This window comes from Bubalus kerabau, chromosome 7 (assembly GCF_029407905.1).
Source record: "Bubalus kerabau isolate K-KA32 ecotype Philippines breed swamp buffalo chromosome 7, PCC_UOA_SB_1v2, whole genome shotgun sequence".
NCBI classification, from domain to species: Eukaryota; Metazoa; Chordata; class Mammalia; order Artiodactyla; family Bovidae; genus Bubalus; species Bubalus kerabau.
In genome coordinates, this window is record NC_073630.1 from 89,397,048 (window position 1) to 89,511,168 (window position 114,121).

General features: G+C 37.0%; 2 protein-coding genes across 4 annotated transcripts; both read right to left on the reverse strand.

The window, feature by feature from the left end:
• Positions 1-20,119: 20,119 nt before the first annotated feature.
• SULT1B1 (sulfotransferase family 1B member 1) lies at positions 20,120-56,072 on the reverse strand. 3 transcript variants are annotated; one of them, XM_055587477.1, is made up of 9 exons: positions 55,942-56,065; positions 55,128-55,161; positions 42,509-42,680; positions 42,104-42,232; positions 38,947-39,044; positions 29,974-30,100; positions 29,251-29,345; positions 25,055-25,235; positions 20,120-21,353 (listed from the first exon to the last, which is right to left on the reverse strand). In XM_055587477.1, the coding sequence occupies exons 3-9, from the start codon at positions 42,654-42,656 to the stop codon at positions 21,241-21,243; spliced, it is 891 nt and encodes a 296-aa protein (XP_055443452.1). In that variant the 5' UTR covers positions 42,657-42,680; positions 55,128-55,161; positions 55,942-56,065; the 3' UTR covers positions 20,120-21,240. The 3 variants fall into 3 exon arrangements, with proteins under 3 accessions (XP_055443452.1, XP_055443453.1, XP_055443454.1); XM_055587478.1 differs by lacking the exon at positions 55,128-55,161 and having other exon boundaries at positions 55,942-56,072; XM_055587479.1 differs by lacking the exons at positions 55,128-55,161; positions 55,942-56,065 and adding an exon at positions 53,611-53,736.
• A 13,228-nt stretch (positions 56,073-69,300) lies between these two features.
• Positions 69,301-93,835, reverse strand: LOC129657259 (sulfotransferase 1 family member D1-like). The gene is given in 7 exon segments (XM_055587480.1): positions 69,301-69,413; positions 71,719-71,899; positions 79,955-80,049; positions 81,495-81,621; positions 86,005-86,102; positions 86,899-87,024; positions 93,688-93,835. Coding segments are annotated over 7 exon segments (888 nt in total).
• Between the last annotated feature and the right edge of the window lie 20,286 nt (positions 93,836-114,121).

Here is a 114,121-nt window from a genome sequence, read left to right on the forward strand (position 1 = left end):
GAACTTGAGTTTCAGTAGGCTCTGGGAGTAGGTGATGGACAGGGAAGCCTGGCATGCTGCAGTCCATGGGATCACAAAGAACCGGAGATGACTGAGTGACTGAACTGAACTGAAGTGAACGTGACCTTCTGTATCACTGATCATGCTGTTCATGATGCCAATTGTCTTGCTGTTCTCACTATCCTCCCTGCTGGCTGAACCCAGGGATCACAAGGTGCGAGCTATGAGGCTGGAAGGATACTGGAGGAACCATTTGAACTGCATGCACATTTATTCTCTCCTGGGTGGCACAGCAGCCATAGCAGTATTCTCTCCTGGCTGACATACCATCCCTAGCAGCAGACATGCTGTATTCTCTCCTCTTGTTGTTGACCCAATGGCACAGCCATGACACAGCAGTAAAATGCCACCACTTTCTAGGTGGAGCTCACATATGCGTACTGCTCACAACCTGTGACCCAGTGAGTACCTCATGACATGCATGTACAGTGGCTATAAGTGATCTCAGCTGTTACAAAATCATTATTTATAAAATGTGGGGAAAGAGTGAGAGGCCATGGGCTGAGAGAGCCTGACCACACCAACTTGGCTAATTTGCTCTTTCCCCACACCTTCCTTTATGAATAGAGTAAATATCCAAAAGAGTTATTTTAGATCAACTTACTCAAGATGATCAGGCTGCCTGTTTTCTTCAAATTCTCTAAATAAACATTGATTGGTTCCAAAAAAAAGTTTTTATTCTAAATATTGCTATAATTCCTATTTTCTACACTTCTTATAACATGTCTTTCCAACCTCCATCAGTTCAGTTCAGTCACTAAGTTGTGTCTGACTCTTTGCGACCTCATGAATCACAGCACGCCAGGGCTCCCTGTCCATCACCAACTCCCGGAGTTCACCCAGACTCACATCCATTGAGTCAGTGATGCCATCCAGCCATCTTTAGTCCCCTTCTTCTTTAGTCCCCCCATCTTCTTTAGTCCCCTTCTCTCCCTGCCCCCAATCCCTCCCAGCATCAGGGTCTTTTCCAAAGAGTCAATTCTTCATATGAGGTGGCCAAAGAATTGGAGTTTCAGCCTCAGCATCAGTACCTCCAATGAACACCCAGGACTGATCTCCTTTAGAATGGACTGGTTGGATCTCCTTGCAGTCCAAGGGACTCTCAAGAGTCTTCTCCAAAACCACACTTCAAAAGCATCAGTTCTTCAGCGCTCAGCTTTCTTCACAGTCCAGCTCTCACATCCATTCACGACCACTGAAAAAACCATAGCCTTGACTAGATGGACCTTTGTTGGCAAAGTAATATCTCTGTTTTTTAGTATGCTATCTAGGTTGGTCATAACTTTCCTTCCAAGGAGTAAGCATCTTTTAATTTCATGGCTGCAATCACCATCTGCAGTAATTTTGGAGCCCCAAAAAATAAAGTCTGACACTGTTTCCACTGTTTCCCCATCTATCTGCCATGAACTTATGGGACCAGATGCCATGATCTTCGTTTTCTGAATGTTGAGCTTTAAGCCAACCTTTTCACTCTCCTCTTTCACTTTCATCAAGAGGCTTTTTAGTTCCTCTTCACTTTCTGCCATAAGGGTGGTGTCATCTGCATATCTGAGGTTATTGATATTTCTCCCAGCAATCTTGATTCCAGCTTGTGCTTCTTCCAGCCCAGCGTTTCTCATGATGTATTCTGCATATAAGTTAAATAAGCAGGGTGACAATACACAGACTTGACATACTCCTTTTCCTATTTGGAACCAGGCTGTTGTTCCATGTCCAGTTCTAACTATTGCTTCCTGATCTGCATATAGGTTTCTCAAGAGGCAGGTCAGGTGGTCTGGTATTCCCATCTCTTTCAGAATTTTCCACAGTTTACTGTCGTCCACACAGTCAAAGGCTTTGGCATAGTCAATGAAGCAGAAATACATGTTTTTCTGGAACTCTCTTGCTTTTTTGACGATCCATCAGATGTTGGCAATTTGATCTCTGGTTCCTCTGCCTTTTCTAAAACCAGCTTGAACATCAGGAAGTTCACGGTTAACATATTGCTGAAGCCTGGCTTGGAGAATTTTGAGCATTACTTTACTAGCATGTGAGATGAGTGCAATTGTGTGGTAGTTCGAGCATTCTTTGTCATTGCCTTTCTTTGGGATTGGAATGAAAACTGACCTTTTCCAATCCTGTGGCCACTGCTGAGTTTTCCAAATGTGCTGACATATTGAGTGGAGCACTTTCACAGCATCGTCTTTCAGGATTTGAAATAGTTCAACTGGAATTCCATCACCTCCACTAGCTTTGTTTGTAATGATGCTTTCTAAGGCCCACTTGACTTCACATTCCAGGATGTCTGGCTCTAGGTGAGTGATCAACCCGCATATATTGTACTTATTTATTTATTTTAAAACTTTACCTAGTCTTGGTTTTATCCTAGTTCTATATCTTGTAGGTTTTATGACTGTTTTATTTAATAGCTAAATGAATGAATTATCTGATTTACAGTATTTAATAGCTTAGTTTCTCTACTTATAAAATGGAGTTAACAATGGTAACTATTTAAAAGAAAATATTTAAGATTAAATGAAATTATACAAGATCAGCCCATTGCTTGGCACAAAGAAAATAATCTATGTTAGTTATTGTTTAATTTATGATTTTTAATAGCCATATCCTACACATAAGCACTTCATTCTAATCACCCCCTTTTTAACTCACTAAATTTTGTTGCCTCTCTCACCCCCCATCTTACTTATTTTGCAAAATCCTAACCATAGATAAATTCAACATTTCATCTATTTTGTGCCTACACAAGGTTAGAGAATGCAACACTACCATGGTACCTACCTGGTCTCACTTCAAATTGAAGCTCATGTCTATGAGCCCAGATATCTTTTTGTATTTTCCTTTCTGTCACTACTCTCTTCTATGAAATCATTTCATATTGCTCTTTCTTTCTTACTGTTTAATCTCCCTTTCTGGTCTTCCTTTTTGTTAAAATGTTTTAATCCACACTATTCAGGTTATTCCCAGGTGGTGCATTGATAAAGAATTCATCTGCCAATTCAGGAGACACAAGAGACTGAGGGTTTGATCCCTGGATCAGGAAGATCCACTGGAGGAGGAAATGGCAACCTGCTCCAGTATTCTTGCCTGAAAAATTTCATGGACAAAGGAGCCTGGCAAGCTGGAGTCCATAGAGTTGCAGAGTCGACCACAACTAAGCATGCATTCTTGCAATTCAGATTATTCAGATATACTAAATGGTACATTTAGTGAACTCAAACATATGTCCATTATATTTATATGGCCTTTATGTGTAGTCTACCTGTTGTAGCCACGCGTTCCAGGAAACAAACTCACTCAGAAGGACAATGCAGATAGTGGAGTGCAGTTTATTACACCGGCGGGCCCAAAGCAGAGTGTCCTCTTAACCAAGGACCCCGACCAGCATTTGTGAAAATCTTTTATACCCCATGTGTACGTGTCTGAACCCACCACTCCGAATTCCTTGAGACTTACATAAACCAAGGGAAATACAATCCCAATAACCCCATGATTCATGTGCTATGTGTCATGTGCTCAAACAGTCAAACAATTAGCCAATAATCAATAACCTGAGGTTACACTCCAATAGATACAGAAAAATTTATGGCCTCTCTGGAGGAAGGAGTGATTAGTGTATGTTTTCTCTTAGGCAATGAGTAACCTAGATACGATCTTCAAGGTTCCCCTGTCTGGAGGGGGTCTTATCCTTCTGTTGTTGTTTTCATAGGCACTAAACACAGAGTTCAGAGTCCATTGGAAAGGTGGCTGAGCATGATCAGCATGAACAGGCCTAAGATGGAGTCCAGGCCCTATGAATTCCTTCTTCATACCCAGGTTCAATTTTGTGAGAGCTTCATGATAATCTAAAATGACTATACACGTTAGTGCTATTTATCAGCACTTTGAGTAAGACTTCTTATCCATCAAGGGACCAAACGAGACATACACATTATGGTTAAGGTTCTTACTCATCATCCTGGTAGCAGGTAAAGGTGTCCAAGTTTATTCAGGATTCTCAAGGGACTGTTGAGCGTAGATATCAAGTCCAATCGCCTTGGAATAGGTTCTGGAGTACTAAAGAGATTCAGTTAAAATCAATTGTAAAAGTGAAAAGTTACAGCATATGCCCTGTGACAATAGTGGAAGTAGATATTTGTCATCATTACTTTCAGTGTGGATAATGAGAAAGCACTTTCTTTTACAACTTAACATTGCCCTGAAATTTCCTAAACATAAACCCATTATCTTTCTTTCATCATCTTGTATCAACAAGTTTTATCGCTCAAACTCAGCTCTAGCATTTTGCAAGAAGTATATGATTTAGGATGACACAAAGATAAGTTAACGATTTAATAAAAACTGATTATTATCATAAGTAATGACAATAACAGTTATACAAGCTTTAAGTATTCAGTTCTCAGTATTTTGACTTTCATAAAGGACTCCCACAGATCTCAGAAACCAAACCTAAATGAGCTGGCTTAACCTGAATATCATTATTTCTTTCTCCATTTGTATACTCTAGTTTCTGAAGAATTTTTCTACAAAGATGAATTCAAGATAAATAGTACTGGGCTCCCCTGGTGCCTCAGTGGTAAAGAATCTGCCTGCCAGTGCAGGAGACATGGGTTCAATCCCTGATCCGGGAAGATCCCACATTCCACGAGGCAACTAATCCCATGCATCACAACTACTAAAGCCTGTGCACCCTAGATTAGAACCTGTGTTCCACAACAGGAGCAGCCACCGCAATGAGAAGCCCATGTACCGTAACTAGAATGGTCCCTGTTGACTGCATCTAGAGAAAAGCCCGCACAGCAATGAAAACTCAACACAAACAAAAATAAATAAATTAATATATTTTTTTTAAATGAATGGTACTGTTTTAATCAGGAGAATTTTAAGGGGTCAACTTGTCTTGCTATTTCAGTGTAATTGACCATTTCTAAACTAACTGCAGTTAAAAAAATTCATTTGTAGATTATTTTGGAAGATATTTTCCAGTGTTACCTGTTCTATAGTTTGACCTGTTCTCAGTCTAGACAAAACACTTTTCTTACAAACATTTAGGTTCACAAAATATTGTACATGACAAAATATCCTATATGTCTTAATCACTATAAACAATAACCCTCTGGAATGTGTAATCAGTGTTCCAACTTGTAGTCTCAAATCTGGTAAGAGCCCCTATTGATGATTGTACATCCTGTAACTTTTATTCAAACAAATAATAACACATATAGGCTGAAATATATTGACATTTACATCTACTGACTCATGTCTCAGAAAAATAGGTCAAAATTTCAGTGTGTCTTAAGAGAGAATAGGAAGGAGAACCATTTTATGTTACTATTTTTTATTTTTAACAAATAAAAAACAAGCTGGAACTGGCCAACTTCTAACATTTTCAAGTTCAGGACAAGAGCACAAATGAAATTCTTGGCCCAGAGTCCAACCTAGCTCCATTTACCACCCAAAAGGATCTCATATAAATGTATTTAGACAAACTAAGCCACAATCTTAAGTTCTTGTCCACACCCCTCTTCCAAACAAAAAGTCACCACTTGACAATCTTTCAAGCCTAGGGTTACACATGCCTGCAATAGAGGTCTGCCCTGAGGAGGAACAACCTGGAAAGAAAACTTCATAGATATGGGAGTAGGTTAGGGCTCCCACTAGCCCACTCCAGGATTGGGGATTGTGAAAACATAGTCAAGAAGGAAGGACAGATTTCCTGGCTCCCTGGACTCCTTACTCCATAGAGAGGTACAGGTAGACAATGACGAGAGTATGGCTTTCTAAAGCTTATAAGCAGGTAATAGCCAGGAATATATTTCTTCCAACTAAAGTAAGACTAAGAGGAAGGATGCAGATCTTGGGGGACAGATGAGGAATGAAAAATAAGGAATTATATCACCATGAAAACCCAGGCTAGCAGACAATGAAGAGGGTGGAGCTGAGCAGCGAAGGATAGTTTTCACTTTGTGGCATTCTCTAGCTGTTTAATTTTTTTGTTTGTTTGTCTTTTTCTCATTTCAGTTATAACAGGCTGGCTCTCTTGTCCCTATGTTTGCACCAGACACCTAATACTTTAACTGGGACTTTGTGTTTCCTTTATTGACCACAAAAATCAGCTGTCTTACAGCTACTTGCAAATACCTCTCTCTTAGGACAGTTTACCTCATACATCATAGCATACTTAGATAGGAAACATAGGAGATATCTATACCCTTTGTAGAGGTCCCACAGTCCTTCTTTTACAGGGACAATGGAAAAGGAAATGGCAAGCCACTCCAGTATTCTCGCCTGGAGAATCCCATGGACAGAGGAGTCTGGCGGGCTACAGTCCATGGGGTCACAAAGTTGAAAATGACTTAGCGACTAAACCACCAAACCAATAGGGAAAAAAAATAGTAAAACTTAAATTAAATGATATATTTTATTCCAATGAATAAAACTAAGGGCAATTAAGATTTCAGCTGTAATAGGAAATTTTGTTTAAATACTTGTCATTAGCACTATTGTGGTTTTAATAAAAACATGGTTGTAAAATGTTTAATGCCCCTCTCAATGAAAGGGGTCTTTGTCACCTCTCCTTGAGTATGGATAAACTTGTGCCTGCTTTAATTAAAATAATATGTGAGAAATGGTACTTTTTAACTTCTAATGCTAGATCATAATATGATATAACAGTCATCTTGTTCTCTAGGACACTTGTTCTTAGAGCCCTGAGTTTCTGGGAATAAGTCAAACTTCACTGAAGTCACCATGCCATGAGGAAGCCCAAACCACAGGACAGAACACGTCTGTAGGATTTTCATGCACTGATTCTAAATTCAAAATTATCTGGACATATAGTAAAGTTATTGGAATTTTTTCCATCATATATATAATGAGATAGAAGAAAAAAAATACACTGTTATTGTGGGAGAAAGGAACTTTGAGAGGGGAAAGAAGGAAAAAGAAATTTTTTTCATTTTAGAATTTTTACAAAAAACCTTTATTGAACTGTATGATGACTTTGTAAATAAATTTGCATGGTCTTTAAAAATCAGGACAAAATGAAAAATATGTGTGGTTTTAGTTTGAAATTCATTCGTATCTCTTGAGTGACATTGTATTATGTTCACTTCCTATGCTTGTGTTCATATGAGCATATGATTGTGCTCACTTCAGGAGAAAGAATAGCCAACTTGTCTTACTGGCTTTCAAGATCAAAGAATTATTTCATCTATAATAAACAAGCCATTATTTTAGCTTAAAATAAAACTCTTGTTTATTTCTTTGACTTCCATTACCCTTTGCAGGATCCATGTGAGTGTCAATGTTGGCTTGAACAGTGTTGTTTTCCTGGCAACCACGTCACCTAGTATGTCATTATCACCTCACATCAGAATGTTCTCACTATCTGGGAAATTTCACTGGGTAAATGCTTTGAACTAAACACATCTGTAATAGCTGAATGGGGCAGAATTAACACAGTTACAAAGTGAGGTGCTATCTAAGGTAGATCATAATTGCCTCCCAGTTCTAGGCATGGCTATGTTTGCTCTGCTTTTTTTTTCTTTCTTTTGTGTGTGTGTTTTAAGTATTTATGTCAGATTAATCATATTTAATTTTGTACTCCTTGGTATACATATGACAGATAAATTTTATAGAACAATTATAAGGCAATATTCTCAGTATATTTCACCCATTGATTCAATTTTTTTCAAAAATAATTTGGACATAATTTTCTGTTAAGGCTTATGAAAAAAATAAGGGAAAAAAATGTATATGTATACCTTATGTATACCCTGACTTACCTTAGTTCATGTCCATTGAATTGGTGCTGCCATCCAATCATCTCATCCCATGTCACCCTCTTCTCATTCTGCCTTCAGTCTTTCCCAGCATCAGTGTCTTCCAATGAGTTGGCTGTTCTCATCATGTGGCTGAAGTATTGGAGCTTCAGCTTCAGCGTTGGTGCTTCCAGTGAGTGTTCAGTGTTGACTTCCTTTAGGATTGGCTGGTTTGATCTTGCAGTCCAAGGGACTCTCAAAAGTCTTCTCTAGAACCACAGTTTGAAAGCATCAAAATAACATTTCATATAATATCTTAACAAAACTTCCTTCCACACCTATACTGTCCCTCCTCCCTTTCTTCTCCCCACTGGTAACCATTAAAGAGCCATGTTATTTAAAACACCCAGAAGATAGGCATTAATCACTGAGTAGGGTCTTCAGATATCTTCAGTTTTCACTGTAGGACATCAGATCTTTCAGGGCTATGAAAAGGTAAAGTAAGAAATATTTAATTTAAATTCACTGTTTAAAATCTGCTCCACTCAATAAGTCATGATGGCCAAGGTCATGTAGTTATTAACTGAGAACATCCAGATGCTAACCTGGGGGTTGTTTTTTTATCTAAAGACTAAATTCATTTTACTTTTTCATCTTGCTGTTTTGCAATTTGTTATTTGTTTTATATTTGTGTGTATGGGTGTGTGTTTAATGATAACAGAGAAGACTGGATAGTTTAACAAAATCATAGATTTTAACTTCAAATACCAGATTAATTCTGACACCAAATTGTGCAAATAGAAAATATTGCTTTGAGGGAAACCATGTATCTTAGAAAAGAATCTAGATGACACTTTTCTGGACAAGTGAAAACTAAAATGCTTTTAGGGCCTTTGCCACATCACATAAATACATAAATCAACACGAGACTGTAGGTGGGCTTATGTGGAACTAGAGATTATATGTCCCAGCTAAAGATATTAATTCTTTAAAAAGTGAAGATCACACAGACAAAACCCACCAGTAAAAGCACTGAAAATTCTGCTGTCCAAACAAAACACTTCAAAAGCCAAATTCCAGTCACAAAATTCTACTTTACCACTTAATTGCACACAATAATCAGCATCTTATTTTCAAATGTAAATTATTGCATTAATCATTCAAAAACAAACAGACACTTGACTTCATACATTTTACACATACAGTCTCCAAAGTAGGGAGAGGAAAATCAGTTCATTTAAAATAACTTCATTATTTCTTGTGAAGTAGGAGGGGCCTACCACTTTGCATGTCATTCAAAACTAGTAGTTATTTTTATTTAAGTTAAAAATAATACAATGAAAACCTTAATTATAGATTAAGCTCATTTAGATCAAAAAAATATAAGGGTAAAGATAGAGTCATACATACACTGCTGTTGTTCGGTCACAAAGTCATGTCCGACTTACTATGGAAAAACTATTTTTATTTTCTCTTCATTTACCCTACAGAACTGCTTTTGAGCTGTGGTGTTGGAGAAAACTCTTGAGAGTCCCTTGGACTGCAAGGAGAACAAACCAGTTAATCCTATAGGAAATCAATCCTGAATATTCATTGGAAGGACTAATGCTGAAGCTGAAGCTCCAATACTTTGGCCACTTGATGTAAAGAATTGATTCATTGGAAAAGACCCTGATACTGGGAAAGATTGAAGGCAGGATGAGAACGGGATGATAGAGGATGAGATGGTTGGATGGCATCATTGACTCAATGGACATGAGTTTGAGCAAGCTCCAGGAGATGGTGAAGGACAGGGAAGCCTGGTGTGCTGCAGTCTATGGAGTCCCCAAGAGTTGGACATGACTGAGTGACTGAACAGCAACAACTGTACAGAAACTTTAATTGCCCTTAAATTTCTCCAGCATTTTTTCTGGAAATCATCAGGATATTTCAGGTCTCATTCAAGGCTACCATGATAATCTCTGATTTCTTCTAATACTCTTCTAGTATTTGTTCTCTTTATTCACTGGGTTTAACCATGTAACTGTGATGGACTAAGGATAAGTTCATTTCCCTTGAGGGATGACTCAATAGTTTAATCCAGGACTGTCTTGATACCAATTTGCAAGGTCATTTCTCAAAGATCAGTTTATTCTTCCAGGACTGTGAGTAGTTAGATTTTGCCCATTAAAACAAACAAACAGAAAAATGGCTTAAAACAACATATCAATTAAGTCAACTGAAAGGTCATTCTACAGTTTATCTCCTATTCTGTTTATCAGTCAAATTATGTCCAGCCATATGGAACAAAATAGATTAATCACAGATTCTGCAATGAAATTATATGCCATAATTAGGATAAAATGCAAAAAATTATAATAAGTAAATGCTAACTAAGGAAAGCTATGACTAACCTAGACAGCATATTAAAAAGCAGAGACATCATTTTGCTGACAAAGCTCTGCCTAGTCAAAGCTATGGTTTTTCTAGTCATGTATGTATGTGAGAGTTGGGCTGTAAAGAAGACTGGGTGCCAAAGAATTGATGCTTTCAAATTGTGGTGCTGGAGAAGACACTTGAGAGTCCCTTGGACTTCAAGGAAATCAAACAAGTCAATCCTAAAGGAAATCAACCCTGAATGAGATGGTTAGATAGCATTACCAACTCAAGGGACAAGAATGTGCACAAACTCCAGGAGATAGTGGAGGACAGAGGAGCCTGGCGTGCTACAGTTCTTGGGGTCACAAAAAGTTAAACACGACTGAGCAACTGCACAACAGCAATAACATAAAGGTGTTGCAGATTTGACTACAGTCTCACTTCCTTTATTAAATTTCTAAATAAGTTAAAAGTTAAATCCCATTGCAACCTCAAATCCAAAGAAACTAAATAGCAAAATAAAACTTTCTTGCCCTTGAGAAATAGAGGTTCATACTCCAAAGTATTTCTCTCAATTTCTAAATCTCCTAAGTCATTGCCAGATAGGTTCTTAGTAATTTATTAGAGACAGGAATGCTTTCAGCAATTACAACATAAAATCTTCATCATTTAAACAGGCCTGGTTCTTCAAGATCTCAGAAAATCTAAGACCCTGTAATGTACATTGTGTATGCTTAGTTGCTCAGTTGTGTCTGACTCTTTGCAACCCTATGGATGGTAGCCCACCAGGCTCCTCTGTCCATAGGGATTCTCCGGGACAGAATTCTGGAGTTGGTAGCTGTTTCCTTCTCTAGCAAATCTTCCCAACACAGGGATCAAACCCAGGTCTCCCGCATTGGAAGCAGATTCTTTAACATCTAAGCCACTAGGAAAACCTGTAATGTACATTATATTAAGAATTTCAGGAAAGAAGTGGGCATGGTACAGCCTTTTAAAAGAGTGGCATTGCCATAGAATATGACGAAAATTGGTTAGATCCAACTAGATCCAAGGTGGTGGAAAATTCAACTTCTAGTGGTGTTGAGGTCCTTTAATGGACCGGAACCTGGTGGTCCTGAGTCGACGATAAGAAAGCAAAAGAGAGAGAGAAAGAGGCTGATATTCCTTGGTTTACGCAGAAAACCAGTAAAGCCCTTTGACACAGGGCTTACGTCGCTCACGAAGGCACCTGGCGCCCTCTTTAGGGGGTGAAAGCACAGTGCACCTTCACCAGAGGGTCTTAGAAGCCTGGGCAGGAGAATGAGCACGATGGGTCCCCGCACTCCAAAGAATTAGCCTGAGAGAGAGAGAGAGAAAGAAAGCAAGACAGGGGACCAAAGCTCTGATGGAGCAAAGGTGTTTTAATCCACATGGTGTGGGCATATATACTGTCTTACAAGGTAGTTATTCTCAGCAAAGATAAAGATTAAAATTCCAGACTTACAAAACATAGGCAATCCATATTAAAGAGAGAGAGTTGTAAAAAATCACTTTTACTGTATGATTCATAAGAAGGAAGAGGGTACTTATCACCGTATTGAAAAACTAACGAAGGAAATGCCTGGATTCCTCAGCCCCGGGAAAGGCTTCCCTCTCAATTCCTGAATATTCAGGAATTAATAAGGAACAGAGGACTCCTGACAGACCCAAAACAGCAAGATCAAGATTATAGCATGAACTTGATGGCATTTGAGGAAAGAAAAAAATATTCATAGTTTTAAATTTTCTAAAGTGCCAGTTGGGAATACCAGACCACCTGACCTGCCTCTTGAGAAATCTGTATGCAGGTCAGGAAGCAACAGTTTGAACTGGACATAGAACAACAGACTGGTTCCAAATAGAAAAGGAGTACGTCAGAGCTGTATATTGTCACCCTGCTTATTTAACTTATATGCAGAGTACATCATGAGAAACGCTGGACTGGAAGAAACATAAACTGGAATCAAGATTGCCGGGAGAAATATCAATAACCTCAGATATGCAGATGACACTACCCTTATGGCAGAAAGTGAAGAGGAACTAAAAAGCCTATTGAAGAAAGTGAAAGTGGAGAGTGAAAAAGTTGGCTTAAAGCTCAACATTTAGAAAACGAAGATCATGGCATCTGGTCCCATCACTTCATGGGAAATAGATGGAGAAACAGTGGAAACAGTGTCAGACTTTATTTTTCTGGGCTCCAAAATCACTGCAGATGGTGACTGCAGCCATGAAATTAAAAGATGCTTACTCCTTGGAAGGAAAGTTATGACCAACCTAGATAGCATATTCAAAAGCAGAGACATTACTTTGCCAACAAAGGTCCATCTAGTCGAGGCTATGGTTTTTCCAGTAGTCATGTATGGATGTGAGAGTTGGACTGTGAAGAAGGCTGAGCGCCGAAGAATTGATGTTTTTGAACTGTGGTGTTGGAGAAGACTCTTGAGAGTCCCTTGGAATGCCAGGAGATCCAACCAGTCCATTCTGAAGGAGATCAGCCCTGGGATTTCTTTGGAAGGAATGATTCTAAAGCTGAAACTCCAGTACTTTGGCCACCTCATGCGAAGAGTTGACTCATTGGAAAAGACTCTGATGCTGGGAGGGATTGGGGGCAGGAGGAGAAGGGGACGACAGAGGATGAGATGGCTGGATGGCATCACTGACTCGATGGATGTGAGTTTGAGTGAACTCCGGGAGTTAGTGATGGACAGGGAGGCCTGGTGTGCTGCGATTCATGGGGTTGCAAAGGGTTGGACACGACTGAGCGACTGAACTGAACTGAAACTGCCAGTTAGTTTATAATGATTCACATATTGAGATATCATTTGAACTTTCAGGGTTATCTTGAGGAATAAAACCAATACTATAAATATAAAACATACATACATGTGTATATATATAGATAGATAGATATACATATGTACACACCCACACAAAGATACAAATATCTTTCAAATCAATAAAAAAGATAGGACATTGAAAAATAAAAAAAAAATTTGAAAAGACACCACACAAAAAGAATATTAAAATGATAAATTTTCATGAAAAGTTATTGAACTTCATTAGTCTACAGGGAAAAGTATATTAGAATCACAGCATAATATACACTTACCACGATGACTGCTATGACATTACATTAAATACTAAATGGCACCCACTCCAGTACTCTTGCCTGGAAAATCCCATGGACGGAGGAGCCTGGTGGGCTGCAGTCCATGGGGTCGCTAAGAGTTGGACATGACTGAACGACTTCACTTTCATTTTTCACTTTCATGCATTGGAGAAGGAAATGGCAACCCACTCCAGTGTTCTTGCCTGGAGAATCCCAGGGACGGGGGAGCCTGGTGGGCTGCCATCTATGGGGTTGCACAGAGTCGGACACAACTGAAGCGACTTGGCAGATATGAAGAATATGGAATAAAATCTCTCGTGCACTGCTATCGTAGTTATTATTCAGCACAACTAATTTAGAAAAAATTTTGGTGGTATGGCTTAAACCTGCGGATATTACATTTTCTAGCAATTTCATCCTTAGGTTGAACTCAAGGAAAATGCATTGGAAATGTTTATTTATACATACCAAAAATATGACAAAGAGTGTTCATAGCAGAAATATTTGTTAAAAGCCAAACAGGAAACTCTTCAAATGCCCATCAACACCAAATAAATGTTGGTGTATTTCCACTGCTGCTGCTGCTGCTGCTGCTAAGTCGCTTCAGTTGTGTCCGACTCTGTGCGACCCCATAGACGGCAGCCCACCACACTCCCCCCTCCCTGGGATTCTCCAGTCAAGAACACTGGAGTGGGTTGCCATTTCCTTCTCCAATGCATGAAAGTGAAAAGTGAAAGGGAACACTATATAGAGATAAAAACATGAACTGATGCAACATGGGTAAATCTCCTAATTATAAGGTTGAGTAAAAAAGAAAGTTAAAGACTCCGTCTGCATCATTCCATTAATCGAAATATCAAAAAACAGAAATCAAATCCTTAATTTTATAAATCAGAATTGTGGTTTTCATTGTGGGAAATATTGATGGAAGAGAGTGCATGGGAGAGGAGAGCTTTTGCACTGATATTATTCTGTGTCTTGGGATATGAATATGGTTACCCAGATATGTTTACTCTGAAGACTTATCTCAATACTTAATGTATCTGTGTGTCTGTTATACAGAAAAGTTAAACTGCAATGATGGTGGAAAATTCAGATAACAGGATAGATTTTTTTGACCACTCAAATACTATGCCTTGACCAAGAAGCTGCTATGAAAAGCTTTTATTTTTTATCTAGTTGCTATATATTTATTATTTTTTCTGGTTTACTTCCTAATGAGGCCCAATGTTCTTTAAGCCTAAGAACCCCAAGCATGCCAGTAAGAACAATTCAGGCCAAACAATGAGAGAGTACAGTTTTCACACATACTAATCTTTTAGAAATTTAGATCTTACACAATGGAAGGAATAATTATCCAGGAAATAAGCAAAAATGTTCTCAGTGAAACTGAATCTACCTCAATTGTTTAAGTGAGTGAATAGTTCACACATTGAGCAAACTGTACTTGAAAAGTTACCCATTTCTTTTATTTTGAGACACAGTGGACATTCGGCTAAAGGCCCAGTGCTGAGTTGTATAATTCAATTAACTTCCTTCTTCTTTTCAAATTATATTATACCTCTGTGTTTAAGTTTTGTTTTGTTTTTTTACATTTTCAAGTATGAACTTAATCAGTACAAAAGGAATGTCATTATCTCTCTATCTAGCTATCTAATTTATCTTACTTGAAAAAGAAAGCTAACTAATCTTTATCATATGAAGATACAATAGATAATACAACCATTAAATCTCCTTTGATATTTATGAAGACTGCATAATCTGGGGCCTTGTCCAGTCTATTTTATCAAAATCTCCAGCGAGAACCCTGAGAACTTTCCTTTCTTTACAAATAATTTGAAAAAGTTAAGGAATTTTGGTACTTGTACCACTAGCAGCAGCAGAAGGGAGGAGATACAGAAGATACAAGCTGTGAGGAAATATTTTGTTCTTTCTGCTCCTTTTCCTCTCATGTTCATTCAAGCTGCACGGGAAGTTTCTCAGATTTATGACAGCTTGTTCTCTTCCTTCCTTTACAGGAAAGAACAGAACAGAACACAGTCAGACCTCGCCTTATGAATAGGCAGCATTACAAAAACTATTAGTCATTTATTTAGACTGTATGCATTTTACCCACGACATTGCTTTTAATTTTATTATTTGAAATGTACATTAAGCTAGATGAGCTTGAAAAAAGCTATTTCATCTTTATTTAAATAACAAGCAAGTACCAATTATGACATAGCTTATAGAGGAAAGACATTCACAAATCTAACCTTATAGGCTTGCAGTCAGTGTCCCTTCAACAGCTGGATTCTGAGACTGGATGAAGCGTGGAGCCTTTATATTGTCAGCTTGGGCATCATTATCTAATTATATTTATGAGAATATTTTGAGAGATAGTAAAGTATGTAATATCTGAAGATTATTTTTATGCAATTCTATGTAGTATCATATAGTGATTAAGAATGACATTTAAGAATCAAGCAAACATAGCTTTGAATTTTAGTGCAAAGTTTCAGTTTCTTCACCTCAAAATGAGTACATTAATACTTCTGCAAGATTGTCTGACACTTAATAAGTGTGTACGCTGCTAAACTTAAAATAGATAACCAACAAGGATCTACTGTATAGTATAAGGAATTCTACTCAGTTTTCTATAATAACCTAAATGGAATAAGAATTTTTAAAAGGATACATATATATGTATAACTGATTCAATTTGCTGCACACCCTGAAACTAATACAACTTTGTGAATCAACTATGTTATTGCTGCTGTTTAGTCACTCAGGCATGTCCAACTCTTTTGTGACTCCCATGGACTGTAGCCTGCTAGATTCCTCTGTTAATGAGATTTCCCAGGCAAGAATACTGGAGTGGGTTGCCATTTCCTTCTCCATAATCAACTATACTTGAATATAAATTTTTTTAAATAAATTATCAATAAAAATTGGAATAAAATATAATTTATGATCCCTAAAGGATTACTAAAGGATTACTGTTGGAGACATTAGTGTGAACTCTTGTTTTACTTAATAATGGTACAGATAGCCACCTATAGAAATTTTTATAAATATATGCACATACACAGTATACACACATCAAACTCTTTGTTTTGTTAGCTGATAGGGCTTAGGATCAGTGACAACAGAGAAATAATAAACACATCTAGAACCAAAATCTTGATTTTTATTAATTCTCCAAAAAAGGGAACTAGAGCTTCTTAGAGAAATGGCTGATTCTACAACTAAGACACAGAATATACAAGATGAGTCTGGAGCATTTCTCAGTGCCAGACATTAATAAAATGCTCAAAATAAGTAAGTAAATAAAAACAACTCTACAATAATGGGAATATATCAAAAGTATTCAGAAGCCAACTAAAAGAGCTCCCAACAGACAAACTGGAACAATTTGAGCAAGGAAATATAGTATTAGCAACATAACCAAAAGTATAATAAGAGTCCATAATGATTTGAATAAATCATTAAGTAAATAAGTGGTTGAGAATTTAAAAACCCCTCACATAGATTGATTTTAATTTCTGTAGATACTTCACTTTTTAGTAGATAAAGTGTTACTTCCTGCTTATTAAGTATGAGCTACAGACTGTGATTTATTCCAAAGTGTACAATATAGAAAGGGAGGGGGAAAAAAAGAGTAACTTTGCAGTGGAAAGTACTGATAAACATTACTTCAGTCAGGTGACCAACATTGATAAGTCGTATAGTTACTATACATTCTTGATGTGATGTGGTATGAATGGTAACGTTAATAAATCTATGGTCTTTTCCCCAAAAATATTATCTCAGTATAATCATGGGGAAAATATTATATAAATCCCAATAGAGGGACATTCTGCTGCTGCTGCTGCTACTGAAGCTACTTAAGCTTCAGTCGTGTCCGACTGTGTGAGACCCCAGAGACGGCAGCCCACCCATCCCTGTGATTCTCCAGGCAAGAACACTGGAGTGGGTTGCCATTTCCTTCTCCAATGCATGGAAGTGAAAAGGGAAAGGGAAGTCACACTGTTGTGTCCGACTCTTAGCGATCCCATGGACTGCAGCCTACCAGGCTCCTCCGTCCATGGGATTTTCCAGGCAGGAGTACTGGAGTGGGGTGCCATTGCCTTCTCCGAGGGACATTCTACAAAATAGCTAATCAGTACTTCTCAAAACTATTAAGGTCATCAAATACAGAGAAACTCTAAGAAGCTTTTCATATCTAAGAGGAACCTAAGAAGACACAACAATTAAATGCAATGTGATGCCCTGAATAGTAGCCTGATAAAGAAAACTAATATTAGAGAATAATCAAGTAAATCTAAACAATATTTGGATTTTAGTTAATAATATCAATATGTGTTCATTTATTGTGATAAGTATGTCATATTAATGTAAGATATTAATTATAGAGGAAACAATGTGAGGTATCCAGGTGTGAGGCTCTCTGTACTATTTTAGCAGAAATTCTGTAAATCTAAAAGTGTTTTAAATGAAAAGTTAAAAAAAAGCACAATTGTTATATTTGAAAAAAAAGAAGAGAGATATAGCTTGTGTTCTTGGATTGGAAGAATTAATATTAAAAAGTCCATACTACCTAAAGCAATCCAGAGTTTTAATGCAATCCCTAACAAAATACTCAAAACATTTTTCATAGAAATAGAAGAAATAATCCTAAAATATGTATGGAACCACAAAAGACTCTGAATTGCCAAAGTAACCTTGAGAGAAAAAAAGAACAAACTGAAAATATCATGCTCCCTGATTTCAAGCTACCCTACAAGGTTACTGTGAAAGTCGCTCAGTTGTGTCCCACTCTTTGTGACCCCATGGACTAGTCCATGGAATTCTCCAGGCCAGAATACTGGAATGAGTAGCCTTTCCCTTCTCCAGGGGATCTTCCCAACCCAGGGATGGAACCCAGATCTCCTGCATTGCAGGCAGATTCTTTACCAGTTGAGCCACAAGGAAAGCCCAAGAGTACTGGAGTGAGTAGCCTATTCTTTCTCCAGGGGATCTTCCCGTAGACCCCAGTTCAATCCCTGGGTCAGGAAGATCGCCTGGAGAAGGAACTAGCAACCCACTCCAGTATCCTTGCCTGAAAAATTCCATGGACAGAGGAGCCTGGTGGGCTGCAGTCCATGGGGTAGCAAAGAGTCTGACATGACTGAGTGACTAACACTTAACTTCACAAAGTTACGTAATTTAAACAGCATGGTACTCACACGGAATCAGGCACATGGTCCAATGAAACAGAATAAAGAGCTCATGAATAAATCCAGGCACTTATGGCTAATTAATCTGTGTCAAAGGAAGCAAGAATATACAAGAGAAAAAGTAGTGTCTTCAATAACATATTCTGGGGAAACTGGACAATTATATGTAAAAGAGAAAAAATAGAACATTTTGCAATACCTTATACAAAAATAAAATTAAAATGGATTAAAGACTTAAATGTAAGATCTGAAACCATAAAACTCCTAGAGGAAAATACAGGCAGAACACTGTTTGACAGAACCCATAGAAGTTATATACATACTGATATGTTTGGTTCTGTCTCCTAAGGCAAAAGAAAAATAAGTAAATGGGACCTAATTAAACTTAAAAAAAATTTGTACAGCAAAGGAAAGCATAGATAAAATGAAAAGACAACCTACTAGGAGGATGGGAGAAAACATTTCCAAATTATATGACCAATAAGTGATTAACATCCAAAATATACACACAGATACAATTCAATATTAAAAAAAAAAAAAAAAAAAAAGAACTGAATCAAAAATGGCAGAAGACCTGAATAGACATTTTTCCAAAAAGATATATTGATTTCCAACAGGAAAAAAAAAGCTCAACAGGTATGTCCTTGGTAATCCAGGGGCGAAGAATCTGCTTTCTAGTACAAGTTACTCAGGTTTGATCCTTGATCAGAGAATTAATATCCCACGTGCCGGGAGGAAACAAAGCCCATGCACCACAACATGCACAAACAGACTTTCTAGTCTGCATGCTGTAACAAAAAGCACAACCAAGCACAGCAATCAAGATTTAAAACCCAGAGCAGCCAAAATTAAAAAAAAAAAAAATGAATAAATAAATAATAAAAAGTTTGTTTTTTAAAGTTCAACATTGCTAATCATCAGAGAGAAACAAATAAAAAACACAAGAAGATATTATCTCACACTTGTCAGAAGGCTATCATTTAAAAGACTAGAAATAACGAGTTTTGATGAGTATGAGGAGAAAAGGGAACCTTAGTACACATTGTTGGTCGGAAAATAATCCGGCACAGACTCTACAGAAAACAGTATAGAGGTTCCTTAAAAAACTAAAGATAGAAGGCCCATGAGATCCAGCAATCCCACTGTTGGGTATAAATTCAAAGAAAACGAAAACACTAATTTGAAAGATACATGCACCCCAGTGTTCATAGCAGCATTTATAATACATGAGATGTGGATACAACCTCTGTCCTTCCACTGATGAATGTGTAAATAAGATGATGAATGGGTAAATATGCACATGGAATAGTACTGAGTCATAGAAAGAATGAAATTCTGACATTTGCAATAATGTAAATACACTTAGAGAGCATTATGCTTAGTGAAATGAGTTAGACAGAGAAAGACACATACTGTATGTTAACCTTCCTGAGTGGAATCTATAAAGTAGAACAAATGACTATAATATAACAGAAACAGATTCAGAGATATAGAGAACAAACTAGTGGTTACCAGGAGAGGGACGTATGGACAGACAAAATAGTGGTATGTATTTAAGCTATACAAACTACGATGTGTAAAATAAATAAACAACAAGGTTGTATTGTACAGCACAGAGAGACATAGTCTTTATTTTGTAATAGCTTTAAACAGGGTACAGTCTATAAAAAAATTGACTCACAATGCTATACATCCGAAACTAACATAATATTGTAAATCAATTATGTTCAATTAAAAATAAAAGAATGCTAATATATCTCTTAGATATAAGAGATCTCTTGTAATGAGACATCTCTTATAAAAGCTTACCTTAAAACTTATACATATTTACTAGAAGATTTATATTCCAAGGAAAAATCCATCAAAGAGACCAACAGATAGACCTAAGAGTAGAAAAAGGGGTAGAAAAGACATTGGATTGGGAAGGTGTAGTGGAGATTCAGCCTAGAGAATCTCTTGTAGGCACCAGATTGTATATGAAATATTGAAACTATTATTAAGGGATCCACATCTGTTCAGATACAAGATGAAGAAACCAAGATGCCATATCAAGGCAATAGGAAATTCTCAGGAATCACAGGAAGCTGTTGAATTCTGGAAGGACTCTCCATAGGAAGTAAGTTCCTGCCCTCAGCTTAGGTGCTCAGAGCAGAGCTCCTATTCCCAGGGAATAGCCGTAGGGAGACTAATGGTGATCTTTCATCTTTGGAGACTTGAAAATTACATACTCAGAATTTAGGAATTTGGATAAACAGAAATTAGGTATAGAAACAACATTTCCAAAACCTGAACCATACTATCTGAGACATGAATCGTATAATTCCAAGAGAGGCAAGGCCGGATGAGCTATGACTCAGGGAACAACTTGAAATCCTGAAGACAGACAGTAATGGCACAAAGTGTTCTGGGTCAAATTTTAAGGAAAGGGAAATTGGAGCAGAGCTAGGAAACACAGTACCAGTGTTAAAGCAGCATTTCTTGAGTCATGTTAGTAGGGAGTAGAACTTAATTTTAAACCACAAGGAAAATGCAGGAATAGTTTATGAAAAGGTGACAGCTTGTCCTAGTTTTAGGGACTCTCAGAATGAGTGATTAACCACATTGAAAAATCAAAGCTTAGAAGCACATTTTTTCTTCCTTTATAAAACCATTCAATTGCCCAAATTAAATCCTAACTGTCCTTATTTCACCAAACTGCAGATCAGACTTCTTTCTTCAGATTTTCAGTTTAGGTTCCTCAAATCTCTGTACGGAACTGAAGTTCAGTCTCAGACATTTCCTTCTTATAAATGGCATCGAATTTCTCATTTTGGGCCACTGTGAAATAATTCTTCCAGTCACCTGCAATCCCTAAAAATTACAAATAAGAAAACATATGAAAGAATAAAATATTTTCTTTATGAAGGAAAAGTCATTGTATAAAAAAAGAAAAGACTGAAAGAGTTTAAAGGAAGCCTTTCTTTGTATTTGGATACTTTAAAATTCATTTCTTTTTTTATTGGTAATTACTGCCATCTGTATATAAATAAACAGCAGGCTTCTCTGGTGACTCAGATGGTAAAGAATCTGCTTGCAATGCAGGAGACCCAGGCTTGATTCCTGGGTCAGGAAGACCCCCTGGAGAAGGGAATGGCTACCCATTCCAGTATTCTTGCCTGGAGAATTCCATGGACAGAGGTGGGCTACAGTCCATGGGGTCACAAAGAGTTGGACACAATTGAACAACTAATTCTTTGACATGTTCATAATTAAACAGACTCTGGTTTTAAAGAAACATTATAAGAAGGATTAGTTTTCTTGTCTAAATTTGCAGCTGTACAATAATTTCCTGAAAGAAATTATTTTAGTGTTTCTAATTGTCCCAGATCATGGGGTTACCACTGGTCACTGAATCGATGATCAGGGAATATTTTACAGTCTTTCATGAGTTGCTTTTGGAAACTGTACAAAGACTGGTCATGAGTATAGTCACACTGTGAAACAGAAAGTTGATAAATATCATTTCCCAGAAATAATAAATGAGGATGTTAGGATATTTGGATGATTCTTGTGTTTCCTGAACTCACTAGATACATCTTATTTTAATTTTAGAGGAGAAGAATAGCATTAAAACTAAACATATAAAATCACTGAACAATTTTTATAGAAGTGAAACTGTTGGAATATAAATTTACATTTAATCTTTTATTCTTGGATGCTTAAAAATATTTATTTGAAAATAAATGTTTAATGTACTGCTGATGTGTTTGGAGGAAAAAATTAATTTTGCAATTTATTTAACATTAAATTGAACTTCCCTGGTGGTCCAGTGTTTAAGAATCTGCCTGCCAATCAAGGGGACATGGGTTCTGTCCCTGACCCAGGAAGATCCCACATGCCATGGGGCAACTAAGCCCATGCACCACAACTACTGAGTTCATGCTCTAGAGCCCGTGAGCTGCAGCTACTGAGTTTGGAGGCCACCACTACTGAGCCCACATGCCCTAGAGCCTCTCGTCTGCAACAAGAGAAGCCACCACAAAGAGAAGCCTGTTCTGCGCAACCAGAGAGTAGCCCCCAGTTGCCAAAACTGGAGAAAGCCCATGTGCAGCAATGAGGACTCAGAGCAGCCAAAAATAAGTAAAATTTAAAAATAAATAAATACAATCATATTGAACTACAAGTCTTATTAAACCATGATGGCTTCATGAAGATTTTAAATCATTTCAACAAGAGACATCCCCATAGACAAAATTGTTTCCCTGGTTATTATACTTTATTCTATTTTCACCAGAAGTTGATAGTTCTTTGGAATGTATGTGAGGATAGTTCATAGTTGGGATAGTATACCTCTAAAGATGTCATTGAAAAGAGGAAGTGTAGATTTAAACAATAAAGAGATATATAAAGCATTCTAATAATAAATTCTATTTTGAGTATAAATATTCTATACACAAAAACGTTTGCTTCACAAGAGTGAGGAAGTATAAAAATGTTTTGATAAAATAAATTCTGGCCAAATCCCAGGATTTTCTGTTTTGTTGCAGTTTGGGACATAAGCATAAACATTGGATTTTATCATCTCCCTATCGTCATTAATATTGTGTGAGTAAACTATGACCTTGATTATCCAGGGTGGAATTCTTCAAAACTGTTCTTAGCCCTTTGTTCATACTTCACTTTTCAGAATTTTCCAATATCCATTCTCTTGTGTTACAATATGAGCTTCTTGAGCATATATGTGTTATTTACATTCTAGAAAATATGATCTGCATATAGGTATTCATGAAGACCTTTTCTTAAATATTAACTAACAAATAAAAGGTATCTTTTAAGTATTATTGAACACATGAATAAATAAACAAATAGATGTTATATTAGATAAGAACATACTAAACTGCAAGATAATAGGACTTGCTACTTTTGTGTATATAATTTTTGGTCAGAAAAAAATACAGTGTAAGCTTACATATCTTCTATGAAAGTCCTCCCCCAAAGCTTGTGCTTCAGATGTTATTCTTTTCTCCATTTTATCAGTGATGTAACCAGAACTTTGGCAGATTTATTAGAGTATGCAGTGTCAAAGGTTCAGGGAATGGCACAGCCTGGATAAATCCCAGAGCACACTGACCACAAAAGTTGTGTCCTTCACTACTCCCAGAGGGGTGGAAAGAGTGTCTTTCTTGTGTACTCTCTTCCTTTGAAGTTGTAGAAACCGTGGAATCCAAATACTGAGGTTATTTCTATACCCTAATGAGATATCATCCAATGGCATAAATATTCATGACTGGGGGAAAGCTCTCTTGGAAGTTACATTCAATGATCTGATATAATGAAAATTTGCCTTATTTAATTAATAAGGGTTTGGGTTTTTTTTTTTTTTTGGTCTCTGTTTCTTCCACCAGGAAAACACGTGTGTGTTGTTGTGTGTTGTGTTGTATCAGTCTTCTTTGTTCAAACTTGTAATGCACCATTTACAATGAAAAATTAGCCTTGACCTCTTATACTAGAGCTTACTTTTTAAGTAGTGTTTTGAAAATTTAAAAAAAAACATAATTTGAAAACACTAGGTGTACACTAAGGTACAGAGAAAAATGTGTTAGAAAATTCTGTAATCATATAATACTTTCAGAGAAGGAAATGGCAACCCACTCCAGTGTTCTTGCCTGGAGAATCCCAGGGACGGGGGAGCCTGGTGGGCTGCCGTCTATGGGGTCACACAGAGTCGGACACGACTGAAGTGACTTAGCATCGAGGGTCTTAATCCACATGTTCATACATACAATATATTTCCAGGTTATGTTTACTTTCAGACACACCAACTGAAATTTTATCTTTCTCTCCAGTTCAGTAAAGAATATTGAAAAGATAGGGTGACATGACTAGGTGGATAAATTCTCACATTTAAGATAATAACACATTTTTGACCCAAAACACATGTGATAACCCACAATTTATAGTACTTGACTTAATTGAAATAGAGCTGTATTTTGACAGTGAATGTCATATTTCTCTATTGTTATCTTAAGTTAAATATAGATTCCATGTTTACCATTAACATAATTCAGATAGTATTTTTAGGGAACAAACACTTCCCACATGCCCTTTCTCTTTGTGAATCCTTCTTAACAAAATGACCGCTGCTTTCTAATGATAATGAGTCTATAGAGAAGATGGTACTGCACTGACTGACATTAATTTATTACTATGAGGAAGGAGGAGGCCTGTGCCAATTTAAATAAAGATTTAAGTTTTAGGAATAAAAAAATACAGAATGACTCACATCAGAAGTGATAAAACCACTCCCTTTTTGCAGGGTTGTAAAGAAAGGGAGAAAGATTATTAGGTACTCAAGGTGTTCAATAACAGGTCTACATGCATTAGTCCCTTTAATAATTTCCAATCTAACTCAGCAACTTTTATGGTAGGTATTTTTAGTGTCCTTATTTTACAGATGAAAAAATTGAGCCCCAAACTGGCTAAATAACTGGGTAGAGATTACAAAGCTCACCCTCATTTCAGAGCAATTCATAAGAAAGCAGAAAGGAAAAATAAACTCAGAAAATAATTACCTTTGCGCATAAATGAGGACTTGCTGTGGTCCATCACTTCACTTGGTAGATGTGTATAATTCACTAGAGGGTTGTCCTTCATCATTTCAAATGATGTGTGATGGATTATCTTATCCAAGATCTCATCATCCAGGTTTTTCTCTAGAAATCGAACAACCTTCTTGATTTCTTGCTTTGGATTCTATCAATAGGGTAGAGATACACCCAAGAAAATGGTAAAAAATAAATCATTAAAATAGTATGAAAAAAATCATGAAAATGAAAAAAGATCAATAATTTATGTTTAGTAAAGGTAAAGTGGAAATATTTTGTTTATTCTAAGCCTTATTTTTCATTCAAAGTACAATAATAATAAACTTTAACATAATTATTAATAGCATTTAGTAAAACAGATTGTAGCAAAAATTTTAAGCTCAATTTGCAGTTAAATTTGAAAACTGAATGTTTTAGGGACCCAGTATCTTTATTCCATATTTATTTTTCTGTTACTCCTCCAAATTGGTTTCTTGTTTATAATAATAATATTTAATAAAAATAATGTAATAAATTCAGGCAAAACTGAAGATATTTTTAAAATTTATTAACACTGATGAAATCTTGCTTGGATGTACATTATTAAAAACAAACTTCAGTGAAGTTGCAAAGATAGCAAATTATTCATTAGTCATTGAGAATAAGAAGAAAAAAATCTCAGAAATAAATAATTTTTTCAAATTCTAATGGCATTAACTTAATATCTGGAACCTTTTAGGAAGCTAAGCAAAAATATATATAGATATGTCTAGAAAGATTTTGAAGGGATTAACATCTAAGCTTAATTTAGAAAGATGTGTCAGAGTTTACCAAGATGCAGTCTCCTGAGCAGTTGGAGAGTAAATTTCCAGTAAAGAAAATATAACTCTTGGAAGCATCAACTCACTGTGTTCAAGTGAAAAAAAAGAAAAGTGGTTGGAGTTGGGGTTGAGTTGTTCATAGGAGTGAGAGAGGCTACGAGGCAGTAAAGATGAATTGAGATAAAATTTAGAGCATCATTGGATGTCCTGCTGAAGGATTTGGATTGTACCTGTTATGTAGTAGGGACACAACTCTTTAATAATGTGTCTTATTAACTCTGTGTGTGTTGAGTGTGTGTGTGTCTGTGTGTGTGTATTGAATGTGTTTGCGTGTTTATGTTTTGGTGAAGAGTTTCCTATAATGGAAGTTCTGACAATATTTTATGTATCAGGCCTTGACAAGAGAACACTGAGATGGTTACTAATGGGGTGCCAGGGGTTAGCATGACTTAAATGTCAGAAATGATGATAGTGGAGAAAAGACTAAGAGAAAAGTTAGTAGTGAAAACACAGAAAAAACATATGGACAGGCAAACAAATATAGAGCAATTTCTGTTACATATTTATAGTGTTTGAAAAATAATTTGGCCACGGCCAAAGTATCAGTGATGATGCTAACTTACAGACAAGTAGAAGTTAAAGCAGAGAGTGCTAGCTTCTACTTCTTTTTCACCTCATTGATTGAGAGTTTGAGAATTGATGCAGACATTCATAAACCTGATATAAATTACTAGACTTCTCTCTGAATTTTATTCTTGATCTATAGTTATAATTTTGTCATATTATTGTTTTTATATGAAAACCATTTCTATAACATTGTCTAAAATATAACCATGATAGGAAAAAATGTTGTCTAAAAAGTTTAATGTATAGTAAGTTTGAGTGGGATTCAAAATATCAGGATATTCTTATAGAACTGATTAGGCCAGACCGTAAATCAGTATGCATAAATTGACCTGAAAAAGGCATTTTCAGTGAATAAGGAGAGAAATATTTGACACAAGAGTGTAATGTGGAGAGCAGCATGATGGCTGACTCAGAATTTGGATACCAGCTCAGCCTAGGAAATGTATTATTTTGTTTATCCTATGGAGAAAAAGAACTACATCCAGAAGTTAAATTTGCTCTCTTCATAAAGTGAATAAGTTTCACTTTGGTCTCCAGAAAGTAAAAATAAAATACTTGGCACAGAAAGACAATTTTCTGTCTTATGAAGAACTTATAACTTAATTCTGATTAATCAAGCACCCAAGGGAGAGCACCACTTTTTAAAAGTGGTTTCATAAAACCACTCTAGTTTTACAGCTGTGTAATGTGTTGCCAGCAAATTGTCATAAAGGGGCAATGGTAATGTTTAGATCACAGATTCTCTATGAGATACAAGTAAGTATAATAGAGAGTGGGAGCCTGAGCAGAGTAGAAAAGGACTCTTATTGATAAGATATGAGAAATGCCCTGAGAGTTTCTCAGAAATACATGCAACAAGAGAGATTTTACATAAGGTAAGGTTTCTGTGCTGAGTAGGATAAAAAAAAAAAAAAAAAAGTGAAAGTGTTTCTCACTCGGTCCTGTCCAACTCTTTGCGACCCCATGGACTGTAGCCCACCAGTCTCCTCTGTCCATGAATTTTCCAGGCAAAAATACTGGGATGGGTTGCCATTCCCTTCTCCAGGAGATTTACCCAATCCAAGGACTGAACCAGAGTCTCCCGTATTGCAGGCAGGTTCTTTATTGATGTCACTCAAATGTTTGTAAGGAGAAGGAAATGGCAACCCTCTCCAGTACTCTTGCCTGAAAATTCCATGGATGGAGGAGCCTGGTAGGTTACAGCCATGGTAGGTTACAGTTCACAAAGAGTCAGACACGACTGAGCAACTTCACTTTCTTTCTTTCTATAGTTCTTTTTGGAGAAGGAAATGGCAACCTACGCCAGTGTTCTCAGCCTGGAGAATCCCGTGGACAGAGGGGCCTGGTGGCCTACAGGCTATGGGGTTGCAGAGAGCCGGACACGACTAAGCAACTAACACACACACACACACACAAATGTTTGCAACCACTACTCATTCATTCATTCAAGCAATCACTTATGCATACAATAAGTGGCCATGAGCACCTATATATGCATGTGGTAGGTGTTATAAGTACTGTGGATGCTGTTACAAGAAAGGTAGGTATGCTTTCCATCAAGAATCTGAAATTCCACAAGATATCCTTATTTGCATGTTCAGGCTTTTACAACTAGATAAGCTTGGTTTCCATGTTTGTGTGTGTGCGTGCATGTGTGTATTACCTAATGCAATAAAATAGCCTGAGGATAGGCCTGGAACTTTGCAATAGTATTTAGGCTAATACTAGTTCATATGGGAGACTAGAAAAATCTTTATGAATCCCTGAACTAACAGTTAGGAAGAATATAAAAGAGAGGAGCACACTTAAATATAATATGTAGGGCATGTGAACCAATGGGATATTCAGGAGAAAATGGAACCATATTCACTACATGAAAGTCAATGAGGATAATTTACTTTCAAACTTTCAATACTGAATGAACAACCAAACATCATTAACCAAAAGACAGAATAAAAGAAAAGGATTACTTTTGGAGAGAGAGAGAAGCAAGATGAGTTTAATTTTCAACATGTTAAATTTGAGGGTCATTTAAATGGCAACCCACTCCAGTACTCTTGCCTGGAAAATCCCATGGACGGAGGAGCCTGGTGGGCTGCAGTCCATGAGGTCGCTGAGGGTCGGACACGACTGAGTGACTTCACTTTCACTTTTCACTTTCATGCATTGGAGAAGGAAATGGCAACCCACTCCAGTGTTCTTGCCTGGAGAACCCCAGGGACGGGGGAGCCTGGTGGGCTGCCGTCTATGGGGTCTCACAGAGTCGGACACGACTGAAGTGACTTAGCAGTAGCAGTTAAAAAAAACAAGGATCTGAATTCAGGTTAGAAGTTAAAATGGAGTTTTTGGTGGGTAATTAGCACATAGTTTTGGCAACAGTGGGAATAGATATGATCATCAATCTGTAACAAAGAGTTCAAAAAAAATGATGACCAAATGATAGAGATTCACAGGAAAACCATGACAGAATGATAACCCATTAAATGAGGGAGACAAATTTGAAAAGAAAGGTGCTCAAGAGAAACACAATGATTGAAAAGGATAAGAGGATTAAAATGTCACTGATTTCACAATTAGATTCATTAAAGATCTTAGCAAGATCTGGGTAAACAGACATGGAAAATAGGCAAAGCAATTATATCATTTGAACTCCATAGATTAATTGAAAAAACTATTAATCCTTTTGCTCCAGGATGTAGTTGAGGAATTTTCTATAATGTATTTCTACTATTTTACCTCTTTCATATCTTCATAGAATAAGAAAAGTATCGGGTGTCCTTCCTTTTTCTTCCACCAACTTTTAACATGATTAAACCAGGAACCATAGGCCACTAAAACCAAAGAAATAGCTTATTTCCATAAACATTTATCAAATTGAAGATTTGTTTGTGAAAAATAAGTCAAATTATACAAATATTTTGTGGAATTTAGTAATCAAGGAACTGAAACTATAAAGTCTATGTAAACAAGTATATATAATCAGCTACTTATAGATGCACAAATTTCAGATTTTTAAATATATTAATTGCAAAAGAAACATTTCAAATAGAAATACATTGACCTCCAATAGGTTACACTTGGCCACATGCAGAAGAAAACTATTCTTTTATGAAATACTCATATCACTTATGTATCTAACTACTGTAAATGTATGTATAAAAGATTTAACTAATGATTTGGGCAAATAAATTTTTGTTGTGAGTAGGAACTGAGAATGGGTTTTTATCGACTGAAAAGAGATTTGAGAATATTTTCATTAAGCTGATGTTTAATAGCGGGATTATATATTGAATGCCAGCAAATATTAAATGTATTTGATTTAATTTGAAATGATTTTTGAATGTACTTGTTACTGATTTGGAAAAAGAAATGTTTTGAAAGGGAAATTCATACTTGTAATGTTTAATATTATTAAAAATAATTTTTAGTGACATTAATTTTTAGCTAAGACCATCCTACCATTTCCAGTCAAGAATTTCTCTAGATATTCTCCCCAGGTTCCAGGAAGAGGCTGCAAATTATTCATTAAGTCAAAGTGGTAAAATGAGACAGCAACATCCTTGGCATTTCGAGCCAGATAAATGATCTGTAGGGGGAAGATGAAGAAAATCAAATGCATGATATTTTGTTTAAGAAAAAAGTAACATACAGTAGGCATGTAAAACAACAGATCTGAAATCCATGAAATTAAAAACAGTGAAATATTAAGAAAATTAATAGAAATGAAAAAGTTGGTTCTTTTTTTAAAAAACCAACAAAATTGATAAATATCTAACAAGTCTGACAAAATAGAGAGGACATAAGTTACTGATAATGAGAAGTCTTTGGATGTGCAGGCACAAGAGATATGTGAAAAGTCTCTAACTTCCTTTCAATTTTGCTATCAATCTAAAATTCTTTAAAAATAAAATCACTGTAGAAAATAAAGTCTGTTAAAGAATAAGGAGGGAGAATTTTTAACAACTTTTCTTTTTTTTTAATTTACTTTTTATTGAAGGATAATTTCTTTACAGAATTTTGCTGTTTTCTGTCAAACCTTAACATGAGATAGCCATAGGTAAGTAAGTTTTAGTCGCTCATTCATACCCAACTCTTTGAAACCCCATGGACTGCAGCCCACCAGGCTCCTCTATCCATGAGATTTTCCAGGCAAGGATACTGGACTGGGTTGCCATTTCCTTCTCCAGAATCAGCCATCAGTTCAGTTCAGTTCAGTTCAGTCCTCAGTTGTGTCCGACTCTTTGTGATCCCATGAATTGCAGCACCCCAGGCCTCCCTGTCTGTCACCAGTTTCTAGAGTTCACTCAAACTCACATCCATCGAGTTGGTGATGCCATCCAGCCATCTCATCCTCTGTCGTCCTCTTCTTCTTCTGGCCCCAATCCCTCCCAGCATCAGTCTTTTCCAATGAGTCAACTCTTCGCATGAGGTGGCCAAAGTACTGGAGTTTGAGCTTTAGCATCATTCCTTCCAAAGAACACCCAGGATTGATCTCCTTTAGAATGGACTGGTTGGATCTCCTTGCAGCCCAAGGGACTCTCAAGAGTCTTCTCCAACACCACAGTTCAAAAGCATCAATTCTTCTGTCCTCAGCTTTCTTCACAGTCCAACTCTCACATCCATACATGACTACTGGAAAAACCATAGCCTTGACTAGACAGACCTTTGTGGCAAAGTAATGTCTCTGCTTTTGAATATGCTATCTAGGTTGGTCATAACTTATCTTCCAAGGAGTAAGCATCTTTTAATTTCATGGCTGCGGTCACCATCTGCAGTGATTTTGGAGCCCCCCAAAATAAAGCATGACACTGTTTTGACTGTTTCCCCATCTATTTCCCATGAAGTGGTGGGACCAGATGCCATGATATTAGTTTTTTGAATGCTGAGCTTGAAGCCAACTTTTTCACTCTTCTCTTTCATTTTCTTCAAGAGGCTCTTTCGTTCCTCTTCACTTTCTGCCATAAGCGTAGTGTCATCTGCATATCTGAGGTTATTGATATTTCTCCCGGCAATCTTGATTGCAGCTTGTGCTTCTTCCAGCCCAGCATTTCTCATGATGTACTCTGCATATAAGTTAAATAAGCAGGGTGACAATATATAGCACTGACGTACTCCTTTTCCTATTTGGAACCAGTCTGTTGTTCCATGTCCAGTTCTAACTGTTGCTTTCTGACCTGCATATAGGGTTCTCAAGAGGCAGATCAGGTGGTCTGGTATTCCCATCTCTTTCAGAATTTTCCACAGTTTATTGTGATCCACACAGTCAAAGGCTTTGGCATAGTCAATAAAGCAGAAATAGATGTTTTTCTGGAACTCTCTTCCTTTTTTGATGATCCATCAGATGTTGGCAATTTGATCTCTGGTTCCTCTGCCTTTTCTAAAACCAGCTTGAACATCTGGAGGTTCATGGTTTATGTATTGCTGAAGCCTGGCTTGGAGAATTTTGAGCATTTCTTTACTAGTGTGTGAGATGGGTGCAATTGTGTGGTAGTTTGAGCATTCTTTGGCATTGCCTTTCTTTGGGATTGGAATGAAAACTGACATTTTCCAGTCCTGTGACCACTGCTAAGTTTTCCAAATTTTGGTATATTGAGTGCAGGTCTTTCACAGCATCATCTTTCAGGATTTGAAATAGCTCAAGTGGAATTTCATCACCTCCACCAGCTTTGTTCGTAGTGGTGCTTCCTAAGGCCTACTTGACCTCACATTCCAAGATGTCTGGCTCTAGGTGAGTGATCACACCATCGTGATTATCTTGGTGGTGAAGATCTTTTTAGTACATCCATAGATATACATATATCCCCTCCCTTTTGAACCTCCCTCCCATCTTCCTGCCTATCCCACCCCTCCAGGTTGATACATAGCCCCTTTTTGAGTTTCCTGAGCCATACAGCAAATTCCCATTGGATATCTATTTTATATATGATAATGTAAGTTTCCATGTTACTCTTTCCATACATCTCACCCTCTCCTCCCCTCTCTCCATGTCCATAAGTCTATTCTTTATGTCTGTTTCTCCATTGTTGCCCTGTAAATAAATTCTTCAGTACCATTTTTTTAGATTCAGTATATATGTGTTAAAATATGTTATTTATGTTTCTCTTTCTGGCTTACTTCACTCTGTATAATAGGTTCTAGGTTCATCCAACTCATTAGAACTGACTTTTTATAGCTGAGTAATAATATTCCATCGTGTATATGTACCACAATTTCTTTATCCATTCATCTGTCGATGGACATCTAGGTTGCTTCCATGTTCTAGCTATCTTACCTAGTGCTGGGATACATGGGTCTCTATCAGTTTTGGTTTGCTGAGGGTATATGCCTAGAAGTGGGACTGCTGGGTCATATGGTGGTTTTATTCCCAGTTTTTTAAGGAATCTCCATACCATCTTCCATAGTGGTTGTATCGATTTACATTCTCACCAACAGTGCAAGAGTGCTCCCTTTTCTCCACACTCTCTCCAGCATTTATTGTTTGTAGACTTCTTGATGATGGCCTTTCTGACCAGTGTGAATTGATATCTCTTTATAGTTTTGATTTGTATTTCTCTAATAATGAGTGATGTTGAGCATCTTCTCATGTGTTTGTTAGCCATCTGTATGTCTTCTTTGGAGAAATTTCTGTTTAGATCTGTTTCCCACTTTTTGATTGGGTTGTGTGTTTTTCTGGTATTGAGATGTATGAGCTGCTTATATATTTTGGAAATTAATCCTTTGTCAGTTGTTTCATTTGCTATTATTTTCTCCAGTTCTGAGGGCTATCTTTGACCTTGTTTATAGTTTCCTTTGCTGTGCAAAAGCTTTTAAGTTTAATCAGGTCCCATTTGTTTACTTTTATGTTTATTTCCATTACTCTAGGAGGTGGGTCATAGAGGATCTGTTTTGATTTATATCATCGAGTGTTCTGCCTATGATTTCCTCTAAGAGTTTTATAGTTTCTGGTCTTACATTTAGGTCTTTAATCCATTTTGAGTTTATCTTTGTGTATGGTGTTAGGAAGTATTCTAATTTCATTCTTTTACATGTAGCTGTCTAGTTTTCCCAGCACCATTTATTGGAGAGCCTGTCTTTGCCCCATTGTATGTTCCTGCCTCCTTTGTCAAAAATAAGGTACCCATAGGTGCATGGTTTTATTTCTAGGCTTTCAATCTTATTCCATTGGTCTATACTTCTGTTTTTGTGCCAGTACCATACTGTCTTGATGAATGTATCTTTGTAATATAATCTGAAGTCAGAAAGGTTGATTCCTCCAGCTCCATTTTTCTTTCTCAAGACTGCTTTGGCTGTTCAGGGTCTTTTGTGTTTGCATATGAATTGTGAAATTTTTTGTTCTTGTTCTGTGAAAAATTCCATTGGTAATTTGATAGGGATTGTAGATTGCATTTGGCACTATAGTCATTTTCACAATATTGATTCTTCCTACCCAGGAACAGGGAATATTCTTTCATCTGTTTATGTCATCTTTGATTTCTTTCATTAGTGTCTTATAATTTTCTGTGTATAGTTCTTTTGTCTCCTTAGGTCAGTTTATTCCAAGATATTTAATTCTTTTTGTTGCAATGGTGAATGGGATTGATTCCTTAATTTTTCTTTCTGGTTTTTCATTGTTAGTATATAGAAATTCAAGTGAATTTTGTATCCTGAAACATTGCTAAATTCACTGATTAGCTCTAGTAATTTTCTGATACTATCTTTAGTGTTGTCTTTGTACAGTATCATGTCATCTGCAAACAGTGAGAGCTTTACTTCTTTTCTGATCTGGATTCCTTTTATTTCTTTTTCTTCTCTGATTGCTGTAGCTAGGACTTCCAGAACTATGTTGAATAATAGTGGCAAAGGTGAACACCCTTGTCTTATTTCTGGTCTTAGGGGGAATGCTTTCAGTTTTTCACCATTGAGAATAATGTTTGCCATAGGCTTATCATATATGGCCTTTATTTGTTGAGATGGGTTCCTTCTATGCCCATTTTCTGAAGAGTTTTAATCATAAATAGGTGCTAAATTTTGTCAAAGGCTTTTTCTGCATCAATTGAGATTATATTATGATTTTTATCTTCCAACTTGTTAATATGGTGTATCACATTGATTGATTTCATATATAGAAGAATCCTTGCATCCCTGGAATAAACACAATTTGATCATGGTGTATTAGCTTTTTGATGTGTTGCTGAGTTCTGTTTGCTAAAATTTTGTTGAGGATTTTTACATCTATGTTCATCTGTGATATTGGCCTGTAATTTTCTTTTTTTGTGTTGTCTTTGTCTTGATTTGGTATCAGGGTGACAGTGGCATTGTAGGATGAGTTTGGAAGTGTTCCTTTCTCTGAAATTTTCTGAAAGAATTTTAAAAAGATAGATTTTAAAAGGATAGATTAGCTCTGCTCTAAATGTTTGATAGAATTTTCCTGTGATGCCATCTGGTCCTGAGCTTTTGTTTTTAGGGAATTTTTTTTTTTAATCACAGCTTTAAATTCAGTGCTTATAATTGGGTTGTTCATAATTTCTGTTTCTTCCTGGTTCAGTCTTGGAAGATTTAACTTTTCTAATAAACTTTCCATTTCTTCCAGGTTATCTATTTTATTGTCATATTGTTGTTCATAATAGTCTCTTATAATCCTTTATATTTCTGCATTGTCTGTTGAAACCTCTCCTTTTTAATTTCTAATTTTGTTGATTTGATTCTTCTCTCTTTTTGTCTTGATGAGTCTGGCTAAAAGGTTTATCCATCTTGTTTATCTTCTCAAAGAACCAGCTTTTAGTTTTATTAATCTTTACTATTGTTTCATGTTTTTTTTTCACTTATATCTGCTCTAATCTTTATGATTTCTTTCCTTCTACTAATTTTTATTGTTGTTGTTGTTCTTCTTCTTCCAGTTGTTTTAGGTGTAAAGTTAGATTGTCTATTTGGTGTTTTACTTGTTTTTTGAGGTACAATTGTATTGCTATAAACTTCCCTCTTAGAATTGCTTTTGCTGCATCCCATAGGTTTTGAGTTGTTATACTTTGTCATTTGTTTCTAGAAATTTTTTGATTTCTTTAGTAACCTGATGTTTATTTAGAAACATGTTGTTTAATCTCCATGTGTTTGTGCTTCTTATAGTTTTTTTCTTGTAATTGTTATCTAGTCTGATAGCACTGTGGTCAGAGAAGATGCTTGATACAATTTCAATTTTCTTAAATTCACTGAGGTTTGATTTGTGACTCAAGCTGTGGTCTATCCTGGAGAATGTTCCATGTGCACTTGAGAAGAAGGTGTATTCTTCTGCATTTGGATGTAATGTCCTGAAGGTATCAATGAGATCCATCTCATCTAATGTGTTATTTAAGACTTGTGTTTCCTTATTAATTTTCTATTTTGATGATCTGTCTATTGATGTGAGTGGCATGTTAATGTCTCCTACTTTTATTGTATTACTGTCAATTTCTCCTTTTTTGTCTGCTAGTGTTTGTCTAATGTATTGAGGTGCTCCTTTGTTGGCTGCATAGATATTTACAATCGTTATGTCTTCCTCTTGAATTGACCCCTTGATCACTTGATATGTAGTGTCCCCTTGATATGTAGTGTCCTTCCTTATCTCTTGCAATCTTCTTTATTTTAAGGTCTATTTCATCTGATATGAGGATTGCTACTCCAGCTGTCTTTTGCTTCCCATTTGCATGGAATGTATTTTTCCATCCTTTTACTTTCAGTCTATATGTGTCTCAAAGTCTGAAGTGTGTTTCTTATAGACAGAATATATTTGGGTCTTGTTTTTGTATCCATTCAGCCAGTCTGTGTCTTTTGTTTAGAGCATTTAATCCATTTACACTTAAAGCAATTATTGATATATATGATGTTCCTATTGCCATTTTCTTAATTGTTTAGGGTTAATTTTGTAGATCTTTTGTCTTCTCTTGTTTTTCTTGACTGCATAAGTCCCTTTAACATTTGTTATAAAGCTGGTTTGGTGGTACTGAATTCTCTTAACTTTTCCTTGTCTGAAAAGCTTTTTATTTCTCCATCAATTTTGAATGAGATCCTTGCTGGGTATAGTAATCTTGGTTGTAGACTTCTCCCTTTCAGTTCTTTAAATATATCCTGCCATTCCCTTCTGGCCTGAAGAGTTTCTGCTGAAAGATCAGCTGTTAAGTCTTTGGGGTTTCCTTTGTATATGTTACCTGTTGCTTTTCCCTTGCTGCTTTTAATATTCTTTGTGTGTGTGTGTATTTGAAACTTCCCTCATAGCTTAGTTGGTAAAGCTTCTGCCTGCAATGTGGGAGACTTGAGTTCAATTCCTGGGTCAGAAAGTTCCCCTGGGGAAGGAAAAGGAAACCCACTCTAGTATTCTTGCCTGGAGAATTACATGGACAGAGGAGCCTGGCAGGCTACAGTTCATGGGATTGTAAGAGTCAGACACGACTTAGCACTATCTTTTTCTTTCTTTGTGTTTAGTCTTTGTTAGTTTGATTAGTATGTGTCTTGGCATGTTTTACCTTGGGTTTATCCTGTATGAGACTCTCTGTGCCTCTTGAAATTGCTTGACTATTTCCTTTTCCATGTTGGGGAAATCTTCAGCTATAATCTCTTCAAACATTTTTTCATATCCTTTCTTTTACTCTTCTTCTTCTGGGACCCCTATAATTCGAATGTTGGTGTGTTTGATATTGTCCCAGAGGTCTTTGAGACTATCCTCAGTTCTTTTTATTCTTTTTAATTTATTCTGCTCTTCAGAAGTTATTTCCACCATTTTATCTCCAGCTCACTGATTCCTTTTCCGCTTCAGATATTCTGCTATTGAATCCTTCTAGAGTATTTTTAATTTCAGTAATTGTGTTGTTTGTATGTTTATTCTTTAATTCCTCTAGGTCTTTGTTAATTGATTCTTGCATTTTCTCCATTTTGTTTTCAAGATTTTTGATCATCTTTACTATCATTATTCTGAATTCTCTTTCAGATAGTTTGCCTATTTCCTCTTCTTTTTTTTTTTTTTTTTTTTTTTGACTTCTGTGTTTGTAGTTTGTTCCTTCATTTGTGTAGTATTTCTCTGCCTTTTCATTTTTTGTTTTAACTTATTGTGTTTGAGGTCTCCTTTTCCCAGGGGTCAAGGTTTAATTCTTTCTTCCTTTTGGTTTCTGCCATCCTAAGGTTGGTCCAGTGGTTTGTGTAAGCTTCGTATAGGGTGAGATTTGTGCTGAGTTTTTGTTTGTTCATTTTTCCTCTGATGGGCAAGGCTAAGTGAGGTGGTAATCCTGTCTGCTGATGACTGGGTTTGTGATTTTGTTTTGTTTGTTGTTTAGATGAGGTGTACTTCACAGGGTGCTACTGGTGGATGGGTGATGCTGGGTCTTGTATTCAAGTGGTTTCCTTTGTGTGAGTTTTCACTATTTGATACTACTTAGGGTTATTTTTCTGGTAGTCTAGGGTCTTGGAGTCAGTGTTCCCACTCTAAAGGCTCAGAACTTGGTCTTTTCTGTTCACTTAGCTTCATTTGAAAATGAGCTACTTTAATTAACTTCTCACCACTGTGGCATCAGAGACCAAGCTTGTCCTTCTTCAAAGAGGAGACGCCAAGTCAGCCTTTCATGAGGTGCTCATTCTAAGCCCTGTGACCCTGGAGTCAAACCATTTCTCCCAAGTTCAACAACATGGTCGAAAATCTCCATAAAGTCAAGAATGCATGGCCAGGAGAGTGGTCAACTGTCAGAAATACTTGAGCTCTGAGCCAAGCACTGCGTTTTACTTGCTGTGCCACCTTGAGCAATCCGCTTGATATTTCTGAGCCTCTTTCCTCCTCCAAGGAAGAACCTGAGAGCGCAGCAGTCAAGGAGCAAGCAGATGCCTTTGTGCAGGTCTCCACTCCTGTGTGCTCTGCCCAGCCAGTCCCAGCCTCGGTGCACTGTGAGCTCCCATGGGCACCTGGACAGCCAGGAATGCAGCTCCTGCTCCCAACAACTTTTCATTACAAAGTTCAACAACTTAGAATTTAACAACTTAGATTCCAACATGTGACAAACTAGTAAATGCCAGATAGATAATCTCAATAGCTTCAAAATATTTGGAGGGGGTGGGGGGGTGGGAAGTTTCCAATTTAAAAGTTTCCCAAAAGCAAATACCCAGGCTCAGATGTCTCACTGAAGAATTTTACCAAACAAATAAGAATTGACAACTTTATGTTGAGTTTTCAGAGAAGGTCAGACTATTGAGGACAGCTGGGAAAGAGTAGTAGCAATATTGTGCTGAGATAAGGATTCTGTTCCTACATAATTTTGGAAATTTTGAATATGCATGTTTAGGCTAAAACATACTGTGTTTTTACAAATTTAAACACTTTCTTATATAGCTCACTTCTTATGGTAACAGGTGAACAAAGCCTTTGAGCAATCACTTTACTATGTGAGTGAGAAAGAGTTAAAAGACATGTTAAAAACTGACTTGCTGTTTAGAGTATACCTTGCAGTTGTTTTCCCAGAAAGATTTAGGAATGAGATCAATTGGCAGATGTGTTTTCACAACCCGGGGTGATGGATTCTTCTCCAGTTGTTCTAAACCTGAGGAAAATTAGTTTGGTTATATAGGTACCACAGTCTCCAAGGAACCTCCATTTCCTGAATTTCTCAACCAACCTTTTGAAATACTTTTGAGCAGTATATAATGTTGCTAAATTTTGAACAAATCACAAGCCTCATAAATGTGGATTCTAAGAGCCAGTATTTTCTAATGAATAAGGACTTGGGTTCTCTGTTAACCTCTTTGGGTTCAAATCCTAAGTTTATCACTTATTCATCATCAAGCATCTGAAAGTATCCTGGAATTTCAAGGATTCACTTTCTTCACCTGCAAAATGAGGAGTAATAATACCAACCTTAGCAATTTGGAGTTTCATCATACCTCACATTGACTTATGCTTTGCAACAGCTATTATATTGATAGTATAGATGATATATTTGTAGAGCATCAGCTGTTATATCTGCATTTTCATTATCTCCTTTATGAATCATATGTATACATATACATATATACTATGTATATACAAAATGAACCTGTTGCTTCATTCTGTCTCTTAACTTTACCAAAAGATTTCTCAGCCTTTTCTGTCTTGTAATTATTTTGCCATGCAGGGTCCTTTAAAGAATCCTCCTACACACATAAATATGAATGTTGGGAATATGTAATGACATCTCAAGTATGCACATTCAGGTTCCAGAATAAATCTGAGTGTCAGTTTATTCTCCTTCACTTGCTGTATCTCACATACTCCCTCTCTGGTGATGCTTCACAGACTTGTTCTCCACCCTACCCTCATCTCTCATCAGTTATCTGATTCCCTTGTCCCTTATTACTTTGATTCTACCACTTTTTCATTTAATATTTTTCTATGGTTCTGGAATCTCAACTCATTCTGCACTCATTTTGGTTACTTGTCCCAGAATGATCCTTTAGTTGCGATCTTTATCATTTCCTTTCTGACTTCAGACAACCACACAGAAAGAACACCTTTTCAGTTGATCCTTGTCTAACTGTAGAAGTAATGAGTTCTAGTAGAGGAGAGAATATGAATTCTTCTCTTTACACTGATAGACACATTCACCACCATAATAGTGTCTTCTTATCCCATGTTTCCAGCAGCATTCGAGAGCCAACCCTTGCTTTCGAACCCTTCTCACTTGCCTACAGGACACCCTAGTCTGCTGATTCCCTCTTAGCTCACTGAATATTCCTAAGAATTATAAGCCCTGTGTGATCTGTTCCTGTCTAGTCTTCAATTGTTTTAAATCTCACCTTTCCAATCTTTCATTGTTGTTGATTTTTGGTGGGTGATTTTTTTTTAGTCCTCAGAGACTACCACCCAGCTCTTTTCTACATCTAGGCCACCATATCTACTCCTTCATCTTCCTGAAATATGCCTTCTCTAGCTGTGTACAAAGCTTTAGGTCTCCATTCAGAGCTAAGATACCTAAATATATAGTCTAAAGTAAAATCTCATGTTCCCTTTCATAGAGCCCTACCTCTGGATATGTTAAACTAACAGTGTTCATATATCATTAGTTTATTTACTTATTTAACGTCACAATATTACTGTAAGCTCATTGGGGACAGGAAATCCAGGTTACTTATTATTTTATATCTAGTCCATAGATCAGTGCATAATTCTTTAGAAATACTCAATAAATATTTGTGCAATGAAAAAATGAATTGTATTAAAAATAAATTTTGTATTTTAAGAATTGGTACTTCTTTACTTAATTATAGCAATGATCTAAGTTAAGAAATTAATCTACCAAGTTTATTTATTTAAAAAATAAAGTTTTGTTACTTACAGGACCTGGAAATTATATAGCACACCTGGTGCCACACAGCAAGTTCAATGCTGGAGAGAGAGTGAGTGGGCCTGGAGTTCTGCTTTTATTTTATTCTGGGGTGGGAGGCTTAGGGTTTTAAGTGCTCACTCTTTAATGGTGAATTTAAAACATAAAAGCAGAAATTTAAACCACAGGAAGAAAAAAAAAAAAACAAGATTTATTAGCAATCACCTTTTTTAAAATAATTGCCTCTTTGATGTTTCATTGGCAATCAAAGCATATGTCAGGCACTTGGATTATGAAAAAGAAAAATACAAAACCAAACTCTTAGGTTTTACACTACAGTTGGCCACCAAGAAATTCAGTGATTAAGAAAAAAGAACTTAAGCTGCTTTAGGCAATGCCAGGCTAAATAGGAGAAATTATAAACAGCCTTATAGGGCTGCCAATAAAATATGGAAATGGAGTTGCTCAGTCGTGTCCAACTCTTTGCGACCCCATGGACCAGTCTCTTCCGTCCGTGGGATTTTCCAGGCAAGAACACTGGAGTGGGCTGCCATTTCCTTCTCCAGGTGATCTTCCCAACCAAGGGATAGAATCCAGGTCTCCTGCATTGCAAACAGGGGCTTAACCATCTCAGCCAAGAGTGTTTAAACAATAAAATATAAAATATAGGATACTCATATACTGCCAAATTTATTAATAATGAATTTTTTATTTTAAAAGTCATTGGTACTTATTTAGTTGAAGCTTCCTCAGTGGTTCAGCACTAAAAGAATCCACCTTCAATGCAGGAGATGCAAGAAATGTGGGTTTGGCCCCTGGGTCAGGGAGATCCCCTGGAGGAGGTCATGGTAACCCACTCCAGTATTCTTTCCTGGAGAATCCCCTGGACAGAGGAGCTAGTGGGCTACAGTCCATGGGGTCACAAAGAGTCGGACATGCCTGAAGACACTGAGCATACACACATGTTTATTTAATTACAATAATATTCTAAATTGAAAAATTAGTCGAATAAATTTTATACAACAGAACTCAGTAAAAGGTAAGAAACTTTTTTATCAGTGAGATTTCTAGTCATTTTCCATAACAGAATTCTTTTATCTTTGGTTATTATACCTGGATGTGCATGCGATGGACTAAACTACAGTTTCTCTGTATGCCTTGGTTACCGTTCTACTTGCATGCTTCTACTTCATGTTACCAAATACACTCCATTCTTCTTGAATGGAAATCACAGATACAATAACTAATATGATACTGATATGTTGCTATAAAATTATAATTCCTGGGTCATTTAAAATTACCTGAAGTCCTTAGTCCAGGAAGAGCCAGTTCCAACATTGGAACTTTAGCAGTTATAACATCTCGCTTACATTTTTCAACATCCCCATCATGTAGAACCATGTCCACAATTTCACTGATCCAAGTGGTACCTGTGGCAAAAGAACATTTTCTTAACCTTCACCCGAATGTGGGGGAAGGTCCCTGTTGGAAGCCTGCCATCTTAATATACTCTCTTAGAAAATTAATTCTGTAGAATTTCCCCTTCTATGCCCCAAATGTCTATTTTCATATAATCAAACTAGGGGGATAGACTGACTGTTAGGAATACTAATTTTATTTAGTATATTAACAATTTTGTACAGAAGCTAATTTTCAGGAAACAAAAGTTGAAGTTAGACCTGCATTTGTCAGGTCACAGAACTCACCTGATTTGGGGTAAGTGACTATCACGATGTCATCTGGTCTGCTTTGGAACTGTTCAATCTTTTCCCAGTTGTCTGCGAAAGCATAGGTGATGGGACAGCCATGGATTAGCTTCAGATTTTTTCTCAGGACATCTTTTGGGGAAGTCATCTTTGTTCCAGATTATACAAATACCTAATGCACAATCAAATCATGGAGAAAAGAGAGAATGAAACTAAGAAGCTGAGTAAAGTTTTTAAGACACGGCAATTTGACAGAGTAAAACTGGCCTTTAACACAGAGAGAACAAGAAGTCTAAATACAAAGGGCATTTTTATGGGTGTTCAGCAGTAGATTGCAAGAGCAGCAGCTGGCTTAGTGACAAGCAGATCAAAGGTCTTTAGTGGAATGGAAGCCTGGGAAAGAAATAGGAGTGAACATTTAAAAATCCCATTTTCCAGAAATATGCTAAAAAAATCTGGACCTATCATTCTTCATCATACTTCTGTTGAATCTCATTTTTAAAATTTATTATTTTTAATTGTAGGATAATTGCTTTACAATATTGTGTTGGTTTCTGCCACATATCAGTATGAATCAGCCATAGGTAAACTTAAGTCCTTTCCCTCTTGGACCTTTCTCCCAACTCCCGTCCCACCCCACCCTTCTAGTTGTCATAGAGCCCCAGTCTGAGTTCCTTGAGTCATACAGGAAAGTCTCATTGGCTATCTATTCCACATATGGTAATGTATATGTTTCTATGCTACTCTTTCCATTCTTCTCACTCTCTCCTTCCCTTCCCTCCCCCCAGTGTTCATAAATCTGTTCTCTATGTCTCCATCTCCATTGCAGCCCTGAAAAAAAGTTCATCAGTACCATCTTTCTAGATTCTATATATGCATTCATTAATATGCAGTATTTGTTTTTCTCTTTCTAACTTACATCATGCTGTATAATAGGCTCTAGGTCCATCCACATCTTTAGCACTGACTCAAATGTGTTCCTCTTTGTTGCTGAGTAATATTCCATTGTATATATGTACCACAGCTTTTTTTTTCTATTAATCCATCAATGGATAGTAGAGTACTTCCAGGTCCTAGTTACTGTAAATAACGCTGCAGTGAACACTGGGGTATACGTTTTTTTCAATTAAAGTTTTCTCAGGATACATGCCCAGTAGTTGGATTGTTGGATTGTATGTTAGTTTTAGTCCTAGTTTTTTAAGGAATCTCCATACTGTTCTTTCATAGTGGCTGTATTAATTTACATTCCCACCAATAGTTCAAGAAGGTTCTCTTTTCTCTACAAACTCACTAGCATTTACTGTTTGTAGATTTTTTTGATGATGTCCATTCTGACCAGTGTGAGGTGATGTTTCACTGTAGTTTTGATTTGCATTTATGAAGCAATGTCCAATGCTGTAAAGAGCAATATTGCATAGGAACCTGGAATGTCAGGTCCATGAATCAAGGCAAATTGGAAGTGGTCAAACAGGAGATGGCAAGAGTGAACAAAAACATTGTAAAAATCAGCAAACTAAAATGGACTGGAATGGGTGAATTTAACTCAGATGGCCATTATATCTACTATTGCGGGCAGGAATACCTTAGAAGAAATGGAGTAGCCATCATGGTCAACAAAAGAGTCTGAAATACAGTACTTGGATGCAATCTCAAAAATGACAGAATGATCTCTGTTCGTTTACAAGGCAAACCATTCAATATCACAGTAATCCAAGTCTATGCCCCAACCAGTAATGCTGAAGAAGCTGAAGTTGAACAGTTCTATGAAGACCTACAAGACCTTTTAGAGCTAACACCCAAAAAAGGTGTCCTTTTCATTATAGAGGATTGGAATGCAAAAGTAGGAAGTCAAGAAACACCTGGAGTAACAGGCAAATTTGGCCTTGGAGTACGGAATGAAGCAGGGCAAAGGCTATATAGAGTTTTGCCAAGAGAACACACTGGTCATAGCAAACACCCTCTTCCAACAACACAAGAGAAGACTCTACACTTGGACATCAGCAGATGGTCAATACCGAAAACATCTTTGCAGCCAAAGATGGAGAAGCTCTATACTGTCAGCAAAAACAAGACCAGGAGCTGACCGTGGCTCAGATCATGAACTCTTTATTGCCAAATTCAGACTTAAATTGAAGAAAGTAGGGGAAACCACTAGACCATTCAGTATGACCTAAATCAAATCCCTTATGATTATGCAGTGGAAGTGAGAAATAGATTTAAGGGACTAGATCTGATAGATAGAATGCCTGATGAACTATGGTCAGAGGTTCATGACATTGCACAGGAGACAGGGATCAAGACCATTCCCATAGAAAAGAAATGCAAAAAAGCAAAATGGCTGTCTGGGGAGGCCTTACAAATAGCTGTGAAAAGAAAAGAAGCGAAAAGCAAAGGAGAAAAGGAAAGATATAAGCATCTGAATGCAGAGGTCCAAAGAATAGCAAGAAGAGATAAGAAAGCCTTCCTCAGCAATCAATGCAACGAAATAGAGGAAAACAACAAAATGGGAAAGACTAGAGATCTCTTCAAGAAAATTAGATATACCAAGGGAATATTGCATGCAAAGATGGGCTCGATAAAGGACAGAAATGGTGTGGACCTAACAAAAGCAGAAGATATTAAGAAGAGGTGGCAGGAATACACAGAAGAACTATACAAAAATGATCTTCACGACCAAGATAATCATGATGGTGTGACCACTGACCTAGAGCCAGACATCCTGAAATGTGAAGTCAAGTGGGCCTTAGAAAACACCACTACGAACAAAGCTGGTGGAGGTGGTGGAATTCCAGTGGCGCTATTTCAAATCCTGAAAGATGATAATGTGTAAGTGCTGCACTCAATATGCCAGCAAATTTGGAAAACTCAGCAGTGGCCACAGGACTGGAAAAGGTCAGTTTTCATTCCAATCACAAAGAAAGGCAATGCCAAAGAATGCTCAAACTACCACACAATTGCACTCATCTCACACGCTAGTAAAGTAATGCTCAAAATTCTCCAAGCCAGGCTTCTGCAATACATGAACCGTGAACTTCCAGATGTTCAAGCTGGTTTTAGAAAAGGCAGAGGAACCAGAGATCAAATTGCCAACATCTACTAGATCATGGAAAAAGCAAGAGAGTTCCAGAAAAACATCTATTTCTGCTTTATTGACTATGCCAAAGCCTTTGACTGTGTGGATCACAATAAACTGTGGAAAATTCTGAAAGAGATGGGAATACCAGACCACCTGACCTATATCTTGAGAAACCTATATTCAGGTCAGGAAGCAACAGTTAGAACTGGACATGGAACAACAGACTGGTTTCAAATAGGAAAAGGAGTACATCAAGGCTGTATATTGTCAGCCTGCATATTTAACTTATAGGCAGAGTACATCATAAGAAATGCTGGGCTGGAAGAAGCACAAGCTGGAATAAAGATTGCCTGGAGAAATATCAATAACCTCAGATATGCTGATGACACTACCCTTATGGCAGAAAGTGAAGAGGAACTCAAAAGCCTCTTGATGAAAGTGAAAGAGGAGAGTGAAAAAGTTGGCTTAAAGCTCAACATTAAGAAAAATGAAGATCATGGCATCCGGTCCCATCACTACATGGGAAATAGATGGGAAAACAGTGGAAAAAGTGTCAGACTTTATTTTGGGGGGCTCCAAAATCACTGCAGATGGTGACTGCAGCCATGAAATTAAAAGACGCTTACTCCTTGGAAGATAAGTTATGACCAACCTAGATAGCATATTCAAAAGCAGAGACATTACTTTGCCAACAAAGGTCCATCTAGTCAAGGCTATGGTTTTTCCAGTGGTCATGTATGGATGTGAGAGTTGAACTGTGAAGAAAGCTGAGCGCCGAAGAATTGATGCTTTTGAACTGTGGTGTTGGAGAAGACTCTGGTGAGTCCCTTGGACTGCAAGGAGATCCAACCAGTCCATTCTGAAGGAGATCAGCCCTGGGATTTCTTTGGAAGGAATGATGCTAAAGCTGAAACTCCAGTACTTTGGCCACCTCATGCGAAGAGTTGACTCATTGGAAAAGACTCTGATGCTGGGAGGGATTGGGGGCAGGAGGAGAAGGGGACGACAGAGGATGAGATGGCTGGATGGCATCACTGACTCTATGGACGTGAGTCTGAATTACCTCCAGGAGTTGGTGTTGGACAGGGAGGCCTGGCCTGCTGCGATTCATGGGGTCACAAAGAGTCGGGCACGACTGAGTGACTGAACTGAACTGAACTGAATAAGTGATGTTGAGCTTATTTTCAGGTGTTATTAGCCATCTATATGTCTTCTTTGGAGAAATGTCTGTTCAGGTCTTTTGCTCACTTTTTTATTGGGTTTTTTTTTTTTTTTTTTTTTTTTTTGTCTGGTATTGATTTCATGAGCTGCTTGTATATTTTGAAAATTATTCCCTTTTCAGTTGTTTCATTGGTATTATTTTCTCCCATTTTCCCAAGGTATTATTTTTTCCTTGTTTATAGTTTCCTTTGCCATGAAATCTCTTCAGCTTAATTAAGTCTTGTTTATTTTTGTTTTTATTTCCATTACTCTGGGAGGTGGGTCATAGAGGATATTACTGTGATTTATGTTATAGAGTGTCTGTCTATGTTTTCTCTAAGAGTTTTATAGTTTCTGGTCTTATATTTATGACTTCAATCCATTTTGAGTTTATCTTTGTGTATGATCTTAGAAAGTGTTCTAATTTCATTCTTTCAAGAGTAGCTGTCCAATTTTTCCAGGATACTTATTAAAGAGACCATCTTTTCCCCATTACATATTTTTGCCTCCATTTCTTCCAGGTGTCCATTTTATTGGCATATAGTTGCTCGAAATAGTCTCTTATGATCCTTCTTATTTCTATGTTGTCTGTTGTATCTTAGTCTTTTACATTTCTAATTATGTTGATTTGATTCTTCTTTTTTCCTTGATGATTCTGGTTGATAGTCTGTAAACTTTGCTTATATTCTCAAAGTATCAGATCTTAGTTTTACTAATCTTTACTATTGTTTCCTTCATTTATTTCTGCTCCGATCTTTATCATTTCTTTCCTTCTGCTAATTTTGGGGTTTTCTGTTCTTCTTTTTCAAGTTATTTCAGGTGTAAAGTTAGGTTGTCTATTCAATGGTTTTCTTGTTTCTTGAGGCAGGATTGTATTGCTATAAACTCCCTCTTAGAACTGTCTTTGATGCATCCCATAGGTCTTGGGTCTTCATATTTTCATTGTCATTTGTTTCTGGGAATACTTTTATTTCCCCCTTTAATTTCTTCAGTAGCCTGTTCATTATTTATAAATGTATTGTTTAATCTCCATGTTTTTGTGTGTTTTTTTTTACAGTTTTTTCCCTATAATTGATATCTAATCTCATAGTGTTATGATCAGAAAAATGCTTGGTATAATCTCAATTATCTTAAATTACTGAAGCTTTATTTGTGACCCATGTTGGGGTCTGTCCTGGAGAATGTTCCATGTGAACTTGAGAAAAAAGTGTATTCTGCATTTGGATGTAATGTCCTAAAGATACCAATTAGCTCCATCTGGCCTAATGTGTCATTTTAGGCTTGTGTTTCCTTATTAATTTTATGGCTTGATAATCTGTCCATTGGTGTAAGTAGGGTGTTAAAGTCCCTTACTATTATTGTGTTGCTGTCAATTTCCTCTTTTATGTCTGTTAGTGTTTGCCCTATGTATTGAGGTTCTCCTATGTTGGGTGCATAAATAGTTACAATTGTTATGCCTTCTTCTTGGATTAATCCCTTGATCATAATGCAGTGTCCTTCATCTCTTACAATATTCTTTATTTTAAGGTTTATTTTGTCTGATATGAGAATTGCTACTCCAGCTTTCTTTTGATTTCTTTTTGAATGGAATACCTTTTTCCATCCTCTCACTTTCAGTCTGTATGTGTCTCTAGGTGTGAAGTGGATCTATTGTAAACAGTATCTATATGGGTCTTGCTTTTGTATGCATTCAGCCAGTCTTTTTCTTTTGGTTGAAGCATTTTATCCATTTACATTAAAAATAGGTATTGATATATATGTTCCTACTGGCATTGTCTTAATTGTTGTGAGTTTGATTTTGTAGGTGTTTTCCTACTCTTGTGTTTCCTATCTATAGAAGTCCCTTTAACGTTTGTTGTAAAGCTGGCTTGGTGTTGCTAAATTTTCTTAACTTTTACTGTATGTAAGTTTTTGATTTCTCCATCAATTTTGAATGAGATCCTTGCTGGGTAAAGTAGTCTTGGTTGTAGATTTTTTTCTTTTCAGTATTTTGAATACATCCTGCCTTTCCGTTCTGGCTTGCAGAGATTCTACTGAAGGATCAGCTGTTAATTGTATGGGGTTTCCCTTGTATGTTACTTGTTGCTTTTCCTTTGCTGCAGTTAATATTCTTTCTCTGAATTTAATCTTTTCAAAAGAGTCAGCTCTTCGCATCAGGTGGCCAAAGTATTGGAGTTTCAGCTTCAGCATCAGTCCTTCCAATGAATATTCAGGACTGATTTCCTTTAGGATAGACTGCTGGATCTCCTTGCAGTCCAAGGGACTCCAGAGAATCTTCTCCAAAACCACAGTTCAAAAGCATCAGTTCTTCAGTGCTCAGTTTTCTTTATGATCCAACTCTCACATCTATACATGACTACTAGAAAAATCATAGCCTTGACTAGACAGACCTTTGTTGGCAAAGTAATGTCTCTGCTTTTAAATATGCTAAGTTGGTCATAACTTTCCTTCCAAGGAGTAAGTGTCTTTTAATTTCATGGCTGCAGTCACCATCTGCAGTGATTTTGGAGCCCAAAAGAATGAAGTCTGTCACTGTTTCCACTTTTTCCCCATCTATTTCCCATGAAGTGATGGGACCAGATGCCATGATCTTAGTTTTCTGAATGTTGAGCTTTAAGCCAACTTTTTCACTCTCCTCTTTCATTTCATCAAGAGACTCTTTAGTTCTTCTTTACTTTCTGCCATAAGGGTGGTATCATCTGCATAGCTGAGGTTATTGGTATTTCTCCAGGCAATCTTGATTCCAGCTTGTGCTTTCTCCAGCCCAGCATTTCTGATGATGTACTCTGCATATAAGTTAAATAAGCAGGGTGACAAAATACAGCCTTGATGTACTCCTTTTCCTATTTGCAACCAGTCTGTTGTTCCATTTCCAGTTCTAACTGTTGCTTCCTGACCTGCATACAGGTTTCTCAAGAGGCAGGTCATGGGGTCTACTATTCCCATATCTTTCAGAAATTTTCCACAGTTTATTGTGATCCACACAGTCAAAGGCTTTGGCATAGTCAATAAAGCAGAAAACTTTTAGAGCACATTGAATATTGTTATAACGACTGTTTTAATACCTTTGTTTGCTAACTCTAACATCTGTGTTAGTTCTAGATTATTTTCAATTACCTAATTTTTCCTTTCACTATGGTTGCCTTCTTCTGCTAATTAGCATGCCTGATACTTTCTGTTGGATATCTGATGTTGTACCTGGGTTTTCCTCCCTGAGTTGTGGCCCAGGAATTCTCTCAAAGCAGTAAATGGGGGAAATAATAGGGCCCAAGTTGTATTCTATCCACATTCCTGTTGGTTGTTTCACACAAGGGGGAACATTTAATTTATGATACTCTATTTTGCTTAGAAGCTATGATGATTAATTTTATGTGTCCACTTGACTGGGCCACCAGATGCCCAGACATTTGGTCAAACATTATTCTGAGTGTTTCTGTAAGGATGTTTTGGGATGAGATTAATGTTTAAATCGGAGAAGGCAATGGCAACCCACTCCAGTACTCTTGCCTGGAAAATCCCATGGGCAGAGGAGCCTGGTAGGCTGCAGTCCATGGGGTCGCTAAGAGTTGGACATGACTGAGCGACTTCACTTTCACTTTTCACTTTCATGCATTGGAGGAGGAAATGGCAACCCACTCCAGTATTCTTGCCTGGAGAATCCCAGGGATGGGGGAGCCTGGTGGGCTGCCATCTATGGGGTCGCACAGAGTCGGACACAACTGAAGCGACTTAGCAGCAGTAGCAGCAGCAATGTTTAAATGGGTAATACTAAGTAAAGCAGATTGCCCTCCCTAGTGTGGAATGACCTCATTCTGTGAGTTTAAGGCCTGATTAGAACAATAAATCTGAGTAACAATGAATGCTTCCTACCTGATAGCCTTTGAGCTGTAGTACAGTTTTTTTCCTGCCTTCAGATTGGAACTAAAACATCAACTTTTCCTGAGTCTGAAGCCTGGCAGCTTTTGAATTAAAACTATACCATTAACTCTCATTGTTCTTAGACTTCAGACTCAATTGAAATTAAATATCAGCTATTCTTGGTCTCCAGCTTGCAAATCATCTTGCACATCTTGGGACTTGCCCACCTCTAAAATTATCTAAGCCAACTACATATGATAAATCTCTTTATGTATATATATATACACACAAATATTTATATACAATAAAGATTGTCTTGCATATTTTTGAGTGGTAACTATCCTTATCATAATAATCCTAAATAATACTAATCCTGAATTAGAATCTTATTGATCTGCTAACCTATTCAAAACATTTTGAGAGTATATTAGTCAGGATTCTCCAGAGAAATAGAATCAACTTATCCCAAGCTGGAGACCCAGGACAGTCAATGGTGTAGTTCCCTTCTGAAGGCCTGCAGGCTTGAGACCCAGTGAGAACTCATGTTTAAGTGTGAAGATAGGAAAACATGATATCCCAGCTCAAAAACAGTCAGGCAAGAGGAATTCCACCTGACTCCCAGAGCGTCTGCCTTTTTATGTGATTCAGACCTTCAACTGACTGGATAAGGCTTGTCCACAATAGGGAGGGTAGTTTGTTTTGTTCATATAATAATTCAAATGTTAATCTCATCCAGGAAATACACTAACAGGCACACTGATAATAATTTTTGACCAAATATATGGGTTTCCTGTGTGTCAATCATTTTGACACACAAAATTGACCATCACATAGAGATCATCATTATTTACTTTTTCCACTTCATCTTCACTGAACTTTGCATATGAAACTGTAGCCTGGCTCTTGCTAATGTGTTTCTCATTTTACAACCCTTCTCTCTGCCCTCAAGGAACATAAGCCTCTCAGAAATAGAAGGAAAGGCAGAATGTAGAAATTTTAAGATCCATTATAATCTACTATTCCATTTATTTCTGAGAACTTGTCAATCAATAATAATGATAGATAATGTATACAACCAGATGAATAGAGTTTGAATTAACAACATAAATTATGTATCTCAGATAAACTTATATTGCCCTAGCAAATAATTATAACTAGACATCAAAGACTGCTGATCGCTGATTGGCAAATTGATACAAATATTTTTATCAGGCAAATATTTTGAAAGCAATTTGGTGATTTGAAAATTGTTGAAACTTGTTAAGCTAACAATTTGTGTAATGGGAACCACAAACAAAATCACTAACATAAAAGCTAGCTGCTATTTAAACTCACATGCTTTTCTATAGAAAAAGAAAAGCTTTAGATTAGGAAAAATATACTGTGTAACAGCCTTGTGTTTTAGAGATAACTTCTCCACACGCTGCTAGACCCCATTCTCCAGGCTTTGAAAAAAGTCTAGAAGAGAGGCTTCCCTGATGGTCCAGTGGTTAAGAATATACAGGGGACACAGGTTCGATCCCTGGTCTGGAAATGTCCCACATGCAGTGGAGCAGCTAAGTCCGTGTGCCACAACTACTGAGCCCAAGTGCAGCAGCTACGGAAGCTCCAACTTTCTAGAGCCCGTGCTCCACAAGAGAAGCCACTGCAATGCGAAGCCCGCACACCGCAATGAAAAGCAGCTCCCGCTCTCTGCCACTAGAGAAAGCCTGCACACAGCAACCAACAACCAGTGCAGCCAAAATAATACATAATGTTTAAAAAAAGTCTAGAAGAGAGAAATTTGGACATATTTTTCATTTTACATTATAAAATATGCATTATATATCATATTTTATGTCTGACAATTAGTGGATATGCCCACAATAGTGTATTTTTTTAGTTTTCCCAATAAAAGTTATTATTATATAATGCATTTGTCTAAAAACATATGGCATCTTATGCTAGAAATATAGGAAAAATAATATGAATTTTACATCTTCATTACTGCTCACAGAGAAAAGGATTTGGGGACCTGAGGAGCCTAGAAAAGAGTATCTAAATGAAAGAGCAGTCTCAGCACAGAGTAGACACAAATAGGTTTAGAGCCAGCAAGACACTAAAACAAGGATGCGGGTGAGAGCTATGTGGTCTGGGCATTTTAGAAAATTAAATATCCCATATTAAATTGCTGTCTTCATGATGCTTCTTAATTATCCTATCTGTTTGCATCTGTAGTCCCTTGTTAGGTCCAGAAAAATTCTGGAACATGTCAGCAGCTTCAAGAATGAAACAAATAATGTGGTTGGTCAAAAACTCAACAGAGCAAGAAGTGAAAGGAGGAGGAGCTGAGTAGGTAAACACTGTACCGAGAATAAAGTAGGTGTTAAATGAATTGAATAAATAAATGAATGAATGATGTGACATGTACTTCCCATTCAGAATCTTCTAAGATCTTAGGGATAGTGTTACTTTGGAGTTTGGATATGAGGAATGAGTGAGAACAGAAATAAACATAGTATATTCAGATATACTAGATTTTCTATATACTATCAGATATATTAGATTTGAGCTTCACATAGTAAATGAAATAGTTTTCTTTGAAATATTTTATTCCATTAATTCCTTAGCAAATTAAAATTTCCAGATTATGTAAAGGTAAATATCAATTCCAGGCCTCATTTGAACACTGGCATATTCTGAATCAGTTGAGAAAAATAAATGAGGCCCTCTTTTTTTTATTTTTTGGCTCTGGAATTTAGCATTTAGTAGAAATATAACTCCATTTACCAACTCTTATTAAACACACAAATTGTCATGGGAAAGCAAGTAGGTATTGAGGACACAGATCTATTTTCCATACGGTCTGCAACAAATCACACAGACAAATTTGTTTCTCACATAATATGTGCTTAACATTATGTTATACACTTATAACATCATTCCTGGTTCCATTTCATGTCTTAAACTTTTTAGTTTCTTTACTTACTCATTTTAATTTAACTTGTACTATTGCAAAGAGGTACAACCAGTCCATCCTAAAGGAGATCAGTCCTGGGTGTTCATTGGAAGGACTGATGTTGAAGCTCAAACTCCAATACTTCGGCCACCTGATGCGAAGAGCTGACTCATTTGAAAAGACCGTGATGCTAGAAAAGATTGAGGGCAGGAGGAGAAGGGGACGACAGAGGATGAGATGGTTGGATGGCATCACCGACTCGATGGACATGGGTTTGGGTGAACTCCGGGAGTTGGTGATGGACAGAGAGGCCTGGCGTGCTGCGGTTCATGGGGTCACAAAGAGTCGGACATGACTGAGCAACTGAACTGAACTGAACTGATTGTCTTATATTTATATAATTGAGTCATAATTGCTATTTAAATATGGTACATATGCAAGCCCCATGCACTATTGTCATCACTTGATAGCTTGTATTACAAATGCAGAATCTGAGGCTCCAATCCAGAATCAGAACTTATATTTTAATAAAATCCCCAAGTAGCTTACATTTAGAAGAAAATTGGGGAAGCATGGTTTTAAACTACTGTTAAGGTACTCTCTAACAATATAGAGTACACATAAATGATTTATCAAAATGAATTGTTTTCCAGAAAATAAATTATATTGAATGTGCTTCATATATATCATCTCCCTGATGATAAATCTTACTTTCATTTTACAGACTGAGATTAGGAAACAGAGTTGCAGGAAGTCTGCTCAGACACATAGCAAGTGAGGTGTGTCTCAGAAATAGAGTTCAGTTTTCCCAGCTTTGCTCACTTGGTCATACTGCATGGGTAGGCCTGACTAGAATCAAAGGTGTTCCTGATTTATCTCATTTGGTTAAGGGTGTTCACAGTTTGTAGGGGATTTTTTTTGTTTATTTGACAAAGCAAACTTCTCTCTGACAAAAACTTTAACTCCTCATGCTGCAAAAATGTTGTCAGAGAAGAAGGGCTATGAGTAACAAAAGGATAATGACTACATACTAGTCACATCTGGGAAGTGGGTGTAACCAATTCAAGGACCTTGGAGTAACAATCTGGGATTAGCATTGCCTCATCGTGACCAGTGGATGATGATTTTAGAACTATATGAGAAAATAGATTCAGGGGAGAGAGCCCAAAGATATAGCATTGTGCTTAGTCTCTTAGTCGTGTCCGATTCTTTGCAATCCCACAGATCGTAGCCCGCCAGACTCCTCTGTCCATGGGATTCTCCAGGCAAGAATTCTGGAATGAGTTGCCAAGCCCTCCTCTAGGGGATCTTCCCAACCCAGGGATTGAACACAGGTCTCCCACAGTGCAGGTGGATTCTTTACCATCTGAACCAGCAGGAAGACAAAGAATTCTGGAGTGAGTAGCCTATCCTTTCTCCAGGGGATCTTCCCAACCCAGGAATTGAACTGGAGTCTCCTGTATTGCAGGCAGATCCTTTACCAGCTGAGCTACCACTAACATTATTGAGTAAGATACTTTGGCAGATGGTTAATGAGGGATACTTACTTTTAAAAATTCAGTTCCTAGAAGTCTCTTATATCTTAAAATGACAAAAAATGACAAAAACTTTTAATGTGTTGTATAGTACAGTCTACACAATACTACACATCTACCTAGTTGAGTGATAAGTTAAAAATTAAAATGTCTAAAATTGACTTCAGAAACATTAATAGAAAATCCCATGAACAGAGGAGCCTGGCAGGCTACAGTCTATAGAGTCACAAAGAGTTGGATACGACTGGCACACACAAACAAACAATAGAATAAAAGAGGAAAACGGAAACCATTGCCCTTCTTAGGAGAAACAAACTGAATCCTCTGACACTGAGATTCTTTTAGTGGGAAAAGAATATTTGCTCCATTTGTTTCACTCTAACAAACTGCAGCTCTACTTAGTCTACACCAAACTCCAGCTAATGAAATATATAAATTAAATAACATGTTCGGTATTCTGGAAAGTACCCTAAAGGGTGTATGTGCACATGTGTATATGGAGTGAAGTACAGATGAGAGCAGAAAAATGAGAGCTTGGAGTGGATTCCATTCTCCCTTATGAGCCTACAGTTTGATGAGAAGACCCACAATTCTGGCATGCTTCAGCAGAGTCCCACTGAACCTAGAAAAATGAAAGGGATCACTGAAAGACTAAGAGAGTCTGCACAATATAAACAACACCGCGTTTCCTGAGGGAAAACTGCAATTAGGCAAAAACATTCTAACAATAAACATATGTTCAAAACAGAAATTATTCAAAGAGCTCATTGTGCTGTGGATGCATGATAAAAACTCAGAGAAAAGAGATTTAAAAAGAAAACTTTACCTGAGGATTTAATCCCTCTTTTCAGTTTTCCTTTTCAGTTGGTTGTGCAGCTGCCGAAAGGAATCCTGGGTCCTGGTGGGAGTCCTGAAAGGAGGGAAAGACAAGCTGGGGAGGCTCATTCCAGTCTCTGGGATTTAAAAAAAAAAAAGTTTAAAGATATGATCTGAATGCTGTAGTCATTGACTTCATGGGCAGTTAAGATATACAAATTTGAACTACACACACAGAGGCAGGGCCCCTGCTTCAACAGCTGGAAGAGGCAGAAAGCCCGGAAAGGAAATGAATCAGGGTGGCAGCCAAGAGTAAGCAAAGTCAGAGATTACCTAGATTTAAAGGTTTACATGGCTTCAAAGAGAGAAAAACAAAGGGAAAGAAGCTGAAGGTTCAGTAGATGGAATCCTGTTGTTTCTCTACAATTTTTAAAGAATGTCTTGTAATAATTTTGATCATGATAAAAAGTCATTGTGTGTGTATTTTCATCTGAAAGAAACATGAGTTTCCAACATTACAGGAAAAACAAAGCTACACAAACATACACTAAAAATACATTTTGGCAGAAGAAATAGAGTGGAGCTGATGGTTTCAGAATACACTTGTTTTCTGTCACTCTAATCATTTCCACAACCTCTTTTTTTTTTTTTTTTTTTTTTTAGTAAGTCACATATACACAAAGGAGTTTAGTGGGAGAATAATGTGCTGATGATGCTGATGCTGGAGGTGCAAGGGTCTACCACATCCTTTTCATGCAGAAAAGAGGGCAGCATTTTTAGAGATCTAGATTCTTTTTGTGATATGTCCAAATATTAAATTTTTAAATATTGGCAACTAACTATTAATACGTACATGAAACAATATAAGTATTTCCGTATGGCAGGACATACCAAGGAATGCAACTGGCAAACTTTGGCAACAAGGTGTTAATTTCGGGCAACCCTACTTCAGATGTGCATAAGTTGCCTGGCAACCACAGTATCAATTAAACTGTTCAGGGAAACACTGACTGAAGGCCCCACCCTGGTCAGACACCATAGTAATCATTTGCCTGAGTTATTTTATGACAAGAGGTCCTGATAAGGAACAAGTAACTAACCAGCCACCATCAACAGGAATAATTTGGGAAAGCTCAAAAGAAGACATCACATGTCCTATCAACCTCCCAGAATCCTTCTTTCTGGAATCCAACTTGGCTGGGTAATGTGTGCAACACTAGAAGGGACTCTGAGTCAGAAGATTGACCAGTGACAACTTGGCAAGTAATCCCATTACCATAAGACCCAAGACTGTAAACCACAGGGCAGAGCAGTTTTCCTGGGTCCCTTACCCTCCTGCTCTCCAGGATCCCCTTCCCAATAAAGTCTCTTGCTTTGTCAGCACTTGTATCTCTTCAGACAACTCATTTCTGATTGTTAGTTAAGAGCCCATTCTCAACCCCTGGAAGAGGTTCCCGTTCCTACAACAAAACCATCAAACTTCAATTAATATTAATTGAAAAATAACATAAATCAGAGCTTCTTGAGTTTTAGCATGTTTCAGAATCATTTTGGAGGCCATGACAAAATACAAATTACTGGATCCCAATACTTAGTGTTACTGATAAATTTGTTCTAAGATGGAGCCTGGAAATGTTCTATTAATATTTCAACAAACTCAGAGATATTACTGATGCTATTAGTTTGAGGATCATATTTTGAGAACCATGAATAAAAATTCGCTCTTTTAAAACTTAGTATTAATATTCTATATTTCATTCATTCATTTATCTGTCCATTCATTTGTTTATTCATTCAGTCACCAGACATAAAATGTCCCAGACACTACACTGGGAAAAAAAAAGAAAGACATTGTGTTTGCCTTCCTGATTTACAAATAATTATTGATTGAAGGCATCCTCAATCTATTGATAGCTCAAATTTTACCTTTAAGATTCAGAAATTCTAAATGATTTGTCTAAAATCTTATAAATATTAGGTAAAGTATCAGGTTCAGAAAACAACTTGTGACTTCTAAGTCATGTGGGCTTAACAAACAAAAGAGCTAGATTAAGAAAGAAAAGATTCACAGTGCATGTATTCTTTTTTCCCTAAAATTAACCCTGTGTACACTTTAATCGATCTAAACAGAAGTGTTCAAGAAGTTTGAGTTCTTCCAATGTCACTACATGTCTAATAAAATAAATACATAAATAAATTCTAGGAAGAGTTAAATAAAAATTAAGGTTTTATTTTATTTCAAGTGGGAAAGATAAAATTTTAGAGGCACACGAAATCTTAAAATATTTTTAAAGTAATATATTTACATTGCAAGATAATTCTAGAAGATACAGAAAATGTGAATTTAAATTTGTTCTAAGAAACAACTGCTATTAATATTTGGGTATTTAAAAATATTCTAAATATTTTTACACAAATTGCCCTACCCAATGGTATTATGCTATACATGCCAGTTTTGAGCTGAATTTTGCTATTAAGAAAAAAATTTCATACTTTGAAAAAAATTGTTAGAATTGCTAAATCAAAATTAGGTACTTCATCCAATTTAAACTTTCATGATTGGATTATCAATGCACATTTTATCAACCCTAATGACCAACATCATGCAACTTTCCTTTACACAATAGCCTGATATTTATTAATAAATTTTAGTTTTTTATTATCTATCTTATAAGAAGATAAGTTCTTTGAAGACAAGGAATGTGTACTATGCTTTAAAAAAATGCATATGCAAAGTAAATACAAAGAAATGATAAATATGCATGTAATTTTTATAGATTCATTTGTGAGGAAAAGGGCTTCTAAATTTTAGCCATGCATGCTTATGTCCACAGTGAACTTTACTTTTCACTACATGTTAATAAAAATAATATCCTCAATTTTTGAACCTAGTAATACAGAATAAATGTTCTAATTTTTTTAAAGATCAAGTTTAAAAGTGATAGTGAGAGGAAATGTTGAAACTGGACATTTTATTTTATGATATTTAACTCCAGGCAAAAGTGATGACAGCTTTTCTCAGATTATGATGTTTTCCCTAGCTCTCTATTTATATTTCAAGAGCATTTCTTTTCATTTTCCATATTTGCTGTTGTTGTTGTTCAGTGGCTAAGTTGTGTCCAACTCTTTGTGACCCCATAGACTGCAACATGTCTGGTTCCTCTGTCCTCCACTATCTTCTGGAGTTTGCTCAAATTCATGTCCACGGAGTTGGTGATGTATCTAACCATCTCATCCTCTGCTACCACCTTCTCCTCTTGCCCTTGGTCTTTCCAAGCATCAAGGTCTTTTCCAATCAGTCGGCTCTTCATATCAGGTGGCCAAAGTATTGGAGCTCCAGCTTCAGGGACAGTTTTTCCAATGAGTATTCAGGGTTGATTTCCTTTAGAATTGAATGATTGGATCTCCTTGCTGTCCAAGGGACTCTCAAAAATCTTCTCCAGTACCACAATTAAAAAGCATCAGTTCTTTGCCACTCGGCCCTCTTTATGGTCTAACACTCATATTCGTACATAGCTACTGCAAAAACCATAGCTTTGACTGCATGGATCTTTGTCAGGAAAGATCTACTTTTTAATATGCTGTCTAGGTTTGTCATAATTTTACTTCCAAAGGAGTTTGCATCTTTTAATTTCATGTCAGCAGTCACCATCTGCAGTGTTTTTTAGAGCCCAAGAAATTAAGATCTGTCACTGCTTCTACTTCCCTCCTTCTATTTGCTATGAAGTGATAGGATCGGATCTAAGACTATGAAATTTAATGTCCTAATATTTATCTACTTTCTCCAAGTTTCATTTTTCTTATACCAGTGAAGTCTGCATACATAATAGTTTTCTACTTACCCTTCTTATGAATGCATGAGTCTAAAGGAAAAGGTAACGTTTTTTTTGAAATTGCTTGTTTGCCTTTAATTCCTGAGAATGGGGCTGTCTTCTTCCTCCTGTGATAGAAATAATGGTAAGAGTCACTTCCTTGAAATTCTTGGTGTCGTCATAGCTCATCTACCTAAGAAAGCAGGGATTAGGCGGAAGATCTCTCTTCCTCCCTCTCTGAAGGCAGATTACACTGACAGGCGTTGCCAGAATGGGTTTTTCCTCACTTCCCTATTCAGAACTGGAGAAATCCTTCATCTGAATATTAATACCCTCATAAACCTCAGTCACCTTTGATGAGGAAAAAGGATGGTAACAGTGAAGGAATATTATTGGATAAAGAAATATTAACAAGAAATACCAAAAATTATTGGCGTTGGGAAATAAAATATACAAAAGTGAGCTTAAATAATTTAGACTTCTTTCCTTAGATGTCTTCAAAAGAAAAAAAAAAAAACAACCCACTCATTTGACATAATTTAAAGTGCCTTGGTGGCAAAACCTGGAGCTTATTCCTCTTCAGAAACCAATTGTCTGTTGAGATCTCAGGAACATTAGTTTTTTTTGTTTGTTTGTTTGTTTTTTACTTCAATATGAATTGTACCACCTAGAATTGTAGAGTACACAACACTCAAAACTTTACTTAGTAGTGATATAGACTAGCACTGATCTTGACCCTTCGAATGAACTTGGTAGATGTTCTGATGAATTAAAGGCTTTTAGATCTATGTCAATACTCATAAAATTATGTAATATATTAAAAGTTTTTAGTCCTAGATATAGGAACTAGATTAATTTTATTTAATCAATTGTGCTTGATAAATGCCAGCATGTAATTAATCTCACAATTGCTTTCTTCAATCCTTAATTTGACCCAAAATCTGGTAATTACCCTTAAGTGAGAACATAGTAGAGTGATGAGATCATGAAATTCAATGTCTACAAGATAAATTTGAGTTCAAATACAGACTTTCTCACTTGTTACTTGTTGGGTACAATTATTAAAGAGTGTGGAGTAGGGGTCTGAGTTCTAACACATTATTCTATACTTTCTATACTTTTACCTCCTATAGACTCACTATATTCAACCTGTCTCAGAAATTTTCAGTTCTTCAGGAAAAGTTAAAAATGTTGCAAAGAATAGCATGAGCCACCTATATTTATAGAAGTCTGAATCACCATTTTGTATTTATTTCTTGGTTAAAGTTCTTTATTATTTTATGAGCACATTGAGATGTTCATAGGGTGTGTGTTCAGCAAACAATGTCAACTGAATTACTGTCTGGTGGGCTACAGTCCATGGGTTCATAAAAGTCTGACATGACTAAGTGACTAGCACACATAGTCAGATGACATAAAATTAATCCTAGACTCAGATTTTTATGCCTTTAAAAACATGCAATAACTTTAAAGATGTCACTCATCTCATTAATATAAATTTTAGAAATTTCAGGAACTACAGTGTATAATATCAACTTAATTTTATTAAAGAAAAATGAAAATATCATTATTATACCTTGCAAAAGAAAAAAATACATTTTATTTCATGCAAATAAAGTAAAAGCAGTAATTTGTTTTGTATTTCAAATAATCATAAAATAACATTTTAGACTAGTCTCTGTTGGGATTCCCCTGGAAATTCAGTGGTTAGGATTCTGGGCTTTCACTGATGGGGGCCCAGTTTCAATCTCTGATCAGGAAATTAAGATCCTGCAAGTCACACGGCACAGCCAAAAAAAAAAAAAAAAAGACTAGTTACTCTTTGAAGTGAAGTCACTCAGTCGTGTCCGAATCTTAGCAAACCCATGAACTACAGCCTATCAGACTCCTCCATCCATGGGATTTTCCAGGCAAGAGTACTGGAGTGGGGTGCCATTGCCTTCTCCGTGGTCAAGGATGAGGTAGGGTTTTAAAGCAGAACAGAATTGCCTAGATTCGAGTCCCAGTTCTATTGGACATTGGGAAAGCCACATATTGTAATACAAATCTCCCTACTTTTTATATGTAAGATTTTGGGGAAATCATTTAATTTCTTCCTTTTGCAGTGGATTTTTCTCTGTCAGTGTGCATATATATCCCACTATCTATTACTGCTATATATAATAGTATTCAATGATATATATATAATGGAATAATATTTCGCCATAAACAAGAATGAAATTTTACCATTTGAGGCAGCATCAATGTACCTGGAGAGTATTAAGTGAAATAAGTCAGACAGGGAAAAACAAATGCTATATTATTTCTCATATGTGGACATAAAGAAAAACAGAAAAAATGAACAAAAATAACAAAAGAGAAACAGAGTTACAGATACAGAGGAGACACAGGTGGCTGCCAGAGTGTAGAGAGATGGAGAGATGATGAGAGATAAGAAATTGGTGAGGGGTTAAGAGGCATAAACTTCCAGTTTCACGATAAATGAGTAACAGGTATAAAATGTACAGTGTGGGGAATATAGTCAATAACTATCTAATATCTTCATATGGTGCATTTCATAACTAGACCTATCATGGTGATAATTTTACATCTAGAGAAATACTGACACTGTGTTGTCTAGCAAGAATTAACACAAGTTTAGGTCAACTCTACTTAGAAAACAAAGTCATACAAAAAAGAAATCGGTTCTATAGTTACCAGAAGTGGATGGGGGTGAAGGTGGATTTGGATGAGGCATTTAAATATTACAAATTTCTGCTTATAAGATAAAGAAGTACTTGAGACATAAGGTACAATCTGCTAAATATAATTAACACTATGTCATATTTGAAACGGAGAAGGCAATGGCACCCCACTCCAGTACTCTTGCCTGGAAAGTCCCATGGATGGAGGAGCCTGGTAGGCTGCAGTCCATGGGGTTGCACAGAGTTGGACATGACCGAGTGACTTCACTTTCACTTTTCACTTCCATGCACTGGAGAAGGAAATGGCAACCCACTCCAGTGTTCTTGCCTGGAGAATCCCAGGGACTGGGGAGCCTGGTGGGCTGCCGTCTATGGGGTCGCACAGAGTTGGACACGACTGAAGTGACTTAGCAGCAGCAACAGTAGCATATATGAAAACTGTTAGAAGTAAATCCTGAGTTCTCATCACAAGGAAAATATTTTTTTTTTATTTTTAAAAATTGCGTCTATATAAAATGACAGATGTTTACTAAATCTGTTGTGATAGCCATTTCATGATGTATGTAAGTCAAATAAGTAAGCTCTATGCTTTATACAGTGATAGTTGTCAATTGTATCTCAATAAAATTTGAAGGGAAAAACTCATTATTAAATAAAGAAAGGAAGAAAGTGAAGGACATTGATTGAAAATTTGGAATGATCACTGCTTTATTTCAGTGATATGCATTGGAAAAGCAAATGTCAGTTATTAGTATTATAAAGCAAATCTGATTGCTTTCTAAATGTAAGATTTTAGGGAAATCATTTAAATTCTTATTAATGGATTTTCTCTGTTTGTAAAATCCTTACAATTATCAAGAATACCTGTAATGTGAAGAAATGTGAGGGATACTTCATGAAAGTAAGTCAAAACAGGAAATAAAGATGGATTAAAATTTTTTGAAAACTCAGTTTATAGCATCCACTGTGAATTCCTTTATTATTAACTGTCTCCTATGTGCATGTACCATAGTCAAGAAAAATGAAAACAAAATCCAAAAGTAGTTATTATTCATTCTGACTTGAAGACATAAGACACAGGCAGTTTTTTGTCCTCATTGATTAAAAGGCACATGTTCTACAAAGAATACATTTTCTTGGTAACACACTTCTGCAATATAAAGGATAATCCTTACCTTTCAGGGGGAACAAACATGGGTTTTGTGCTGGTTTATTACCAGTGATATCTTAAGAACAAAGGCACATGTTATGGCCCAATAACAAATATAGGTCTTTCAGCCAAATGGTATGCTGACATTTTACATCTTTTTTTTTTTTTAATTTTATTTTATTTTTAAACTTTACAAAATTGTATTAGTTTTGACAAATATCAAAATGAATCCGCCACAGGTATACATGTGTTCCCCATCCTGAACCCTCCTCCCTCCTCCCTCCCCATTCCTTCCCTCTGGGTTGTGCCAGTGCACCAGCCCTAAATGTAGATTTTCAATTAATAATTAAATAAATTCTAGATTTTATTAAATCATATACAATAAAGCATACAAATTTGCTCATTAATAGGTTGTGAAATTTCTTTATTGCCCTGAAACACAAGAATAGCTTTTTTATCCCAAAATATTGCTTTCTCTATATTGGAAGAATACTTTTCCTGTTTGCATATATAATCTAAGTAGATTAAAATAGTTAAACAAATCAAAGACAAGGAAAAATGCAATGGACATAATTATATTATTAAGGTAAGTAGGGAACCAGTCTAAATTATTTTTGAAATGTCATACATAAAATATGTTATTTTAAAATTTGGTGCAAAACAGCACTTTTGAAACAGGTAAGGTATTTGATTCCACAATGGAGAATACCTTGGGAACCTGAGACATATGTGTCTAATGTGTGGAAAGGTGTAGGTAATTGAAAACAACAGACAAATAACTTTCCTTTGCCCAAGAAAGAAGGAAAAGATTTACCACTTCTGGCATAGAAGGCAGTCTCAATTCTATGGTATGAATATATTCCTTTTCTTTTTGGAACAATCTGAGTATATATTTTACTTTTTTTTTTTAACACAATCTCTTTAATCAGCTTACATTAAATAACCTTCCTGATAAGAGATTAATAGATCATTCAATCATTACTTCTTATATAATTGAATAATATGGGGCCATTATTAAAGGATTGCCAGAATGTTAAAGGATGTTATTTTCCTGTATTTGCTGTTCTACAATCAATAACTGTAAAGGGTTCCCTGGTGGCTCATACATTAAAGAGTATGCCTGCAGTGCGGGAGATGCCAGGTTTGATCCCTGGGCCGGGAAAATCCCCTGGAGAAGGATATGGCAACCCACTCCAAAATTCTTGCCCGGAAAATCCCATGGACGGAGTAGCCTGACAGGCTACAGTCCATGGGGTCGCAAAGAGTGGGACACGACTGAGAGACTTCACTTTCTTTCACTTTCTAACTATTGAGGGAAAATATTCCTTCAGTTAAGGTTATAACAGAAATCTGAGCAAATTTCTATTTTTTTCATACTTGTCTGTATCACAAGATAGCTCAAAGGGTAAAGAATCTGCCTGCAATGAGAGACACCAGGGCTTGATCCCTGGGGTAGGGAAGATCCCCTGGAGAAGACATGGCAACCCACTCCAGTATTCGTGCCTGGAGAATCCCTATGGACAGAGGAGCCTGGCGGGCTACAGTTCACAGGGTCACAAAGAGTCGGACATGAGTGAGCAACTAAGCACTTTAATCTTTTAAGAGGAGGGCATATTTTAGCTCTGTATCACCAGAGTACTCTGGTGTGGGTCAGAAGGCAGATGAAGAAAAGAGGCCTGATGGAAAGGTGATTCATTATACCTGGGCATCTTGACAGAAGTGATTTAAATCTGACTTAATATTATGAACGAATTATGAGGAAACAGAGAAATTCTAGGAAGACAAAAGAATTAAGTGGCACTTCCAATTTTTTGAAAATTGAGGTATAATTGACATATAACAATACATTAGTTTCAGATCCATAATATAAGGATTCTATATGTAAATATTGTGAAATGATAACCTTAATAAATCTAGTCAACATCCATCACCACATGGTTACACTTTTGTTATAAGAAAGTCTAAGATCTCTCTAATCAACTTTCAAATATACAACATAGTATTTTAAGCTATAGATAACAATTATTTTTTTTACTCTGTGCACTGCAATGGATTCCAGTTTGCAGACAATAGGGTGCCTTGTACATAATTAATTGTATAAAGACAAGGCCTTTAAATAGGAACAAATTTTACTTTCTAAGGAGACAAAAAAATTCTTTAAACACACCAAGGTTTTCCCATCATCTCATGGAAAACTACTTAACTGAATGTAGACTTACACTTTCCTTTCTCTTTAAAGATATCTTTTCAAGATTTTTAGTTTCTATGACAAAAAGTTACCATCAGTTGTGATTTCAAAGACATTTGATGTTAACAATGAGTGAGAAAATAAGAGCTTTCTGAAATATAAGTCAAAAGTGAACTAACAAGAGGGCATTTTGAAAAACTTTATAGTTATAAGATTGTAATAGTGAAAATAATGTAAATGTATCATTTAGGGGAATCATATCAACATTCTTAAAATCCTGGGAAACATGATTTGTTAACTAATTTAAAATTTTTCCAAAAACTTTTTATGGCTTTTGAACTTCTTTGTTAAGACCCATAAAAATACAACATAAATGACACCTCATACTTCATGAAGACACAAATTTATTACCAAATTCCAGCATAATGCTTTTCCTAAATGGTCACTGTTGTTCAGTCGCTCAGTCGTGTCTGACTCTGAGATCCCATGGACTGCAGCACACCAGGCTTCCCTGTCCTAAATGTTAGATAAGATTGAAAGCTGAGTACATGACTTGGTAAGCACAGGAAAAAATTTACATTTTTTTTACATTTCAGTGTATGGTTTGAGTAACATATGTTTTTCATCTTTATAATAACTGAAGCAAAATTCTTAAATAATCTAAATTTAGAACCATATTTTCAAATCAAAATGTTGCATTGACATATATACACTATCATGTGTAAATCTGATAGTTAGTGGGAAGTGTCTATCTAACAGAGAGAGCCCAGCCTGGCTGTCTTTGATGACTTAGATGGGTGGGATGGGAGTGGGGAGGAAGGGAGACTCAAGAGGGAGAAAACATATATATAATTATGACTGACTCACATTGTTGTACAGCAGAAACCAATACAACCTTATAAAGCAATTTTCCACCAATTAAAAAAATTTTTTAAAGAAATACAAAAATATTTTTAAAAATCATAAAGCCATTTCAATCACATTGTTCCTCATTCTAAATTATTCTAAAACTATTTTAGTAACAGTAAATGTACTTTGTATAATAGATAAATAATATATTCTGGATTATTTATTTCATATTTATCTCTTTAATTAATATATGTTCATTTCACAGCATACATAATGTATTTATACAAAAATATATAATTTACAAAGAAATAGATTTTTATATATTATTGGAGTATGCTTAAAGTATGTTATTGCAATGGTGATTGTTCATAAAGATTTGGAGACTGCCAGATTATATATCAAATATTCAGAAAGAACAAAATTTGAGAGCATCTGTTATTTCCATATCAGAGAAGATTTTCAATTATGTTTGTAACTGTATTCTCAACTAAATTATCTGATAGTCATGAGACATGAATAACATGCAACAGCAGAATTGGAGAGCATGAAGGAAGGTGAATATAGGATAAGTTCATGAGAGAATATGAGGATAAGAGTGAATAACTGAGACTTAAAGATTAAATAACCAGAAATTAAGCTATCCCCTCTAAGTGCTTTTAGGGCATATTTGACATGTATGGTTGGCCGCATAATTTACTCTCTCTGAAGTTTAGTTTAGTTTAGTCGCTCAGTCGTGTCCGACTGTTTGCGACCCCATGGACTGTAGCCCACCAGGCTCCTCCGTCCATGGGATTTTCCAGGCAAGAGTCCTGGAGTGCGTAGCCACTGACTAGCAAAATTGCGAAAAATTAGAATACCTATTTTAAAGAACTGAATGAAGATCAGTTGGAGTGAAGTCATGTAAATTGTATAGCATAGTACTTGGTACAGAGTAAGTTCTCAATAAACATCAGCTATTAGTATTGTGGCTGGTTTTTGTTTTCTTACCCTTGCAAGACATTTGGTCTTGTCTAAAACATTTATTAGACATTTGGTCCATGCTAAAAGGTCCTTTAAATGTGGGCATATTTGGTCCTTTCCAAAACGTCCATGTAGACATTTGAACCATGCCAAAAATTACTTTATATTTGGTAGTGGTGGTTTAGTTGCTAAATAATGTCCGACACTTGTGACCCCATGGACTATAGCCCACCAGGGTCCCCTGTTCATTAGATTTCCCAGGCAAGAATACTGTAGTGGGTTGTTGTTTCCTTCTCCAGGGGATCTTCCCAACTCAGAGATCGAACTCAGGTCTCCTGCATTACAGATGGATTCTTTACCAACTGAGCCAACTTTATATTTGGTCATATTCAAAACCATTTGGCATAGATCAAAAGTGCCTGTGGATCTTTTGAACAGGACCAAATGTCTTATGGACATTTTGAGTAGGACCAAATGTTTGTTAATCTTTCTTACAATTAGTTATCTATATTTTCTTTTTATTCCAAGTCTGGATTAAAGTTCTTTGAATTCTTTGTTATCTCTAAGTTACCTTTTTTATACATATATATGTTATTTATACATATATATGTTATTTATACATATATATGTTATTTATACATTTTTAGTCACTCAGTTGAGTCCGACTCTTTGTGACCTCATGAACTATAGCCCACCAGGCTTCTCTGTCCTTGGGAATTCTCCAGGCAAGAATACTGGAGTGGGTTGCCATGCCCTCCTCCAAGGGATCTTCCCAACCCAGGGATCAAACCCAGGTCTCTCCCGCATTGCAAGTGAATTCTTTACCATCTAAGCCACCAGGGAAGCCCTATTTATACATAGGAAGTAGTTAATAAATATTAATGAGCTTTATACTATGATGGGAGAAGGCAATGACACCCCACTCCAGTACTCTTGCCTGGAAAAATCCCATGGACAGAAGAGCCTGGTAGGCTGCAGTCCATGGGGTCGCTACGAGTCAGACACAACTGAGCGACTTCACTTTCACTTTCCACTTTCATGCATTGGAGAAGGAAATGGCAACCCACTCCAGTGTTCTTGCTTGGAGAATCCCATGGACGGAGAAGCCTGGTAGGCTGCAGTCCATGAGGTCGCACAGAGTCAGACACGACTGAAGCGACGCAGCAATACTATGATGACTCACTATTGATTTTTATCTCTGATAGTAACTAATGAATTATTATTATTACATACTTTGGTAATATATGTTTATTGATTACTTTTAGATTATTAATGTATAAACTATAAGAGTAGAAGACCATGACTAATAAACTATTCAGTAAACACTCTAAGGAAATACACAAAAATGTCATTGATATTTTATTATGCTGATAACATTCTAAGCATACAATGAAGAGAATATAATGCCTTCTTAAGAGGGTATTTTGGGTCTAATCCATCTATCTTGAAGATTTTGTTAAATATCTTCCTTACCAGTCCATCAATGCAGGCCTTAAATTTAAAAAAGAAAGTACAATTATAAATTTTTAGACTTAATTTTATTTAGTCTTTAGGAATAATAAAGCATAATAAAAACATTGTAGAAGGTAGTTAAAATAATAAAACAATGCTGATCTTTCATATGCAAACTCTGAAATCTTTGAATATTCTATTATAAAACACTAATGTCAGTAAATAGGGAAACATTACACATAACTAAAGCAACTGGAAAAAGAGCAAGTATTTCTTAGATCTCTGAATGAAATTGCAATGTAGACCCTTTCATTTTCTTTTCATAATCTTCTTCAAATCTTTCATACTGGGCTACAGTAAACTGATTTTTCCAGTCTCCTGAAACACCTGAAAAGAAAGATGAGATGGTAAATTTTAAACTAATGTTAAAAATTTCTAATATCAATTTTAAGCTTAATTACTAGCTTGTATTTTTAGACCTCTAACTTTATACTGCCATATCTACTCCATAATTCTGTTCTTCACCTCCTACTCCCACTCCCAGACTCTTAGATCTTCCTAATTTTCCAAAAATCTCCATGGGTTTTTCCAATATCTTATATAAAGAAATAACTTGTTGAATAGCTTCAGGAAATATCACTGAGAGAAAAATCCAATGTCTCAAAATCTTTACTCTTTGATTTTAAGAGCTTGATTAATAAAGGACCAGAGAACTTTTCAGACATTTTAAAACTATCTTTTCCAGTGTAAAATGATAATTTATTAAAAAGTTTCTATGATCAAGTAATATTTAGAAACTACTATATTCAATGTAATTAAATCTATTTCATTATTATTGTATTTTTCTTTCAATCTTCGTGATACTAACCACATCTAAAACCTTAAAGGAAGAAATAGGAAGTAGTATTTATAATGCATATCTGATAGAAATAATGTCATTTTCATAGGGCAATTAAGAAGACACATTTGGAAACCCAGTTTTAGAGAAAAAATGAAGAAAACATGCCAAAACAACCATCAGTCTGGCCTAGGACTTCTTAACCTTGACATTTTATTTATGTATATCTCCACTGTTGATATTTGAAGTCAGCCAGTTCTTTGCTGGGGAGGATGTGGGGGTTGTCCTGTGCATTGTGGGAGGTTTTAGCACCATTCTTAGCCTCTATACATTGGAAGCCAACAGCGAACCCTTAGTCATGATCACCAGCAATGACTTCAAATGTTCTCAAACATCCATCCCCTGGGAGGCAAAATCATACCTGGCCAAGATCCAGATATTCCCAGCAAGGCTTATCCATTGCACAGTTCCTAACCTCCTAAAAAGATCTCTAGAATGTACTGATGCATTATAATTACAATTTCCTATAATAGTGCCTTTATAGGTTCTTGTCAAAACATCTGTTCCTCCAAAACTGTCTTAGATTATATTAATATTTACTCTCTTCTTCACTGTAAAAAGATTTTACACCTATGTCCATTGTAGCGTGTTGTGTGATTCCTCCTTGCCTCATTAACTTTGGGCTTGGATTTTTTGTATGCTTTGGCCAAAGGATTTGAATGTATGTGGTATATAGCACATCTGAACAGAAACTTTAAAGGGCCTGGCAAGTTTCCAACATCTTTCTTGGTCTTTCTCTCTTTTTTGAGGGCATAGCTCACAAAAGGGCAGCTCTTTCAGTCTGGGTTTCAGAAAGAGAAGACACAAGAGGCAGAGCCCATGAGAGTCAAGCAAACCTAATCAGAGTCAAAAAGAAATGAACAAAATTGCTGCAGCCACAGTTGGCCAACACACAACAATATTAAACAAAAAACAAATCCCTAAGCTACTGAGATTCTTGGGGTTGTTTGTTTCAGCAAAGATGACTAATGCATACACAACTAACAGAATTTATCAATCAGTCTCATCATAAGGACAAAGACATACACACACATTTTGTTCAGTCACTTGGTCATGTCCAACTACAGCATTCCAGGCTTCCCTGTCCTTCACCATCTTCCAGATTTTGCTCAAATTCATGTCTGTTGAGTTAGTGATGCCATTCAACCATACACACACACACACACACACTTCAACTCAACATATATTCAGTAAAGGAATATTTTGTGCAAAATGTTGACTACAGTTCAATACTTGAGTATGCAATGATTTATCATAATCATAGAAACAATCTCAAGGAATTGGATTTTCTTTCATGGTAACCCACTCCAGTACTCTTGCCTTGAAAATCCCATGGACAGAGGAGCCTGGTAGGCTACAGTCCATGGGGTCACAAAGAGTCGGACACGACTGAGCGACTTCACTTTCACTTTTCATTAATTTATTCCCAACATTATTTAAGCTAGTTACCAACCACAGCAAAAATTTTAGGGAATATGAAGAATATCTAGATAATTCAGACAAATAACAGTCATCCTTCTGATACATCACTGAATGCCAAAAATCTATACTTATCAACACATAGATTCTTGAATAAACATTTTTTATTAGCTTGTCTTACATGTTAGACTTACAATAATAATAAATATTTTTGCCATGAATTATTTCCTTTAACAATTTTTTTCATAAAACTTTCTCCCCAACATACTATCTCTTCCCATTTACTTTGATACTGTTCTTATCTGCCTACATACAATACCCATAATATTACTATCAATCTGTATAGAAGCTAATATATAATGTATATAAAGCTACCTTTTCTCATGAAGGGAGACACAGAATGGTCCATACAAAATTTTGGCATAGTGGTATAATTTGCACTAGGATTTTGCTTCATCATATCAAAGGAGCTATGATAGAGGATTTTATCCACAGTTTCTTCTGGAAGGTCTTTATCTAGAAATTTTAATAACTTCCGAATTTCACACTTTGGATCCTAAAAAATGTTATAAAGAAACAGGATTATCTCAGGTAGATTTAGTCATGAAGTAAGCAATGCATTTTATAAGGATCCACATATCAATGTGGCAGAGGAAATATTTTTATAGTTTTATGTGGCCTTTTCATTTTCCTTTCCCAAGTGTATAATCCTATTCTTGATTATACCAGGCAACTATCTGCTAAAAGGAAGAGGTAAGATTTGTTTCAAAAAATGGAAAAAAAAATAGGTCAATATTCAACTTTTCACTTTCAAAAGTAGAATTATCCTGTAGAATAATAGATGGTGATAAAACAAACTTGGGTCTCCTGTATCGCAGGTGGATTCTTTACAGACTGAGCCACCAGGGAAGCCCTATGATATTATGGCAAGGTATAATTAAGATAAGATATAATTATGACAAGATGAAATTTTCAAAACCCCTTTATCTTCTTTTTATAGCATATCTAATATTAAGAATAGATTTCCACCAAGCATTTAAAGAAGAATTAATATGAATATTTTTCAAACTCTTCCAAAAAGTAGAAGCTAAGAGAATACTTCCAAACACATTTTATGAAGCCTGCCTTATCCAGACAACAAAGCTAGACAAGTAGAGTATCAGAAATGAAAATTGCAAGTCAATATCTCTGGTGAATATCAGTGCAAAAAACATGAACAAAATACTGGTGAACTAAATTCAACAGCACATTAAAAGGATCATGTTATAATCATACCATTTCTGTCCTTTATGGAGCCCATCTTTGCATGAAATGTTCCCTTCGTATCCTTAATTTTCTTGAAGAGATGTCTAGTCTTTTCCATTCTGTTGTTTTCCTCTATTTCTTTGCATTGGTCACTGAGGAAGGCTTTCTTATCTCTTCTTGCTATTCTTTGGAACTCTGCATTCAGATGCTTATATCTTTCCTTTTCTCCTTTGCTTTTCACTTCTCTTCTTTTCACAGCTATTTGTAAGGCCTCCCCAGACAGCCATTTTGCTTTTTTGCATTTCTTTTCCATGGGGATGGTCTTGATCCCTGTCTCCTGTACAGTCACGAACCTCCGTCCATAGTTCATCAGGCACTCTATCTATCAGATCTAGTCCCTTAAATCTATTTCTCACTTCCACTGTATAATCATAAGGGATTTGATTTAGGTCATACCTGAATGGTCTAGTGATCTTCCATACTTTCTTCAATTTAAGTCTGAATTTGGCTATAAGGAGTTCATGAACTGAACCACAGTCAGCTCCTGGTCTTGTTTTTGCTGACTGTATAGAGTTTCTCCATCTTTGGCTGCAAAGAATATAATCAATCTGATTTCAGTGTTGACCATCTGGTGATTTTCATGTGTAGAGTCTTCTCTTGTGTTGTTGGAAGTGGGTTAAGAAGAGGTGGTAAGAATACGCAGAAGAACTATACAAAAAAGATCTTCACGACCAAGATAATCATGATGGTGTGATCACTCACCTAGAGCCAGACATCCTGGAATGTGAAGTCAAGTGGGCCTTAGAAAGCTTCACTATGAACAAAGCTAGTGGAAGTGATAGAATTCCAGTTGAGCTATTTCAAATCCTGAAAGATGATGCTGTGAAAGTGCTGCACTCAATATGCCAGCACATTTGGAAAACTCAGCAGTGGCCACAGGACTGGAAAAGGTCAGTTTTCATTCCAATCCCAAAGAAAGGCAATGCCAAAGAATGCTCAAACTACCACACAATTGCACTCATCTCACACATGAGTAAAGTAATGCTCAAAATACTCCAAGCCAGGCTTCAGCAATACGTGAACCATGAACTTCCAGATGTTCAAGCTGGTTTTAGAAAAGACAGAGGAACCAGAGATCAAATTGCCAACATCCGCTGGATCATGGAAAAAGCAAGAGAGTTCCAGAAAAACATCTATATCTGCTTTATTGACTATGCCAAAGCCTTTGACTGTGTGGATCACAATAAACTGTAGAAAATTCTGAAAGAGATGGGAATACCAGTCCACCTGACTTGCCTCTTAAGAAACCTATATGCAGGTCAGGAAGCAACAGTTAGAACAGGACATGGAAAAACAGACTGGTTCCAAATAAGAAAAGGAGTATGTCAAGGCTGTATATTGTCACCCTGCTTATTTAACTTATATGCAGAGTACATCATGAGAAATGCTGGGCTGGAAGAAGCACAAGCTGGAATGAAGATTGCAGGGAGAAATATCAATAACCTCAGATATGCAGATGACACCACCCTTATGGCAGAAAGTGAAGAGGAACTCAAAAGCCTCTTGATGAAAGTGAAAGAGGAGAGTGAAAAAGTTGGCTTAAAGCTCAGCATTCAAAAAACTAAGATCATGGCATCTGGTCCCATCACTTCATGGGAAATAGATGGGGAAATAGTCGAAACAGTGGCTGACTTTATTTTTCTGGGCTCCGAAATCACTGCAGGTGGAGATTGCAGCCATGAAATTAAAAGACGCTTACTCCTTGGAAGGAAAGTTATGACCAACCTAGACAGCATATTCAAAAGCAGAGACATTACTTTGCCAACAAAGGTCTGTCTAGTCAAGGCTATGGTTTTTCCAGTAGTCATGTATGGATGTGAGAGTTGGACTGTGAAGAATTGATGCTTTTGAACTGTGGTGTTAGAGAAGACTCCTGAGAGTCCCTTGCCCAGCAAGGAGATCCAACCAGTCCATTCTAAAGGAGATCAATCTTGGGTGTTCTTTGGAAGGAATGATGCTAAAGCTGAAAGTCCTGTTCTTGGCCACCTCATGCAAAGAGTTGACTCATTGGAAAAGACTTTGATGCTGGGAGGGATTGGGGGCAGGAGGAAAAGGGGATGGCAGAGGACGAGATGGCTGGATGGCATCACCGAATCGATGGATGTGTGTTTGAGTGAACTCCAGGAGTTGATGATGGACAGAGAGGCCTGGCGTGCTGCAATTCATGGGGTCGCAATGAGTCGGACACGACTGAGCGACTGAACTGAACTGAACTGATGCTATAATTAAGTGAGATTTATTCTGGGGATGCATAAATGTTTCAACATCTGCAAATCAATCAATGTGATACATCACATTAACAAAATCAAGAATATAAATCACATGATCATCTCAATAGATGCAGAAAAAATCATTTTACAAAATTTAACACTGATTTATGATTAAGAACTCTTAACAAAGGGAATAGAGAAAGAACATACATCAGCAAAATTAAGGCCACATATAAGTCCAGAGCTAACATACTCAATGGTGAAAAGCTGAAAGTTTTCTAAGGCTAGGAATAATGGTTAACCATAGTCAATAATATTCTGTTATAAGTTTTAAAGTTGCAGAGAGAGTATATCTAAAAATTCTCATCATAAGAAAAGATATGTATATAACTCTGTGTTGTGATGGATATCAATTAGACTTATTGTGGTGGTATTTTATACTGTAGACAGATATTGAATTATTCTGTTGTACACCTGAAACTAATATTATATGTCAATTATATCTTGATAAAATAACAAATAGATATGCCTCTCAGAGAAATCTCTTATATTAGAAAAAAGATATTCTTTCTACCTCTCACACTTAAATACATATTTTGATAGTCTGAGTATATGAGGACAGTAAAATAAAAACCTGTGCACTTTCCAGCCCAAGGAGTGGTAGGGAAGAGAAAGAGACAATAATGAAGAGGAGAGATCCATTTAATGTATTCCTTGTGACTTTCCTTCTCTATGCATCAGGACTGGCCCTAGAAGAGCATGTTAGATATAATGAAAGAGTTGCATTCAGATCAAATAGCTTGTGCCCTGCTACCCACTGGGGAAGTGTTCTTCTTGACGCTCTAAACCAGACTGAAACAGAGAGCCATAATCTTAGTGAACTGATGATATCAGCCAGAAAACAATCTGAGCTTTCACTTTCCTAAGACATCCATCTCAATTCATGGAAACAGAACCAGAGAGTTTCTGTGGTGGCTCTAATAGAATCTATTTCTTATAACTGCAGAACTTAACATGGTAGCAATAAGATACACACCCTAATTCTTCAAGCGGAAGAATTACTATGAAAGTTGAATCCCCAGTTGTGACTAGTCTATCATGTGAAAGGTACATGGAAGAGTGAGGGGAAAGGGTGGAGAAGGCTTGGAATGGTAATATTTCGGGCAGATCTGATAACAGAGACACTGGAACCCTTGATTAATTTTGAGCTTTTTCTGACAGAAGATGTAGATTCTCCTCCCATATTTGAGAAGATTCAAATTCCTTGGAATAGGAAATGGCAACCCACTCCAGTATTCTTGCCTGGGACATCCCATGGATGGAGTAACCTGGCAGGCTTCAGTCCATGGGGTTGCAAAGAGCCAAACACAACTTAGCGACTAACCAACAAAAACAAAACTTCCTTAGCTCAAAGACCTTATTATGACCTAATGTGGAAACTTCTCTTTCAAGATAATGCTTATCATCTTCAATCTCTATTTGTTGCTTCTTGTCCCATAATTAGGATAATATACCACCCCATAATTTAGAGTGGCAAGTGCAAAGTGGTTTAAACAGGATGCATGGGAAGCTGAGAATTTGACTAGCAAATCTGCCAGTGAGGGTTGCCTTAGATGGGTAAGGTAGTTTCTTTAGGGGCTGTGTGTGGAATAGATTTCTCAAATAAGAGATGAATGAATAATAGTCATCCAAAGGAATTTAGGTGTGGACAGGTTCTCTGAGAGACATTCATTTTAAGAGATGAGAAACATTTCTTAAATGAATTGCTTAAATGATCAGGACAGAGTAAGTTTTCAATCAAATTGTAGCATGAATTATTTTCAATGCTAATGATTAAACTGAAGAAGAAAAAATAAAAGTTATATGTTTTAGACATTACATAATAAAAATTACATTGCTTCCCCAATGTCCTTGCCATAATAGTATAGGAGACTAAAAAACCATAAATGAACATATACATAAAGTAATTAGAAGTGGTCGATACTATGAAAATAACAATAGCAGCAAAAGAGATTTTAGTAGACAAAAGATAAGTTATCTGACCTTGTCAACATGAAAGAGCTCTGTGGAGAGGTAATACCTAAGACATGAAGCATGAGAAGAGGTTAATCTAAAAATAGTAGGAAAAATGTTTCAAGTAAGCTCAATTTTTTGAGAAATGAAAAATGGCATCAGAAGAGATTGGAGAGACAGACAGGGACTAAATAATGTGCAAATCTATAAATTATCTTAATGTTTTATGTTTTGGGGCTTCCCTGGTGGCTCATCCAGGCTAAAGAATCCGCAGCAGGAGACACAGGTTTTATCCTTGGGTCAGGAAGATACCCTGAAGAAGGAAATGGCAACCCACTCCAGTATTCTTGCCTGGAATATTCAATGGACAGAGGTACTTGGTGGGCTAAAGTCCATGGGGTCATAGAGAGTCAGACAAAACTTAGTGACTAAATAACAGCAGCAGAGACAGAAGTCACTGAGAGATTATTAGAAGAGAGTGGACATACTTTGATTTAGATTTTAAGATCATTCTCTCTGAGTGAATAATAGAAGCAAAATTAGTTCAAATATATCAAGACAGTTGGCTGACCTAGAGTAGAAGACAGTATTAGCAGAAAGGAGTAGATTAAGTAAAAGATCAAGTTTCAAGGCTGAATTAATAGAACAGAAGATTAGTCATGAGGACTTGCCAGATGGTGCTAGAATTAAACAAACAAACAAATCACCTCCTAAAGCAGGAGACAGAGACATTGGTTGGACCCCTGGTTGGCAAAGATCCCCTGGAGAAGGAAAATTGCAACTCACTTCAGTATCCTTCCCTAGAGAGTCTCATGGACAGAGGAACTTTGTGGGTTCTGGTCCAGTTCAGTTCATTTTAGTTGCTCAGTCATGTCTGACTCTTAGAGACCCCATTGACTGCACCATGCCAGACTTCTCTGTCCATCACCAGCTCCCAGAGCCTACTCAAACTCATGTCCATTGAGTCGGTGATGCCATCCAACCAACTCATTCCCTGTCGTCCCCTTTTTTTCCTGCCTTCAATCTTTCCCAGCATCTGGGTCTTTTCCAGTGAGTCAGTTCTTTGCATCAGGCAGCCAAAGTATTGGAGTTTCAGCTTCAGTATCAGTCTTTCCAATGCATATTCAAGATTGATTTTCTTTAGGATGGACTGGTTGGATCTCCTTGCTGTGCAAGGGATACTCAAGAGTCTCTCCAACACCACAGTTCAAAAGCATCAATTCTTTGGCACTCAGCTTTCTTTATAGTCCAACTCTCCCATCCATACATGACTACTGGAAAAACTATAGCTGTGACTAGATGGAATTTTGTTGGCAAAGTAATGTCTCTACTTTTTAATATGCTGTCTAGATTGGTCATAGCTTTTTTTCCAAGGAGCAAGCATTTTTTAATTTCATGGCTGCAGTCACCATCTGCAGTGATTTTGGAGACCAAAAAAATAAAGTCTCTCACTGTTTCCATTGTTTCCCTATCTATTTGCCATGTAGTGATGGGACCAGATGCCATGATCTTAGTTTTCTGAATGTTGAGTTTTAAGCCAACATTTCACTCTCTTCTTTCATCAAGAGGCTCTTTAGTTCTTCCTCACTTTCTTCCATAAGTGTGGTATCATCTACATATCTGAGGTTATTGATATTTCTCCCGGCAATCTTGATTCCAACTTGTGCTTCATCCAGCCTGGCATTTCACATGACATACTCTGCATAGAAGTTAAATAAGCAGGGTGATAAAATATAGCCTTGACGTACTCCTTTCCCGATTTGGAAACAGTCTGTTGTTTCATGTCCAGTTCGAACTATTGCTTCTTGATCTGCACACAGATTTCTCAGGAAGCAAGTCAGATGGTCTGGTATTCCCATCTCTTTCAGAATTTTCCACAGTTTGCTGTGATCCACACAGTCAAAGGCTTTGGTATAGTCAATAAAGCAGAAACAGATGTTTTTCTGGAACCCTGTTGCTTTTTCAATGATCCAGCAGATGTTGGCAATTTGATCTCTGGTTCCTCTCCCTTTTCTAAAACCAGCTTGAACATCTGGCAGTTCACAGTTCATGAACTGTTGAAGCCTGGCTTGGAGAATTTTGAGCATTACTTTGCTAGCATGTGAGATGAGTGCAATTGTGCAGTAGTTTGAGCATTCTTTGGCATTGCCTTTCTTTGGGATTGGAATGAAAACTGACCTTTTCCAGTCCTGTGGCCACTGCTGAGTTTTCCAAATGTGCTGACATATTGAGTGCAGCACTTTCACAGCATCATGTTTTAGGATTTGAAATAGCTCAACTGGAATTCCATCACCTTCACTAGCTTTGTTTGTGTTGATGCTTCTTAAGGTCCACTTGACTTCACATTCCAGGATGTCTGGTTCTAGGTGAGTGATCACACCATCATGATTATCTGGATCATGAAGGTCTTTTTTGTATAGTTCTTCTGGGTATTCTTGCTACCTCTTCTTAATATCTTCTGCTTCTGTTAGGTCCATACCATTTCTGTCCTTTATTGTGCCCATCTTTGCATGAAATGTTCCCTTGGTATCTCTAATTTTCTTGAAGAGATCTCTAGTCTTTCCCATTCTATTGTTTTCCTCTATTTCTTTGCACTGATCACTGAAGAAGGCTTTCTTATCTCTCCTTGCTATTCTTTGGAACTCTGCATTCAAATGGGTATATCTTTCCTTTTCTCCTTTGCTTTTCACTTCTTTTCTTTTCACAGCTATTTGTAAGGCCTCCTCAGACAACCATTTTGATTTTTTTCATTTCTTTTTTGGGGGATGGTCTTGATCCCTGTCTCCTCTACAATGTCACGAACCTCCATCCATAGTTCTTCAGGCACTCTGTCTATCAGATCTACTCTTTTGAATCTGCTTGTCACTTCCACTGTATACTCATAAGGGATTTGATTTAGGTCATACCTGAGTGGTCTAGTTCCTGAATGCTTCCAGTCTATAGAGTCGCAAAGAGTCTGAAAAGACTGAAGTGACTTAGCACACACATATTACTCATATTTATAGATCAAAAAGAAAAGAAAGTGTGATACAAAGATGAATCTTAGGTTTCCTTAAAAATGAAGCAATAGTAGTTGCTCTTACCTCTTTCATGTCTTCATAGAACAGATAAAGTATGCGATAATCTTTTTTCTTCTCCCACCAGCCCTTAACATGGTCATACCAAGAACCAAAAGCCACTAAATGGAGACATAAAATGATCACATAATTAAAATATTTACATGAAGTAAAGAATTGTTCAACATTATTCCCAGTCATCATCACACATCAGGATGATTACTTATTAGTTCAGGAATGAGGGGCGGTAAGATAAGAGAAACATATCAAATAACTCCTGTTCTCACCCAACTTAACAATCTTAGAAAGGATGAAATACTTCTGTTACATGATGAATTGTGTCCCCTGAAATTCTTATGTTGAAGTCCTGATCACTAGTACTTCAGACTACAACTGATTTGGGAAATAAACTGAAGAAGTAGTTATTAGGCAAAAAGGAACTAGAAATCGAAGATTTAGAAAATTCTCAGCTTATCCATATTGCAAAAAGATCTGAGAAAGCATGCTCTGGAAAAAACACCAAGGATGTGATTGGCAGAATTCATCAAAGAGGTTCAGTGTGTGACTTAAAGATACAATTAGTTATCTCAGTGAAAACACTGCCAGTTTGCACTGAAAGGACAGTGGCAGGATGAAATGTCAGAAGACTGTTAGACTTCTGGGTCCCTACAGGCAAGAAATAAACCAATAGAGCCACGTGGCTGCAAACATGCTTCTTTCTTCAAGGATGACCCTAAAGGAGGTTCAGAGGTCATCAGGAAATTACAACAAGCGTGTACAATGAGACCATATGAAGATACAGGGAGAAGATGGTCACCTACAAGACAAGAAGAAAAGCCTCAGAAATCAACCCTGAGTACACCTTTATCTTGGATGTCTAACCTTCAGAACTGTGAGAAAATAAATGTGAGTTGTTTAAGCCATTCAGTCTGTGGTACTTTGCTATGACAGGCCTAGCAAAAAGATACAGCTACAAATAAATAAAACTAAAATTACAAGAGCAAGATGGCAGATACTAAGTAGCACAGAAGGTAAGTGGTATTGAAGTTCATAGGAGAGGGAGAGGGAGAGAAAGACAGGGATTGAGAGGTTAAGAATGGGATGTGGAAGAAGCATAGAGTTACTACCATAGGCATGAACATGTTTCCTAAAAGAGGCTCTGTAGAAGAACAAAGACTTGAATATAAAATTTTCACTCTAGAATTTTCAGTTTATATAATAAAAATGGAGGAATGGTAGAGAAAAGAAAAGTCCAGAAGATATGTACAAAATCAAAACAATACAAGGGGAGGGACAGTAAGAAAGTGCTTATCAGTGGTCGCTAAGCAGTAACAAAACAGAGACTTAGGATTGATGACTCAGTAAGTCTCATATTCCCCAAAAGTCTTTAAAGGGAAGAGGCTATATGTTTTATCTTTTGCTTTGTCTATCTTCTTCATACACTAGTAGAATGTTGGGCATATATTAGGTTTATAATAAATATAAGATTTGTATTTAAACCTTGTATCTCCTTGTAAAAAGATTTTTCACAACAGAACTCTATCATTAAAATAAGATTTAGACTTACTCTTTCCAGTCATGAATTTATCTAAGAATTCCTCCCAGGTACCCGGATCTGGATGCATTTTTGCCATCTGGTAAAAATAACAGTAAGACACGGCAACATCTTTAGCATTTCATGCCACATAGACCGTCTGTGGGGAGAGAGGGAAAAATCATCATTTCATTTATATTCTTTAATCATTTGTATTTTTTTGCTTACCCTGGCAGAATGTTTATTTTCCTTTTTTTAAAGATAACCTAAGCTTTATATTTATATTCTGACATAGTATATTCATGACTATATATAACACAAAAACTTCTCATATCTCACTTCCCTGATTTGTCTTTAGTCTTTCGAAAGAAGAACATCTCTTAACACATAGAAAACCAAGTATAATAAGAATTACAGTAAATATTGAATTTTAAGAATGAACTAAACTTGCTCTTAAATTGAGAATATTTCTCTGTATAACTTGTTAAAACTAATAATGAAAGGAAAAAGCAAATTTATAAAGCTGAAAAAACACCTGACCTTTTATTGAAAAGAAACTATTATTTGGGTACATTTAATCAATGTACGTAACGATCATTGCTGTTTATAATGATTGACATGGGAGTAAAATTTATGTATTAAGATGTCAAGTATGTTTGAAGGCAGACATTTTGAATACATTTCTCAATAAAAGTGATATTGCTATGCCTTGCTGGCAAATCCTATAAAGTCCATTAAGCCTACTTATCCCCTGAAAAAGCACACCTGAAAACACTGAAGCCCTAGCCACTTATACAGTAAATATATTTCTAAGTAAAAATGTATTTCAGGAAGAAATCTTTCATCTAAATAGAATCTGAGTTTTCTTCTTCTTTTCCAACTTATGGAGAAAGGAAATGGGAACTTTTATAATCCCATACCACTGGTAGTTCTCGTATTCTGGACAGGCTTAGAAAGAAGAAAGAAGTGACACGAGTGGAAAGGGACTTTTCAAAAGTTTAGAGTTTGGACTGTGTTGCTGATATAACTTCTTGAGAAAATGCTAAACTTTGCAAACATTCTCAATTGCTTTCTGTTTCAATACTGAGAGATCATGGTGATGAATCAACTGCTTTCTTATCATCACCACGTCTATTTCTTTAATGAAGTTTGTAGATAGAAATGTAGATAAAAGGCTCTCAGAGATATTCCCCAATTCTCCTAATACCAAGGTATTTCTGGGAGCTTCTGTGAGTTTTTACTTCTAGATTTAAGGTGATAAACTATTTCCTTACTTCCTTATCACATTTGTTTTAATTAGATTTTGAATGAAAAACAAAGGTAGACACAAACACACATACAAAAATATTTTGGATAATATAAGTGAAAGTATAATCAATCAATTTTTCAAAAGAAAAACTACAGCTGAAAAACAACAGCTGTTTTGCTCATTCTATTAAAGATGCCATGATAAAGACATGCTCAAAACACCTTTCTCAGATCTACAGGTCTGATGACTGTCTAGCTTTCCAGATTCATTTTCCAACTACATTAAACCATTTGTGGAACCTCATGCCTTGCTGTTTCACATGTTAGGCTATGTACATATAGTTTTCTTTTTCTAAACTGACCTTGTTAATCTGAAAATCTCCTACTTTTTCTTTAAGATGTTGATCAAAATTTTCCTTCATTTATGAGACTTCTTTCAGGACTTCCTTTGTAGTCCAGTGGTTAGGACCCTGTGCTTCCACTGCAGGGGGCATGGGGTTCTATCCTTCGTTTGGGAACTAAGTTGCTACAAGTTATGCAGCATAGCCAGAGAGAAAGAGAGAAACTACTTTGCCCCAGAGAATCTTTACTTCGTGTATTGGCACTTACCTTGCTGATATGTAATTATTTTTTCATATATATATATATATATATATATATGTATATTTTGGCTGTCTTTTCCACAGTATTTGATGTATTCTATAAGACTATATGCTCTATGGACCAGAAGTCCCTGACTTTTTAAACCTTTGCATAATGTGGTCATAGAGAAAGAAAATTATTATATCAATTTTTTTTTAAAAAAGAACATTACTACTTATGTTATAGGTATTAAACAGATATTTTTATATAAAGGTGGTAATTGAAGCAATAAAGCCTCTAGAGGCAAACAGAAGGGAGAATATATTCATGATATGGGGGATGAGATTTTAAACAATTACAGAAAGCTCCAATCATAAAGAAAAAAACTGATATATCCACCAACGCCAAAATTAAAAACTTCTTTAAAAGATATTGCTGAGAAAGTTAAAAAAGAAAAAAAAAAACAGAGTAAGACATAAAGAAATTAAATTATCTCATGAAAAGACTTGTATTAAGACTATATGGAGAACTTTTAGTTTAATAATCAAAAAGAAAGAAGCCCCTTTAGAAAAAGGCAAAGAATTTATACACATACCTCAGAAAAGGTGATATCTAAGCTATGTAAAGTTGCTTGAAAGAATTAATCATTAGGGAAATATAAAGTAAAACCACAATGAGATGCCACCAGTTTGCCACCATTTACCAGTATGGCTAAAAGTAAGTATTTTTATCTATATTTTGGATTGATGAGGACATGGAGAACTTAGACTCATATACTACTGATCAAAGTGTACACTAGTGCATATGCTTGGAAAAGAAATTGGAAAATTTTTTTCTAAAGCTGGACAAATGCACGCTTTAAGATGCAGTACTATCCCAAGATATGTAACTAAGAGAAATGTATACATATATGTGCTATTTTATATTTGCCTAAGAATGTACACTGCAGAACTATTTTTATTACTGACAATAAACAACAACCCAACTGTCCATCAATTATACCATGAATAAGTAATTTGTGGAATATTCACATGTACATATTAGAATGCCTAACATCAGTGGTTCTCAAATGTTAATATGAACCAAATATGCTTGGAGGTCTTATTAAAACTCAGATTGCTGGACCATAAGCCCATAATTTCTGATTCAGTAGGTTGGATTTGGGCCTGAGAATTTGCATCTCTAGTGAGCTACTTTTGCTCATGATACCACAATTTATGATGTAAACAGGTCTATATTAAGGAAACTAAGACAAAAGCAAAATAACAAGCATGGTAAGAATTGATCCCACAGGTATTACATTAAATGGAATAAGCTAAAGCTGAAACTCCAGTACTTTGACCACCTCATGCGAAGAGTTGACTCATTGGAAAAGACTCTGATGCTGGGAGGGATTGGGGGCAGGAGGAGAAGGGGATGACAGAGGATGAGATGGCTGGATGGCATCACTGACTCGATGGACGTGAGTCTGAGTGAACTCCGGAAGTTGCTGATGGACAGGGAGGCCTGGCGTGCTGCAATTCATGGGGTCACAAAGAGTCGGACACTACTGAGCGACTGAACTGACTGAACTGAAACATTCAAGAGAATAACTTTACAAGAAAAACAGGCAAATCACTTTATGATGAAAACATTCACAAATAGTGATTATCTCTGCAAATGGGGATGGGTTCCTGTCTGGAAGTGCACAGGAATAGAGCTTTATCCGGCTCTATTCCTCATTCAATTCCTTGGTCAATTTCTTGTTCTGGGGTCTAATTTCATGGGTATGCTCACTTTGTGAAAACTCGTCAATCCATATCCTTAGCATTTATGTACTTTCCACTATAAACATTACATGAATTAAAATACTTATTAAAAAGGTAGCTTGAAACAAATCCATTGTTGTTGTTACAACAAGTCCATTGTTGTAAGTCATGTCCAACCCCATAGACTGTAGCCCCGTAGGCTCTTTTGTCCACTGGATTTCCCAGGCAAGAATACTGGAGTGAGTTGCCACTTCCTTCACCAGGGGATCTTCCTGACCCAGGGATTGAACCAGTGTCTCATATTGGCAGGCAGATTCTTTACCATTGAGCAACCAGTGAAGTCCATAATATAGTAGTTAGCTAAACCTGCAATGTAATATTTTGCTGTTGTTTAGTCACTAAGTTATGTCCAGTTCTTTTGCCACCCCATGGATTGCAGCCCACTAGGCTCCTCTCTCCATGGGATTTCCCCTGCAAAAATACTGGAGTGGGTTGCCATTTCCTTCTCAAGGGAATTTTCTCAACCCAGGGATCCAACATCCCTTTCCTACTTGGCAGGTGGATTCTTTACCACTGAGCCATCAGGGAAATGTTATAAATTATAATATGCTGTATGTTATAAATTATATATAAGTTCATATTGGTAAATTAAAATTATACTGAGTTAATGAAGGAGTTCTGGATTATTTAAACATCCATTGTTTAAAAGCAATGAGTGAAGGGATTTAGACAAGAAGGCATTTTAGAAACGAGAAAGCCTGAGTGATTCTCAGTGTTTGGGCACTGAGAATAATCCTTTATCTATAGCACTTGTGTCCAGTGGTATTATTTAATCCTTGGGATATATGGACAAAATTATTACTTTTTCAATGATTTATCCAGGGATTGCAATTTCCCATCTTAATTTCTGCATAATTAGTTAAAGTAATCACAACATAAAGTTTGCTGTTTTAAAAATTTGCTACCTTGCAGTTATTTTTCCAAAATGAAAAAGGGAGAAGTTGGACAGGTAGGTGTGTTTTCACTAATCTAGGAGACCGCATATCATTCAAGTCCTCAACTCCTGCAAGCATAAAAGTTAAACTACATTTTAAATATGGAATCATAAGGTTAATTAAAATATAACCTAAGACTTTGTAAACATTAATTCCACTATGTGACTTGAAATGGATATATGACTACATATCCTCATATACTTCTGAGATCCACAATAAAGTAAAAACTGATAAATTCTGGTGAGCTAGGATTTTTTATTTGTAAATAATGGGGCTTATTATCTTTATAAGTGTCTATAAATCCTCAGATAAAAGGCTTGCTGAGGCAGTAAGTCAAGTGCTAGTTGTCCAAGTTTTTCCTTCATTTATCTTCCTTTTACTTATTTACAGTATGGGAAAATTTAACTACAGGACTTCAAAATCTCTTTCCAGCTTTTTTATATTCAAATCTTAAAATCAAATTAAGCCATGAGATCCATGACTAATTTTAAATATTTTAATAATACAAAACCACATATTCCCATCATCATTTTCTTTGAGTCTGTGAACATCAGCTACATAATAGTAGACATGATTCTATAATGAATCAAACACCGAATTTTCTACATATAATGATCACACATTATTTAAATGTTGAAAGCTTAAATATACTCATTAAAATGTCCTCATATGTAGATATTATCTTTGGGTGGAAGTTGACTATAATAAGGGTATTGGCATAGCCAAATTCTTACTCTTTTATTGTAGACACTTATGATTCAACTGCGCAAGCTCTGTTTGTATCATTTCCCATCACAATACTTTCAAACACCACAAAAATGGGGATTTAATCCTATACAGAAAAGGAACATTAAGAGAAATTACCATTTGTAAGTCTTGGAATTATTAATTCCATGAATGGCACTCCTTTGTATATTGCATCTCTTTTACATTTCTCCACATCCCCATTGTTATAGATCAAATCCAATATTTCACTAATCCAGGTTGCTCCTGAGGAAAAAAGAATCAAAGAAACTGAAAACTTCTGTGTTAAAAAGTATATGAGAGGGTTAATAGAGGTAGAGAAGTACTGTAATATATTAAAAAAAAAAATGTGTTCTTCATTTGCATTCTGTTTTCCTAGGAGATAGGAAATATCAGTATCTCTTTTCTTAGGAGATACCAGTATCTATCTTGAACATATACATATGTATTGTGTACATATGTATGTGTATCTATATGTCTAAAATCTGATTAAAATAACCATAAGAGTAAGGCAGGCAAAGGACGTAAGCATGACTTTTTAAGGAGACAGAATTTAAATAGCAATAGCATATCCTCCTGGGTGAAATGGATGAGGGAATTAGTCACATTTAGTGAATCTGACCAGCAACTTGTATATTTCCTATTTAAATAAAAAGATTATTAGTTTTGAGGACAAAAGAGCACTTCAGGTAAAAATGTTCAACATTTGGTGGAATGGTGAACAAGGGACACAAAGAAGACATTGTAAATGCATCCATAGAGACTCATGTGTCATTCATCAACAAAAGACAATGGATTCTGAATGAGCAGGGCAGACCAAGTCACTCTGATCTTTCTGAGATTGTGCCTCACTGGTCTTTTGAGAAATGGACCTAAGTGTATGAGAATATGGTCTACCCAATTGTCTACGGCACTCAATGAACAGGGTATTGAGGCACTGCTAAACAAACAAACAAAACATCGTAGTACCTAGGAGAAAAATACTTTATTAATTGTTTATATCCTCTTCCTCTTTACCCAGTGTGTAATGATAGTCTCTAAATTGCATAATCGTAGATCGAAACTAAATATACAAATTAAATAACTGATCTGTGCACACAGCATTTCTGAAGAATGATCTGTCTGTAGATGCAACTTTGAGTACTTTAGACTTCCTTACTATTCAGTCCTTTCTTGTGGACAACTCTTCCTCTTCCTTGTCCCTACATCATGAGCATGAGTCTCTCTCCTCTATCCTTCTACATAGACAATTATAGTTCTAAGAAAAAGATGAGTCAAATCATTATCACCCTTGAACATTTTGTTGCTTGGTCTGATTTCGGCTTGGGCTTCCCTCATGTGGTAAAGAATCTGCCTGATATTTCAGGAAATGCAGATTTGATCCTTCTATCAGGAAGATCCCCTGGAGAAGGAAGTGGCAACTCACTGCAGTATTCTTTCCTGGGAAATCCCATGGACAGAAATGCCTGGTGGCCTACGCTCCATGGGGTCGCAAAGATTCAGACACAACTTAGTGACTAAATGACAGCAAATGGTTTTGGCTTAAGCAATGATTCATGAGAGGGAGAAAAAGAGACCTAAGTGCCAAAGTACAATATAGCACATTATATTTCCTATTAGTGGGTGGTTCAAATGGTGGCCACTGAACTCTGATTGAAAAAGATGCCAATTTATGGTTTGAACTGTAAATGTTTACTTTCCACAATATTTGAAAAAAATAGCATATGGTTTAGCTCATTAATGAGTTCATTAACTTGAAACTTTTTATAAAAAAATCAACAGGGCACCGATATATTAGTAATTTTAAGATGTAATCTCAATAGATTGTAAAGGAAATGAACTAAAAAGAAAATAACAGGAATAAAGAGCATAGGATTAATTTATATGAAGCCATTTAGCTCTTACTATGCCAGAAAAAGTTCACCTTCAAGGATTCCTTTCATAGATGAACTGTTTGAATAATGGTAGCTTCCAAAAATTGTCTTTAGAATGCTCCCAAATATCATTTGTTATTGTTGTTTGTTGCTAAGTCATGCCCAACTCTTTGTGATGGACTGTAGCCCACCAGGCTCCATGGACTGTAGCCTGCCAGGTTCCTCTCTCGGTGGGATTTCCCAGGCAAGAATACTGGAGTGGGTTGCCATTTCCTTCTCCAGGAGATCTTCCAGACCCAGGGATTGAATCTGCATCTCCTTCATTGATAGGTGGATTTTTTTTTTTAACCACTGAGCCACCAGGGAAGCCCCCTTAACACCATATACAAAAATAAATTAAAAATGGATTGAAGACCTAAATGTAAGGCTGGATACTTTAAAACTCTTAAAGGAAAACATAATTAGAACACTCTCAGACATAAATCGGAGAAGGCAATGGCACCCCACTCCAGTACTCTTGCCTGGAAAATCCCATGGATGGAGGAGCCTGGTGGGATCCAGTCCATGGGGTCGCTAAAAGTCAGGCACAACTGAACGACTTCACTTTCACTTTCCACTTTCAGGCATTGGAGAAGGAAATGGCAACCCACTCCAGTATTCTTGCCTGGAGAATCCCAGGGACAGAGGAGCCTAGTGGGCTGCCGTCTATGGGGTCGCACAGAGTCGGACACGACTGAAGCGACTTAGCAGCAGCAGACATAAATTGCAGCAAGATCATTTTTGATACACCTCCTTGAGTAGTGGAAATAAAAACAAAAATTAACAAATGGTTAGGTTATTGGGTTTTTGTTTTGTTTTTGTTTTTTTTTTTTTAGCTGCATGAGCTTTTTGCTTATTTTGGAGATTAATCCCTTGTTGGTTGTTTCTTTTGTAAATACTGTATTTTCTCTCATTGTGAAGGCTATCTTTTCATTTTGTTTATATTTTCCTTTGCTGTGCAAATGCTTTTCAGTTTAATTAGGCTCCATTTGTTTGTTTTTATTTTCATTATCCTAGGAGATGACTCAGAAAAGATCCTGCTAAAATTTATGTCTGAGAGTATTCTGCCTATTTACCTTAAAGAGTTTTATAGTATCCAGCCTCACATTTAGATCTTTGATCCATTTTGAGTTTATGTTATTGTGTGGTGTTAAGAAGTATTCTAATTTCTTTGTTTACATGTAGTTTTTCAGTTTTCCCAGAACCATTTATTGAAAAGACTATCTTTTCTCCATTGTATATTCTTGCTTCCTTTGTCATAGATTAGGTGACCATAGGTGTGTTGATGTGTCTCTGGGCTTTCTATCCTATTCCATTGATTTATATTTCCGCAGTATATATATTTGTCCAGTATATCCAGAGAAAATTATAATCTGAACAGATACATGCAGCTAATGTTCATTGCAGCACTATGTTTACAATAGCCAGGACATAAAAGCAACCTACATGTCCATCAACAGAAGAATGGATAAAGAAGATATAACACATATATACAATGGACTACTATTCCACTGGACTATGTAGCACATATATGTGTGCATGCTAAGTTGCTTTAGTTGTGTCCAACTCTGCGATTCTACTGTGTGTAGCCTGCCAGGCTCTTCTGTCCATGGGATTCTCCAGGCAAGAATACTGAAATGGATTGCCATGCCCTCCTCCAGGGGATCTTCCTGACCAGGGATCAAACCCACATCTTTTATGTCTCCTGCATTTGCAGGCAGGTTCTTTACCACTAGCACCACCTGGGGAGGACTAGTGGTCTAATACAATGAACTATTCCTACTGTAGTACATATATACAACAACCTACATGTCCATCAACTGAGAAATGGATAAAGAAGGTGCAGTACATATACACAATGGACTATGGGCTAACCATAAAAAACAATGAAATAATTCAATTTACAGCAACATGGATAGACCTAGAGATTGACATACTGAGTTAAGTAAGTCAGACAAAGACAGATACCATATGTTATCACTTATATATGGAATCTAAACAACAACAACAACAAAAACAGTAAAAATGAGCTTATTTACAAAACAGAAATAGGATCACAGATGTAGAAAGCAAACTTATGGTTACTAGGGGGAAAAAGGGGAGCGAGGGATAAACTGAGTTATTGGGATTGATATATGCACAGTATTATATATTTATATATATAAATATATATTATATAGAAGAGTGATACCTAATAAAGATCTACCATATAGCACAGGGAACTCAACTCAATACTCTGTAATGATCTATAGGGAAGAAGAATCTAAAAAAAAGAGTGAATATATGTATAATTGATTCACTGTGCTATATACCCAAAACTAACACAACATTGTAAATCAACTGCACTCCAATAAAAATTAAAAATAAAACAAAACAAAGGTTGACTTAATGTATTGCTGCTTGTGAATATATCAAAAAAAAGCAGAAACAAAAGAACACATATGTTATCAGTGACTATATTTCCTTTCCTAAGCTTATACTTCAACAAAGAAATGTAAAGTAGATTTGGTCCTAAACAATTTGAGCTTGGTGTACAGCTCTTTTCTATAATAGTTACAAGAGAAAGGAAAAGCAAGCTTTTGCTAAAAGAAACATATTTTTCATGTCTATGAAGGTCTGCATAATACATTTGTTTACTTCCTAGTAGGAACCCTATATTCTCATGCAATGTTTGTAATTTTGGCACATTAGAATCCCCCAAGCTTTGCAGGGCTTTCCTCCTAGGACTTGTAACATATAGCTTTGAGGTAGTTTTAATATTTATAATCTAAAAAAAAAGATCGGTAGTCAGTATACTTATTAAAATTTTATTTTCCTCAATTCTTTTAAAAAATTAAGCAGGAATATAAAGGAAAATTGACTTTAGAGAGTTCTGTAATCAGGACAGTTGGTTGATTATGAGTGCAAGTAAATTAACTGGATAAAAGGCAAGAGAGAGCCTCATCTCTCCGATACCTTTCTATATATCTAACACTGGGTAAAGTGGAAAGCTATCATAAAAAGATCTGAAGGAATACACATTTTTAAATTGAAGTATGGTTGATTTAAAATATTGTGTTAGTTTCATGTGTACAACAAAGTGATTCAGTCATATATGTTTTTGAGAAATACAAGATATTGATTCTTTTAAAAAAGTTATTTGTTTACCTTATTTTTAGCTATCTTGGGTCTTTGTTGTGGGGGCCACTCTTTGTTGTGGGGCATGGGCTTCTCACCGCAGTGGTTTCTCTTGTTGCAGAGCACAGGCCCTTGGTGTGTGGGCTTCAGTTGCAGAATGCAGGCTCAGGAGTTGCAGCATATAGGCTCTAGAGTGCGGGCTCAGTAATTGTGGATCATGAGCTTAGTGGCCCCATTGCACATGTAATCTTTCAGAACCAGGGATGCAACTCATGTCCCCTGCATTGGCAGGGAGATTCTTAACCACTGAACCACTAGGGAAGTTAAAAAATTATTGATTTTTATTGTTATATTAAATCTCCTTTCTGAAATTGTATACTAAAGTCAGAAGGTATTTTGCTTAGAGCAAAATACATCTAAATTCAGTTCAGTTCAGTCTCTCAGCCATGTCCGACTCTTTGTGACTTCATGGACTGCAGCATGCCAGGCTTCCCTGTCCTTCACTTTCTTCCAGAGTTTGCTCAAACTCATGGCTATCAGGGCAGTGATGCCATCCAACCATCTCATCCTTTGTCATCACCTTCTCCTCCCATCAACAATCTTTCCCAGCATCAGGGTCCTTTCCAATAAGTTAGTTCTTTGCATCAGGTGGCCAAAGTATTGGAGTTTCAGCTACAGGATCAGTCCTTCCAATTAATATTCAGGACTGATCTCCTTTAGGATGGACTGGTTGGATCTCCTTGCAGTCCAAGGGACTCTCAAGAGTCTTCTCCAACACCACAGTTCAAAAGCATCATTTCTTTGGTGCTCAGCTTTCTTTATAGTCCAACTCTCACATCCATACATGACTACTGGAAAAACCGTAGCTGTGACTAGACGGACCTTTGTTGGTAAAGTTATGTCTCTGCTTTTTAATATGCTGTCTAGTTTGGTCATAGCATTTATTCCAAGGAGCAAGTGTCTTTTAGTTTCATGGCTGCAGTCACCATCTGCAATGATTTTGGAGCCCAAAAAAGTAAAGTCACTGTTTCCATTATTTCCCCATCTATTTGCCATGAAGTGATGGGACCAGATGCCATGATCTTAGTTTTCTGAATACTGAGCTTTAAGCCAACTTTTTAACTCTCCTCTTTCACTTTCATCAAGAGGCTCTTTAGTTCTCCTTCACTTTCTGCCTTAAAGGTGGTGTTATCAGTGTATCTGAGGTTATTGATATTTCTCCTGGCAATCTTGATTCCAGCTTGTGCTTCTTCCAGCCCAGCATTTCTCATGAGGTATTCTGTATATAATTAAATAAGCAGGGTGACAATATACAGCCTTGGTGTACTCCTTTCCCGATTTGAAACCAGTCTGTTGTTCCATGTCCAGTTCTTATTGGACTGCTGCAAGGTCAGGGGCACTAAGTGCATCAGTGCGTGCAAGGGACCTTTTGTAGGAGGTTGCCATTATCTTCATTACCTCCACCCTAGTTTGGTCTCAGGTCAGAATACTTCTAAACATATTCACAAAATAAATACGTTTGAAATAGCAAAACACTGTTTTACAAAATATGTTTGAATATTAAAATAAGCAAAATATTTAAACATTAACTTGTATAGAAAGTTTATGTGTGCATATGTATTCTAATGTTCTTAAATTCTTTATCTGTGTAGTTTGTTTTTGCTTGACTTTAAAAAGAAATTCCAATATCATTAATTTCCACTTAGATATAGCCTCCACTCAGTTGCAGACCTTTCAAAATAAGAAGTGACTTTGTGTAACTTAAAACTGTCCCACAGCTGCTCCAGATATCCCCTTGTCAAGTGATCTGTCGATCATTGGGCTTACAGAAGTGGATCAATAACCAATCAGCTAGTACAAATAAATGAAAAGATCTTACCAGATTTGGGATAGGTAGCGATCAGAAGGTCATCTGGTCGACTTTCAAATGACTCCACCTGGGACCACTCCACAACAATGCTCCAAAAGAGAGGGATGCCCTGAATATCCACCAACTCCCTCCTGAATATATCCAGCTTGTTGTCCATTTTTGAAAGACTAGATTTTAAGCAAAGAGGAGCAGGTCTTTGTTTTAACCACATCAATCAAATTAAGAAACAAGTTAATATTGTATCAAATAAAGTGATATTTCACTACTCTAGATCAAGTAGCCTAGTCACAAGACTCTGCATTATGAATCAGTGGCATAAGAAGGTATTATAAAAACTAAAGAGGTATCACACAATTCATTTACATGTTTATGTTAAATAATAAAGCTGCTGCTACTGCTGCTAAGTCGCTTCAGTCATGTCCGACTCTGTGCGACCCCATAGACAGCAGCCCATCAGGTTCCCCCGTCCCTGGGATTCTCCAGGCAAGAACACTGGAGTGGGTTGCCATTTATTTCTCCAATGCATGAAAGTGAAAAAGTGAAAGTGAAGTTGCTCAGTCGTGTCTGACTCTTAGCAACCCCATGGACTGCAGCCTACCAGGCTCCTCCATCCATGGGATTTTCCAGGCAAGAGTGCTGGAGCGGGGTGCCACTATAATAAAGCTACTGAACTTTAAAGTCAGGAGAACGTGTCTTAACCACAGTGCTCCACCAATGCATTGCATGGTCAAGTAATTTACAATGGAAGAGCCAAGAATATACAGTAGGGAAAGGAGAATCTTTTTATGAAATAATGTTGGGAAAACTGAACAACTACAGGCAAAAGAATGAAATGGTACCATTGTCTTACACCATACACAAAACTTAACCCAAGATGGATTGAAGACTCTAATGTAAGACCTAAAACCATAAACCTCATAGAAGAAAACATAGACTGGAAGCTCTTGAAATGATTTTCTGGATTTGAAACCAGAAATAAAGGTAACAGAAGAGGAAAAAGAAAAAAAAAAGTGGGACTCCACCCGAAACTGAAAAGCTTCTGCACAGCAAAGAAAGCCAGTAACAAAATTAATATGCAACCTGGAAAATAATTTCAAATTATTTATCTAATAAGTGGCTAATATCCAAAATACATAGAACTCATACAACTCAATAGCAAAAAAAGACAATATGATTTAAAAGTGAGCAGGGTATCTAAAGAAATATTTTTCTAAAGATATTACATACATACCAACAGTTACATGAAAAGATGCTCAAAATCACTGTCAGGGAAATGCAAATCAAAACCACAATGACATATCACCTCATACTTGTCAGGATGATTGTGATCAAAGAAACAACAGAGTGTTGGGGAAAATGTGGAGAAAAAGGAACACTTGTGCACCTTAGTGGAAATGTAAATTGGTGCAATAATATGGAAAGCAGTATGGAGAGTCATCAAAAAATAAATTTGAACTACCATATGACTCCAATTCTGAGTATTCTAATCAAGGAAAACGAAAACAGTAATTTAAAAAGATATATACAGCCCCATGTTCACTGTAGAATTATTTACAACAGCCAAGACATGGAAATAACCTAAGTGTCCATCAAGGGATAAATGAAAAAAAAAAAACATGATATTTGTATGTATATCTATTTATCTAATGGAATATTATTTAACTATTAAAAAGGTTGAAATCTTTTCTTCAGTAATAACATGAATGGACCTTGAGTGCATTATGCTAAGTGAAACAAGTCAGACAAAGACAAGTACCATATGATCTTACATGTGTAATCCAAAAATGATAGTATTTTTTTTTTAATGAGCTCATAGATAGAACAGATTGGTCATTGTCAAAGGTGGAAGGGGTTGGGCAAAATTGAGTTAGGAGATAGATGGGCCCCTGGGCTGGACAGCTGGTGTTTATCAAGTGAAGTAAAATTGAAGCTTTGTTTTCACCCAGACACTAAGGGACAAGGTGCCCATTCCTGAGGTCAAGGAAGACTTCCCTGTCTGTACATGCATAGGAAGAAAGGCTTCTTGGACATCAAAAAGGGAGGAGATCCCATCCCATAATAAGTGTGGGCATGCACCCATCGGCCTCTGTGGTGGGATCCATCTTAGCAAAAGGCACACACATCTTTGGGAGGGTCTAAGGACCAGTCGGGTGTGAAAAAAGTAACAAAACTATTGGCCAAATGAAAACAAAGACTAGAAGTTCTGTCCTATATCAACAATTTAAATCACCATTTTACTGTGCTCCTCATTCAGGATGCCTGCACTCCTCTAGGGGGTGTGTATCCTGCTTCTGACAGAAATAAACTTTCTCTGTGTGCTCTTCCATACGTTATACTGTGTCTCTAATAGTAAACTTTGTACCTGTTTTGCAGTTTTTGCCTCCTTGAAATGTTTTTTGCTTTCAAATGGGGTAAGTATCAGGGAACTTTGCCTCTAGCCTCTAACTCCTGGTGGGCTGCCAGCTAGATTCAATCCCTGGACAGGGAAATAAGATCCTGCTTCAACACTACTGTCCCTCTGAAAACAAAACAGGTGAGTGAGGGTCAAATGGTACAAATTTCTAGTTGTAACATGAATAAGTGATGGAGATATAATTTACAACCTAGAAACTATAGTTGAAGGGGCTTGCCATGTGGCTCAGTGGTAAAGAATCTGCCTGCCAGTACAAGGAAATGCAGGAGACACAGGTTCAATCCCTGGATCTGGAAGATCCCCTGGAGGAGGAAATGGCAACCCACCCCAGTATTCTTGCCTGGAAATCCCATGGACAGAAGATCCTGTTGGGCTACAGTCCATGGGGATCACAAAAAGTCGGACATGCCTGAGCACACATGCACAAACTATAGTTAATAATACTGCATTGCATATTTGAAAGTTGTTAAGAGAGTAGATCTTAAAAGTTCTCATCACAAGAAAAAATATTTGGTAACTATACATGGTGATGGATGTTAACTGGATTTATTGTGTAGATTATTTTGCAAATATTGAATCATTATGTTGTATACCTGAAACTGGGGCCTCCCAGGTGGCACTAGTGTTAAAGAATCCACTTGCCAATGCAGGAGATATAAGAGATGCAGGTTCGATCCCTGGGTTGGAAAGATCCCCTAGAGGAGGACATGGAAACCAACTCTAGTATTCTTGCCTGGAGAATCCCTTGGACAGAGGAGCTCAGTGGGGTACAATCCACAGGGTTGCAAAGAGTTAGACACTCTTGAAGCAACTTAGCAGGCATGCATGCGTACCTGAAACTACTATAATGTTATATGTCAATTATATCTCAATAAAAAAGAAAACAGTATCATCTAATTCCTCAAATTAAATAAATTTACTTTGATTTGTGAAAGATTGTGGTTCAAACTATTTAACAAATATTTTCTAGTTAAAATCCAATTTATTTTACAGCACAAGAATTTCATAAAGAGATGCCATTTTATCTTAAGTAACTTAGCCTCAGAACACACAGGAAACTGACACATTTGTGTGGCAGTGCTCAGACACTTTTATTTTCCCCAAATCCCTCATCCTTTCCTCCTGCTCAAAATAAGATCTTGGGATGGGAGGAATAGTCAGATAGAAAAAATATTTTTTTAATATGTAATAAATTAAATTCATGATCTGATTCCTTTTCCTATATACTAACTTCTCAAAGTAGCTAATGTTTGCTCCACTACCTAATATTTCTCATACCTTATAGCCTCTATTTTCACATTTCTATTATACTGTGCCTCAGGTTTCTAGTTGCCCTAATTTGTTTCTTCCCAGTTACCCACAGCTTCCCTTCCACAAGAAATAGTTTATAGGCTGGTACTAAAATGCAGGCTCTTTACTCCAAATCAATTTTCCAAATTATTTTTTCTCTAATGTATTAAAAACTATCAAAATGAGAAATGTTTCAGGGTATTGCTATGAAATATGTAATTAACACTTTTTAAATCAATATGTAAAGGCTGAGCGAGACATTGACTTGCTTTTCAATCCTCCACCTGCCCCATTAAATTGCCTTGTTTTGCAATTCATCCTACGAGTTTCAGGCTCTTTGTGCTCTGTAATATAATCACATATGAAATATATCTATGCTAGTAGAGGATTTCTAGAGGAGATAATATGATCTTCCTGGGGAAGTTTCTGGAAATGCCATCAATTTGTATTCAGCCCATTAATGTTTACCAGATTCTTATTATCTGTGAGTCACTTAATATAAAAAGATTTATTCTCAACCACGCAGCTTTTGCAAAGGTCAGTCTTTTCAGCAGATGAAATAGTAAGAGCCTTCCCAGCCATATTATCCACTGTGTCAAAATATGTCAGAGAAAAATAAAAAAAAATGCACAGCAAGTCCTTGACTAGTTACCAGGATTTTTATTTTATATTTTCTAGAACCATGTATTGTTATTATTGTTACTTTTTTTTTGTCACCAAGCTCATACATACTGACATAAAGGACAATGTTGTGAAAGTAAAATAAATTTTAAAATTCTTATTGAATATTAATATTTAATATCCAGCAGACACTGTCAACTGCAAACTGGCACTGGCAAGAATGCCCAAATAGCAATCAGTGTTCATAAACGGTCCTCAATATCAGACGCACATCAGAACCAATTGGCAAAAATGCCCAAATTACACCTCATGCCCCAAACAGCTCTCAACATCAGATACACATCAGAATTAACTAGCAAGAATGCCCAAATATCATTAACAAATGGTCCTCAGTGGCAGAGAGACATCAGAACCAATTAGCAAGAATGCCCACTGGCATTCACAAATAGGAAGGTCACCGATGTGCACATTGGTGGACTTATCCAGTATTGGAGTTTATCAGCTTGTCGCAAATATGTTTCCACTACACCCAGAAAAAGCGTAAGTTGCCAGCAAGTGCCAAGCAGGGGAGAAATAGGGAAGACCCTCAAAACAAATGGTTTTGGCAGCTGCTAGGAACATCTACCTGGAGAAGGCAATGGCACCCCACTCCAGTACTCTTGCCTGGAAAATCCCATGGATGGAGGAGCCTGGTAGGCTGCAGTCCATGGTGTCGCTAAGAGTCAGACATGACTGAATGACTTCACTGTCACTTTTCACTTTCATGCATTGGAGAAGGAAATGGCAACCCACTTCAGTGTTCTCGCCTGGAGAATCCCAGGGACAGGGGAGTCTGGTGGGCTGCCATCTATGGGGTCACACAAAGTCGGACACAACCGAAGTGTCTTAGCAGCAGGAACATCTCCCAAATCCCCTACTTAGGGCTAGCTAGCCACGAGCAGCAGGTTAATACCCTGTCACAACCACCACAGCTCCCCCTTGAAAACTGCAGGACAGCCAGGTGCCAGGAAAGCACAGGAGACAGCCCCTCATTGGGCGCCAAAATCTGTTACCAAAAACGGTGTGGGGTGTGTTCCAGTTGCTTACTGCTGTAAAGTCAATAAACAGGCCAGGTTGATGAAAGCAAAGTTTACTTTATTTCAGATGCTGTTAAGTGGGAGGGAGGTGGTGGACATCTATCAGAATTCCAACTCTCCCCAGCAAGCAGAGGGTGAGAGCTTTTCTAAACAGAAGGGGGGAGGCTACATGTAGAAATACAGTCAACTCTGATGGTCATTTTTAAATTGATCATCAGTGATCTGCCCAGTGTCATCATGATTATTTTAGGTACAGTTAATCTTCAGTTCCAAGGTCCATTTGCTCCCTTTTATCTGAGGGCCAATTCTCTGCACTGTGGCAGCTTATGTCCTGGGTACAGTCTGATCATCATGTAGTTCTCCACCTGTTGCTTTAGTATCTATAAGACAGCTCACAGGATATGGCCCAAAATATTGTCTACATCTCTTACAAAAGAACTAACAGTCCTTGACTATGTTTAATACTGTGCTAAGTTGCTTCAGTTGTCTCCAACTCTGTGCAACACTATGGACTATAGCCCTCCAGCCTCTTCTGTCCATGGGGTTTCCCGGACAAGAACATTGGAGTGAGTTGCCATGCCCTCCTCCAGGGGATCTTTCTGACCCAGGAATAGAACACACCTTTCCCATGTCTGCTGCATTAGCAGGTGAATTCTTTACCACTGAATCACCTGGAAAGTGTTTAATGGCTACACTATTATTATTTAGTCTCCTTTGACTGTTTTTCTTTTTTTCCCCACATTTCTCATTTTTCTTATCAAACTTTCTTTTTGACTAAAGTTTTCCATAGACAAAAGGCAGGAAGAGGACATGGTGTGGGGGCAAGGATCATGGGCTCCTGCTCTGTTTCAATAATGTCTGTATGCCTGGAATGTAGAAAGTGAGGAGTGTATGAATACTTTCCCAAATTAGGGTGAGTTCAGTTCAGTCACTAAGTCATGTCCTACTCTGCAACCCCATGAATTGCAGCACACCAGGCCTCCCTGTCCATCACCAACTCCCAGAGTTCACTCAAACTCATGTGCATCAAGTCGGTGATGCTATCCAGCCATCTCATCCTCTGCCGTTCCTTTCACCTCCTGCCCCCAATCCCTCCCAGCATCAGGGTCCTTTCCAATGAGTCAACTCTTCGCATGAGGTGGCCAAAGTATTGGAGTTTCAGCCTCAGCATCAGTCCTTTCAATGAACACCCAGGACTGGTCTCCTTTAGAATGGACTGATTGGATCTCCTTGCAATCCAAGGGACTCTCAAGAGTCTTCTCCAACACCACAGTTCAAAAGCATCAATTCTTCGGTGCTCAGCCTTCTTCACAGTCCAACTCTCACATCCATACATGACCACTGAAAAAACCATAGCCTTGATTAGACGGACCTTTGTTGGCAAAGTAATGTCTCTGCTTTTGAATATGCTATCTAGGTTGGTCATAACTTTCCTTCCAAGGAGTAAGTGTCTTTTAATTTCATGGCTGCAATCACCATCTGCAGTGATTTTGGAGCCCCCCAAAATAAAGTCTGACACTGTTTCCACCTTTTCCCCATCTATTTCCCATGAAGTGATGGGACCGGATGCCATGATCTTCGTTTTCTGAATGTCGAGCTTTAAGCCAACTTTTCCACTCTCCTCTTTCACTTTCATCAAGAGGCTGTTTAGTTCCTCTTCACTTTCTGCCATAAGGGTGGTGTCATCTGCATATCTGAGGTTATTGATCTTTCTCCTGGCAATCTTGATTTCAGCTTGTGCTTCTTCCAGCCCAGTGTTTCTCATGATGTACTCTGCATATAAATTAGATAAGCAGGGTGACAATATATAGCCTTGATGTGCTCCTTTTCCTATTTGGAATCAGTCTGTTGTTCCATGTCCAGTTCTAACTGTTGCTTCCAGACCTGCATATAGGTTTCTCAAGAGGCAGGTCAGGTGGTCTGGTATTCCCATCTCCTTCAGAATTTTCCATAGTTTATTGTGATCCACACAGTCAAAGGTTTTGGCATAGTCAATAAAGCAGAGATAGATGTTTTTCTGGAACTCTCTTGCTTTTTTGATGATCCATCAGATGTTGGCAATTTGATCTCTGGTTCCTCTGCCTTTTCTAAAACCATCTTGAACATATGGAAGTTCATGGTTCACGTATTGCTGAAGCAGAAGCTACAAATTTCAGGTCATTTCTGGGTGATAAATGTGTCCAGGATATACCAGGTTCCTGGTTAGAATTTATTGGAATAGGGATGTCCACTAACCTGCCACAGTGCCTAGTTTTAAAAGCAGTTTTGTCCTCATGTAAGAGCTTGGTGATAAAACTGATTCTGTGATGTTTCTGAACATTATTGAAAAAGGATTATATAATTGCAATAGAAATTAGTTATCTTTTTTTAACCATGAATTTGAGGATTTATAAAGACCACAAAGTTGCAATACCAGTAGATAATGATAAGTTAATTTTTATGTTTGGCATATCTCAAAAGCAAATTTATGACTGTGTTGGCCTATGATATAATTGTACTGTGAAAGTGAAGTCACTCAGTCGAGTCCAACTGTTTGCGACCCCGTGGACCATAGCCTACCAAGCTCCTCCGTCCATGGGATTCTCCAAGCAAGAACACTGGAGTGGGTTGCCATTTTCTTCTCCAGGGGATCTTCCCGACCCAAGGATCGAACCTGGGTCTCCCACATTGGAGGCAGACGCTTTAACCTCTGAGCCACCAGGGAAGCCCCATAGTACTGCAGTATTTCCTGTTGGCCTTGGCTAAGTTTCATGAATTCCTAACTGTGAAAAAAAAAAAAAAAGCATAAGAAATGTAAAGTTTAAAATGTGCACAGTTAGAGGTTGTTTCTTGCCCTTCCTTCCAAAATAACACATTTTGATATAGTTACTTAATAGCATTTTCTGGACATTACTGAATATCAAGGGCTTCTCAGGTGACTCAGTGGTAAACAATCTGCCTGCCAATGCAGGAGACACAGGAGACTCACACCATCATAATCTCAAAGTTCATGCTCTTTATTAACATCAATACTGCCTCAAATCAGCAGAAAAATACATACTCTTTACTCTAAAGAACAATTCATGCTGCTGTTAGTTGCACACAAAAAGAGATAGTAGATCTAAGTTTTATATTTGATCTGTGCTTCTTAGTCAGTCTTGAGCAAGTTATTAACCCTATAAGTGCTTGGCAACTTTAGCTTTTGACTGGAGATAATTTCACTTCATCTTATACAGATGTTCTAAAGTTAAATAATATGTTATATTTTATATCTTTTTTATATCTTCTTTTATATATACAGTAATTAACTGTATATAGTCAGGAAGTGCCATTTATCATTAGCCACCTTTTTATTTTCAGGGACTTTTAACATAAGAATTTTATGGTAAAGAGTTAACAATACTCTTCTCCATCTGGGATCCCTGGGCCTAATAAAATCCAGGAAACAGCTTTCCAGTGCCATAACAATGAAGGAATTAATGAGTTCATCATCTCAGCTCTTGAAAGCATAAACAACTCCGCATTATAAGGTCTTGCTGGCCAGCCTAAACAAAATATATATTAGAAATAAGATAATAAGCATGAACTTTCACTAAAAATATAACTGCATATAGGTGCATTTGTATATGTGTTTTTTTTAAAAGCTTTATTTTGTTTTGTTCTTTAATGACTTGGTTTTCCTTTCACCCTTATGCTGTGTGATTTTACCTGAAGTTTTAAATAGGGAATTGAGAAATAGACAATATCCTGCATTTTCAAGGCCAAAGTGATCCAAGTTTGGCTGAATGAGACCCAGAGAAATTTAGCTGGGCAATGGCAGGTCACTCATTGCCAAACCTTTCCCAAAGAATAAATTTCTCTTCTTTCAGAAAGATTAATGTTATCTTTTTCCTCTCTAAAATCTCTCAGGATGTAGTGAGATGACATGAATTGAGATGAGATATGTAGTCTATAAAGCTTAATAAAGAAGTCCTTAAATTCTTCAAAGAAGTTGATGACTACCTGTTTTAACTCAATTAAGTATCTTAGATTGTAACATTTTTAGATTCTTCCTGGCTACCAGTCCTTTGTTGCCTGGCCATGGGTCCATGAGACTATTGAAACAGAGCAGGACCCTATGGTCCTTTTTCCTCCATGTCCTCTATCTGCCTTTTGTCTGTGGAAGACTTTAGCCAAAGAACAAGTTTAATCAGAGAAGTGATAAAATGTAGAAACTCATTAAATGTAGAAACTGAGGAAAATAATCCAATCAGACTAAATAATAATAGTTTAGACATGAAGCATAGCCAAGAACTTTTAATTACTCCTCAATAACTATAGATAATATTCTGAACCATATCCTGTAAGCTGTTTTGCAGACACAGAAGCCCCCACCACATGGAGGAAGATGATTATATGATTGAAATTGAAACCATGACATAAGCTGATCCACTTAACATAATTCTGAGAACTTGCTTCATAGAAATGGGAACAAACCCTGAAACTAAAGGTTAACTATACTTAAAATAATCAAGATGAAGCTGATCAGACTGCTACATTAATTATCAAGATGACTGTAAGAGCTGACTGTGTCGTTCTGTTCCCTCCTCCATCTGTACAAACCTGAAGTGAAGTCGTTCAGTTGTGTCTGACTCTTTGTGACCCCATGGACTGTAGCCTACCAGGCTCCTCTGTCCATAGGATTTTCCATGCAAGAGTACACTGGAGTGGGTTGCCGTTTAAACTCCCCTTTAAAACCTCCTGTCCCCTGAGTAGCAACCAGGAGTTGATTCTCAGACAGAGGTCCACCTTCTCCCCCTGTTGCTGGCCTCCAGACTAAAGCAACATTTTCTGCCCTACCAACACTTGTCTCTGGAGTATTGCCTTTAAAGAAACAAGAAGTAGGACCCTGGTTTGGTAACAGTATTCTAAAAAATTTTAAAGGCTTTTGAAAAATACTTTCTATCACCTTTTGAAATCACTTTCAAAGACTCTTTCATGACTATTTGCATCATGTTTCAGACCACAGAGGAAGTTGCTTTAGATGCCATGAATAAAGTTATGAATTTGCTAACATTCCAAGAAGAAGTAAGAATCAAATGGATATTGAAGAATATTCTCTTAATGTTCTGGGCCATCATAAATACTAAGTGAGTCATATGACCCAAAATGAACTGGCTTTTTTTTCAATCACATGAAAACTTCCTTAGTATATCTGGAAATCTAGATAACATATGATAGTATACAGCTTCAACAATATTAACCTCATTTTAAGTTGGGTATGTGATAATATTAAAGTCCCTTATAGTTTTGTGCACATCGATGGCTAACAAATCTATATGTCATTAAAAATAACACAATTTTGAAACATTTTCAGAACATTGGGCTATAAATTTAAAATATATAAACTTTCCTGTATCTGAGAAAAATGCTTAAATTAGAGAAACAGTAATAGTGAAACATTTATCCATTGGGAGGAAAAAAAAAAAAAAAACTATTGACTGGTCACAGGCATTAACCTAAATAGATGAACCTGACTTAATAGAATTTTATTTAATTTAAAATATTTTAAACAGAAATACAGATCACTGAAACAGAATAGAAAGCTCAGAGGTAAACCTAGACACCTATGGTCACCTAATCTATGACTAAGGAGGCAAGAATATGCAATGGAGAAAAGACAGATACTTCAATAAGTGGTGCTGGAAAAACTGGAAGGCTCTATATAAACAAATGAATTAGAACATGCTCTAACACCAAACACAAAAATAAACTCAAAATGGATTAAATACTGGACCCTATAGAACTCAACAAGAAAATATAGGAAGAACATTCTTTAACATAAATTGTAGCAGGATTTTTTTTTGACCCACCTCTTAGAATAATGAAAATAAAAATAAACAAATGGGACCTAATTAAACTTAAAAGTTTTTGCACAGACAAGGGAACCATAACATAAGGAGGGAAAAGAGACAACCGTCAATATGAGGGAAAACCTTTGCAAATGAAGCAGCTGACATGGGATTAATCTCTAAAGTATAGAAATAGCTTAATCAGCATAATATCAGAAAAACAACCAACCTGATAAAAAAAAATGGGTATTCTCCAAAGAAAACACTCAGAAGGCCAAGAATCACATGGAAATATGCTGAGCATCATTAACTGTTATAAAAATGCAAATCAAAACTACAGTGAGGTATCACCTCACGCCAGTCAAAACGGCCATCATCAAAAAATTTGCAAACAATAAATGCTGGAGAGGATGTAGAGAAAAAAAGGAACCCTCTGACACCGTTGCTGGGAATGTAAATTGATACAGACATTATGGAGAACTTAATGGAAGTTTTTGAAAAAAAAAAAAAAAAAAACTAAAGTTAAAACTATGACATAGTGATCCTACTACTGTGTGTATACTCTGAGAAAATTATCATTCAAAAAGACACATCCACCCCAATGTTCACTGCAGCACTATTTATGAAAGACAGGACTTGGGAGCAACCTAAAACTTCATCAATAGATGACTGAATAAAGAATATGTTACACATATATACAAGGTAATATTTGTTGTTGTTGTTGTTGTTGTTGTTCAGTCGCCCAGTAGCGTCTGACAGTTGGCAACCCCATGGACTGCAGCATGCCAGGCCTCTCTGTTCTTCACTATCTTCTGGAGTTTGCCCAAGTTCATGTTCATTGCATCAGTGATTCCATACAGCCATCTCATCCTCTGATGTCCTCTTCTTCTTCTGCCCTCAATCTTTCCCAACATCAGGGACTTTTCCTATGAGTCATGTGTTATTATCAGATGACCAACATACTGGAGCTTCAGCTTCAGTGAATATTCAGGGTTGATCTCCCTTAAGATTGACTGATTTGATCTCCTTGCAGTTCAGGGGACTTTTAGGAGTCTTCTCCAGCAGCACAGTATGAAGGCATCAATTCTTTAGCATTCTGCCTTCTTTAAGGTCCAACTTTCACAACTGTACATGACCACTGGAAACACCATAGTCTTGATTATACAGACCTTTGTCAGCAGAGTAATGTCTCTGCTTTTCAACATGCTGTCTAGGTTTGTCATCATTTTCCTGCCAAGAAGCAATCGTCTTCTGATTTCATGGCTGCAGTCACCATATGCAGTGACTTTGGAGATCAAGAAGAGGAAATCTTACTGCTTTCACCTTTCCCCTTCTATTTGCCATGCAGTAATAGGACCAGATGCCTAAATCCTAGTTTTTAAAATAGTCTTAGTCAGCTCTTTCATTCTCCTCCTTCACCTTCATCAAGATGCTCTTTAGTTCCTCTTTGCTTTCTGCCTTTAGAATGGTATCATCTGCATATGTGCGGTTGTTGATGTTTATCCTGCCTATCTTGATTCCAGCTTGTAATTTCCAGCTTGGCATTTCTCATGCTGTGCTCAGCATATAGGTTAAACAAACAGGGTGACAGCAGACAGCTCTGTCATATTCCTTTCTTGAGCTTGAACCAATCAGCTGTTCCCTACATGGCTCTTACTGTTGCTTCTTGACCCGCATACAGGTTTCTCAGGAGACAGGTAAGATACTCTGGTACTCCCATCTGTCTAAGAGCTTTCCACAGTTTGTCATGATCCACACATGTAAAGGCTTTAGCGTAATCAATGAAACAGAGATAGATGTTTTTCTGAAATTCCTTTGCTTTCTCTATAATCCAGTGAATGTTGGCAATTTGATCTCTAGTTCCTCTTCCTTTTCTAAACCCAGCTTGGACATCTGGAAGTTCTTGGTTTGCATAATGTTGAAGCTTAGCATAAAAGATTTTAAGCATGACCTTACTAGCATGGGAGATGAGTGCAACTGTCAGTGGTTAAAACATTCTTTAGTACTACCCTTCTTGGGGATTGGGATGACTATTGAACATTTCCAGTCCTGTGGCCACTGCTGGGTCTTTCAGACTTACTGACATAATGAATGTAAAACCTTGATGGCATCCTCCTTTAGAAATGTGAATAGTTCTGCTGGAATTTCATTGCATCCTTTGGCTATTAACAGCAGTGTTTCTTAAGGCCCACTTGACTTAGCACTCCAGAATGGCTGGCTCTGGGTGACTAACCACACCATTGTAGCAATCTGGTTCTTTAAGATCTTTTTTACACAGTTCTTCTATGTATTTTTTCCATCTCTTCTTGTCCTCTTCAGTGTCTACTAGGTCTCTACCATTTGTATCCTTTACTGTGCCCATCTTAGGTCCATTTAGTCAAAGGAATGGTTTTTCCTGTAGTCGTGTATGGATGTGAGAGTCAAACTATAAAGAAAGCTGAGCACTGAAATTGATGCCTTATTTTCACAGCATAATTTCTTTTCTTATTGTCACATGAGACATCTACTTAACCAATCCAAGAATTGTTTTTTTAATTGAAGTGTATTTGATTCACAATATTGTGTTAGTTACAGGTGTACAGGAAAGTAATTTAATTATATACATATTTTTTTCAGATTTTTCCATTTTAGATTATTACAAGATATTGAATATAGTTCCCTGTGTTGTAGAGTAAATGCTTGTTGCTTATCTAATTTATGTTTTGTAGCTTTTATCTATTAGCCTTATCTTGAAATTGCACTCTTTCTCAGGTGGGACTTTAAACCAGCCAAAATTTATATTGGCACTTGAACTCATGATCCCTGAATTAGAAGAGGACTTATACTCATTGTCTTTTAATTGAAACTACTCACATAGTGTCAGAACTTGCTGAAACTCAGGTTCTTTTGTTTCACCACAGGAAAAAAAAAAAAAAAAAAACAGCAAGAAGCAAAGTGGCAGGCAAAGAGTGAATTTATTAGCATCCAGGACACTTGTGAGACAAACTAGCCAGCAGATGAGAAAGCTCTGCCCCTAGCTCTGAGAGTATGCTATTTTTATAAACAAGTGAGGAGAGGAGACCATCTCCTTTCTTACTTTTATACAGACACCCAGGCTTACATCATTAACTTCTCATTTGACCCTATATTAAATGAGACTGTCATGGCACTATTTATAATGTATATTAGCAGAAGGGTGGTAATATATACTGAAATATGACAATTCATCTCAGGTTTCAGTGTAATGTCCCCTTTCACCTATATTCCTATCTTGTCTACAATCAGAAATGCTATTCTTCAAGGACTATTAATTCCCCGACTTCATGTAACAAGATTCAGACTCCTGTCTATTTTTTAATGTTTTAACTAACAGGATTTGTGGTTTGAGTGTTTCTGGTGCTTGATTGCACCTGGTCTTCCTTCAAGGTAGACTAGATTGCTGCTAGGTTGAAAGTGAAAGTGTTAGTCACTCAGTCATGTCTGACTCTTTGAGATTCCATGGATGACAGCCCTCCAGTCTCCTCTGTCCATGGGATTCTCCACACTAGAATACTGGAGTGGGTTGCCATTTCCTTCTCCAGAGGATCTTCCTGACCCAGGAAGATCGAACCCACCTCTCCTGCTTTGGCAGGCAAATTTTTTACCATCTGAGCCATTAGGAAGCCTGTTGCCAGGTTGTGGATTCTTTTCTTGAGTGATCATTAGCTACACAACAGTCTTGCCAATGCCCTTAAAATGCCCTTTGTCTTTAATCCACCAGTGGGATTTCTAAACTGACTAATTATCCTACTCTATTCCTATTAATTGGAAAAGGCAATGGCACCCCACTCCAGTACTCTTGCCTGGAATATCCCATGGATGGAGGAGCCTGGTAGGCTGCAGTCCATGGGGTCGCTAAGAGTCGGATACGACTGAGCGACTTGACTTTCACTTTTCACTTTCATGCATTGGAGAAGGAAATGGCAACCCACTCCAGTGTTCTTGCCTGGAGAATCCCAGGGACTGGGGAGCCTGGTGGGCTGCCCTTTATGGGGTCGCACAGAGTTGGACACGACTGAAGTGACTTAGGAGCATTCCTATTAATAGGCTTCTCTTGTGGGTCAGATGGTAAAGAATTCCTATTAATACTCTTAATTTATCCTTCCTCCCTTTCCCTGTCTCCTTTGGTATAGATTACACTCCATTTAAAGTTATTACAGAACAATGGCTATATTTCCCAGAACTGTTCAATGTGTAATGAGAACAAACTAGTGGTTAAGTCAGGATAGGAAGAAGGGGAAGGGCAAGATAGAATTGTGGGTTTGAGATACAAACTTCTAGTATGAAATAGATAAGCAAGAAGAATGATTTATAACATGCTTCCCTTGTGACTCAGCTGATAAAGAATCAGCCTGCAGTATAGGAGACCTGGATTCGATCCCTGGATTGGGAAGATCCCCTGGAAAAGGGAAAGGCTACCCACTCCAGTATTCTGGTCTGGAGAATTCCATGGACTGTATAGTCCATGGTGTCACAAAGAGTCGGACATGACTGAATGACTTTCACTTTCACTTTTTTTTTTTTCAGATAAATATATTTTCACCATGGCCCAAGAGTCACAAATGATTCTGACATTTTGGGCTAAACAGTGAGAGACTCAAAGGCCTTAATGCAAGTGCTGTGTGATAAATTCAGCATTTCTTATCAAGAAAATGAATGAGCACGTTTCAGGGATGGCAAGGGGTTATGAATAAAACTAGATAGCTCTTGAACTCTTGATAATTCAGTTATTCCTGTCAAATATCAAATAGATGCCAATAGTTCTGATTACAAATGACTACAAAAAGGTGAAAGTGAAGTCGCTCGGTCATGTCTGACTCTTTGCAACCCCATGGATTAAAGCTTACCAGGCTCCTCCATCCATGAGATTCTCAGGCAAGAATACTGGAGTGGGTTGCCATTTCCTTCTCCAGGAGATCTTCCCAACCCAGGGATCGAATCTGGGTCTCCCGCATTGCAGGCAGATGCTTTACCATCTGAGCCAGAAGGGAAGTTCCCACCAGGGAAGCTCAGCTACAAAAAGGTAGCCGATATTAATCTTGGTAAATATTAATTGACCTTCACTTTGTCAACAAAGGCCAGTCTAGTCAAAGCTATGGTTTTTCCAGTAGTCATATATGGATGTGAGAGTTGGACTATAAAGAAAGCTGAGCGCCTAGGAATTGATGCTTTTGAACTGTGGTGTTGGAGAAGACTCTTGAGAGTCCCTTGGACTGCGGGAGATCCAACCAGTCCATCCTACAGGAATATCAGTCCTGAATATTCATCAGAAGGACTGATGCTGAAGTTGAAACTCCAATATTTTGGCCACCTAATGTGAAGAGCTGACTCATTTGAAAAAACCCTGATGGTGGGAAAGATTGAAGGCAGGAGGAGAAGGGGATGACAGATAATGAGATGGTTGGATGGCATCACTGACTCAATGGACATGAGTTTGAGTAACTCTGGGAGTTGGTGATGGACAGGGAGGCCTGGCATGCTGCAGTCCATGGGGTCACAAAGAGTCAGACACAATGTAGTGACTGAACTGAACTTGTCTATGAAAGGAATATATGCTTTCCTGCCCAGTAAGTTTGGATTTGTATATGATATCTTTGGCCAATTAACTGTAAGTAGAAGTGATAACTTTATATTTTGGGGCTCCAAAATCACTGCAGATGGTGATTGCAGCCATGAAATTAAAAGACGCTTACTCCTTGGAAGGAAAGTTATGACCAAACTAGACAGCATATTAAAAAGCAGAGACATTACTTTGTCAACAAAGGTCCGTCTAGTCAAGGCTATGGTTTTTCCAGTGGTCATGTATGAATGCGAGAGTTGGACTGTGAAGAAAGCTGAGCACCAAAGAATTGATGCTTTTGAACTGTGGTGTTGGAGAAGACTCTTGAGAGTCCCTTGGACTGCAAGGAGATCCAACCAGTCCATCCTAAAGGAGATCACTCTTGGGTATTCTTTGGAAGGACTGATGCTAAAGCTGAAACTCCAGTACTTTGGCCACCTCATGCGAAGAGTTGACTCACTGGAAAAGACCCTGCTACTGGGAGGGATTGGGAGCAGAAGGAGAAGGGGACAACAGAGGATGAGATGGCTGGATGGCATCACCGACTCAATGAACGTGAATTTGAGTGAACACTGGGAGTTGGTGATGGACAGGGAGGCCTGGCGTGCTGCGATTCATGGGGTCGCAAAGAGTCGGACATGACTGAGCAACTGAACTGAACTGAACTGAGAAGTTGTAACACACCAATGACACTGTAAGAGACACTGTATTTTACAGTGGTGCTCTTATTCTTTATTGTGTCTAACTTGAGAATGAACATGTACCCCAAAGGGACAGATTTGTCAGCTTGGGTCTCAGAATAAAAAAAAAAACAAATGTCAGAGTCTTAGCCTGTTTAAAGCTTGGAGAAGTGTGGCAGTCCAAAAGTAACATGAACAAGGACTGTTGCTGCTGCTAAGTCGCTTCAGTCGTGTCCGACTCTGTGCGACCCAATAGACGGTAGCCCACCAGGCTCCCCCATCCCTGGGATTCTCCAGGCAAGAACACTGGAGTGGATTGCCATTTCCTTCTCCAATGCATGAAAGTGAAAAGTGAAAGTGAAGTCAAAAGCTCAGTCGTATCCGACTCCTAGTGACCCCATGGACTGCAGCCCACCAGGCCCCTCCATCCATGGGATTTTCCAGGCAAGAGTTAGGGTTAGGGTTAGGGTTAGTGGGGTGCCATAGCCCTCCTTTATTGTTAAGTAATGAAAGATTGCAAATTGCTTGGTTTGTTCAGTAAAGCTTGCTAACATAATTGCTTCTTATAGACCTTTTCCTAAAATCGTTGCTAAGTTAAAGACCAGCTTGAAATTTTTCCTAAGGATAGTTGTTCTAAAATATGTACAATAAATATTTCCCTTTATGGATAACTTTGGTCTTAATATTTAGAGATTTGGACAAAAGTACTTGATAATTCCCTGGTGGTTCAGTCAGTAAAGAATCTGCCTGCAATGCAGGATATCTGGCTTCAGTCCCTGGATTGGGAAGATCCCCTGGAGAAGGAAATGGTAACCCACTCCAGTATTCTTGCCTGGGAAATCCCATGGACAGAGGAGCCTGGTGGGCTACAGTCCATGGGGTCACAAGAATTGGACATGACTGAGTGAGTAAACCACCACTTGATAATTCAGTTGAAATTAACATTCAATGGTTTCACGAGTTGATAGAAATGAAAAAAATACCATTTTCATTGGTAAGAATAAGGAATTTAGTTTTTAAACTCTTGCTAATAATAGAGATATACATATGTACCTAGGTAGATATTTATTCATTCATTTATCTAATATTCATGATTATATACTGTACACAAGTTTCAGTTGTATGGACTTTGTGTTATTCTATGAATAACACAAAGTCCCTGCCTTCATGGAGTTTGATTGTATTTGGATTGTAATTGTATTTGTATTGTCCAACTCCTTGCGCCCCTTTGGACAAAGCCCACCAGGCTCCTCTTTCCGTAGGATTTTTCAGGAAAGAATTCTGGAGAAGATTCTCATTCCCTTCTCCAGAGAATCTTTTCCTGACCCAGAGATCAAACCCCATCTCCTGTGATTTCCTCATGGAAAGCAGATTCTTTACTTGCTGATCCTTTGGGGAAGCCCAGTGTTGAATTAAATAAGCAGTCATGAGTTCATATTGATATGAATGAATAAATGAGGGGGAAATTACTTTCTTATAATGTAGTGCCATTCAACAAGCTAAGAATGATAGAAATAGAAACTATTGACAGAATTTGCAATTAATTTAGTGGTGAAGGATTAAGGCTAAATGATCAGTGGATGCTAAATGCAAAAGAATGAATTATTAATACCACAAAGTGCTAATCAGTTGCAAAGACAGAAAAGGTGATGTTATGTTAGAGAAACAGGGCAGACACCCATTTTAAAAAATAATCAAGTTTGATAGCAACAATGTGGAATTGGCTGGGCATTACATGCCCTTTGGCTTGATGTGCTGAGAGATCCACAATTTTTTTGTATGTCCTGAGTGTTGAGATGGGCAAGATTGGGAGATATTAAAAGTCTATACTCTAAAACTGCAAAGGTCATGAAACACAAAAATATGCATAGCAACTGTTGAGACTGAAGGAAATCTCCAAGTCTGACAATAAAATGGAGCATGTTATCCCAGATTGGATCTAGGACAAAAAGGTAAGAACTAAAAGCCCTGTGATGAAAAATTTTGGATGTATGTGAATGTACCATATGAATTGAATAATAGCACTGTGTCAATATTGATTGACATATCCAACTATTTGGATAGTTGTGGTTATACAAGAAAGTGCCCTTATTTTTAAGAAATAGACACAGGCATATTGAAGGATGATTATGTCTACAACTTGATCTCAGATGGTTCAGGAAAAAAAATAATGATAATTAATGAGTATGCATGTGTGTGTATGTATTAATGTGTGTTTTTGTTCAGTTGCTAAGTCATGTCCAACTCTTTGCAACCCATGGACTGCAGTATTCCAGGCTTCCCTGTCCTTTGACTACCTCCTGGAGTTGGCTCAAACTCATGTCCACTGAGTCAGTGATGCCATCCAACCATTTCAACTCTGTCCTCCCCTTCTCCTCCTGCCCTCAATCTTTCCCAGCATCAGGGGCTTTTCCAGTGAGTCAACTCTTCACATCAGGTATCCAAAGTATTGGGGCTTCTGCTTCAGCATCAGTCCTTCCAATGAATATTCAGGGCTGATTCCTATAGTATTTGGTCTCCTTGCTGTCCAACGGACTCTCAAGAGTCTTCTCCAACATCACAGTTCAAAACCATCAATTCTTTGGTGCTCAGCCTTCTTTATGGTTTAACTCTAACATCTGTACATAAAAGCATAGCTTTGACTATCTGGACTTTTGTTGGCAAAGCGATGTCTCTCCTTTTTAATGTGCTGTCTAGGTTTATCATAGCTTTCCTTCCTAGGAGTAAGTTTCTTTTAATTTCATGGCTGCAGTCACCATCCACAGTGATTTTGGAGCCCAAGAAAAGAAAATGTCACTGTTTCCACTTTTTCCCCTTCTATTTGCCATGATACATACATACCTGTGTGTATGTATGCATTAACGATTGTTTCTTCCAGAAACAGAGATTCTAATTGCCACACCAACCCAACAAATTCTTAAAAAGTTTCAAGATTCTTCAATTTTTGTATAATTTATAGAAATGTTACACTAAAT

Bases quoted from the DNA above. Each gene is read 5' to 3' on its own strand.
- SULT1B1 (XM_055587478.1), bottom strand. From the start codon at position 42,656: ATGACTTCCCCAAAAGATGTCCTGAGAAAAAATCTGAAGCTAATCCAT. The intron at 30,101-38,946 runs GTATACTCTAAA...TTCCCCCTACAG, and splicing joins TCTGGGAAAACAACTGCAAG to ATCATTTATCTGGCTCGAAA. The intron at 25,236-29,250 runs GTAAAATAGTAG...CCCTATTGATAG, and splicing joins TCTATGAAGATATGAAAGAG to AATCCAAAGCAAGAAATCAA.